Below are 144,179 nucleotides of genomic sequence, written 5' to 3'. Positions count from 1 at the left end.
TGTAAAAGGGCAAGCTGTTTAAGGCATGTTTGTATCATCTCAGCGGGGAAGGTTGTAGGAAAAACAAAAACAACCCTAAACATATTATTAAAATGACGCGAATTAATGCCCATGCATCTTCCCTGCTTCCCCTCCACTTTCTTCAGCTCGTGTAACTACAGGCCGTGTTTTCCTCCATCATCGGTCCAGCTAGATTTGATTTCACTCCAGTTAAAGTGTCTCTTGTGCTTTATCGCTCTGCTATTCACCTGAAGTTTAAGTTTTCTCCATTTATCTGTCGATAAATCCTCTGTTGAGTTCATCCTCTGTCTCCATCTCTGAATCTCTGACAACTTCAAGCACAGTCACAATCATTTATTTTTTTTAAAGCAGCATAAAAGTATTAAAATGATTTATATGTAAAAGGCCATTGGCTCTCACATGTCTTGTGACTACAACATGCTGAAGTTCAGATTCATCTTGAACGTTGTTACTGTTCATGGAGCTGGAAAATTTTCACTCACACAAAGAGCTTCATAAGACTCATTTTAGTGCTGTTTTGTCATTTTTGGGGAATACGTGTATTTTATTTGTAAGGTACTTATGTGCTTAAAATATTCCAAAAATGTAAATAAGTACGAATATTATTTTCCAGATACAGAAACCGCTGATTAAATACAAATCTTGGCAGGGAGAGCGTGTTGTGTGATGAGACGGTATAGTCATCCACGAAAATACTGTCCTGGACTCCTTGCATTAATGCAACAGTTCTTTGAGGAGAAAACAATGAAGCATGTTATTCACACCGTAGTTGACCTGAAGTTCTCTTTGTCAGTATTAACAGGAGGATATAGATTATAGATTTGTGTGATTCGTCAATCTTTATCCACAGCCAGGCACTTTTTTAATAAAGCTGGTGCTGTACTGGCCATTGACTCGTAGGCTACACATGGTTCCAGGGCAGAAAGAATTAAACACAATGCAATGATTAAATTCATATCCAGCTTAATGTGTGCCTCCGCCATCGAACACATTTTCTAATAAACCTATTATGACTTGTTAAAGCCTAGGGCAGTATCCAGTGCAATCTTTTATAGCAGACTTGAAGAAATTGCGAACATAATTTAGAGTAGATTCCAGAAATGGTGCACAGCTGGGATACTGCTCACACATGAGCTCTGTTTTTGCCAAACCGAGTCAGACAAAGGCAAATATTAAGGTTGAGCTTAAAAACTGGCATTGTAGGAAAAGATATTGGGATGTTGAAATGGCTGACAATGTATTTGGGATTCCCTATGTGTCAAAACATTTGGAGCAGTCACCTGAAAATGAGTTACACCCAAAATAACATCACACGTGTATATTGTACAGCGTTCGTAATTGATAAGTCGTCAGAGCTTTTTTATTTATTTAATTAAAACCATCTAGCCATTCAAAATACTTTTCATATTTCATACCTAATCCCCGCCATCAAAATTCCTTGAACGCATAAATACAGATTGAAAAGCATCTCGGGAGCATGTGGAAGTATTCACTGTTTTGCCTCGTGTCTACACATTAATTTCCTTATATTTCAGTCCAGTTTTCCTTTTTTTAAATCTAATATAACATGCATACAAATTTCCTTTGAAAGAGAAAAGTCAATGGCCTCAATATCTTAAGGGAGATCCCTATTCACAGTCGATTTAGCCTGCTCTTTGCTTTGGACGGCCACACAGGTACCAACCAGCCATATATGCGTTACTGTCATATGTGTTACTTACTGTTGGTAATTGTTTGACATTTATTGGTCTTGTGTGATGCTCAGATTGACCACTGACATCACACTATGTAATGGGGTGTGTCTGCACTCTTAATAATACAAGGGTATATTAATGAGTCAGAGGGACAAAACAAGGGCAAAACATAAAAAGAAAAAGAAAAGAAAGGAATAATTATAATAACTAATTCGGCTCCTCGAGTCTGACAGGTGTTCCAGTAGTGTTCATTTGATTGTAAAAGGGATCTAAGTTTTACAGTAAAAACTGTTAAAATACTATGGTACAAACCTGTTATTAGGTTCCCTTACTCTATATGGTGAAAAAATATAATAGATCGAATGGGAAATTTCAAGTAATTTCACAGTAAAATAATGTTAAATACAAAAAAAATATCTTAAAATGTACAGTGAAAACCAAAAATTACATTCCCATATTTCTCTTTATGACAGCTCTTTTTTTTAACCAACTAATGTATGTTTCCTCTTAGTTTTTCTTATCAGTTATGTACATTATCTTACATCTTAAATGAATGCTTATTGCATTACTGAATAAGCTGGTTGACCATATTCATCAGAGATGTTTGCCCGATGAACATCATGGCTATGCAGGTCCACCAACACTGACCCACAAGAAAACAAGCCTAACAAGCGTAAACCAGCCTGGACCAATCGTGCGGGTCTAAGATGGTCTTCAAGGCCAGGGCCCTGTCATACCGTCATTAATAATATCTGATAGAGATTTCAGGCCCTCTAGAGGATTCATGTCCAACTGTTTGATAATTCCTCCTCTTGAACGAGCCAAAAAATATACAATGTCAAGGACACATTCCTGGACTCAGAAACAGCATCTGTCTCGCCGCCTCACAGCATACCTGACTGACATCACGTCTTAGCTTCGACTCTCTTGAGAGCCTCAGTGACGTCTGTGAAACATAAATAAAAACAGTATGTGCAAATGAAGAACTAGAGTCTCTTGTCCCTTCATATCTATAGACTGACTCTCAGTTCTGCAGATCTGCAGTTATGCGATTAGGCAAAGGAAATAATAAAGCAGTTTTTGCATATAATTTGTCTTACCTCCTTCCTCTGAAATATCTGAAGCTGACAGCGTTTGGAAAAGACAAAAAGTACTGAGAAAGTTTGTGAACTTTATGTTGGCTTGATAAAGTTTTGTTTCAGAATTCTGGAAACCTGACCAATATTTATTCAATCCTTAGGACATAGTTCAATGGGTTTGTTAGCTTTGCTTCAAGCTGTAGGGAATGGGCCAGCAGTAGCAAATGACTGAAATACTATGGTGGTGAAAGACAAAAACCTGAGAAACGAGCAGTTGAAGCAGGACAATGGTGTACACAACAAGGACACGTCATTCGGACTACATGGGGCTATTACCCAAATTAGAAGTTGTTGTTTGACTTCTCAAACGGAGAGCCAAAATATCCTCTCTGCGTTTAAGTTCAAATTACATTTTTTGCTTGATTTTTACATGGTTTATGGATTAAATGCATATGGAACATAATTCACCTTACACAAGTTACCAATAATATTTATATGATCGTACTATTTATTCAAATCAAGCCGCATCAATGTTTCATCAAGTTATCTTTTTACATTGATTTAAAAAAAGTCACTGTGAATAGTTGATTACCCTGTTAATGTCATAATGCTTGCTCGTCATGTTGCGCAAATTCACATTAACGGTGAGTTTTACACACTGTTTCATCAAATATTCTGAAATATCACCAAACATATACTTTATATTCTCCATCCTCTCAATTCAAACAAACCGCAAGGACGAGAGGACACAAGCATCCATCAGCGCATGGCCTGTCTCTGGATATGAGGGCAAGAGTGTTTTCACATGCATCACTGTACCGTTCTCCTGCCAAGCATGAGGAAAACATTCCTCGCAATTCCAAAACTCTGAGCTCTTTCATATAAGACGGATTAATGTAGCTCAGAGTGGAGACCAGGGGGTGAAGTTACCCCAAAAACATGGGAAAATGAGGTCAAGCATAGAGAACGTTACCAAGTGTCGTCATCTCCTGTCTGTCAGAGTCATCCGCCCCAAAACACGGTACATTGAGAAATGATCCTTATAAAGCGTCCGTCCAGTCACGACTTGGTCGTCTACCAAGACATTAGGGTTGTTTTCGGCTTTGAGCGCAGGCCAGGATGACATTGCACGTGTTCTCATCGTATTCCACTCAGTCATTATCCCCTTGGCCGTGGACGTTTTTACGGCAGACCGCACATGTTTTTGGAGCATATGGATAGTATCGGCCACACAAATCTGTGTATGAAAATTTGACAAGCTTTCCAGGGCGATATATCTTTCTTAGACGCACGCATTTCAAACACCTTCTTGTTTAAGTCTTCAGTCTGACAGGCTGCTTGCCGCAGTCACGGACGCATGTGAAATATTCTCTTCTTCTTTTTTTATCAGCAAATGTCAAAAAAATTACCGTCTGCATTTATCAGGATTACAAATATACAGTCTTGATCAGGCTCCATCTATCACAGCGCCACATTCGCTCGTTCATCTCAGAAAGGGCTAAACAATATCTACCATTCAGATGTTTAAGGGAAGCAGCTGCTTGGACATCAAAAGGAGAGAAAGGCATTGTTAGGCAATGCATGTCGCGCATCAGTCACAAAGAGTTCAACGTGCCAATTCGTCTACGTGAAGCGTCTGCCATTCTGCACAGAAACTCGATCTTAAACCCTGACACATCAGCGTGTGGCCTGTGATGTTTGGCCTAGAGAACGCATCGCCTCGATGTCTAGCTGCCATGAGACGTGGTTTACTCATGAAATCACTGCGAACACCCTCAGTACTACACATGGCAAGCAGTGCAACATCTGGAAGACCCCGCTTCATTCGTACACAACTCAACCGTTTTGTTCTATCACTTGTGGCGTTGTGTTGTATATTAATCCTGAAAAGCTCTTGATGGTTATAAGAAGCGAGACAGTTTGAAAGGAATAATGGTTCATATGAATATACCTCTCGCCGACCGTGAGCTTAATATTTACATTTAAGATATTCCACATTTAAAATCGGGCTTTCAAAATATAATTGAAACATGGAAACAAAGGTTTAGCATTTTGAAAACAAGTAAACAAAGACACAATCGTATATAATGATTCACAATTCTGCATTGACAAAGTCAGTAATCAAATGAGTGAAATTGACATCTTTGTACAGTCAGATTGTATTACTTTCATTGAAGCGCAAGATACTCTTTGGTACTTTCCTAAATCTTAAATTCTCAAACAAACAAAAAAAAACATTCACATTTATATTTTCGTAAATGGGATAGAAAAATCAGTAAAATTTTACAAAAAGCTATTTTAGTTTTTCAATAAATAACGACTCAATACAAAGTATTACAGTTACATTTATGCATTTGGCAGACACTTTTATCCAAAGCGACTTACATTGCAGCGTACACATTTTACATTCATATCAGTTCTTGCTTTCCCTGGGAATTGGCGATTCGAAGCGCCAATGCTCTACTGTTTGAGCTACAGGAAAGAAGTATGAGGAACATGACTGAATATTATAGTGTACAAGTTGTATGAACTATTCCTTTAAATATCTTGAAAACGTATTTTCAGAGCGCTGCAAAACTTTATAAAACCCTTTTAAGTTTGCTGTCCACTGCAATGAAATTTCATCACAAAATGATTGTACATCTTAAATTTTAGCCTTCCATATAAAATGTATATTCCTTGGCATGACATTTGTTGACAGACACGTTGTCCTCTGGCCTGTCTATTAAAAGTCATTGGTTTTATGTCACCATTAGCCTTACCATGAGGTCTTGGACAAACAAATGAAAATTAACAGTGCCCTCAATTGAAAGCTAACTATTGTCTTTGGCTTGGTTGACTATGACAGAACATGAGCTGTACAACCACACCGTGTCATGAGCAAACCTTTTATGATTTATTGCATTCTAGACTTTTCCATTCGACACTTGCCGTATGACTAAACGGCACCTTGTTTTTCTGGGGCGCCAATGTCATACGTATCCATAGAATCCAACTGACTGATGTACGATTGGGTTCTTCAGTGTTTTCAGACAACATATTTGGTTCATTTTTAGACCACTGGCGAAGGATGAAGAGGAAGATGAATGTCTTTGACTTTGATGCGTGTGCGTGTGCCATGTTAGTCTCTGCTCTGCAGTTCTGCATCAGAATTCGCTGATGGATATTCAAAGCAAGCCAAAGCAGATAAGCTCTTTTGGCCAAAGCCTGCTGACATTGTCTGGAAACTTGGTTACTTGAGACACTGTAAAAGTCCACACTTTTCACTTTCTGAAAGTCAAATGAGCCCAAATGGCAAATACATCTTGAGCTCTTTGTTCTGAAGGGTAATTCAGATTTAAACAGGAAATTCTGGAAGTTCCTGTCACCTCTAGAAACTCTGACTCCAACCTCGGCAATTTAGTTCATTCCAAGCACGTTCCATTGTTTTAAAAAGGGCTGGAAAACAATGGCTCACACACTTACACACGAGTGCTCCTTGGGAGATTTGTCGAGCTAATGAAGGCTTAGAGAAAGAGCTGAGGTTCATTTCATGGTCAAATCCTCTGGAGATGTTAAACGCTATTGGAGAAAGGTGAAGACTGTAAACATACAAGACACAGCAAACCTTTCACACAAGACAACAGATCAAAAACAGATAAGTGCAATGGAATGTGCAAACTGTGAAATTGAAGTCGAAACTGAACTGTTTTTAATTTGATACAGTGTCTTACAAATGTGCCACTTGTGCCGTGAGATGCTGAAAAAAACAGTCAAAGACCTCTGTCTAGTGCATAGTCACATATTAAAGGTAGGGTAGGTCAGAATTGTCTAAAAAAAAAATTATTCGAATTTGTTTAAACTGTCTTTATATACCAATACATAATTAAAATGCAAGTACTCTGAAATAGAGAGTATAAAAACTGAGTGACTCTAGTGTATTTAATCTTCAATAAACACAGCTCATTAATTCCATTCACTCCCACCTAAAAACGGGTGCGCGACTGCGCGCACGTGGGCAGAGCCAATAATAGCGGCGGTAGTCATGGCGACGGAGAGTGACAGTCGCGCAAGCCAATCACTTGTTTCGTCCCGAATGGAATTAATGAGCTGTGTTTTTTGAAGATTAAATACACTAGAGTCACTCAATTTTTATACTCTCTTTTTCAAAGTACTTACATTTTAATTATGTATTGGTATATAAAGACAGTTTAAGCCAATTTGAAAAAAAGTTCTTTAGACAATTCTTACCTACACAACCTTTAACACAGGAATGTGTGTACTTTGTGACACTACATTGGTTGTAAGTGACTTTGACTTTTTGGTTGATTTATTTTGATTTATCAATAATATGTGAGTGGTGCATAGTCTCAACAATAGCTACTATGTTTCCATCCAAAGTTGCCAATTTACAATTGGAGTATCGTATAAAACATTTGAGAATAATGCACCACTTTCATCTAATAAGTCAAAGAGAACAAATTTGTCACTTCCTGATAAACTGGCACTAAATATTACTAAGTTGGAAAAGCTGTGTTTATAATCATTTTCGTATATATTAAATGACTTGCATCTCAGAGCGTACAGACGAAATGCAGCAAACACATTTTGGAGGAAGATGCTGCTGTTTGGGAGTGCAGTAAGACAGTTCTGGGAGGTATACCGAATCACATTGACGACGGACTTTGCTCAGGCATTTCAGAACAACCAAAACAGCATTTCAGATCCTGTGCAAAAAGTCCAGTTATGCCGTCCTCGCATAAACTCACATGTTTTTTTATGCACATTGAGGAATTTATTATGTAAATGCCTTTCCATCATAGTTTACTTATCAGATAAAAAATTTATCTGACTCATACAACTTTTTTATGCTCATTTTTAGAATTCATGCGCATCTTGGCGTTTCCATCCAGCAGTTTTGGATGCGATATCCCAAAATGTGCATAAAAATAGGTGGATGGAAACGTATGGCGCTTTTCCACTACACAGTACCAGCTCGCCTCGCCTGGGCTCGACTCGCCTTTGTTTGGTTTTCCAGTGTGTAAAAGTTGTACCGTTTTCGTATCACCTTCGGCGAGGTTCTGAGCGAGCTGAGGCGATACTAAAATGTGACGTGAAACACGGCAGACTGCCGATTGGTCAGAGAGAATCGTCACTATTCACTGCGTCATCATTGCACGCGCCAGACGGAGTATCCTAAATAACCCCGACATTTTTAAATAGTTTGGCCAGAGATTGCGTGATATACCCATTACTAATATTATGTAAAACAGCATACACTCGATTTCCTCCATTGTCCTGTGTGTGTGGGTACTGGGTAGCGGGTGTGTGTCGCGTCGCTATGACGACCAGGTACTATTGTGGATGTACTATCTGCAATGGAAAACGGAGCGTAAAGTGAGACGAGTCGAGTTGAGCTGGTACTGGTAATGGAAAAGCTCCAATAGCTAGTGGTGCTAGGGTGTTATGATTGGTTGCCAGGGCATTGGTAGGTTACCATGGCGTTCTAAATCAACAACTGCTAGCTGGTTGACCACTTGCTCAAGACCCTACCCCCATCTCTCGCTGTCCATAAGAGGACCGTGTGGCCATTTAACCAAGGTAACCATGACCATTTTAAGGAAAACTCCAATTTGAACGATTTCTAAATAAATTTAGCTGTTTAACGCTGTATTGGATCGAAGTAACCATAACAACAATTTCACAAACCATTCATGGGTCCATTTGTCAGGAGATACATCACTAATTAAACTGACATTATGTTATTACTTACATTGTCTCATTTTATTGCATTTGTAATGTTGAATTGTTTTGCACCTTCTCTTTGGGATTAAAAAATATTTATAATTTTTGCTTTATAAGATTTAAAATATTGTTTATGTAGACAACCTGTGCTAACGGCATATCCAGCCAATTATTCTATTTCATAAATAGTGCAATTATTGTATTGTGTGATCTAGGTCTACACAATTTAGTTGTTTAGTTGTATGATTAAGTTCCAGTGTGCTTTATTTCCTAAACAATCAAAAACCCTGCTGCAATATGTCATAGCGGCAGCTGTAAGGAATCACTTCAGAAAGAGAGAGCAAATGCCTCATCTGTCATCAATAGCGCTGTCTGCTGCCTAATTAGCATTCACATATCAGCGTGCAATGATCACAGCTATGACATCACATGCTCCTTCAGGCAAACACACAAGGCTTATTCTGCAGATGACTCAAGAATTCATCTGTCATAGTACGCCACACATTTACACATTTCCCGCATGGATCCTTGTTTCCAAATAAACAAAGGCACGAGGCAGGCCGTGGTCTGAACGGGATGACCTCAGCCTTCCCAGAGATCACTAGATTCTGTTTGACAGCCGTAACGTTCCACAGGAGTGCCGATAGAGCGGTTCCAACTCAAGAACCAGCAAATTATGTACTTATGACAAGTAAACACTTTGGCTGGATGTGTAAACACATTTGACATCATTTTTATCATTGCTCTTTTGCTGAAAAACATCTGTGATTGACTTAGCTTTTATCACATCATGCCTGTACATTTGCACTTTTGCATATTCAAACTGGCATTTCAGGTTCGCTTATGACACATTCAACGACCAATGGCATATGTCATTGTGGCGCTGTGTTGAGGAGCCATATTTTGTTAATGGCAATGCAAATGAGATTTCACAATTTCGTTCAAGGGTCAGATTTTCATTGAGGCCATGTATGACTTCAGAAGACATATTCCAAGTCTGAATTCAGTATGCTGAATTCGGAATAGCATATTAAAATGGCAGAAATTGTAATGCCTTGTGTACAGAATGCAACTTTTGCCATCTTGGTGCTTGCCTGGACTCATGTTCTGATTACTGCCACCTGTTCATCATTATCTCATTTATGTTTGCCTATTTAAACCCTGCTCACTCACTCATTCATTGCAAAGTCTTGTATGTTACACTGCATTTCTGAGCATTCTCCTGGTTTCCTAAATCTTGTTTTTTTTATCTGCTCGGTATTCTTGGATTTTTGTATTTGTATGTGCCCTTTTGACCGTGTTTTATGTTTGGATGGATTGCCTATGTTCTTAAACTATTGCCTGTTGTTTGGATGACACACAAATAAAGGCTGCATTTGGATCTTCAACCCTGTGTCTCGCAGCAGTATGTGAAAGATTGAGACTTAAGAATGTTATAAAAACAAAAGGATCGTCTAGAACGGATTTAATGCATGGACTTTGCACAGATTTCACAGATTTTTTTGTGTAATTTTCTTATACATTTTCGATACGCTGTATACCATTTAACCCTTAGGGGTCGACAAACGCGCCGGCGTGTTTTGCTGGATTTTCTTCACATAGTAGCACAATAGACTTAAATGACTCTGTCATGTATGGTCATACAGAAAATAATAAATATGAAAAAATAATCAACTTTTTTTATGTGTCCACTTACAATCAAAACATTGTGCTTTTGTAAAATAAAGAAAATAAACAGGGTGTGCTTTCTGCCTCTCCGTCTCTGTGAACTTTTTTTCTGGAGCACGTCTCACCCAGGCATGAGCAATATATCTTTATGAACATTTAAGTGTCTGCTATTAAATGATCTAATCCAAAACAAATACAAATATTCTCAGTTTATGTAATCTGTATGAAAAGAGAGAGATGTCAGTCATTCTCATGGCAACTCATTATCTGCTAATGTGAACGCCCATGGAGAGCGCAATTCAAACGCAAATGATCTGAGGCAATCCATGTCAACGCCTACATCAGCTCGATAAAACTCATCAAGTTTGATCAGATTAATGTGATATGGAATAATGTCTGCAAACCGCAAAAAGACTGATTAATTATTCGCGTTTCTATGTGTGAATGAACGGCACATATACGTGCTGTTGTTGCTTGCACTTACATTAGGAAATGCATTGATTATGAATGCATTATATTGCTATATTGAGATAAGTAAAAAATCTATTGAAATATGTTGAAATTAAATGTATTTGTACAAGCAACATATTAAACTGCAAATTAAAATGTATATGCCCTATATTAATATATCATAAAACGATATGTTATAGACAAGTTTAATGTTTAGACAAGATTTAGTTGATTAGTTTTGGATGGATTATAAAGTTTTTACAGTAAAATAGACTACTGCCACTTTAAAAAAAGCTTTTGTTCGCCAATTTCAGCTCATATGTTAAATATATAGTATGAGATGTTTTGTCACAAATAAAGTAAGTGGATTGAATTAAGATGTTATTATAGTGTTTGTTCCAATGTATATTCAAACTAATGAATGCTTAACTTTGAAATACATATGATAAGAAATATGCTTTTTACAAAGAAAGATTAAACTTGAAATATTGTTAAAATTGTAATTGTTGTCGGTTTACATGTGAAAACGTTTTAATAAAATAGCAAAAAAATGAATCTACAATGTAGATGTAAATAAAATCTTAATAGGTCAACATAAGCCTTCTCATTAAATTATTTATTATTGTGTTTTATTAGTGACAGATTTGGGGAGAGAATCAATATTCAAAAACTTTCTGGAAATACTGTATGAGAATTAACTGCACATTTACTATAAATGTTTACCTTGGATATTATACAATTTCCATGCATACAAAATGGAAAAAGACAAAATTCAAGATGTTTCCAACTCTAACTTTGACCCAATTATGTACAGTGGCCCATATAACCTATTTGAACAGGATAAAAATAAATATATATTTATATATAATATAGAAAATATATTTTTATTTTTTTCGCATTCTTTCTGTAGTTCCCTCTCAGTGACACACCTAAATCAAATGGCGCTTTTCCATTACCAGTACCAGCTCGACTCGACTCAGCTCGTCTCAGCTCGTCTCGGCTCGGCTCGCGTTTCGCTCGGTTTTCCATTGCATAGTACTTCCACAATAGTACCTGGTGGTCGTCATAGCGACGTGACACACACCCGCTACCCACACACACAGGACAATGGAGGAAATCGAGTGTATGCTGTTTTACATAATATTAGTAATGGGTATATCACGCAATCTCTGGCAAAACTATTTAAAAATGCCGGGGTTATTCAGGATACTCCGTCTGGCGCGTGCAATGATGGCGCAGTGAATAGTGACGATTCTCGCTGACCAATCAGCAGTCTCCCGTGTGTCACGTCACGTTTTAGTATCGCCTCAGCTCGCCTCGGCTCGCTTAGAACCTCGCCGGAGGTGATACGAAAAAAAGTAGCTGGAAGCAGGTACTGGTACAACTTTTACACAGTGGAAAACCAAACAGAGGCGAGTCGAGTCGAGGTGAGTCGAGCCAAGGCGAGCTGGTACTGTGCAGTGGAAAAGCGCCAAAAGAGTCATTATGCAGCTCATTATGTGGGTCATTGTCTCCTCAGGTGTGAATCACATCATTATTCATGATCATTCACGCTCACACGCATATTGCCTTTCCAAACAAAATGTGTTTTACAAAATTTTAATCAATGTATTGTTTTATGTGAATGATTAGGCAGGATGACTTTCAGATCATTTTGAAGCAAAAACTCTAGCCGATAACATCCATTAGTCAAAAGTCTTGTGAACACATATATAGTAGGCCTATGTGTTTTGTGGCCTTATTTCAGAAACTTACATTTTTAGTTTTTTCAATAACCATGCATAAACTTTATTCTCTCCAAAAATACAAACATGTACAGACATGTTGCTAACATATTATGGTAGCCCTGTTTGTGCTAAATAGAGTGTAATTACACCTTTGCCATTAATATGTTTATAAGCAACTGAAAATAGCACAAATGTCAGGGCATGTCAGAACATCTCAAGGACCCCAAAAGCACCTTAGACCCCAGAGGATTAACAACACTGCTGTTAATGTAGATTTCTTTTGATTGTAATAAACAAGTGCAGCTGCTTCTGCACCAGTTGGTGTGCAGTCGTTTTTTTTATTTGGTTGGCGGGGTTGGGTTGGGACCGGCACTGTATCCTGCTGTCAACATTTCACTAAAATGAACTAGCTTATTAATGACATGATTTTTATCACATCGTTTCTTTCATGTTGTAAGAGTTTAATTGGTGTCAGCATACTGCCATGACTTGGCGGAGGAATGCTTTTCCACAGACTGTAGATGCAAGTAGGCCAAGTATGTTTGTTCAGAAATCACAGTACTCCCATTTTTTGCTTTCCATCTGTCCACAGGCTGTCAGTGGCCACAAATTGTTTCCAGAGATACGGTATTTAAAAGCTCAAAGTGTTTTTCCCTGAATTGGGTTAATCCATTGCTTGACCATTCACATGTTTTAGTTTGAACCGTTCCCACCAGTTATAAACCATGTTAATGCAAGTCATAATCATTGTGATTATGATTACGATCTTCCAATTGTTATTAAATAAAACTAAAATGGACTTCAGATTCTTTATTTTAAGAGACTGGATCTTTGCCTGAATGTTTATTCAAAGCTAGCTTTGCAAATGCCAAGACCCTTCTAGCAAAAAGATTTATTTGAAACATACTGTAAATATGTTGTAAACAACATAGTTGACAGAAATATTTTTTCCAAATTGGAAACATTTGGACCAATTGAAAAAAAAAATATATATATTTACATTATAAAAATGTATTTTTGATAACACTTTACAATAAGGTTTAATTTGTTAACATCAGTTAATGCATTGTGAATTAACATGAACAAACAATGAACAGTTGTATTTTTATGAACTAATGTTAACAGCGATTCATAAATACTGTAACAAATGTATTGCTCATTGTTAGTCAATGTTAGTAATACATTAACTAATGTTAACAAATGAGACCTTATTGTAAAGTGTAATGTTTTAATATACGTAGGGGAGACCAGGGATGGTTGTAACATGAAAACTTGTTTTAAAATGCGTGGAATGAAATGTGGTGGAGTTGGGGGACTGCTAATCACTTTGGCAGCTATTTTCTATTCTTTGATAAAAAACATACTGAAAATACATCGATATAAATATATTGTAGCAATATTTTCCTTAAATATTTTTGCCCGTTCTTTGTATATTTTAATACACTTTTGCCAGTCTGTATGTTCACTCAGTCTGCATTTTGCAGTCTTCAGTAACTCCATAACTTCATGAAAGCAATCTTATGGCCAGACTTCTTAGTAAAACATCACTGTTTCACCATAACATCTCTCCTGGTTTTTGTAATTGAATGCGAGCATGTAATGTGTGTTTTGAAAACAAAGTCAACACATGTTTAGCTGAGTTAAATACAGGATTTAACGTGAGTAAACATTTAATATGTTGTTTATAGATCATTCATATTCATATTAACTTTTCTTCTTTTCAGCTGTACTGAAATCCACAGAAAACTTCCACAAACTCTGCAAGAAATTGTGCAAGCATGAGCATCATAGATCTCTCTTAAATGTCATGCATAATATACACATATAATTCACACACCGCTACGTTAATGACCATAACATTTTAATTCATCTTAATAAAATCACGAAGCCCCCAAAGCGTAGGCCAATTTTTAACAGCACTTGACACTGTAAGGAGTGGAAAAGTATTTCTAACACACCTTGTTCTCCATCATATAAACTGATGGCTTCTGCTGATATGTTTTGAAGCTAACTTGAGGGAGGAAATGCTAAAAGAAAAAAAAAGAAAAAAGCATACTCAGTTGACGGAGCAGTAAACTGATGTCTGCAGGCATCGTGCATTCGGTCTCGCTGCGGTCCCTATCTGATGAGACCTGCGAAGGTCTCTCCAAGCTCATGAATTTGGAGTATTTTCCCACATTACTGACACTGTTGCTTTAAGAGCTGATAACAGTCCGCATTAGCCAGTCCTAGCCAAACAAAGCAGAAGGGAAATAGAATATGCAGACTGACAGCCAAATTACTTTTGAGGGGTGTGGGATGTGTCGAAGATCCACCCAAAATGCTTGAGGAGGTAAAAGACGCCTTTTTAAAAATGACCCTCGGCTCACGCTCCTTAATGGATGGCCATCCTGCTTTTTCCTGGGCTCTTCAGAAGACTTATTAGAGCAGATGTTTGCACAGCTGCTGCTGTCAGAGGTAGAGTCTGGAACGCTGCCTCACTTCTACAGCGCATGAGGAATGAGACTCACACATCACCCTCAGGTTCTTGTGAAAGGCCCTCGCCTCATTTCTAACGGTTCATGGACTCTTTTTGATGTTGGCCAACATAACAGAATTTCTGCTGATAATCTTGTTGACAAAATTTGGGACTCCTATATGGCAAAACGGAAGATCTTAGTGGATAAAAATGACAAATGTGCTGCAATTATTTGAATCGCTACTTTTCAATTTCCCATAATTGTTTCTAGCAACTTATCAAAGAACCTGTCAAAGAAAATGTACAGTGTTTTATTAGATGTTTACAATGTTTAGATTTGAAGGTGTGTGAGAGAAGCATCATGACCAATCCTTATTCTAATTACAGGTTATACAATACCATGTATTGGACCAAACTATGTCCAACCATATTTTAACTGTACTAATCTAATCACTAGTGACAATCACTACTACTATTGCTCATACTTATGGGTGTCATGGGTAGTTGTATGAAGGACATCCATGACAGAAATAATCAAAAGAAACATTCTTGTGTTTTAACAACACCTTAACATTGACGATACAGGACGATGAACTGAACAGAACTCAGGGTTTAAATAACAGGGAGAAAATTGGAAGAACAGAACCAGGTGTGGGATTAATGAACTAATTATCAGGAACACAGGCAAATGGGAACAGCGAGAAAACTAAACCTGAACATGTTACAGTAGTCCCCCCCTCCCAGAAGGCGCGTACTCGTGCCGTAACTCATAATACAGCTTTAGAGGGAAGGGGCTTTGGAGGTGGGTGTGGAGCTGGTGATGGACAGGGAGCAGGAGAAGTTGGAGGAGACAGACACCATGGTAGAGCCAAAGGTGAGAGGAGCCAGGGTTGAGCTTTGACTGAAGGGCTGGGGAATCCAGGGACTGACTGATGGAGGTGGATTTAGAGTGCATGGAGTATCATGCGGAAGAGAGGCAGACCGTCCAGGGTGACATTCATGACCCAAGGCCAAGGTGGACCTGCTGGCTGGCGAGACCGATGTGGAGACAGGGACTCGGCTGACCGGGGTGACAATAGAGCGAGCAAGGACGAAGGAAAAACTGGAAGAAGGGTGGATCTGAAGGGGTGGAGGGTCAAGTGGAGACATGCACCTGGAGGCCTGAGGTGCAGTCAGGGACTCAGCCTCTTGCTGAGTTGATGGATGGGAAGCCCGAGGTGAAGTTGCAGAGCCGAGGAGCTGGACGACACCAGCGAAGCTGACCGATCCAGGGAACTGTCCGTAACCAGCAGAGATGGGACCTGTAAGTTAGGCAGAAACATCGGAAGAGTTTGGATCGGCATCCAAATATCCAAACGGGACCGGGGACTTGGGTGGGAACTGGATCGGTGCACCACAGATCTATCAGGTTAAAGTTTGCTCCTGGCTCTGGGGTGGACTGAGTAGCATGCGTAGAGTTCGGGACTGTGATGGTGTCCAGCTCTGGTTCAGGGACGACTTCGGTGGCTGCCTCGGCCTCGCAGGCTGTAAGAGGGAGGCCGTCGTGCTGGAGCATCTAGCCTAAATACCCCAGCAAATGATGGTGTTCGGGGAGGAGGAGAAGGCACAGCACTGGTAAGTCCATTCTGATTTTTTCTTTTTAGGTCCTGTATTCTGTCATGGGTAGTTGTATGAATAAAACGTACAACAGGAATAATCAAAGTAAAAAGTCTTTAATTCAAAAATACACAGGAACGCTCAGGGAAACTTCAACAACATCTTAACATTGACAATACAGGACAATGAACTGAACAAAACTCAGGGTTTAAATAACAGGGAGATAATTTGGAAGAACAGAAACAGGTGTTAACTCTTAATTAACTAATTATTAGGAACAAAGGCAAACGGGGAGAACGGAGAGAAACCTAAACCTAAACAGAAGATACATGTTACAATGGGTTAGTGTTGCACTACTACTAGCCTTAAATATTGAACCTGGACATAAATGTTACATAAATGATTCCACAAATAGTATAGTTTCAAAAGAAAAGGTGTGGTGCTACTTTTCTAAATGATTGGACTTATAACGCTACGCAACACAAGTCAGGTAACAGTGTTATCTGCGTTTGCGCTGCCACTGACCGAGAGTGAGAAGTTGTCATGGATAAGTATGAAACAGTTTCAAAAACAGTCTTTTCAACCACACATTATCATTATTTATGTTACAATAGTTCAAATTATTACAGAAGTACTGGGATAAAAGTTTAAGATTTGAATATGAACACTGATGTCTACCTTTAATAAAATGTATTTGTCATTCAATTATTCATTCAAGAGATTTGTTAAAAAAAATGCTGATTCATCATGAACCATTAGTCATTATGCTGTGTTCACACCGAAAGCGAATTGAGCGTCAAATTCACTTCTATCGCGTCTAGTTGCACGCTTAAACATTTTGAATCCACTCGTGTGTCTGTGGAAAAATGCTGATTCATCATGAACCATTAGTCATTATGCTGTGTTCACACCGAAAGCGAATTGAGCATCAAATTCACTTCTATCGCGTCTAGTTGCACGCTTAAACATTTTGAATCCACTCGTGTGTCCAAAGCGAATTGGACACGCGTATAAAGCGAGCGTTTGAAGCAAAATAGACGCGCATTCGAAGCGAAATTTGCTTCTTGTGGGAGGGGCAAGTGCTAGGCGGTTGTCTGTTCGCAAGATGGCTGATGTTGATCGAGCATTCATTGAGAGAGTCACCGCTCTGTATTTGCTCTGGAGAGCAGAACAGCGGCGTAGGGGGTCATCATTGCCATACTTGGGTACATCAGACCCTCCGGAGTACCCAGTTTGGCGAGTTTCACCACTTGCTCCAGTAGCTGCTGACGTAAGACGCTGCTGACGTGTTATCTCGTCCGTGTAGTATTCGGGTTCAAATAAATATGGATGGGCAAAAAAATGCAAGTCTTCCTCTGTGTCGAAATCCTTAGACATGTTTGCGAAGATTGTTTTGTTTACATCGTGCGTCTCCCTCAGACTGTAAACGAAGCTCGGGCGCACCAGATAACACGTCAGCAGCGTCTTACGTCTTACGCTTCAAAAATTTCTAACTAACCCACTGATGTCACATGGACTACTTTGATGATGTTTTTATTACCTTTCTGGACATGGACAGTATACCGTTCATACATTTTCAATGGAGGGAAAGAAAGCTCTCGGACTAAATCTAAAATATCTTAAACTGTGTTCCGAAGATGAACGGAGGTCTTAAGGGCTTGGAACGACATGAGGGTGAGTCATTAATGACATTATTTTCATTTTTGGGTGAACTAACCCTTTAAATAAGTCAACTGTATTAGACAGGGTAGTAACACCTACATGTAACATCTTGTTAGTAAAAAAGCCCTCAGAATGACCTTACAAAAACCCTCTCAGAAAACACCAATCAATCCCTATATGCAACTATAAGCTGTTCCTTGAGAGGTTGCAAGAATATTCAACACATTCTCATGAAAATGTGTAACTATTTTGTATTTTGCAGAATTGGTGCGCTAATTGGTGTGAATTCTTAAATTTTTCTTTAAAATCGTGAGTTTTTGTAGAATCACATTGTGTGAATTGATACGAAATCGCCACCTTGTAAACATTTTCTTGTAAGATTGGGTTGGAACCTTTTCATTTTCTGGTGTCTTCTCATGGGTCAAATGATGATTAAATGATATATGGAGAGAACAGATTCTAGGATTCTAGGACAAGCTAGGATCTTATTTCCTCAGGACACTTTACAGAAGGTGAAAGACGATCGCTGCATCTAAAATAGAATACTTCCTTACTACAAAGTATATGAAAAACAGACCGCCAAAAGATTAGTATGTATTCATAGTATTCAAAAAACAGTGGGTCAAAAAGTATTCGGATGACCTACATGGAACATTTATGTTCTGTTTTGGTTCAGTTTCATTTTGTTTTGGTTCTGTTTTCCCTGTTCTAGTTTGCCTGGTTGTTGATTAGTTCTACACACCTGTTTCTGTTCAGTTGATTGCTCTCCCTTGTATTTAAGCCCTCAGTTTCCTTTGTTTCATTGTCCGAAATCGTTTATGTTAAGCCTGGTTGTTTCCTGAGCTTTTTCCCTGTGATTATCCTATGTGTTCCTAGTGGAATTTACTATTAAAGATGCTGATGGATACGATGGATACTTTACTATCTCATTAGGGCATGGGAGAGGATTTGTGAATTGACGTAACTGACGCTGGTAGGTTGTGACAGTAACAACATACTGGATGTAGTATGTCCACATTGTGCTCATACTACATATACTCGTAATATAAAACATACTTTTTTTAATGGTCACGAAGTAGGCTAAGCTAAAATTCAAATGTAGTATGGTGAATGAAGTAATGTTTATATAAAGTTTATATAATGTTGTTTGTACATTATACAAACAACATTACACCCTATTAACCACCCAGTAATGCCCTGGCAACCAGCCACAACAACATCTAAACAACCACTTGGAACACCTTACCAAATCCTTAGCGATGTCCTAGTACCAACACCATCTTAGCAGTAACATGGCAACACTCTAACAACCAGCCACAACACCCTATTAACCACCCAGTAATGCCCTGGCAACCAGCCACAAAACCCTAGCCACCAGCCACAACACCCTATTAACCACCCAGTAATGCCCTGGCAACCAGCCACAACAACATCTAAACAACCACTTGGAACACCTTACCAAATCCTTAGCGATGTCCTAGTACCAACACCATCTTAGCAGTAACATGGCAACACTCTAACAACCAGCCACAAAACCCTATTAACCACCCAGTAATGCCCTGGCAACCAGCCACAACACCCTAGCAACCAGCCACAACACCCTGTTAACCACCCAGTATTGCCCTGGCAACCAGCCACAACACCCTGTTAACCACCCAGTAATGCCCTGGCAACCAGCCACAACAGCATCTAAACAACCACTCTGAACACCTTACAAAATGCTTAGTGATGTCCTAGTACAAATATCCTAGCAACTGCTAACATCAGCCACAGAAACATCCGTAAAGCCCTCAGTCCAGCATAGATCTCCATGGGGAAAACAGCATTGACATTGTAAGACTCTTGTTAAATCAGTGTCCAGACATTTCATTTCTGTGTGCTCTAAACATGAATCTTTACAGAGAAGAACATGCATCTAGAGACAGTCTTTATTCCTCTAACAGAAGAATCGTTTGAACTGTTGTTTGGGTTGCAGTGGACTTTGGTTTCACAACAAATATGTAAAAAAAAAAAAACTGGCATGGCCGTAACATGACATTATTATTTCTGTCCCCTCTATTAACAGATGAGTAATTATAAAAATAAGACTTGTGCTATCCAACGCTCCCATAACATTATTCCAACCCACGTAAACAGGTAACAGGCAGACAGACAGATGCATCATCAAAATTACAGAATCATTAAACAGGAAAAAGACAAATCATTAAAGCCTGACGGAATTATTTCCAGGTGGAAGTCAGTGTTGTGTTGCTGGAGAGAAACGCAGTATGGGTTTACAAACATCTCTATCATCCTGGTCTGACACAACATGATGACGATATGTCTGCAAGAGCAACAGAGAGCCCTTACATGGTGTTCAGGCTGTGTGTGTGTGTGTGTGTGAGCTCAGAAGCTTTGGTCTGTGGAGATCATGCTGCTGGCATAAGCATAGTCCAGACATTCGGAATTCCATATTTCACTTTTGAGGAATGGTATCAGATGGGATTAGATTCGGTCCAGCTCAACTTTCCCAAGAGAATCGGACCAAGCGAGCTCAACTCAGGCCTGAAGTATCCATGCAGTCCAGTATGAGATGCCTCTCCTCTGTGCTCCCCCCGGACTCCAGCTAATGACTGATGCAGAGAGAAGCCAATACTCCCAGGAAAAATGCGAGTATGAAAAAAAAATGGCTGCAAGAGTTTTGTGCTGCACTTTCCCTCATGATTTAGTATGCCGGTTGAGATGCCCATCCAAGTTTGAACAGATTCAATCAATCAATATGATATTCACACCTTAGAGTATGTAATTGTCCAGTGCGTTTCCTCATATGGGCAAACGTTTCAGGGTGAAACTCCCTTTCTCTCAATAGCCTAGACATACCACTGAAGCTCACAGAACCTGCTAAAACTGCTAACTGGTCATTATGATTTACAACTGTTAGATGTGGGCAGTGACATGTAGGCATTTATTGCTCAGTTAAAACACACAAAATGTAAATAATTCACATACTGTTTGATAGTTCACCTGAAACTGAATATTCTGTTTACTCACTTTCATGTCTTTCCAATCCATGCAATGGTTTTTTTAACACAAAAGAAGCAGAATACTCTTCCACGCTACTCTTCTTCATTCATTAAAAATTAATTGAAAAAAAAAATGTCCAAACAACTTAAGCGATACATAATATTTCATATTATGATCCCAAGCAATGGACTTGTGTGAGGAACCGACAGTGGTGTAAAGTACCTTTTTGGCTGTTGTTACTTGACTACAATTTTGAATAAGAAGATGTACACTTTACTCCAATACATTTGTGATGCAATCACTCATTACAGCCTGCATGACACCTAACTTATTCTGCAGCAGTTTATTACTGCTTCAAAAGAAGTGATATCGCCACCTACAGGGCACTGAAGGAACTATATTTTGTGTTTGTCAACAAAGACTACCTTATGCGAATAAGAGTGCTTTAAGTCAATTCACTTTCAAGGTTGTTTCAAAGCAGCTTTACAGTGATAATAAGAAATTACGGTAACATTGATTGTTTTGGCTTTACAGCAGCTCTAGAGTAAAGTTATTGTCCAGCTGAAGTTTGATTAGGAGGTAGCAGGCAGTTGCTGAATCACGGGTGTTTCATATATGAGATGAAGACATGACTGCAGCCGGTGATGAGGCCGAAACCAGCATGTCCAGTGCAGGTTTGATGGTTTAATTTTACTTAGCATCGTTTTATTGATCCGTTATATTGAAGAGACCTTGGTCAGGATATTGGTTTACTTATGCACTTTTGTGCACTTGAGCTTAACTAAGACTTGAGTGTTTGTATATTTTAAAGAGGCTGTTTTGTCGACCTTGATTTGTTGCAATATTTAGGTGATCAGTTTTATTTTGATTTTAGAAAATAAACATGTGATTTCTTTCCTCACAAATCAACTGTTTCTTGTTTTTCACTGGCATGTCTATTGGGTGATGAGGACTAGTGCATCTTTGAGTCTGTATGAGTAAAATACTTAAGTACTGTCAAAATCAGATAGTCAAAGACTTAACTCAAGTCGTATTTGGAATGGGTGTCTTGTTTCTTGTAATCGAGTCATTTTAGCTGTAAGGTATCTGATCTTGCTCAAGTATGGTTCAGGTACTCTTTACACCTCTGGGAACAGAATGAAATGTAAGCCATTATTCACTAAAAACCTCAAGTTTTAATTCGCACTTGACCCCTCATGGTTGGCCACTAGAATTTGGCATCATAGACAGTAAAACTGTTGCTGGGTTTAAAAGTGCAAGTTAATTCTGAGAGCGATGGTGGAGGATTCTCAGTGAATAACGACTTTTGTTTGTTCATCACACAAAGGTATCATTTGACCTCAGAAGACTTGGATGATTAATGCTTTTATGTTTATTTTCTGTTGTTTTATTCTAGCTCCACTGCCCCTGTCCCTTTTGTTATGTGGAAAAGAACAGTATTAACATTCTGCTAAACTTGAAAATATGAATTTGGAAAAACAGAATGGTAAGTAAACGATAACATAATTATTTCTGGACGATGCATTCCTTTGAGTCGGTGTCTTACGAATGCTAGTAATGTGGCTAAAGCTCTCCAGTGGGTTTTAATATTTCCATATTCTGAAGCATAAAAGAATCTTTTGGCCAAGAATCTCTCTTTGATGTGATTTATATCTCAGGATTAAAGTAAATCCCTCTAAAGGATCCTTTTGAATTCCAGGGGTGGCGAGCATTCTTGTCAAGTCAAAAATACAAGCTCTCCTGCCCATGATGAACTCATCTCTAGATCTAGTTCCTGATAGAGACCCAGTGTCATGAAAGGCACTCCGGTGACGACGTCGTAACATTAGGAATACCATCAACATCTGGGATTATGAAAAGGACACTTTCAACAGCACTGGTCAATTTTCTAACATTTGATCTGTTCACAAATCTCAGCAAAGACAGAGCAGTTAAAGCTACAATATTTAATTTTTTTTAAATAAAATAGCCAACAATCACGTGCACAGTGTGATATATTTACTGCAGTTGTGTACCTTCAATATGCCAAAAGTTCCCAAAGACTTATAATTTCATAGAAATTCCCATTTTAAATAATGGCTCGTCTCTGTTCACTCAACGTTTTATTATTATTTTAATTTAATACTGTGAAGCTGCTTTGATACAATCTGTATTGTGAAAAGCGCTATACAAATATTCTTGACTTGACGCCTGTCAATGACGTAATATTCCGCTCGTACTGCCATAGTAACCATGGCAACGGACGTGGACAACTGTTACGTCTAGCGGCGCGCTCACGCAGTTGTGGTTTCGTTCAAATATTATGGACCATGGCAAGCAGACTTTGGGACAAAAGGAGAACTAAAATGAGGATCAATATCAGCGTGGCGTTTTCGAGATGCCGAGAGCTTGACGTCCGTGACAAACTTCAACTTGACAGAGACGCCGTTCTTGTATGTACTTTATTAGAAAGGTAAGCAAGTTGGGGAGGATGGAGGGAAGGGACCATCCTGCTGGTGTTGGGGTGGATGGAGGGAAGAGACCATCCTGCTGGTGTTGGGGTGGATGGAGGGAAGAGACCATGCTGTTGGTGTTGGGGTGGATGGAGGGAAGAGACCATGCTGTTGGTGTTTGGGGTGGATGTAGGGAAGAGACATCCTGGTGGTGTTGGGGAGGATGGAGGGAAGAGACCATCCTGGTGGTGTTGGGGTGGATGGAGGGAAGAGACCATCCTGCTGGTGGTGGGGTGGATGGAGGGGTGAGACCATCCTGGTGGTGGTGGGGTGGATGGAGGGAAGAGACCATCCTGCTGGTGTTGGGGTGGATGGAGGGAAGAGACCATCCTGCTGGTGTTGGGGTGGATGGAGGGAAGAGACCATGCTGTTGGTGTTTGGGGTGGATGTAGGGAAGAGACATCCTGGTGGTGTTGGGGAGGATGGAGGGAAGAGACCATCCTGGTGGTGTTGGGGTGGATGGAGGGAAGAGACCATCCTGCTGGTGGTGGGGTGGATGGAGGGGTGAGACCATCCTGGTGGTGGTGGGGTGGATGGAGGGAAGAGACCATCCTGGTGGTGTTGGGGAGGATGGAGGGAAGAGACCATCCTGGTGATGTTAGGGTGGATGGAGGGAAGAGACCATCCTGCTGGTGTTGGGGTGGATGGAGGGATGAGACCATCCTGGTGGTGTTGGGGAGGATGGAGGGAAGAGACCATCCTGGTGGTGTTGGGGAGGATGGAGGGAAGAGACCATCCTGGTGGTGGTGGGGTGGATGGAGGGAAGAGAACATGCTGGTGGTGTTTGGGGTGGATGGACTGAAGAGACCATCCTGGTGGTGTTGGGGAGGATGGAGGGAAGAGACCATCCTGCTGGTGTTGGGGTGGATGGAGGGATGAGACCATCCTGGTGGTGGTGGGGTGGATGGAGGGAAGAGACCATCCTGCTGGTGTTGGGGTGGATGGAGGGATGAGACCATCCTGGTGGTGTTGGGGAGGATGGAGGGAAGAGACCATCCTGGTGGTGTTGGGGTGGATGGAGGGAAGAGACCATGCTGTTGGTGTTTGGGGTGGATGTAGGGAAGAGACATCCTGGTGGTGTTGGGGAGGATGGAGGGAAGAGACCATCCTGGTGGTGTTGGGGAGGATGGAGGGAAGAGACCATCCTGCTGGTGGTGGGGTGGATGGAGGGGTGAGACCATCCTGGTGGTGGTGGGGTGGATGGGGGGAAGAGACCATCCTGCTGGTGTTGGGGTGGATGGAGGGAAGAGACCATCCTGCTGGTGTTGGGGTGGATGGAGGGAAGAGACCATGCTGTTGGTGTTTGGGGTGGATGTAGGGAAGAGACATCCTGGTGGTGTTGGGGAGGATGGAGGGAAGAGACCATCCTGGTGGTGTTGGGGTGGATGGAGGGAAGAGACCATCCTGCTGGTGGTGGGGTGGATGGAGGGGTGAGACCATCCTGGTGGTGGTGGGGTGGATGGAGGGAAGAGACCATCCTGGTGGTGTTGGGGAGGATGGAGGGAAGAGACCATCCTGGTGATGTTAGGGTGGATGGAGGGAAGAGACCATCCTGCTGGTGTTGGGGTGGATGGAGGGATGAGACCATCCTGGTGGTGTTGGGGAGGATGGAGGGAAGAGACCATCCTGGTGGTGTTGGGGAGGATGGAGGGAAGAGACCATCCTGGTGGTGGTGGGGTGGATGGAGGGAAGAGAACATGCTGGTGGTGTTTGGGGTGGATGGACTGAAGAGACCATCCTGGTGGTGTTGGGGAGGATGGAGGGAAGAGACCATCCTGCTGGTGTTGGGGTGGATGGAGGGATGAGACCATCCTGGTGGTGGTGGGGTGGATGGAGGGAAGAGACCATCCTGCTGGTGTTGGGGTGGATGGAGGGATGAGACCATCCTGGTGGTGTTGGGGAGGATGGAGGGAAGAGACCATCCTGGTGGTGTTGGGGTGGATGGAGGGAAGAGACCATCCTGCTGGTGGTGGGGTGGATGGAGGGGTGAGATCATCCTGGTGGTGGTGGGGTGGATGGAGGGAAGAGACCATCCTGCTGGTGTTGGGGTGGATGGAGGGAAGAGACCATCCTGGTGGTGTTGGGGAGGATGGAGGGAAGAGACCATCCTGCTGGTGGTGGGGTGGATGGAGGGGTGAGATCATCCTGGTGGTGGTGGGGTGGATGGAGGGAAGAGACCATCCTGCTGGTGTTGGGGTGGATGGAGGGAAGAGACCATCCTGGTGGTGTTGGGGAGGATGGAGGGAAGAGACCATCCTGGTGATGTTGGGGTGGATGGAGGGAAGAGACCATCCTGCTGGTGTTGGGGTGGATGGAGGGATGAGACCATCCTGGTGGTGGTGGTGGTGGTGGTGGGGTGGATGGAGGGAAGAGAACATGCTGGTGGTGTTTGGGGTGGATGGAGTGAAGAGACCATCCTGGTGGTGTTGGGGAGGATGGAGGGAAGAGACCATCCTGCTGGTGTTGGGGTGGATGGAGGGATGAGACCATCCTGGTGGTGGTGGGGTGGATGGAGGGAAGAGACCATCCTGCTGGTGTTGGGGTGGATGGAGGGATGAGACCATCCTGGTGGTGTTGGGGAGGATGGAGGGAAGAGACCATCCTGGTGGTGTTGGGGTGGATGGAGGGAAGAGACCATCCTGGTGGTGTTGGGGTGGATGGAGGGAAGAGACCATCCTGCTGGTGTTGGGGTGGATGGAGGGATGAGACCATCCTGGTGGTATTGGGGTGGATGGAGGGAAGAGACCATCCTGCTGGTGTTGGGGTGGATGGAGGGAAGAGACCATCCTGGTGGTGTTGGGGTGGATGGAGGGAAGAGACCATCCTGGTGGTGGTGGGGTGGATGGAGGGAAGAGACCATCCTGGTGGTGTTGGGGTGGATGGAGGGAAGAGACCATCCTGGTGGTGTTGGGGTGGATGGAGGGAAGAGACCATCCTGCTGGTGTTGGGGTGGATGGAGGGATGAGACCATCCTGGTGGTGTTGGGGTGGATGGAGGGAAGAGACCATCCTGCTGGTGTTGGGGTGGATGGAGGGATGAGACCATCCTGGTGGAGGTGGGGTGGATGGAGGGATGAGGCCATCCTGGTGGTGGTGGGGTGGATGGAGGGAAGAGACCATCCTGGTGGTGTTGGGGTGGATGGAGGGATGAGACCATCCTGGTGGTGTTGGGGTGGATGGAGGGAAGAGACCATGCTGGTGGTGTTTGGGGTGGATGGAGGGAAGAGACATCCTGGTGATGTTGGGGAGGATGGAGGGAAGAGACCATCCTGGTGGTGTTGGGGTGGATGGAGGGAAGAGACCATGCTGCTGGTGTTGGGGTGGATGGAGGGAAGAGACCATCCTGGTGGTGTTGAGGCATCCTACAGAGCGTTCAAATCAGAGAAATCAGGCTGGGAAAAATGCCTTTTATTTCTAAATTCACCTTTGGTTAAGCCCCGACCCCCCCTTAGTTACTGTTGCTACGGCCGTCAACTTCATCTGGGCTCTGGTTTGGTATCAACATGGCTTATGCTGTGACGGCTCTTCCTGCTGAAATTTTATCAAACTTTTATAAAGCAGCAAATAAAGTGTCCGATAGAAGTAGGCAAAAGGGGCTGCAGTGTGCGTTCGAAGGCTATATTCAAGACATACGGTGAAACGCAAGCAACAACAAGGCATCCAAATAGAGGCAAAAGCATAACGGTCACAGTCAAAAAATGAACCACCGCACATCCTAATCGAGACGGAGGCTGGGACTAACAATATCAGGAGCAACACTGTTCATGCACAGCTGGGTCTCTATTCACTTCTGTAATCGTTATTACAAAGCAAACGGAATAAGCAAGTATAAAGTTGTATTTATTAGCAGCGTGTGCTAGCGTATCAACAATTAGGGTAGAGAACCGAAATCATAACCTAAACCAGCATAAAACTGTCTAACTAGTATAACTTCACAGTAAGGTTAAAAGTAAAGTTTATCTTAGAGCAAAAGTGTGCTTGTTGATCTTGAGGGGTTTAGCTGACTGAGGACGTCCACACAGTTTAATCTAAAACGACACTTGTCAAAACGGACACCCCCCTCCAACCTCTCTGGGAAACGCGTATCTGTGTTACAAATGCCCCAGGCACAACGGTTAACCATATTTCTGATAAAACTACGACGGTAATAGCCTGCCGAGACCAAAAATATGAGCCGCCGGTGTTAAAGTCAATGGAGCGCCGTGAAAAAGTGTCGGACCGCTGTGGGAGCTCGTTCTTGGCTGCGCTGTGATTGGTCAATCTACATTCTAGGGCGTGGCTTAGCCAAAGGCGAATTATGAAAAATGTTTATGTAAAAAACATACTAACATTATAATTGCACCCCAGGAAACATTATAAAATAATAAAATAATGGCGTTCATAACCCCTTAAAGGGTTAGTTCACCCAAAAATGAAAATTCAGTCAGTAATTACTCACCCTCATGTTGTTCCAACCATCTAAGTCTTTTGTTCATCTTCGGATCACAAATTAAGATATTTTTGATGAAATCTGAAGGTAGTCTCACTCCTCCATAGGCTTTCAGAAGGGACCCAAACTCGCCGGCCCAGAATAGTTATTAAAACATCGTTACAATAGTCCAGAGGTGTGGACTTGAGTCATGTGACTTGGGCTCGAGTCAGACTTGAGTCATGAATTTGATGACTTCAGACTCGACTCGACAAAATGTACAAAGACTTGCAACTCGACTTGGACTTTAACATCAATGACTCGTGACTTCACTTGGACTTGCGCCTTTTGACTCAAGAAGACTTGCTATTTCCCATGAAAACTGGGGAAATTTTTTTTCAAAAATGTGCACCACCTGTATGCATGCAGAGAGCACGCGCGCTGCCTGCACGACATCCAATCACTATAGTCCCACGTTGTTTTGATTCGACAGCATCTAAGCAGGCACATTGCAAGACAACCAATGAAGCGCAACAAGCAACAACACGCCAGTTGGCAAAATGATACCGAAGATAGTTTCGTTTGGCTATAAAAATTACGAGGTAGTCGACAAAAAACGAGTTGCAAGTGGCAAAACATGCGGATCGAAGATTACAGACGGAGCTGCCACAACGTCCAACTTTGAAAACTTTGAAAGTTTAGGCTAAAAGGACCCATGTCTATTTGAAAGTTAAACTGTTTTGCAATATGAGGTCAATACAATACAGGACTGAAGCTGCTGTGCATTGTTCTAGTGCAATAAGCTGTTAAAATACAAGCATTTTTTGTGAACATTTTATTTTCTGTTTTTTTACTGTATTTGATTAATGTAATTGAAAAGAGGTTTAAATAAATACAAATCTTACAGACATGCATGATTTATATAAATTTTATTTCTGTGGTAAGAGGACTTGAAATGACTCGAAACTAAAATGGTAGGACTTTGGACTCGACTTGAGACTTGTTGGCTTTGACTTTTGACTCGACTCGGGACTTGCCTCATCTTTGACTCGACTTGACTCGGGACTCGAGGGCAAAGACTAGTGTTCTAACTCGAGGCCCAGAGGGAAGGAAATGAATAGTGGAATAAAGTCGTTATTTTTGTTGTTTTTCCGCACATAAAGTATTGACGTCGCATGATAAACTTAATGCAGAGCCAGTGTAGTCACTTGGACTATTGTAACGATGTTTTAATATCTATTCTGGGCCGGCGAGTTTGGGTCCCTCTGAAAGCCTATGGAGGAGTGAGACTGCCTTCAGATTTCATCAAAAATATCTTAATTTGTGATCCGAAGATGAACGAAAGACTTACATGGTTGGAACAACATGAGGGTGAGTAATTACTGACTGAATTTTCATTTTTGGGTGAACTAACCCTTTAAATTAGTATGTTTGTGTGTCATACAAGTAGTGACAGTGTAACACACACCCTTAAGGCTGGTTTTCTGTTGAAGAACAACTATCTACTAGGCTAGGTTTTATCTGCCATAGTAATTTAGGTCTGAGGTAGGAAAATATTTTAGTAAAAGGGGAAGAAACAAAGCAATTGAGTAAGAATAGAAACATCCAAAAATTACGATGATTTCTCAATGATATCTTTATCAAAATATCCTCTGATTTAAACATCCAACCATACAAATCTCTTTCTAAATCGTTGCTCTACACTCTTAAAAATTTCGCCTCGCAGCACCCTCAGAGAAAATTTGAAAACATTATTTAGTATGTTTATTAAGCCACCCCTGCAGAAGATAAAACACAGCTTTGCTGGTCATGCTGGGACCTGCGTGGGATGCTGGTTTTGGTCTGCTGTTCACCAGCATGGGAAGCAGGAGTGCCGATGGACCAGCTACACCAGCTCAGTTTTGCTTGAGAACAGCAGGCTTTGAAATTAACACACTAAAGACACTAAAAGATGTTTTTGTGCAAAAGTCTTAGACATGCATTTATTGTATGCCTATAGTGAGAACGGGTTAAAAATATGACCTCTTTTCTCCTAGCCAGTGTTCCCAGTTTACAAATACTGCTCCCCGTTTTGTAGGCAAAACATGACAAACACACAGCACCTTTAGCATTTGTTCTACTGATATTCTGAGTGATCACGCAGAAACCGACCTGCTGAGAGGGGTAAGAAAGCACACAACAGGTTTTGGACAGGGTTGCAGTGCTCAAGACTAGCCATACGGTGGCAGCAGAGGCAATCCTCACTGAGTTCATCTCATGCCATGAGCTTTTTGGCTTATTAACTCACATGCTAATCAAAAGTGCCATGGATTGATTCCAGCAGTTCCTGTTTTGCAGAGCTCCAGAATCCCCCTGCGGTGAATCAACTCTGGAGATGCAGTAAAATTATTAGCATATGGAAAACAAATGACTCCTGACTGATTATGTGATGAATGGCACGACCTGTAAGCGATTGTAGTGAGATTAGTTAATTTAATAGTGTGATAAATTACTGTGTATTTGTCATGCCTCCACCAGGCTCTGCTCACTCTCCCTGGACGTTTAATCACAACCGAGAACGGCATATACACCCACCACTGACACACAGTCAGTCTCCCGGACACAAGTACCAGACCGCACTTCTTCCCGCAGGAGCATTCCTTACCTGTGCAGACTTCTGCTGTTGTCATGCGCTTTTCTCTTACCTGTCGACTCACCTGTATCTCAGACTTTGACTTTGATACAACATTACAGACTGTATGTTTGATCACTTAAAATCTGGCCAAAAAAAGTTCAGTACTTGCATAGAATCACACACGTTGCAATATCCAGTCTCTTTTACATACATAAGGGGCCTTTTTGATTGTTCATTTTTTGCGCTGCGTCTGAAATCGAACACTTCTCTACTATTATGAGGGATGTGAAAAACAGTGTCAGGGTGACATACAACATCCACAAGATTCTGAAGTGTGCATTCGACAGAATGAGGATTTATGAATGGCAGTGAAGCAACACAAACTGATGTTAATATTAATGTGTTCTCGCCTTACTGTGGCAATAATGTATTATTAATAGGGATGCATGATTTATCGGCCATAATATTGGTATCAGCCGATCGGCCCAATAAGAAAATTTGTCCGATATACAGTATATTAAAGCCAATAAATAATGCATAATCTCCTTCAGCTGAGACACTTCAGATGTGCACTGTTCAACATGATGGTTTTGAATTGCTTGAAATATGATTGGAATAACATGTGCAGCACAAGTCTGTTATATCGGCTACATAAAATTATAATGAGAACTTCATTATAATTGACCCTTCGCTAAGCCACGCCTGAAAACCGCCACTGGCCAATCGTGGCTTAGCAACCGTAACTAGGGGCGGGAGGTCTGGCAAGCTTTCGAGCGAGGGAAACATGCCGAAGCGTTGTGCGTATGGATTGTGCAAATCTGACACCCGGTATCCTAAAAGTTTGGACGATGGGGTGGAATTTTTTCCTTCCCGAAACCTAAAAGCCGAGGGGAGAAATGCTGGGCGTGGATCAACAGTGTGGGACGCCCCATTCACAACTACATGTCCACAGGATTAAAACACCTATTGCTTGGAAATAATGACGGTTCTTTGTTCATAATGCATATATTTGAACGTAAAATAAGAACAGTAACTAAGGAGGCCGGGGCTTAGCGAAGGGTCAATTGTGTGTTTGGGACATGGCTTTTAATGATGAGACTTTTGTTTTTGTATCAAGCACTCAAAAATTATATACAAATTTGGATTTAGATTTATCTGCCAATTATCGGCTTTCAAATGTAAAGAATTATCGGTTATCGTATCGGTCAAAATGTTCATATCGGTGCATCCCTAGTTATTATTATTATTAAGGTAGCTAGATATAAAAGATATAAACCGTTTTACTATCTTTAATCTGCTCAGCTAGTCTTCTGCCATGACAGGAGTTGACCTGAAGGTGAAACCCTTGTGGTAATGCTGAGATGTAACACATCCCTGTGTTGCGTAATGAATTGCGTCGACACATTTCTGAATGCAATAACGTGTGAAATCATGCTTGCACAGCTAGAGGTGTTTGCGTTCCCATATTTGTATGAACTATTATTGGGGCCTGAGAGTTGCATGGACCGCATGAACTTTGCAGACACTGCACATGAAACAATGTTCAACCCAAATTGTAAAAGTGGGAAATATAACCTTGCTGTTCTCGTGAGTCTCTCGGGACAGGCCAAAGGACTCGCAGGCCCATGCCAGCATGTTTTGGGAGCCTTCGGTGGACCCGTGTGGCCAGCTGTGCGCTGCTGTCGTCCCGTGCCAGGCTCTCGGTTGAAGCCTGTGGCTGTGTGTGCCAAGAATCACAACTGCTGGAATGCCTGCGCTGGAACGCCCTCTCCATTCCTCTGCGAGTGACCATAAAAGGCCGAGAGGATCGTTCAAAAGAAAGAAGGGAAAGGTTCAAAGCCATTTCTTTTAATCTAAGGTAACATGAACAAAGGTTTGACGGAGGCTCACTTCCGAACACGTCATGTGAGAGAATCAACACGGCTGGTGCTAAGGTCACAAAATGTGGGAATGCAGCTTTTATGTGGTGTTTTGGTCATGAGAAAGTAATAAAGATACAATCAAAATCCCTTTAAAGCAATTTATACATTTATGTGAGAAGTATTTTCATTTGCCTTATATCCGATGAAGTTTGTGTCATTGATCGTTAGTGTATTACTGTGAAGCTGATTTGAAACGATCTGTATTGTGAGCACTATGTAAATAAAGCTGACTTGACTGACTTGTTTTCTTTTTGTGAACCTATAAAAATGATCAATCAAATACATTCAGTGGATTCACTTGCATTGATGTAATCAGATATTAAATTTCAACTGCCTTCTCAATCTTTTGTGGCAGCAGGAGTGTTTTTAATGCGTTTAAATTAATGATGTGTTTCATAATGATCTCTTAATTGTCAGCAGAATGAATCAAACTGGCGCTCTCCGTGTTTCGTGTGATTGGCTGTTCGCTGCAGATGTCACTTTCATTTGCACAAGCTCCATAGTTAAACTCAAACTCAGATTTGTCAGAGAAAGTTCAGCTAGCGATGTGAACCTGATCCAAACCGGGTTACATTTCTTTGGTTTACTCTGAAACTCAGACTTTGTTCTACTAGCTTCATGCAACAGGCCATGGTTCTTCTTGAGGAGAATCCACTTAAAATCACCAAAACACCAGTTGATTCAAACACATTTGACCTAATTCAATCATTCAGTTATAAGACTTCGGACGAGAAAATTGACATTAGTGAAAAGAAAAGATTAATTTCAGAATGTACAGACACTTGCTTTGAAATGTTTTTAATCTAATGCGATTACAATGCATTTCAGGCATTGTTGAGTGTGACTGAAATGTGTGTGTAAATAATAATTTTCACACCTTTTTCAGATTTCTCCAGAGTTGTATTTTTATATTTTATTTTTGCAGCCTTTGCACAATTTTGATATTGATGCGGCCAATGAATGAAGCAAATCAATGTAACCCGGTTTAGACCAGGTTCAGCGGGTTCACACCGCATGAACCACGGAGAGCGTTGATTTGATTCATTCTGCTGAAGACTCAGAGACCATTATGAAAAACATCATGAATTCATGATGATCATGATGCGGCTGTGATGCAGATGTCTGTGTGATGAAACTCTTCAGTTTATTCTGAAGAGACGGACAAAAGCGCCATCTGGAGGACAACATTATACAATACAATCGACACTGTAAGTCAAACTGGAAAGTTGCAGTGAATTGATGACTATTTATCATGTGGTATTTGTCTTAAGCAACTGACACTGAATTCAAGGTTCAAACTTGGTTCGCATCTGACATATTAAGACACGAACAGCAAACACCCAACCACATGACTGTGCCTTGAGAGGCCTATGGCCTAACTTACATGATGCTTGTTGATGGGGAGAGGAGTGCTATCAATGATTACACTTACACATCTAATTGAAAGATCCACAGACACTGAAGGAGGAAAACAAGCCACACTAGGAACCAGACTATCATAGAGACTTGGTTTGACCACCTAACAACCAGCAAGAAGCACCTAATGTCCTAGAAACACAATCAAGTCTTTCTCACATTCAAAGCAACGTCTGATTTACAGAATCAGAACTAGGAAATGGCTGATATTTAATGTAATCATTTATTCATGTGTTATATTAATTAGGAAATGTCTAATACTCTGTTCTGGCACTAAACCGCTTACAATGACCGGCATGTTTTGAAATCTGAAAGAAACTACCAATAGATGTGATTCCAACTCAACTCAGCATGAACTCAGATCGTTAGAAATGTTTCCACAATCTACACATGATCTAAATTGTTGAAACGTGATGATTGATGTGAAGGCAGTTGAATGGTGTTAACGGAGTTGTTTCTCAGGTCTTTGGTGTCCGTAACAGATCCTGGATGGAACGAACAGATCTCCGTCTTCTGAAGCAAGATCTGTTACTGACACCTATGACCTGAAGAACTACAAAATACGAGAGACCAACAACACGTTATGTTTCCACACTGTTGTTATTCTTACTGTTTCGATGTCTGATTGAGTTTGCCATTTCATTTGATAGAAAGTGTTGCGGTATATAAATAAATAACATAATTTCTTTAGGGGTCGTTAGTTTAGAGGTGGACAAAGTACACAACTTTCTTACTTGAGTAAAAGTACAGATACTACTGGTCAAATATTACTCCGTTACAAGTAAAAGTTGTAAAGACCGATGTTTACTTAAGTAAAAGTACAGAAGTACTCATTTTTAAAAGTACTTAAGTATAAAAGTAAATGTCAATGCATTGTTTTATTATTGTTGCATGTAATAGCCAATTTACAGTAACTTATGCCTCTGAATCTATGCCTTCCTGCCTACCCTCATATCAATATCACATTTATTTCTAGAATAGAAAGTTCCAGTAGTGGAATTGAATAAGTCTCTCAATAACGTCCACAATGGTTTCGGACACCCAAATGGCTGTTCCCAGTTTTTTGGCTTTTAGTATGAATATATTAGCCTTGTTATCTATAAGCTAGTGTGCTCCAAAACAATGACAAAATTCGCATTTAGAAGACCAAACCCAACGTTGAAAATTAAAATCCGGTTGATGCCAGAATCCAATGTCAGATTGACGTTAATCTCCAACGTTGGACAGACATTGTATTGTGGTTGAAAATCGGGTTGACGTCAGAAACCAACATCAGTCGAGTTCTGACGTCAACCAGACTTTCATTTACAACCAAAATGCAACCAAATCATCCCTGACGTTACTACTTTCTACTCAAAGACCTTGACAGAAATGTAGTGGAGTAAAAAGTATGATATTTGTCTTTCAAATGTAGTAAAGTTAAAGTAAAAGTTTCCAGAAAAAATAATACTCAAGTAAAGTACAGATACTCAAAAATTTTACTTAAAGGGATAGTTCACTTTAAATTTAAAATTCTGTCATCATTTACTCACCCTCAAGTTGTTTCAAACCTGTATTAATTTATTTCTTCTGCTGAACACAAAGAAAGATATTTTGAAGAATGTCAGTAACCAAACAGTAGTCTGTACCCATTGACTTCCATAGTAGGAAAAAAAAATACTATGGAAGTCAATGGGTACTGACTACTGTTTGGTTACTGACATTCTTCAAAATATCTTTCTTTGTGTTCAGCAGAAGAAATAAATTAATACAGGTTTGAAACAACTTGAGGGTGAGTAAATGATGACAGAATTTAAATTTTAAAGTGAACTATCCCTTTAAGTACAGTACTCAAATGTACTTTGTTATTGTTCTTCTTCTTCTTCTTCTTCCGTTTCTGAAGTCTATGGCAGTCCATAGAACCTTTTGAGGAAAAGTTATGACATTTGGCACACAGATAGAGGACAGTCTCAACATAAACCACAGCGATTTTGGAGTCTCTATCTCTCTCAATCTCAAATTTCCTTGGCTCAAGACGATTTTGACTAAAATAATATAAAAATGTCTTTAATTACTCATTGTTGCAGTTGCTCTCAAGCTCCCAGCAATGCTCACATAACTCATTTTTGTGCTTGGTCCCTTAATTGTTGCTTGCAGCTATATTTATAGATACAATTGCAATGCTCAATCACACTCCACTACATACTTCAGTGTAGAACCCTAGTGAAAAAAAAGTATACTTTATTGTATTTGAAATATATTCCCTTTTTCAATAGTACATTGCAAATATACACAAAAAAATATACTATCTTTAAATATATTAAAAGTATATTAGCATCATGCTTTTTATCTATTTTTATAATACAACTTTTAACACACTTTAAAATAATAGTACTTTAGTATATTTTCTAAAAATATATTTAAAAGCAAGCACACTTTTAACATATTTCTAACAAGTGCACTATAAGTACATTGGTAATAAATATATGCTTAAATACACTTTTAAAAAATATGCTAAAAACAAGCATACTTTTCATGTATTTCTAACAAGTGCACTATAAGTACATTGGTAATAAATCTATGCTTAAATACACTTTTAAGAAATATGCTAAAAACAAGCATACTTTTAATATATTTCTAACAAGTGCACTATAAGTACATTGGTAATAAATCTATGCTTAAATACACTTTTAAGAAATATGCTAAAAACAAGCATACTTTTAATATATTTCTAACAAGTGCACTATAAGTACATTGGTAATAAATCTATGCTTAAATACACTTTTAAGAAATATGCTAAAAACAAGCATACTTTTAATATATTTCTAACAAGTGCACTATAAGTACATTGGTAATAAATCTATGCTTAAATACACTTTTAAAAAATATGCTAAAAACAAGCATACTTTTAATGTATTTCTAACAAGTGCACTATAAGTACATTGGTAATAAATATATGCTTAATTACACTTTTAAGAAATATGCTGAAAACAAGCATACTTTTAATGCATTTCTAACAAGTGCACTATAAGTACATTGGTAATAAATATATGCTTAATTACACTTTTAAGAAATATGCTGAAAACAAGCATACTTTTAATATATTCCTAACAAGTGTGTAACCCACCCAATTAATTGAGGCTGTGTTTTCATGTATTTTCATGTATGATTTTATATTTTTCCTTGCCTAATGCATGAAATGTTCAGACGTTTTATTATAATTTATTTATTTTATTATTTTGTTTTTGCTGAGGGCCGAAACTAATAAAGAATTGCGTCGATGGATGCTGACGTCACATTCGCGCCAGCTCGTTGAACAGAGAGATATGTGAGCCACATGTGTGGCTATCGTTTATCTTATCCATCGTCGTCAATATTCTTCTAATTTTATGTCTGAACTGTTTTATTGCATTAGGTAAGTCACAATTGTTTCATATTTTCATAAATAATGTTTAAGTTTGTGTTTGTTCATATAAGAAAATGTGGATGGTTAATGCTGTTCGTAATCGAGTATAAACTGGGCAATACAACACATGTAAAGTGTTTATGCTGTATTAGTATACTTGTTAAACCTGTTTACACATTTATGTTATGGGAATAATGTATTAAGTTTAAGAGTTATATGAATGTTTTATATGCATTTCGTGATGGGTGCTGACGTCACATTCGCGCCAGCTCATTGAACAGAGAGATATGTGAGCCACGTGTGGCTATCGTTTATCTTATCCATCGTCGTCAATATTTTTCTGATTTGATGTCTGAACTGTTTTATTGCATTAGTTGGCTTGTTTCAACGCTCCGTGGTCGTGTTGGATTCGCGCAGTGAGGCAGAAACGCGCTGGATTCCTATGTGGAAGAATCGAGTCATCTTGGCGACTCTTTCACGAGGAAAAAGATTCGATTTGTTCATCGTTCATCCCTGCAAAGTCTGTAGGCATTCACCTTCAAACGAACTGAATTGAACTGAGTCAATTACATTTCCATCTACACAAATTTAACTGAGTCAATTACACTTCTATCCAAATGAACTGAACTGAGTCATATTCGCACGAACTGAACTGAGTCCATCACACTGAACTGAGTCAATTGCATTGCACTCAGACTTCATCACACTTACAAGGTTGAATTTAATTATTTTATTTTCATTTTATTTGATTGTCATTGATTGAATGGTATAGATATCTCATGTGATGTGTACAAAGTGATGCGTGCCTATGAAGTGAACAGCGAAGTGAGATTTCAGTGTACTGTTCAGTGAACTGATTGTTTCATTCATTAATTTCATTATTATTCATTAATTCATATTTCTGATTTTATTTCATTCCTTTGGTTCAATAATTTTTATTTTTATTTATCTGTCTAGTTAGGATTTTAGACACCAGTTAGTTTAAATAAGTGCAGTCACACATTATAATTTTTTAATATTTTTTTTTATTAATGCAAGGTGTGACACCCCGAACCCAGGACTCCATATACTTTAAGTTGTGATTATAAGTATTTGGTGAGCTCAGACCCTAAGTAGATATTTTTCCTCCTTTTATTTTATGGTGTTATCCTATTAATGGGTTACAAGTGCACTATAAGTACATTTGTAATAAATATATGCTTAAATACACTTTTTAATGTGCATTTGTTATTGAAGACAAAGTGTGCTATTTGTAGTATTTGGATTAAGCCAAAGGTATTACGGAGAATATAATTTTTACTCAAACATAATAGACTTGTATATTGCTCGTAATGATTTTGTAATGTACTTGTAACACAGATAAAGTACACTTTATTATCACTAATCAAGTATGTATCTAGTCCCTACACAGGCATATACTTAAAGTATACTAAGTATACTTGAAGTTGTTCCAATTTAGTACACAAAAGTACACTAAATACACTTAAAGTTATGCTTTACTACAATTTAAATACAACTAAAATATACTTAGTACAAAATTAGTTGTTTCAAAATAGCACACTTAAAGTTAACTAATCCTTAACACACTTGAAGTATACTTATAATTAGTGTGGCTGCAAGTATACTTATTATATATTTTTAATATATTTATGGTATATTTCTTGTATGTTTCGAAGACACTTGTAATTAATTTGTAATGTACTTGTAACACAAATAAAGTACACTTTAATACACTAATCAAGTATGTAACTAGTCCTTACACAGGCATATACTTAAAGTATACTAAATATACTTAAAGTTGTTCCAATTTAGTACACAAAAGTACACTAAATACATTTAAAGTTATGCTTTACTACAACTTAATTACTACTAAAATATACTTAGTACAAAATTAGTTGTTTCAAAATAGCACACTTTAAGTTAACTAATCATTAATACACTTGAAGTATACTAATAATTAGTCTGGCTTCAAGTATACTTAACATATTTTTTTTTCACTAGGGAAGCCTCTCGAAGTTCTTGGATGAACCCTTCTGGCCAGTGGCCTGCCGTTCTGAGATGAGGAGGCAAAGTCCTCTCAGTTGTTTTTATTGTTTGTTTGTTTAATAAATCAAATGTAAATGTATGTCCCAGTTACACTTGATGTTGTCACATTTCCCTTGTTAAATAAACATTACCTTACATAAAAAAGGCAATTCTATTAGGGCTGCACAATTCATCTAAATTAAACCTCATGCGATTTGGCAAAGGCTGTGATTATTTTATGTGCAGCTTGTCAGTGCAGCACGGCTCTGTGATCAGTAGTAAATGCATCTGAACACCAGAGGGCGCTCTCACACAGACACGCCAAATATGCCCTGCCGCAGAAGTAGACAACACACATCATTCCAGGAAATCCCTATCCGGCATCATACTATCTGTAGCTGAATAAACAGAAGATTGAAACGCTTTCATAGATTGTTTAAATGTTGTCTTTTGTTGGATAAGAGCTTCATAAATGCTTCTCATGTTTGGAAAGATATTTGGTGTGTGTTTTTCAAATGCATGTTAAAAGCGACTCAAACTTGCAGTGCTTTCAGATGGAGCAACGTTTACTACTGCCATCCGTCAATGACAAGCTCAGCATAACAAAGAATCGCAGCCTTTGTGATTACATAATCGCTATAAACCAAATCGGTTTAAGCGCGATTTCATGTTAATTGGGAGGATTAATCGTGCAGCCCTAAATTCTATTTTGTATTTTATCTGGGAAGCCATTCCATTCACTACCTATCTAGATTATTCTTAGTTTCACCCTCATGGACTTTTAGTTTGTATCCTTCAGTCACATGTCTTATTTGTTCTCAGTTTCCCACCACATACAATATTTGTCTCCTAGGTTACTCATTGCGTTCTAGTTTGTTTCCATGGTTACTCATCAGTTCCCTCATTTGTATCACCTGTGTTAATCCAATCATCTTTGTTTTCACTTAGTATATATATGTGCCTGTGTTTTAGTTCTCATTTGTCAGTTCTCGTTAATGCTTATGTTCAGGTTGGTGTAGTTCTCTTTTGGTAAATAAATGCTGTTCACTTTTATCTTCATCTTTGCGTCATATACACCACACTTAGCCAAAGACCACAAAAATTATTATTGAGATCGCTGCTGCATTTTCCACCCTTGCCCAAAAGGGGCTTCTTTTTTTTTGGACAATTATTTAAAACATTTTTTTACTTGTACAGCAAAGTACTTTTGATGATGAGACTTTAAAGTCTCTTTTTTGGATTGGGGCAAACTACCACTGCCCAGAAGACCTCCCAGACATCAAAGGATACACATGGAGGGAGGCCAATCTGAGATATCTGGAGAGCGTCTTCCTCCAGAGAGCTTCACCCGTCAAGCAGCCAAGCCCAGAGCCCAGCCAACCAATTGGTGGATTTGGAAACTAAGGACTGGCTGATTGACTGAGACACGGAGGTACTGCTAACCCACCCTATCCCACCCTGAATCACTTGTCTGTTCTTCATCATCGCTGTTTCAAGATAGCACTGAGACCGTTTCGTTAATCTGTTGGGATTTCGAATTACCATTATTGATCACGTCAAGTTTACCCCTGTCACCTTCACCTCTAAGCTCAGTTAGTCCTTCAGCCTAGCCACTGCTGGATCACCAGCCTCGCCTGAGCGAGAGGATCCTGTGGCTCCGCCTCCGGCCTCTTATCCTTTCGCTCCACCTCGGCCCATCTACCAGTCGGGACTCCTCCCACCCTCGGCTCCACCTGAGACCCTCGACCTGCCGGCTCCACCTGAGACCCTCGACCTGCCGGCTCCACCTGAGACCCTCGACCTGCCGGCTCCACCTGAGACCCTCGACCTGCCGGCTCCACCTGAGACCCTCGACCTGCCGGCTCCACCTGAGACCCTCGACCTGCCGGCTCCACCTGAGACCCTCGACCTGCCGGCTCCACCTGAGACCCTCGACCTGCCGGCTCCACCTGAGACCCTCGACCTGCCGGCTCCACCTGAGACCCTCGACCTGCCGGCTCCACCTGAGACCCTCGACCTGCCGGCTCCACCTGAGACCCTCGACCTGCCGGCTCCACCTGAGACCCTCGACCTGCCGGCTCCACCTGAGACCCTCGACCTGCCGGCTCCACCTGAGACATCTCGACCTGCCGGCTCCACCTGAGACCCTCGACCTGCCGGCTCCACCTGAGACCCTCGACCTGCCGGCTCCACCTGAGACCCTCGTCTTTCCGGGTTCGCTCGTTTCACCGGCTCCCCCTTGGTCAGTCGTCACACCACTTCCGCCACGGACTTGCGAGCCGCCGCTGCACTCAGTCCCTTCACCCCTACGGCTACAGCGGGTTCCTCCTTCCTTCCGCTGTAACTTCACCTGCTGGTGTCACTGTTGCACAGTGATACTTTAGAAAAAACAGTGATTTATACACTTCTTAATGTCACATTTTGTAATGTTGCGTTGTTTTATTTTTGTAATAAATTGATTATTTTCTCATCTATTTTATTGAGAAGACACTGCCTCCTGGGAGGAAACTCCTAGCTCAGATCTCATGGTTATCTTTAGTCTCAACACTACCACCACCTGACTCATTTATCAGACTGCTCTAAATGATCAGTGTTATTGACTTTACTCACAGAAACACACAAACCATCAGGAGAATGGATGAACTGTGTCCAAAGCTTGATGACACTCTGCGGTTTCACACAGCATTCAGGACATCAGTGTGAGACAACATAAAGGTTCATGATGAATCTCTGACCAAAACCATGCCAGGGATCGTGCAAACAAACTTCACCAGTGTGTTTACACAGATGTTCGCCTCAGGTAGCCACACGCTCTTTTACACTGTAACTGTTACTGACTAATACAACTGAAAACTTCCCCTTAAAGTCTGAGGATATCTGAGGTAACGGAAGAAAAGGACACGGTAAAGCTGTGTATCTCTTGAACTTAACCTGAGACTACAACCAAACACGTCGTCGGCTGTTGAAGAGAGTAGTTATGTGCCTTTCCTGACCTGAAGATAAATCCTCAATCTGTGAATCCTAGATCCATGCAGACAGGCCTGTGGGACATCTGGAAACATATGCAGCATGATTGATTTCCAGCTCTCTTAATCGCGGGTCTATTAGTCGTGGTTATCGTTTTGTTCTTGCGCCGGTAGATTTGTTTTCCCGGTGGGCATAACCATGAATGACTGCTATGGTTGAAAAGGTTGCTGAAACACTGGTGCAGGAAGTCTGAAATATCTTAACCAGACTGATAGTGATCAAGGGACACATTTAGCTGGCAAAGCTTGTTAAACCGCAATACAACAGCTGGGTATGAAGCAAAAATTCACATTTATTCAAGTACTAAGGCAGCTGAGTCTCAAAATAGACCACAGAGAGCAGGATTGATCATGTTTTGCCAGTATTTTGAAACGTAATTCAATAAATCCTCGTAAAATCCCCTTCGGCTGACAACTGTGGCTTTCACATGACGCCCATCTGACATCAGGAGACTTGCTGAATGATTCGGCTGTATTATCTTAAAGTCACCATGAAATCAAAATGGACAACCATCCGATCAATTCCCCAGGACAAAATCAAGCTCCGCCCTTCATTTGATCTTGTTCCAGAAGCCGTTTCACGCTCGTATACGTCACAATAGAGGAGAAAAGACCAGCGCAACTGCTGTTTCATGCCGTCTTAAAGATCCTCTGTGGAAGTCTAGAAAGCATTCATGGAGATCCTAAATCTGTGGTCACAGGATTAAAGTGACAAATACCTCAAAATAACCCTAAAGCAATTTATACAATTTAACTTTTTCAGTGTGTCTTCAACATATTTGAATGTAAATAATTTTAATAAGCAATGACATTTCCCTTTCTAAACATGTTTTGTGGTTGATGATCTGTGAACTGTTGATGATCAGTGAAAAAGGGCTATTATGGTCCTTCATGTAGTAACCATGGACCCAGTTGTTCAAAAAGTTAAATCTGGATCAGAACGATCAAGATTTGGAAATCCCAGTGTTTTGCTATCCAGGATCAGGTAATCCATTTTAGAAAAGCAAAAAGGATTGGATCACTCTGATCCAGATACACAGATTACCAGATTAGCAGTGCTCTGAATGGGATCACATTTCACCAGGCTAATAGCCAGTGGCGTAACTTTGTTTTAAAAAGTGGGTGGGGTAGGGTGGGATGGGACGGGTGGGGGTTGGTAATACAATGCTAAATCAGATATATGTACAATAACATTACGATGTCCAAAAAGTGGTGGGGACATGTCCCACCCGTCCCACCCGCAAATTTCGCCTATGCTAATAGCTAAAGAACAACAGAAGAGTTGATGCAGGGTCACTTTAAGTGTTTTTATTTGAAGAGAAAGAAAACAACATATTGAGACAAACAAACAATCGCTTCCATTTTCAATCTCCTTTAAACAATCAGACCCCTATGATAGAAAAAAATATGAAATGGGAGAAAAATTATGTTTTGCATTCAAAAACTCTGTGTTCATTCGCAAAGAGCTCAAGTTTTGAGAGAGAATGCAAAGTCTCGTGGGGGAACGCAAAGCATTTGCTTGAGAGCGCAAAATAATTAATTAATTTCTCCTCCCATCTCATATCTGTCTTCCCATCAGCATGTCCCTTCAGAGCCTCCGTAGCCCTTCATGTGACCCACAGTAAACTCAAACTAATATACATGCAATAAAGGCTGCAGTTGTTTTAAACTACTTTTGCCTGGTTCATCTCTGATTGTGTCAATGTAGTTTAATATACAGTGATTTAGGAAAACTTCTAATTAAATATATTTAAGCTGTTTGCGGGATTCATTTATGGCGCCAAAATAACTTTTTGTACTTTACTGAAAGGCTAGTAGCGTAATGTACTAATGTAATTTATTACTTGAGAAGTAAATTGAATCAAGAGCTAAATATATATATATATATATTAGGGCTGCGCAATATATCGAATTTATCGAAATATCGCAAATGTATATATCGCAATATGCATATCGCAACAGCTTGCAATAAATGGGGTCATGAACAAAAGACAAAGTTTTTTAGCTTTAATAAGTATCAGGATATATTTAATTCATACAGTGAAAACTAAGCAATGTTTTATTTTTATATTTTATGATTCAGTATCTTTTATTAAATAAAGCTAATGTAGGATAACCTGAAACCCTGTGGTTTACACTGATGTTAAAATAACACTTCTTACGCTACAGTAAAACACTGATGTTCACTTTCAGAAGTTATAAGGATGTTTTCTTGTCATAAAAAGAATGTGAAACACATGTAGGTTATATCATTTTAAATATATTTTAAAGATAATTTAAGTTTATTTTACACACTTTAAGCATTATCGTATCGCATATCGAATATCGCATTATTTAAGGAGTTATCGCATATCGCATTTTTCTTCAATATCGCACAGCCCTAATATATATATATATTTAAAATGTGTGTATACTGTATCTCACATGACACAAATGTTGTATTTTTAGACCAGTTTAAAAGTTTTATGTTGTTTTTTTGTTTTTTCTGAAATCCACCTTTCTGCTGGGATCAGCAAATCCTGATTTTGTTTACCAAAGTTATCACAATTTTTACTAAAAAGATTTGAACACAATCTGATGATTTGATGTAAAAAGCAAAACAAAGATTGTATTTTGGGATTTATAACTAATGTAAATCATAGACTATCAGTACATTATGACAACTCAAAGTGCACTCTAAAAAATGCTGATTGTTTCAACCCATGTTTGGGTTAAATATAGACAAACGCTAAAAAATGTTTGTGTAAAAATGTATATAATTTAAACCAGCGGTGGTGTTTGTTCATATTTGACCCAAACATGGGTTGAAACAATCAGCATTTTTTTAGAGTGTAATGTATATTCAAAGCTTATATTGGGGTAAATGTTCAGGTCAAATATTGTAATTGTGGGAAGCGTGAGTCATAATCTGTCAGAGAACAAACAGAAGCGCAGCAGATTGTGGATTTATGAATCATTTGAATGGTGATAAATCTGCCTCTCTGTCTTTTGTTTGTTTTTTACACATTACTTTTGATATGCAAGCCTGTTCCCTCTATTAATGTCTTTAAAAACCTATTACACTCTGCACTGAAATAATTATGTTGCTATTTATTTATCTTTCATTTATTTTATTTGTTGTTTTTAACGGTGTATCTGTGTTTTTATGTGAAACTTAATAGAGCCATCCAGGACTCATGGAAGAAGAGATTTAATCTCAATGGGACCTTCCTGTGAAACGAAGGAAGGAAAATATAAAATATAATAAACTAAAGGACGTCTCTATCGCGCCCTCTCCCTGCCGCTCGTGAATCGCACGCGTCTCTATCGCGCCCCCTCGCGGCGGCGTGTGGCGCTGCAGGAGTTTAACTCTTTCCTCTCCTGCTGTTTGTGTGTGTGTGTGTGTGTGTGTGTCCGCTCAGAGGAAGATGGCGACCAGAGTCCTTCAGAGCTCCTGCTCGGGCCTGTACCGGGCGAGAACCACGGGCCGGGCGAAGGCACACGTTACCGCTGTTATCAGGTCAGTCAGTCTATCTCGATTACACGTTATAAATGTGCGTGATAAGAGCTTTAGTGCGCAGACACCGCGGTTTCACGGGAGTTTAGAAACGCAGGGCGCATTAGTAAAGGCGTGATTACTCTAGAAGGCATTCAAACATCGAAAACTTCACGTTTTGCTTGATTTAAGAGTGTGTGTTTAAGCAGCTCAACTGTTGTAGTTTGCTGTGTAAATGACCGCGGCGTCTGGACGTGCGCTGAATCCACTGCTCAAGGTCATGTAATATAGCAGAAGAAGATCACGTGTGTGTCATGATAAACACAACACGAAGATTTGGCGTTCAGTGTGCATGCACTGGTCAATGAAAGGTTGTAATAGTTTAACTGATGAATGATACATAATATTAGAAACACATCATTATGGCGTCCTGTAATACAACCACAATTACTGACTTCTTAGATTATGTTGAAATTACATGGGAAATAAAAATGTGTGTATGGTTTCATAATGCAAAGTAACATGTCTATTGTGTCAGTTTAAAGGGTTAGTTCGCCCAAAAATTAAAACTGTCCCATAATTTACTCACCCTCCTCAAGAGTACGTGAATGACTTTCTGCTTTCAGACGAACACAATCAAAGTTATGTTATGTAAAATGTCTGGGCTCTTCCAAGCTTTATAATGGGAGCGAATAGTAACTCAGAAGGCCAAAAAAGCAAATCCATCCACCATAAAAGTAATCCACACGACTCCAGAGGGGTTAATAAGGCCTTGAGGATGAGTAAATGATGGGGTAGTTTTACTGTGTGGTGAACTGACTGTTGTTTACCGAATGCTCATGTGTTGTCGTGTGCAGGGGTCTGTCGGCATCTGCTAACCGGCATCGAGAGGACAGCTGGTTCAAGTCACTGTTTGTGCGGAAGGTGGATCCGAGGAAAGACGCTCACTCGCACCTGTTAGCCAAGAAAGAGGACAACAACTTGTACAAAATACAGTGTAAGCTCTCTGATTGTTTGCCCTCCGCTGTAAAACGTCTCAATGCCAATGTGATGTGTTCACTGACTCGCATATATGTGTGTCGTTGTGTTGTAGTTCACAACGTGAAGCCCGAGTGTCTCGAGGCGTACAACAAACTGTGGTGAGTCGGGATTCCTGGCATACACGCAGCAGGTCAGATGCGGTGTTTGGTGTTGATCACGTAAATCGCTGTGTTTGACGTCTTCAGAGTCCCTTGACACCGAACTGGTGTGACTACTGAAGTTCAGACTAGCAAATGTCCTGCTTTCTATTCCTGTCCGTGACTGGCAGGAGTCGTTCCTCATTCCTCGAGTGTTTACCGCATCGGCACAATGCCACACGGAGACCTCCACAAGACTCGAGATGCACTGACCAATCACTCGCTGAAGTCGAACACACACGGGTCTCAAAGCGCTTCAATCGGAGACCGTGTTTTGGGGATTTATATGAAATCAGTGATTCTCTAGTTCACCAGGGTCTCTGCAGGTCCTTAAAGCCTTAAATTCAGTTTTAAAAATTCAAGGCCATAAAAAGTCTTGAACCAAATGTTGTAATTGGTGTAAGAAAAGCTCTTGGTTTTCATTTCATGAGGTTTTAAATCTGGGGATAATGCGATTATTAAACTTCAGAGGGTTATGATTTATTTAAATAAATGCGTGCGCACTGCATGTGTCACAGTAAAAGCGCGTTCTGGACAACAGAAGAAGAGGATGCAGGAGAAGAAAGTTTAACACTTACTTTACCAATAAAAACAAAGTTTTATAGTCTTTCTGAATCTGCATTTCTCTGATTTTATTCATTTTGAGGAATATTAACCCCTAATATTGTTTGCGCCCAAACAGAATCTCACTGAAAACTTATTTTTTGAGATATCAACCTAAAATTTGAAACACAACTTGTTCAGATTTTTGGCTTTTATTTATTTATTTATTTTTGCATTTTTAGAGCCCACCAGGTTTTGAAAAAAAAAAAAAAATATATATATATATATATATATATATATATATATATATATATATATATACATATATGTATAAACTTCTATAACTTTTTATCTGTTTAACTTTCTTAATTTATTTCACTTATACAAAAATCTGGCAAATGTCTTCTTTAAAACAAGACCAATCTTACTAATAACCAATCTTAATATTCCAAAGCATTCTTGAATTACAACCGTTTACGTTCGGGATGTGCATTTTCATGTCTATTAAAAAAAAAGGTGCCGTTTAAGGGGTTAAATCTTTTTTTTGTGCAAGTGAGATGATGCTCGCATTTAGTCTAGAACTACAATGACCATCATGTTTACACACACACACACACACACACCGCCTCTGCTTTGTCTCAACATGAGGACGGGAGAGCTGTCGGTCAATAAATGAGACTTGCGTTATTTATTTGAAAAAGTAACTCAGATATTTTGTTGTAAATGTTCAAAGTAATTAATAATAATAATAATAATATATTTTATTTATAACGCACTTTTCATTCCAGAAAAATCTCAAAGTGCTACACAGTAAAACAACAGTAACTAAAAACTAATAAAAACAATTAGCACATAAAAGCCTTTCTGAATAAAAAGGTCTTCAGATCTGCTTTAAAAGTGTCCAGGCTCTGTACTGCTCTCAGCTCACTTGGGTTACTTTATTCGTTACTTTACTAGTTACTTGAGTTACGTAATCAGATTACTTTTTCAAGTTACTTGTCATGAGTTACACACAACACTGCCGGTGAGTGTGTATATGAAATTATTAATTTATTCAATATAACTCATCCTTCTTCTTAAAAAATAATAGTTTAAAGACTGAAATGTGATATTTACTAAAAAAAATAGTCAATAACTAATATATGAAGTGTAAAGTTGTCAGCTTCTGGTGTGTATGCCACCATAGACATCGCCCTCTGTCACTGATGTAGTGTTGTATTAGTGCAGCTGTTGAATAGCCCGCTGTGATTGGAAGAGCCCAGCTGACTGCAGGACATGTGACTTGTTTCCACAGCAACGAGGTGCTGCCGTCCATCCATGAGGACAAGCATTACCCGTGTGAGCTGGTGGGCACCTGGAACACCTGGTACGGGGAGCAGGACCAAGCTGGTAAATCTCCGTCAGTTGGGTGTGTGTGGGGCGAGAGCTTCGGCTCCGTCGGGGGCGGAAGGTCACGGAAGGGTTAAATATATATATATATGTATGAGTGAAATGTTTCTCATCATGTTCACGTGAGCGCTGACGCACTGTGACATTTGCGTCTGGTTCACTGTGTAGTGCACTTGTGGCGGTACAGAGGAGGATATCCCGCTCTCACCGAAGTCATGAACAAACTGAAGAATAACAAGGTAATCTAGGGCCAGGTGTGTCACGCTTGTGTGTCGGGAATACACACCAAGAACTGCGGCTTGTTTGAATTTACTGCCGCTTCTTTGCCATTTGAGTTTTATAGTATTAATGTGCATGGCAAAGATGGCATGTTTTGTTGAATACTTGTGTTGATTGAAGAAGTAAGAGATCATGTGCGTGCGGCCGGTTGTTAAGGCAGAATAAACCCGACATGGTGATCAGGACCAGGGCCTCATTTACAAAACTGTGCGTAGGATCCGCACTAAAAGTGTACGTGCGCCCGAAAGCCAAAAATGGCGTGCGCCCAAAAAATATTCAGACTTATAAAAGCGTGCGTACGCCAGAACCTGCGCAGGATTCTCTTTATAAATCCCACTCAGCGGAAGATTGTGCCCACATGCGTCTCCTCCCCGAAATAACCATATATGAGCTTACAACGCCTAGCTTTACTATATCCTCATCTGCATATCATTTGCATATGATTATTCATCCACGTGATAACATGTTTAACGGTACAAAACATTAGGAAAATATGAAATACGGATGTGCCGTCACATTACATAAAAAAAAAAAATCTAGTAGACTATCCTTGCCTTGTTTTTGAATAAATAAATAAAATAGTGTAAAATACATTTCAGAGAAAGTTTTTCTCAATCTTTTCCACTGGCCAAATAGTATTTTTAATTGATTTATATTTTATTGGGAACAGATCGACCTTGTTGTGCATTATATTTGCACAATCTGCTATTATCATAAGCAGTTATCTCTGTAGTTAAAACATTGAAACACAGCATGCCAGAGGAAAAGTGTTCAAGGGCATTGCATCCACAACAAATATGTATAGGATATTTATTGAATATATTTTAACTTTTCAGAAAAGTTTATGTGTTTAACTCCATTAATGAGAATGGCATATTTAATCTAAATGTAGTAAAACATAGTTTAAATCATTATTTTATGTAAACTGTTATTGTGAACATGCACTGTATTTATGATTAGGACTCATAATGAAGATTTACAGTTTTACTTCATCTGCCGTTAGATATGCGTCAGTTTCACTAAACGGCCCAACGCGCTCGCTGGCGCAGACATTTAAGGTGTGGATATTTGCTTCAAGTGATAGGCTTGGTGAGTGAAATTATATTTGTATTATCTTTCTGTATATTTTATTTAGATTTTGTCTAAAAGTGACCAAAAAGACATTTAACTCCAGCTCACCATCGGTGTCGCCAAACTGCTCCATCTCCAAAGCGTTCGTACGCATGGCTCAGAGTTTGCGTGCAGGTGCGCACATTTTCCCATCAAGTTTGTTTTTATAAATCACAACTTATGCGTCGGAAGTGGCGTCCGCCTCTCTCAGGGCCGGTTCTGTGCGTACGCACCGGTTATAAATGAGGCCGCAGGTCTTCATCAGCCTGACGGGGTTCTGCCACAACAACCGGCTGGATGCACAGTATCCCGCTTAGTACACATGAAATATTGACTTGAGTTTAAAAAAATGTATTAGCTTTATTAGCTAATTAGCTTCCGAAAAGAAAACAGTTGCTAGCAAGTGGCTTTCAGGCAAGACGACTGAAGTTCAAACTAGACGAACATTTAAAGGGGCAGTGTGTAATATTTAGGAGGATATTTTGGACAGAAATGCAATATCACACACAGACGGATTCACCTGGAGCCAATAGCATCGGTCAAAACCTCGTAGCTCACAGTAAAGCGCTCGTTAAAGGTTCAAAGGTTCTAGTTAAAAATGAAATGAAAGCTCAGTCAGTGGGGTCACTGGTGTGCCGTGTGCCGCCGCAGGAGTTCCTGGAGTACCGGAAGGAGAGGGGTCAGATGCTGCTGTCCCGCAGGAATCAGCTGCTGCTGGAGTTCAGCTTCTGGAACGAGCCCGCGCCCAGAGACGGACCCAACATCTACGAGCTGCGCTCCTACCAGCTGAGAGTGAGTCTGGGCCCCAGAGCGGAGCCAGGAGCCGGCACTGAGTGTGTGTGTGTGTGTGTGTGTGTGTGTGTGTGTGTGTGTGTGTGTGTGTGTGCTCTAGTTAGCGTCTGGGTCACAGTTGAGCAGTATAGCTGAAAAGCTAGTAACGTCATCTCTGCAAACAGCAATAGATGCATATACGGGTTTGTGAGTGTTGACGGAAACATAAGCCCCTTTCACACATACAGTCTTTACTGGCAATTTACCAGTAAGGGAAGTTGTAACATTACTGGTAATGTGCTGTGTGAAAGGGGCTTTTGTGGAACCAGTGTGGGATTGATTCATTGAAACCGAACTTGCCAATCCGTCTTAATTAAGACTCTTCAGCTTGTCGGGTCCGTGATGTTGCTGTTTTATATTACAAGCCATTGTGAGCAGACTGTGGATGTTGTACATCAGTGGTTCCCAACCTTTTTTTGTCTGAGACCCCCTTTTTCCCAAGAAAATATTTGAGGGCCCCCTTCACATTGAATGATATTATCGCTCTTGTAAGCTTGCAGCAAGGATGACAAAATATGTTGTTTTCATCAAACGGTATGTTTACTATAACCAGATGTTTATTTTTATGCACAAATAATAGCCTATAATATTGAAAATACAATAACAAAACATTAGTAGCCCTTTGTAATTTAAAAACGTAAGCCTAGGAGTATCCTATGAATCGGCCCTATTTGAAATGCAATAACAAAAATATTCACACTGGTGTGTAGGTAAAAAAGAAAGAATATAGGCGAATACTGAATGACTGCTGTCTGGGGCCTCAATACTTGCATGTTATTTGTGAGGCTTTATCAATGTGAGGCTTTTGGCACTATAGCGAGCGATAATAAACTGGCGTTTATTAACAGATTAATGCGTCTTTCGGAAGAACATTGTAGCCGGATCTACTTCTCTCTGTACGGAAAATGGATTCATGATGAACTCGCTCATTATATACATTTTGAACAGAAAAAAGTTAAGGACTTTTATTTAATGCTCATTGCTCAAAACTTTTCGAAATGTGGGCCGCGACCCCCCTGTTGGGAACCGATGCTGTACATCATCACCAGTCCTAGATTAAGATCTCTCTGTGTGTGTGTGTGTGTGTGTGTGTGTGTGTGTGTGTGCGTGTGTGTGCGTGTGTGTGTGCGTGTGTGTGCGTGTGTGTGTGTGTGTGATTGGAGTGAGATGAGCTTGGCGCTCAGATTAACAGCTGTCTCTCTGTTGTTGCCTTGCAGCCCGGGACCATGATTGAATGGGGCAACTATTGGTAAGAATACAAGCAATCTGTTCCTCTAGCATGACCGCCCTGTACCGCCCGTCATCTGTCTTTTATTGCCTTTCCCATCACATGTTCCAGTCAGCATCATTAATTGGGTAACACTCATCCTGTGAAAACCGTTCTGAAATTGGACATTGAGTTAAAATGGGAAAAGTACTTTAAATCCTTTTAGCAGGCACATTTTTTTGAAAGTGCTTTCACTTCTGCAATAATCTACCGAGTGTCGTCTTCACAAAGAGACCAAGCGTAGGTCTGTACGAATTACAACAAGCGTAGGTCTGTACGAATTACAACCGCTGAAGTTCAGATCTGTGTTTGAAGAGCGGGTGTTTTATACACACACACTGGTGTAATGTACAGGTCTCGATGAATGCTGCAGAACATGTGATGTGCTGAACTCAACACGGGACCTTCTTCAATTAATTAATTAATGTGCATTATATGATGCGTTGTCATGCTGCTGCATAGGATTATGGGAAATGTAGTTTTGTCACTTGTTATATCAGCCGAAAGAGTCACATTTTCTGGTGAGCTTTTTTGTCTTTATTCTTTATCACATAATAAGTTGTAGTTGTACAATAACAACATCATGATCAACACTAATAACCCTGGAATAGTCTGTCCACAAGACGACTGTTAAGAGCCAACAATCGGCTTGATTGACAGCGCGTTTCTGTGATTCTCAAGACCTGTTCACATCAAGAAGAAAACATCACATGCAACCAAGATCCCAGCCGCTGACGGACCGCTTTCGTCAAACAATTAATATCCTTCCCTCGGTTATTTTGACCTGAAAATGTTACCAAAGAATTATTTTATAATGTCTACATGTGTCTGAACGCACACTGGATACACTGACTTTAGGACCCAGAGGAACGGCTCGTTCGCTCCATATAGAGATATACGCAGGGGTGCACATCACTGGTACGCATGCGCGACAAAAATCAGGAGTGCGTAATGCCACTTGTGTTACTACGCGCCTTTGCGTACTTTGAGGGTAACTGTCGCCAAAATGCAACCTAGGCAGTGTTAATTTCATTTTTTCACAGACGAAAACGAGACGCACTAGCTACATAAAAACCCGTTTTAAATGACGACCACTAAATGCATTGATATTTTCGTCAACGAATAAAAACTAGACGGAATGCCAGGGAGGGACGATAGGGGAAGTGATCCAGTCAGAACTGATTTGCGCTTGTTGTAGATGCGCACATTTGAATTGTAACGCGCCGATCTACCGGCGGGACACGAGTTGGCATGCGCTTGATGCACCTCTCAAATCGTTAAAAACATTTAACGTCTGGGAGAAAGAGCAGAGCAGACACATGGATAGATCTGAATAAGAGTGACGACGCGATAGAGAGCTTTATTCGGTATGTTTTTCTGTGCGAACACACACACACACACACACACGAAGCGTGCAGTCTAGCACATAGACAGCTATACAGCGCGCAAGGACTGAACTGAGCTCTCTTTCGCGTCTGAATGGACAAATACACACAACATTATGTCTAAATGTCTGCTTCGGAGAGTACTCGCGTAAACACAGTCGGTTATGTCTTTACAGAGCGTACAGTGCATCCGTGCAATTGGATCTGCACACTCTTAAAGTGACAGTGCGTAATAAACCTAATGCCTTCTGTACACAACAGATTTGTATTGATCAAACAACAAAATAAAAATTCTCTGCTCTTTAATAAGGATTAATCATATTTATACTACAGGGCCGTTGAATGCTTGAATCTGATTGGTTGACGAACGTTCTGAGGTGTGCAATTATATTCAGGGAACCGCACGGCTAAAGTAGTTCCAGGCAGGTCTTGACCTCATTACAGTTCCATATCACTTCGCGTAGTCAACCGTAATAACGGACAATACGATACAATTCATAACAAGAGAAACTGCAGCCCCTGCGCTTGATCTGCAATTTTCAATGTCCTATATAATCAATAAAAAATTAAACTGAATATTTAAATAAATTGATAGTCCTGTTGCACGGGTTTTCGTAATTATTGAAGATAATATAACAAATAAATAAAATTGATAGGCCTATACTTGTTAAAAGGGCTTTGTGTTTCATTTATTAGTCTTCTAGTCTACTGTCACTAATAGAAAAAAAGAATGAACGAATTAATTAAAACGAATTGAATTAATAAATAAATAATAATATTGACGCACATGCTTCTCTCTAAGGCCGGTTATGAATGTAATTTGATACATTATGTTGCATTATTTTTATAATAATTCAACGGCCTGTCGTCAATTATTCCTTACTTAATGTATACAAATAAATATATCTGAACAAATAACACTTCAAATAATTTTTTTCCAAAGGTGTTTTCTATCATTTTAGGTCGTTTTTTCCACGCTTATGTAAATTTAAGTGTTCTTTTTTTTTAAAATAAGTTTGGTTTTAGTTAGTTATTTTATGCTCTAAAAACGGGAATGTGACGTTATGATTGACAGCTGTGGCCACGCTACATATGGGGTGAGTACCAAACACCATCTCCTGGTGCTCACCTGAGGAACAAGTTATGTGCAGCCCTCGGCCATCTAGTGCCAGAGTCATGAAACATCATGATATATTATTATCCTCCACAAGAGGTCGGCAAAGACACCCGATGAAACATGTTTTGAGCTGAACTATGCATGCAATTGAGTCATTTTGAATCTAAGTTGAACGAATGTGAGGAATGTGCTTTAAATTAGTATTGATTTTATTTTTTATTGACCAAATCTAGTCATTTAAAGGTAAATAACATAATAAATTGCATTATGAAAAATATACAAATGAAATGAAAAGCTTTCTGGAGTAAAAAAAAAGTAGTATAATTTTAGGGCGTCGGGTCATTTTGACCCGCGAGTGTTACAAACTCTTTGATGTGTTACAAGAGCGGGGGGGCTAGTAATGTGGCGCCAGCAATAACAAGAACATGGGTTCGATTCCCAGTCTGCAAAAGGTCAATCTCGACTGCGACTCAAGTCACTCTAGACCGAAGCGTCTGCCGATTTCTGGTCATCTCTCGGTGTGAACAGGCCTTCGTGAAGAGATGTGTGTGTCTGATGATTGTCCGTGTTCCTCAGGGCGCGAGCTATCGGCTACCGGCAGCACAACCGCGAGGCCTGCGGCGGCTTCTTCTCTCAGATCGGAAACCTCTATATGGTGCATCATCTCTGGGGTAAGATGTGCCGTGTGGCGCGCAGAAGCTGGGATGCTGATGGACTGGTGGGTTGTGGTCTTCATTTCTGTGGTGTGTTTGTTCCAGCGTACAAGGACCTGCAGTCCCGAGAGGACACGAGGAACGCCGCCTGGCAGCACGAGGGCTGGGACGAGGTCGTCTACTACACCGGTACTCCCGACACGGCAGTGGTGTCGTGCCGTACATTAGTTAGACGGTTCTCTGCTCATGTACAGTGCCCCTATTGTAAAGCTTCCTGATTATGGTGTTTACATCCATCCAAGGTCAAAACACACTTTCATGTTCTCGTAATATACATCACATCACCTCTTTCCTCCTCTAAACACGGTTTGTTCAAAGATTCACGGCTGGTTCGACTTGAACCGGCGCCGCACAGACCGATCGGTTTATGACATCAAAGTACCGTCTGCTCTCTAATCGCTCTCGCGGTACTTTGATGTCATAAACCGATCGGTCTGTGCGGCGCCGGTTCAAGTCGAACAAGTCTCTCTAAACCCCTCCTTTCTGAGAGTCTACTCTGCTCTGATTGGACAGATGACCCAGTCTGTTGTGATTGGTCTACTCTGCTATGATTGGCCAGATGACCCAGTCTGTTGTGATTGGTCTACTCTGCTATGATTGGTCAGATGACCCAGTCTGTTGTGATTGGTCTGCTCTGCTCTGATTGGACAGATGACCCAGTCTGTTGTGATTGGTCTGCTCTGCTCTGATTGGTCAGATGACCCAGTCTGTTGTGATTGGTCTACTCTGCTATGATTGGCCAGATGACCCAGTCTGTTGTGATTGGTCTACTCTGCTATGATTGGTCAGATGACCCAGTCTGTTGTGATTGGTCTGCTCTGCTCTGATTGGTCAGATGACCCAGTCTGTTGTGATTGGTCTACTCTGCTCTGATTGGTCAGATGACCCAGTCTGTTGTGATTGGTCTACTCTGCTATGATTGGCCAGATGACCCAGTCTGTTGTGATTGGTCTACTCTGCTATGATTGGTCAGATGACCCAGTCTGTTGTGATTGGTCTGCTCTGCTCTGATTGGACAGATGACCCAGTCTGTTGTGATTGGTCTACTCTGCTCTGATTGGTCAGATGACCCAGTCTGTTGTGATTGGTCTACTCTGCTCTGATTGGTCAGATGACCCAGTCTGTTGTGATTGGTCTGCTCTGCTCTGATTGGTCAGATGACCCAGTCTGTTGTGATTGGTCTACTCTGCTCTGATTGGTCAGATGACCCAGTCTGTTGTGATTGGTCTACTCTGCTCTGATTGGTCAGATGACCCAGTCTGTTGTGATTGGTCTACTCTGCTCTGATTGGTCAGATGACCCAGTCTGTTGTGATTGGTCTACTCTGCTCTGATTGGTCAGATGACCCAGTCTGTTGTGATTGGTCTACTCTGCTCTGATTGGTCAGTTGACCCAGTCTGTTGTGATTGGTCTGCTCTGCTCTGATTGGTCAGATGACCCAGTCTGTTGTGATTGGTCTGCTCTGCTCTGATTGGACAGATGACCCAGTCTGTTGTGATTGGTCTACTCTGCTCTGATTGGTCAGATGACCCAGTCTGTTGTGATTGGTCTACTCTGCTCTGATTGGTCAGATGACCCAGTCTGTTGTGATTGGTCTACTCTGCTCTGATTGGTCAGATGACCCAGTCTGTTGTGATTGGTCTACTCTGCTCTGATTGGTCAGATGACCCAGTCTGTTGTGATTGGTCTACTCTGCTCTGATTGGTCAGATGACCCAGTCTGTTGTGATTGGTCTACTCTGCTCTGATTGGTCAGATGGCCCAGTCTGTTGTGATTGGTCTACTCTGCTCTGATTGGTCAGATGACCCAGTCTGTTGTGATTGGTCTACTCTGCTCTGATTGGTCAGATGACCCAGTCTGTTGTGATTGGTCTACTCTGCTCTGATTGGTCAGATGGCCCAGTCTGTTGTGATTGGTCTACTCTGCTCTGATTGGTCAGATGACCCAGTCTGTTGTGATTGGTCTACTCTGCTCTGATTGGTCAGATGACCCAGTCTGTTGTGATTGGTCTACTCTGCTCTGATTGGACAGATGACCCAGTCTGTTGTGATTGGTCTACTCTGCTCTGATTGGTCAGATGACCCAGTCTGTTGTGATTGGTCTACTCTGCTCTGATTGGACAGATGACCCAGTCTGTTGTGATTGGTCTACTCTGCTCTGATTGGACAGATGACCCAGTCTGTTGTGATTGGTCTACTCTGCTCTGATTGGACAGATGACCCAGTCTGTTGTGATTGGTCTACTCTGCTCTGATTGGTCAGATGACCCAGTCTGTTGTGATTGGTCTACTCTGCTCTGATTGGACAGATGACCCAGTCTGTTGTGATTGGTCTACTCTGCTATGATTGGCCAGATGACCCAGTCTGTTGTGATTGGTCTACTCTGCTCTGATTGGCCAGATGACCCAGTCTGTTGTGATTGGTCTACTCTGCTCTGATTGGTCAGATGACCCAGTCTGTTGTGATTGGTCTACTCTGCTAGGTCTAGAAGTCCAGCAAAGTGGATTCACAGCACAGAAAACAGTCTTCTCTACAACTACAGTGTTTGAGCGCAGCATTATGCTAATTTGTTATATTGTTTCATAGGCTTGTAACAGGAAGTGAGACTGGAATGTCTGACGATTCGTTGCAGCAGTTCAGGATCGATTCTTTTAGGAGACAATTTTACATTTCTACATTAACAGCTCTATTACACACTACATGAAAGGAAATAACCGCATAATAGGGGCACTTTAAGTAATTTTTTTTACTTGGCATGTATCTTAGTGAATAGAAAAGAGCAGCTGTTACAATTTGATATCTCCTTTTGTGTTCTGGAGGAAACTTTTGCTCTTCTAAGATGCCATGCAAGTAAAATTTCATGTCAATATTGTATTTTCATGTTGTTTTTATTTGCTTGTTGCTGAAGTCTAGCGGACTGGTCCATTGTAACGTGGCACTAGATGATAGTGTACAGCACGTCAGCAGTCGCACTAGTGTTGTGTGGTGTGGTTAACCCTCCCCTGCCCTGACCCTGTTTGCAGTGCCCCTGATCCAGCACATGGAGTCCAGGATAATGATCCCGCTGAAAGGCTCTCCGATGCAGTGATGACTCCGCCAGACCCTCCCGTTACGTCCCCGTGAGCTGAAGGCCAGACCGAGACATCGGATACAACCAACTTCACACGCAACACACTCGTTCTGATCTGAAAAACTGTCCAAAAGTTGCTCCTGCAAACCAAACTGAATGAGTGGAAATGAAGGCTGTTACTGTGCTGAGTTTTGAGAATACTTCATGTGATGTATTGCATTATCTCCAATCTGGTTGTTACATGGCTTGGAAAAAAACACAACCATAGATCTGTTAAATAAAGTTTGTTGCTGTATTATATGAAAGAAGGGCTGTAAAGTGCATTGAATCACCATAAACACTAGCAGTTTAGAGCGCTAACCCTTTCCCGTGTGGTGCCCGATAAATCTTTCTATTGGCTAGATTTCAGAACAAAAGCATGTAAGAATGCATCAGTTTAATGGTCAGACGTGGATGAATTAAACATAGTCAGAAAACACTTTAAACCCGCTCGAGTGCTGCAATCTATTAATGTATTTATTGCATATTTATTTGCTGTTAACATAAACCCCCATCAGGTTTGAATAGCGCATTATGACAAGCACAGCTGAGTCGATCCCTCACATTCAGATTAAACCCCCGGTCAACGATCCACATATCAAACGCTCCGCTGGAACAGTGCAAACCGGACTGAACCGGGACTGGGAAAGCCTCATTGGGGACAGGTTGTGTGCAAAATTAAAACATTTTTAGAAGCCATTTTATTTAGTCGCTGTATTTTATTTGTGTTCGGCTTTTTACATGGCTTTTTTTGTGTTGTGAAACGTCTCCAGTTCTGCTCTGATCAGCCGAGCGGCTTCTAGATGGATCTTGTTTTCTGTGCGACCACGGCATGCGCAATCTACTGTACGCTGGGATTTAACAGCACAAGATATTTCAAACCAACTAAATGCTGTATTCAATAAATCATAAGTGATCATTGTACTCCATGTCGTGTCATGTTCACACAGATGAAAGACGCCCACCGGCTGTTACCTCTGTTTATTAGCATTATTATAAGTGTTCTCTTGCAAGTGTGGATACAGACACGCACAGTTGTTAGTGTTAACATGATCAGCTTCCTCGGCAGACCGTACAGTACATCACAGAAAACGGATTGTGCAAACTGACCTATGCTCTCTGTGTAAACAACCATTTCGGTAAACTAAAACACATCGACATTAAAACGAGTTAAAACTAGGAAAGGCACAAAGATGGTGCTGCGCTCTAGTCCACAGCTCTAGATCTTCTCCAGCTCTTTAAGCAGCTCTCCGAAACTCGTGACGTACCACGAGCACTTCTCCTTCACCTGCTGCCGCACCACGTTCCCCCCGAACCCGATGAACGCGCTCTGAAAACACATGACCGCAGTGCAGCTTAAAGGAGGAGGTCACTTTCAAACACACATTTCCTGATCATTTAATCACCCCCATGTCATCCAAGATGTCCATGTCTTTCTTCAGTCGAAAAAAGGTTTTTGAGGAAAATATTCCAGGATTTTTCTCCATATTATGGACTTCAAGTGCAACCAACGGTTTGAAGGTCCCGATCATGGGTCTCAATGCAGCTTCAAATAAGCGTCTTATCTAGCGAAACGATCAGTCATTTACTAATTTATATATATATTTATTAAACGGTTAGTTCCAATCCTTGATTCTGATTGGTCAATAGCTGTTTTATTCACGATAAAACACGGCTATGACCGGTTCTATGTATCACTGCACAACACCCCTAGCAACCACTCTTAGCAACGTAAACATGTTTGATCTCATCGATATTGTTCACTGAAGCTATAGTAGAGTATTGTGAGAGATCGAGTAAGTCTGCATTTACAGTAGATAAAGCATTTTCCTTCAGGTCAGTCCTATATATTCATAATAAAAAATCTGTTTGAATGTCCGCTGCGATATCTTGTCCTTTTAACAGTTAAGGGGTTTTCCCTGAGCCCATAGTCATCTGTCAGTTGCGTCTTCCTTCTCCGTGATCACAAGTTTGAGTCCTTTCAGTGTAAAGTCTTCTCTACTGACCGACTCACTCATAAAGACAGTCTTTGCCGCCATCTATTGGAGAAATAATGTATGTAACTTCTGTTGCTGTTTACAGTCAGGGACTATTTTTTCCAGCGGAAGGAAGGCTTTTAGTGATTTTTACTGAATGAAAGTTGCATAGATACATATTTTTCGGCTTTAATAGTTGTATTGTGTGGTAACCGTTTTATAAAAGCAATAAGGTACTCGAGGCTGTGCTGTATGGTGAATAAGCCACGGCTGAAGGAGTTACTCCGCCTCGCGTCGTGCCTAACAACGCCCTTCAGCCGAGACTTATTCACGACACAGCACAGCCTCGAGTACCTTATTGCTTACATATATATATATATTATATACAGATGCGCTGAGATGCGCGGCATCACGTTGGAAAGGTCACGCGTGACATCGTTAAACATCCAGGATATGCACACAGACCATTTTAAACAAACTGACACAAATACATATAAATGTGTTATTCAACATACAATAACTTTGAACGGTCCTCCTACTCCAAACTTGTAAACACTGGGTCGGTTCTTCCGACTACATCACGTGTGACCTTTCCAACGTAATGCGTGGTGCATCTCAGAGGGTGCAAGATGGACTTAAAAAAAAAAAAAGTTTGTCTAGATAAGACTTATTCCTCGGCTGGGATCGTGTCGAGACTTTGAAGCTGCACATAAACTCACATCTGGACCTTCGACCCGTTGGACCCCATTGAAGTCACTATATGGAGAAAAGTCCTGGAATGTTTTCCTCAAAATCCTTAATTTCTTTTCGACTGAAGAAAGAAAGACATGGACATCTTGGATGACACAGGGCAGGGGTGAACTAATCCTTTAACCTACGACTTTCTGCATACTTTTTAAATTCAAATTTAAGGCTTTTAAAAACCTGAAGAAATAAAAATGAATACTGTATATCAGGGGTGTGCAATATTGACACACAAAAAAATGTGATATTCGATAGTGTGAATCTCGATATTTTCAAAGGATTGTGTTTGTGTGCTGGTACAGTGGCTGGTTTAGGCCTGTTGTTGACAGCTGACTCACAAAGATATTCATATTATTCATAATCTATGTGCTGTTCAGTTTACAGCAGTGACAGAAATTAACTTTTTATTAATGGGCAATATTTTTTCTCAGTCTTTTTTCTCAACTTATTAGATGTATGCATCACATATTATGTCAAATTCTAACATTCTCAAATTAAATTATATTAGAACAACAACAGTATGGGGCTGTTACCGGTTGCGGCCTGATTTAATAACTAATGATTGTTGCGACGGAAGTGAATCAATCAAAACTACCTTTATCTGGAAAGTAACATTATTCAAGAACCGCTATAAAGCCAAAACAATCTGTTACCTTAAATTATACGTTTATCTCTGTAAAGCTGCTTTGAAACAATCTACTGTACATTGTTAAAAGCGCTATATAAATAAAGATGACTTGACTTACCAATCAAATTAAGTCATTATCAACTAAATCCGTCTTTGCAGTGCAGAGGAGACACAGAAGCGGCATCAGAACTCGCTTTAATATATTTACACTGCATTTACAGTTGCATAAATAAAGCTAAGAGATCAGTTAATTAAATAATGAATAAAACAATTTTTTTTTAACATTTCAATTAAAGGGTACTTTAAATATGAAACTAAAACGCTTTTCCATTACCAGTACCAGCTCGACTCGTCTCGGCTCGCTTTTCGCTCCGTTTTCCATTGCAGATAGTACCTCCACAATAGTACCTGGTCGTCATAGTGCAGGAAACTGCCGTGACGTAATCTTCTACGGGACACACACCCGCTACCCACACACACAGGGCAATGGAGGAAATCGAGTGTATGCTGTTTTACATTATATTAGCATAGACAGTATATAAGATGGACACAGCGACCCCATACATTTCAACAGAGAAAAGTGAAGCCCATTTGAAGCACTCACTTCCTGATCGCCAGGCGTACTGTGCAGGCTCAAACTGAGCTTGACGACGCAGCTGTGCCGAGAGAAATCTGAATCATTCCCTTCCAAATCTCGCAGAGACGGAGAGCGTGAGCATTAGCTGTCCATGAGCTAGCAGCGGGAGCAACTTTATCTCTCTCTATGGGCTTCTCTCTTGACTTTATCGGACTTAATGCCTCCACGTCCCCCGATTGCCTGCGAGCTTCTCCGCCAGTCTATACGGTAATTTCTCTACAGTGCGACAGAGAGTCGCGTGGTTATGTGTCTTAACCACACATAACTGGTTATGACGCAATCGTTAGCCTATTTTTACAAAAACTGCTTCTACGGGGCCATAGCGTAAGATACAAGGTAATGGAGCCTTTTATACATTGTCGTGTTTCTTTAGAAATAAATAATGGACAAATGGAGTCTGTGGACGCCTCAGATGTAAAGTTATTCGCTGTCAAAGTGACGCCTAAATGAATGGGAGTCAATGGAGTGCTAACAGCAGGTGAAGTTTTCCAGCCTGATGATCCGACGGTAGCCGCTCGCATCTCAGCCTGCCTGACAGACATTTCTGGCTGGATGAAGGACCACCACCTTCAACTAAACCTTGCGAAGACAGAGCTACTTGTAATCCCGGCTAACCCAGCACTTAATCACAACTTCACCATCCAGCTAGGCTCGTCATCCATAACTCCTTCAAGATCAGCCAGGAACCTTGGAGTTGTAATTGATGACCAATTGAATTTCACAGACCACATCGCTAGCACTGCCCGGTCATGCAGATTTGCCTTGTACAACATCCGAAGGATCAGGCCCTTCCTATCAGAGCATGCTACACAACTCCTTGTTCAGGCGCTTGTTCTTTCCAGATTGGACTATTGTAATGCTCTCCTGGCTGGTCTCCCAGCTTGCACTGTCAAACCTCTGCAACTGATCCAGAATGCTGCAGCTAGAGTGGTCTTCAACGAGCCAAAGAGAGCACACGTCACTCCTCTCCTCACGAAATTGCACTGGTTGCCGGTTGCCGCTCGCATCAAATTCAAGACACTGACGTTTGCCTACAGAACAACCACTGGCACTGCTCCCCTGTACCTGAACTCATTAATTCAGACTTATGTGCCGTCCAGAAACTTACGCTCTGCAAGTGAGCGGCGTCTGGTGGTGCCATCTCATAGAGGCACGAAATCTCTCTCTCGGACCTTCACCATGACTGTTCCCTGCTGGTGGAATGGTCTGCCTAACTCAGCCAGAGCTGCTGAGTCTGTAGCCATCTTTAAGAAACTGCTGAAGACGTATCTTTTTCGGCAGCACTTGAGCACTTGATCCAGTACTACTAACACTAACACTTTCTTTTCTGTTCTACAAAAAAAAAAAAAAAAAAAAAAAAAAAAAAAAAAAAAAAAAACCTTTTTGTACTGTGAAGGGTTATAGCACTTACATACTGTTGTCCTACTGCTAGTTTAATTGCTTCTATTGTTTCTCATTTGTAAGTCGCTTTGGATAAAAGCGTCTGCTAAATGAATAAATGTAAATGTAAATGTAAGTTCTGCTACAATGGCGGCGCCCGGGGAGGCTTCAGTTTCCGGCGGATGGATTACCCCCTTGAATATTAGTAATGGGTATATCATGCAATCTCTGGCCAAACTATTTAAAAATGTCGGGGTTATTTAGGATACTCCGTCTGGCGCGTGCAATGATGACGCAGTGAATATTTAAGATTCTCTCAGACCAATCAGCAGTCTGCCGTGTGTCACGTCACATTTTAGTATCGCCTCGGCTCGCCTCAGTTCACTCAGAACCTCGCCGGAGGTGATACGAAAAAAAGTATCTGGAAGCAGGTACAGGTACAACTTTTACACAGTGGAAAAGCAAACAAAGGCGAGGCGAGGCAAGCTGGTACTGTGTAGTGGAAAACGCCTTTAGTGAGTCCAAACCCACTTCAGGTCGACTTTGCACCGGAGCCATCCTTTTTTTCCTTTCTTTATTGTCCGCAGGAATGCGAGATCCGCTCTGTTATCCAGACACAGAAGCCACTTGATGTGGACCGGTGTAAACGCACCGTGTCCTGGTTGGCTTATGATCCGTTCTGCTTGATCGGATCACGGAGATCACATGTTAATGCCAAGTGTAAACACAGCCAGTGTCATCTAAAATGCAAGTAAAAATAAAACTTTTTATGACTTTATCTGGCCTTAAATTTGAAACATCTATTTTAAGATGTAAGGATACGCGAAAACCGTCCTAACGGATCACGGCCAGATGGAGAGTAGTAGAAGTGTGACTAGTAAAGCACAGAAGAGTAAAGCACAGCAGAGTAAAGCACAGAAGAGGTCCCCCTCACTAATGCAGGTGAGCGACTGTAGTGTCGCTGGTCTGTTGGTCAGGCCCACACATCATGCAGGTCCAGCTCGGCTCGGGTGTACGTGGTGAAGTACTCACCGCAGGAGGACAGGCCTCAAGATCAGTGGCTCCGTCTCCGACCATCACCACGTTCTCGAAGCCGTACTGCTCCTTCAGCATGCGGATCACCGTGCCCTTCCCCCCCGACCGCGCCGTGGGCTGAGACTCGTCGAACCCGGCGTACTCGCCTGGCGGAGCACAACACACACGCCTCATCAGTTATGGGGAGCCAAGAGGGCCAAAAACATGTGAATGTTAATGCTGCGTTCACACCAAACGCGAATAGAGCGTCTGGCGCGAGTGATTTCAATGTTAAGTCAATGTAAAGACACGTTTATGCGCGTCTGGAGGTCCTGCGGCGCGAATGAGGCGCTTAGCGCGGTGCGGTAGACGAGAATTCGCCTCATTTGCGCGAGGCGAATTGAGCATCTGCCGCGATAAGCGCGAGTGGTGCTTTGTGCATTCGCGCGTTTGACCCGAATTTGTGTCTGACGCCAGAGTTGAAAAATGTTTACTTTGGCGTCAATTCGCGCCGCGTTAACCAATCAGGAGCCTGCTTGCTGCTGTCACGTGGTGAAGTGACGTGATAAACGGGGGAAGGCCCGCTTTTCAGTTTATAATGTCATTTTAAATGTTTGGCCTCAAAAACTTATTTTATATGTTTGGCCTCAATAACTTAATTTTATATGTTTGGCCTCAATAACTTATTTTGTATGTTTTAAAAAGGCGCTCTCTTTATAAATAAACCACAGATTTGAGCTTTAAACAACTACATTCTCGACTGAACAACTCTTAAAACTACATTTCGTGACACAAAAACAGTAGTATTTTTAAATTTCTCCACCTTTCTTGCAAACAGAACCGCCTAGCACTTGCCCTCCCAGAAGAAGCGGACTTCCACTTCACACACGCGGCGAGAGGGGGATTATAGGATGACGGGACACTCATTTATATCAACAGGACAACTGCTCGATCAGCGCGTCATACATCATTACGTTATTTATACGTCATTGCACATGCGCAGTCCTTTCAGTTTTTAATCCGATCAAGTGTTTACGTGTTCTCTTGATCGGATTAGAAAAGGAATAAACCACTCCTTTCAATCCGATCGAAATCTCACTGTGATCGAGCTCAACCGGATCGGTTAGCTGAAGGCTCTTCAGTGCGATTGAGCAGTCAATGCGTTTGCTAGCGGGTTATTTGGCTGCCTGTAAACGTAGCGCCAGCGGCCCCGTGAGCCAGTGCCGCGGCGGCGACTCGTACCGTTGAAGTAGAACTTGAGGCGGTTCGCGTAGACGTGGTGCAGCGGGATGTGGAGCTGCGACGCCACGTGCTCGGCGATGCAGCGGAAGCCGCCGGAGATGAGGAAGACCTTCACACTGCGCTGATGAAGACGCTCCACCAGCTCCCTGAGGACACACACACACCGCATCAGCACATTGCACACACACACACACACGTGCGCTCGGCCTGCGACCTGCAGCGCACACTGGTCACGTGCACTTCATTTAACTGTAAATAGCATATCATGTGTAGTGCATCTACTGTGTATATAGGGTGTAAAGTGTAGTGTAAATGTATAAAAAGTGTGTGTAGTGTATCTAGTGTGTGTATATAGTGTAAATATAAAACGTATAGTGTATCTAGTGTATAGGTTTTTAAGTCTGTTTAGTGTAAATGTATAAGAGTGTGTGGTGTGTATATACTGTGCATAGTGTAGTTTGTATAAATAATGCTTTTTTTGTAGGTTTGTAGTGTATATAGCAAATAAAGTGTATAACTTTATTAATAGTGTGTATAGCGTGTATAAAGTGTAGTGTGTGCAAAGTGCATAGTGTGTGTATATAAAGTGTATAGCTAGTGTATATCTTATTAGTGTCGTTGGAAACCTTAGTTACTGGTGCCATATACTATTTTTTAATAAATAAATAAACAATATTGACAATATTATTGATACTACTTTATTTTTGTATGTGTATTGCTGTGTTACTTTGACAAGTCCATGTAAAAGACCATAAGGTTAGCGCCTGAAGCCGGGGCAGATGCGCGCTCACCTGATGCCCGGCGTGAGCTGCGGCGGGTGGTCCGTGAGCAGCTTGTTGACCTGCTCCCTTGAGCACTTGATGATGGACAGGCGCTCACTCAGAGCTGTGTGGAACGAGACCGAGCCGCCCATGGCACTCCGGGTCCTGCGGGGACACACACAACCACAGGGGTGCGCGCTCAAACTCAATGCTGTGTGTGTGTGTGTGTGTGTACTGTTGCCTTGTCCAAATACCCACACTTGCGTCTTACTCCCGGTCGCGTGCACACGCTCTCAAGTGTGCAAGACTGCCCCATGTCTTAAAGATGTGTGCCCTTGATGCACACTAAACCCACACTATCTCTAGGCTTAGCGTATCCCACAATGCATTATGTTCGGGAACTCATGTGCCCCGAAAGCGTGAGATGTCGAGGAAAACATTCCACTGTCATTTAAATTAATTCGATGCATATCATTTGGTGGTAAACACACAAAGTGTTGCACATTGTATTGGTGCAAAGATGAGCATGGTGTGTGTAGGCCTATTATGTACAGCATTTGCAACCGCTTTATCACTTCATTAGAAGCGCCACCATTTTAAAGTGCTGTCTTCTGTCATAGCGACTACTGAACAGACATGTAGGAGTTTCATTGAAAATGCAAAGTATTGAAAATATAATAAACACAAACTATGTAAACACTTGCATATGTTTTGCCAGACTATAACTTAAAGGATTAGTTCACCTCAAAATGAAAGTTTCCTGATAATTTACTCACCCCAATGCCATCCAAGATGTTCATGTCTGTCTTTCTTCAGTCGAAAATAAATTAAGTTTGAGGAAAACACTTCAGGATTTGTCTCCACACACTGGACTTCAATGGCAACCAACATGTTGAAGTCCAAACCAATGCAGTTTCAAACGGCTCTGCACGATCCCAGCTGAGGAATAAGGTCGAAACGATCGGTCATTTTCTAAAAATATATATATATACGTTTTAACCACAATTCACCTTTGGTTAAGCCCCGCTCCCCTTAGTTACTGTTGCTACGTCCGTCAACTTCATCTGGCTCTGGTTTGGTATCAACATGGCTTATGCTGTGACGGCTCTTCCTGATGAAATCTTATCAAACTTTTATAAAGCAGCAAATAAAGTGTCCGATAGAAGTAGGCAAAAGGGGCTGCAGTGTGCGTTCGAAGGCTTTATTCAAGACATACGGTGAAACGCAAGCAGCAACAAGGCATCCAAATACAGGCAAAAGCATAACGGTCACAGTCAGAATATGAACCACCGCAAATCCTAATCGAGACGGAGGCTGTGACTAACAATATCAGGAGCAACACTGTTGGACACCCCCTCCAACCTCTCTGGGAAACGCGTATCTGTGTTACAAATGCCCCAGGCACAACGGTTCACCATATTTCTGATAAAACTACGACGGTAATAGCCTGCCGAGACCAAACATATGAGACGCCTGAGTTAAAGTCAATGGAGCGCCGTGAAAAAGTGTCGGACCCTCTGTGGAGCTCGATCTTGTCTGCGCTGTGATTGGTCAATCTACATTCTAGGGTGTGGCTTAGCCAAAGGTGAATTGTTCGTCTTGCTGGTATGCGACGCGCCACGTAATCACGTTGGAAAGGTCACGGGTCACGTCATCTAAGTTATTTGTCTGTGTTTTCTGGTTCAAAAGAGTAGGGAAGGGCGAAAAATTCATCAAATTTTCTCCAACTTCAAAATCGTCCGACATCTTTGTTTTACTTTATTATTATTCTTTTGTTCCGTGACTTTTCCAACGTGATGACGTAATACGTAGCGCATCTCGAAGATGGTACAAGATGGGCATTTGTGGTTAAGTATATATTTTTTTCTTTTTAAAAAATGACCGATCGTTTCGACCTTATTCCTCAGCTGGGATCGTGCAGAGCCGTTTGAAACTGCATTGGTTTGGACTTCAACATGTTGGTTGCCATTGAAGTCCAGTGTGTGGAGACAAATCCTGAAATGTTTTCCTCAAACTTAATTTATTTTCGACTGAATAAAGACAGACATGAACATCTTGGATGGCATTGGGGTGAGTAAATTATCAGGACACTTACATTTTGAGGTGAATTGATCCTCGTGTGTCCCATCGAGTAGCCTAATCAAAAGCTCTACACACACTTGCAGTCTTTACGCCTAAGTTACTTGAGCCAAATAGAGGAAATACATCATGCAAGTAGACAAGTGCACAGTGTGGGTATTTTGGACAAGGTGTGTGTGTGTGTGTGTGTGTGTGCTGACATCTCAGTGACCGCGTCCCCGACGCCGCAGAACTTCGCGAGCTCGTCGATGCCCTCCTCACGGATCACGGTGCTGTCCACGTCAAAGCACACGGCCTGCGCGCGCCGGAAGAGCTCCTGCGCGTCAGCCGCGGTTGTCATGGTGAAGCCTGGGCGACAGGAAACAAACACGCAGTCACTACCATCACTACAACCAGAGCTAGTAAACATCAGCAAGAGCCGCTGAATGTCGACACAACGCGAGCTGTGGTGCCAAGTGCGCGTTTAGTATGCAGCAGCACTCGCGCTCGTTTACACAACAGGCGCAGTGAAGCATTAAACACGCGCATTCATTCATCTGGACAAACACGGAGTGTTGCATCAGCTGGTTTGAGGGGCGAGCCGCCACCGGGAAACACCAAAACACGTGTATAAACTACACAAAAGAAGAATTTGAAGAGCTCATTCAGAATTAGGATAATATTCGTACACTTTCCACACACACACACACACACAAACAAGACACTTGACACGTTACGAGCATTGCGACTTCACTGCCTTCACACTGTTGTAGTTGCGGCTTACCTTAATGCGCGCGGGTGAGACTCCTCTAGTGACTGTCACGAGCTTGAGCTCGAGCTCGTTCAAATCTCCGGCAAACCGTTTCTGTGCGTGCGCTCAGTCATCTGCCATTCATTACCACTGAGATCACGGACGGAGTCGGCCAATCAGATCGCACTCATGTCATTCACACGCTACTCTGATTGGTCAGAAGTTTTCATAGCTATGGCGAACCAGGTCAAGCGAATCCTCACTCAGTGTAAAACCATAAATAATAATATAGTACGGTAGTAATGATGTCATAAAACAATATTTACATCAATATCATTGCTAAATGTCGTTTTAAAGCGTTTGATCTGAAACTAAATGCATATCAAATAAGAAATATAAAAAAATAAAGATTCATAAACAATTTAAAAAAAAAAAATTCTTGCCTAATTTCTAATTATGATGGAAGGCACATCACACACACTCAGACATCACACACACACTCACACACATACAGTAAGTACATGAGGGGAGATGTCCAAACCTGCTCTGCGCCTCACCCGTGCGTGGGACGCCTGCACCTCGTGACTGGAATGAGGATCATCCTGTCATGTCTGCACTGCCACAATATACCATTCACAGACCTTTGGTGAACTGCAGACCTCATCAGAGCAAAACACGTCTGACAACTCTCCTCGTCACCTATTGATTCTCTCTGTGTCTCTGTCTATTCAGAGTAATGTAATCAATGCTCAACCAGTAAAAGCAGATATAATACAGGTGAAGTTTAGATCCCCTTCTACAAAATCACACTTGTAATTGATATGATTACAGATCATAGCCTAAGATGTGCTGTGTTTGACAGAAACCAGACGATTACACCACTTTAAACGAGTAGTTTGTGGGGGGAGGTAGTAGTTTCTGAACGTGTAAGCTTGCGATTTTTCATTGCAAATGCTATAGATAACGAAATTAAAAAAAGTTAACATAGGCCTTATGGTAATGAGTCATCATCAATGATCTTACCCGTTACACAACAACCCTGCTAGCTGAACCCTTAAAGTCGCCCTGTGGTGAAAACCCAGCTTTTAATGTTTTTATATGTCTATGTGGTGTTTTTAATCTGCTTTAACACACACCATGTGTAAATTCATAAGTGGACAGCATTGCTGAGTATTTTCTGCTTAGAAAGTTTCTGAGGTCACAAACTACCTTGTAACCAATCAGATCAACGTGTGATCGTCAACCAGTGGATCTCTGAGTGAGTGAGTGTGTGTGTGTGTGTGTGTGTGAGTGAGTGAGTGGAGGCGGGGCTCATTTGCATATTCATAGAACTGCGTCTACTATATAAATGAGGCAAGGGTGCAGAGTTACATTCAATCTATTTAAAGGCATGAAGAATGTTGTTTTCAAGGAAAAAAACGTTTAATAATATAATTTTGGTGATCAGAGACGAGTGTAAAGTGATAAACTGATTGACTACAGGGAGACTTTAAGGGTTGTTTGAGTTTATGTAACACACCGTTGTCATTTAGTCAACGTTTCGGTCCAAAGCTAACAATTCAAAGTGTATTTTTTGCAAGCTAGAGTTTTCCCCAGTTTGTGTCACACTGAGGTCACAATGCTTCCATATCCAGATAATTTAATGCTTCTGTAAAGTTGCACACGTCCCTTCAGAAGTGGTCTCAGGAGAACGGACTTCATGCATCCACTAAAATCTCGTTTAGTGGCAAGACTGGTCTAATTAGCAAATAACAAGACAGACGGATTGCTCCTTGACTAGCCGCTAGGTAAGACACGGTTCTAACAGAATGGCTGTTTATGGCCCCTATCGTGTTTTCCAATCACACCACCAGCCGCTTTCAGCGATGTTCACAATGACACGGACAACTATTGAATCAAAGAACATTTTACTTAAAATACACAACATACAGACATACAAATAAAAGTGCTTGAGATGTTAAAATCTGATTGAGACGAACACAGACGTCACGGCTTGAGTGTGGCCCTCAGTTTCTCCAGCGTCTTCTGTAAGAGAGAGAGAGAGGCGCGTCACAGATCTCAACTGTACAACACAGAACTAGCGTGTCGAATCTTCAGCTCATGTCATGTGACCAAGATGCTCCTCCTCAGGCTGTGTAATGAGTGCGTCTCACCCTCTGGAAGTCTCTGGCTCTCTCCCGGTTCCTGGCGTACGCCTGCTGGCGGCTCCGGGACTCCTTCTGCTGCTTCACTTCCTCTAACTGACTGTACAATCTGAAACCCGACAGGAAGTTCAGACACAAACCACACTTCTGTTGACCGACTACACAGCAGAGCATGTTCAGGGCTCCGGATCTAAAGCACTTTGGGTTGATTTCACTGCAGCGTTTAATACTACGCAGGTTCATTGGTCATCACATGTGAATATAAAGTCCGGCTTTATATATATTGGATCAAAGACTCTTTCAGAAAGGGTTTATGAACGGCTTATTTTCAAGAGAACGGGTGTCAAACACGGGCTCCGCAGGGTTGTGTTTAGTTCCCACATATGCAGATGACGTGCTCTGGGTGCAACTTTGGAAATTTTTCTCTTTACAATTTTTTTTTCAAGATTACGAAAAAAAATATTAGTAAACGTTGAAATTAACATTAACTAAGAATGAGCAATACTTGTGTAAACAATAAAAGGCTGTGATTATTTTATGTATTTTACACAGAAGATTGAAACACTTTTATGAAACCGAATAAGGCAGTCGTGTGTTTATTAGTCATGTGTAAGAAGCCGCATCGTCTCACAAACTCGATTTAAGTGCGATCACAAGGAAATTACAATTAATCGTGTAGCACTATTGTGTACTTTTGGTGTCGGTACTAACTACTAGATTGTTGGTATCGTGACATCGCTATGTATAACTTCAGTTTAGTTTTTTTCAACTTGCACCGTTTTCATGAGATGCCCATCGGCACATTTGCGCAGTAATGATGGCCGTGTGCTTGCTAGCGCTGAGCAGACGTGTCTTCAGTGTGCCGTACCTCTCTGTGCGCCGGAGCATCTCTGCCTCCTCCACGCGTCTCTGAGCGGCGGTGCAGATCCGGACCTCAGCAACACTCTTCAGGGCGTGTTCAGGCGCCGCTTCAGCAGCGTGTGCTGCGGCGGGAAGCCCGTGTGACACGTGCTGCTCGAGGCGTGCCGTCCCCGTGCGTCTGGCCCTGATCTGTGCGACCCGGAGCGCTGACCTGTGAGCCAGACCGTCCCGCCGCTGACGCTGAGCAGGAGAGCTCTGAAACTCCAGCAGCATCACTGCAACACACACACACACACACGCTGTAAACGGGCACGCTAGGGCTAGGCACAATTCATTACATTTCTAATCGCGATTACGAATGCCACGATCATGTAATCGTTCAAAGCCGTGATTACAAAAGTCCACTGACATTATTCTGCGTGCTTAAGAGTGTTTAGAGCACGTTACGTTGTGAGAGGCAAATCACGACTACTTCAGAGAACCAAATGTATTATTATAGGCCTATATAATTCCTAAAAAAGTGGGTCGCGGGACTCGCGGCTTGATGACCATGCCGAAATGTGGGTCCTATTATGGCCGAACGAGTTGAGAACCACTGGTATAAAGCTATTCAGAACATCAATGTAAATTGTGATTATCGTAATTAATAAAATCGCAATTACAATTTCAAGGGAATAATCGACAGTTTAGATTTTTGTCCTAATCGTGCAGCCCTAAGTCACGCCTTCATGAAGAGTTCACGGCCTGAAAGTTCACCAACCAGCATGAGGGAACGATGGCTCCGGCTCCTCTGATTGGCTGTCGTCCTCCACCGGACGGCTCGGCGCTTTGCCCTACGAGAGGCAGGATTTGTTAGGTTTGAATCTTAAAGGAGTCGTTCACTTTAAAATTAAAATGACCCCATGATCTACTCACCCTCAAGTCATCCTAGGTGTAACTGACTTTCTTTCAGACAAACAGAGTTATCTCAACAAACACCCTGACGCTTCTGAGCTTTATAATGCCACTGGATGGCAACCATCAGTTTGAAGCTCAAAAAAGTGGATCTATCATCATAAGTGTGCTCCTCACAGCTCCGGGGGTTAATAAAGGCCTTCTGAAGCAAAGACATGCGCTCGTGTCAGACAAATATTCAGATTTAAAACTTACAACTTAAACCAAACGAACATACGGATTCGACTTAAAGTCCCTGTAAAGTCTAAATTAAGTTTGTCTTCTGAGTTTGTCACACCACAGGAAAATGTGTTATTAGCCACCCAGCCAAATTTGAATGATAAAAAGGCGGGCAAGTATAAAATAAGCTATCAAAATCTTGAAAAATTATCAGTTCTCATGCTGCTCAAGCGCTGGGGGCGTGTCCGCTGGCGGCGCTGAAACTTACACTCATTGGTGGGCACGCACTGCTGATGATGGCGGGAGGATGAAGGTCGAGGCGGGAGATCGTCGGTTCGGCCACATTCACCAGTAACAGCGGATTATTTATCAGTGAATTAGTTGTCTCCGATGAAAGTTTATAAATCTATCCCGTGTAAAATGAGCACTACAGAGGCGGGTGTTGGTGATCCTCAGCTCTCCATCAAGGTGGCTCTTCACAAAATTACTCCCCCTCTTCTTGATGTGATCGTTTTCCGGAAATTTAAATAAGGACGCCGATCTGTTTTGTACGTGATCCAGGTAATACGCCTTTCCGTGACGAAGGCATCGCTAGCTAGCAAACTGTAGGCTGTAGTAAGTAACAGTACTAGCAGTAACTCGCGATTGAGCGGCAAACTGATGTAGATGTGCTCGATTTATATTGTTAGGGGCGGAGCCAGCGTCAGAGCCCCCGATTTAGCCCCGCCCAAACACGGTCTAACTCCACAATTCAGTACGTCACAGTTCAGTCTTAGCAATACATTTATGCGTTTAGAATTTTTTTTTTGAATTGCTTTTACAGGGACTTTAAGTGTAAAACGCAACTTATGCGAGCAATGCGACGTCCTGCTGATATTTAGGCTACGCCACGATGCACTGCGCTACTTCAGACGCCACAGGCTGCGCTTTAGGTGCAAGTAGACTGCGTATTGGATACTGCGTTTCTAGTTGCCTAGTTACTTTGTGTGAGAAAAATGCCCATATTTAAAACATTATAAAGTAAAATTCGAGCTTCCAGCCATACACACAGTCTAGTTAGGCCTAAAGCACAACTTGTGACGTCAGTAGCGCAGTGCATCACGGCGTAGCGTAAATAACAGCAGTGTCACATTACCCGCGTTATGTCGAATCCATATGTTCATTGGCCGAAAGCTAAGTTATTTTATTTTGTGTGAGAAAAATATACATATTTAAGTTTATAAACGCATGTCTTGGCTTCTGGAGGCCTTTATTAACCCCCAGAGCACTTTGATGAGCGTCACACTGATGCTTGCCATGCACTACCATTATAAAGCCTGGACGAGCTAGGACATTTGATATAACTCTGAGTTTGTCTGAAAGAAGAAATATACAGCTAGGATGGCTCGAGGGCGAGTAGATCATGGGGTCATTTTCATTTTAAAGTGAACGACTCCTTTAGGAAGTGATGCATGATGTGCACTCCGTGTCCTCACCTCGCTGCGGTCAGATGTGCCCTCCGGTGGCTCACTCCCCGAGTCTTCAGTGAGGTCCTGTAGGGTGGACTCCGGCAGGCTGATGAACGAGATGGTGGACTCCTCCAGAATGCCCTTCACGTCACCCGCCGCCTGGCAGGAGCAAGACCAGTTTATTTCAGACACTCGTTCAGTCGGCATAGGTTGGCATATTCGCCGGTTTCACACCGCAGGCGTCAGGGGCGCGTGAGCAGCGCAAGTATTCACTGGAAGCGTTCTCTACTAAACGCCGACAGAAGAACCATTTCAAACAATGAAATATAAAATAAAAATAAACCAGTGTTAAAAAAAAGTTCATTACAACTTTGTAAATAGTACTTCTATGTCATTTTGATTGTGATTGTATTGTAAATAAATTCTTCACTTGGTCATGTTTCATGTAGGCCATAGTATAAAAATGGACTGAAGTGGACCGTAAACTTGGCGGGGGAAAAAGACGGCAAACTCTGGTTTTATTTCGGTATTGCTAGAGCTTATACCTGTCCGGTTATTACACAATAAACTAAAAGAAAGTTTATCATATTTTCTGGCTAGCGTACTTTATTTTATTATCATAACCATAGACTACTTTCACCCAAACTGAAATAAAAACAAGTTTAAATGGGTACATTTTCTAAAATATTTAGGCTATTGAGGTCTTCATTTTCTTTTCAGACACAGCCTAACGTTACTCCAGTTCTTGTTGAAACACACTAACATGCAAATTCTGTGCATTTTGGCCACTTTCGTGTGAAATGATATTTTGTCCATCAAAAATGTGCTTCACTTTAATTGAGCGCTCCTGCTAGACGCTCACGCGCTGCTCCTGCTGTTGAGCTACGCAACCTCCTCCTGTCGTTCTATTTCCGAAGCACGCGCTCCTCTTCTGGAAACTCTGGCTCATAGAGGTATGGTTCTGGATCTGGACGGTCTGAGAAGTCACCCTCTTCGTCTCACAAAATCAGCCGTTCATCAACATTCACTATGTCTACTGTAGGAAAAATATCCAGCTACTAATCTATTCACGCCGGAAGGTTGACGGAAGTTGTGGGATTTCAGTGCTGCGTGATATCTCTGCGTCCAAGTAGCTGTGCTTCGCCCTAATATAGTCCCAATCAATATCTGCCTAGGACATCGCCTAGTCTTAATCGGCATCACTGTTTGTACTCGTTGTGAATACGCAGGCCACAAGTAATTAGGTGTTTTTTTTTGTTTTTATCATTTTTACTCAGGACATGCTAGCTGGCAACAAAGGATTCCATTCATTATGCTAAGCTAGGCTAGCTGCCAAACTAAAACAATGCATGCACTGAGACAAACATGCATTTGTCCACCTATCTAAATGTAGGAAAGGCGGCGAATAAGTGTTCCTTTAAATCTGCAGTGAACCAAAGACAGTCTCAAAAACACGGTTTGAAATCGCTGGTGTTTCTGATGTCACAAACTACCTTGTAACCAATCAGATCAATGTGTGATCGTCAACCAGTGGATCTCTGAGCTGACTGAGTGAGTGGAGGCGGGCCTCATTTGCATATTCAGAAAAGCATATACTAAATGAGGCAAGGGTGTAGAGTTACATTCAACTATTTTAAGACATGAAGAACGTTTAAATATGTGATTTTGGTGATCAAAGAGGAGTTTTACAGGATTAAATTATTGACTACAGGGGACTTCAAACGTGCAGGTGTGTGTTTTTATTTCGCTGACCTCAAAGAATCTAGCACAAAGCTGAACGGTCAGGTGGTTTCATAGACTCTACCTGTGCTCTTTCCAGAAGCTCACTCAGCGTGTTTTCCTCCACAGCTGACATCACTTCCTGTGAGGGTAAGTGGACTGCGGGTGCCAGGCTTTCTTCCTGTAGACGGGTCTGGAGAGGGGAGCGTGGCATGAGGCTAACGTCCATGTCATCGGCCTCACAGAGGGACTCGTGGGTAAGCGAGAGCTGCTCCACTGACACCTGCAGGGCCGCTCGAGACTGCATCAGTGCGTCTGCGCGCAGGAGCTGCAGGGACTGGTCAGTCGAGTTCAGCCAATCAGAGGCCTCGTCCACACTTGCATCCGTGCCGCACTTCTCTGCTTCCAGCGGGACGCAGAGAGCCGTCGAACAGTCCACGCTCTCGTTGTTTGTGACGTCAGAGGGCAGAGGAAGAAACAGATCTGAGGCGTCGTCTACGGCACAGAAAGTAATGAACATCAGCAACTCCACTGAGCTCTAGAACAACAGACTGAAAACGAACCGCTCCAGCAGGGCAGCAGTGCAGACTAGTGATGCACCCAAATTAAATTAAAGATCTCATTTAGCAAAAACATTAACGTTTAAGTACTAATTAAATTAATAAAATCAACACTCAAATAAAAACTGAGTTTCATAAAAACACTTAAATTGCACAGAAGGCAGTTTTTATAATCAACTTAATTTGGAGTAGAAACATCATTATATCATTGCTGAACTATAAACATTTAAATGGTGAAATTTGTATGTTTGAATAAATCCTGAAAACAATAAATTTTGAAGAACAGGTTAAGAAACTAATGAATATGTAATATGGTGCATATATATATATGCGCCTCTCAAGAGTTATTTTCTAACTATAGAGTTTATGGTCACTGAATGGCTTTTAAATGTGTCGTTATGAGACATAATATTTGAGACAATATTTTATTACTGACTGTTCACTTGTTTTTAGTAATGTTAGAACTGTGTCAGTGAAGAGCAAGCTCTCTCCGCCAGAACCGTCTTGCATCTTCGTCTTCGCACAATCCTAATTACAGCGTCCTACAGATGACATTGCATCATATGATGCTCATAAGTTTCTTCATATTGCGTTAGTAGCAGATTACACCAAATCAGTACAAGAATAAACATTGCACTACGAAATATCTCCATAAATTGCCTGTTTTTGCACTTCCTGCTTTTCCCTGCTTGAGAATGTCTGTGCAATGAATGGATGACTTTAGCACACGTGTGGTTTTGTTTGCCCTTTTTTGCAAGTGAACCAAAATTTGTAGTGTGTGAAAGCGAACCACACCAAAAAGACATTGTATTTGGTCCGGACCAAAGCAAGTGAACTAGCGGACTTTCCTGGCGTGAATACACTAACATTAACGCTCGCTCAGCAACAGTTATCAATAGCATGACCAGCTGATAACAGCAGCTGCCAACCAATGTCACTCCTTTCACCAGAAGTTGGCAGGCATAGGCTACAGGAACCAAACGCTGCCAGCTTGTATTTCACTAAATAATCGCTGCTGGCGTAGTTTTTGACAAGTAAAAGTTACCCACAGTTACCGTGTGGGGCGTCAGTAGAAGCGCTCCTGTCCTCGTCAGGTGACCTGGGCGACCCGACCTCAGCGGGCCGGTCCGGACTGGAGCTGCTCACGCCTGCAGCTGAAGCAACACAACCGCAGTCAGAGCAATGAAACACACCGGCAGACGTCACCAAAGCCTCACATCAGTACCTGTGCGGGCGCTGCTCTGATCAAACAGCTGAGATGAACACATGTCTGACGCTCCGCCGATCAACTGGCTGACGGCAGACTGATGGAGCTCAGCGCTCGAGCCGGGCGAGCTGCGACCGGCAGAGGAGTGGCTGGAGTCTGAAGCCGTGTCAGAGGAGAGCGCACGGGGGGGCGCTTCAGACGGGGGGTCACCGGCTCTGATGGACAACTGATCAGACAGGCGCTCGAGGATCCGGGTCACGGCCTCGCTCCAGCCCTGAAACGACCACGCCAAGACATTAGCACGGCAACAGAGCCAGGAGAATGTAAATGACAAACATGCATTCGCGTGTCACCTGACGGCTCGGATCGGCTCTCACTACATTCCTAGAAGAAGAGGAAGAGGATGATGAGGTGTCAATGTCTGGACGGGGCTGAAGCGGCAGGAAAGCACCTAACAGAAAAAAACAAACCAAATAACCGTATCAGAATAAGACGTTTAAAAAAATACAGTAACAAAAAAACTAAAAATCCAAATTGAAATGTTAGAATTTCAATGCAATTCAGAATACGGATGATTATTTCCCTTCATGTTGTAAATGCCCGTATACAGCAGTTAGTGAACCACGATAATGGCTTTTCAAGGACGGGTTCAGTCTATGTCCGTCGAACAAAACCACAGCACGAGTCGGCTCGCTATGATTTACCCGAGGACTCGGTGCTCTCAAAAATATAGCTTATCAAGCAGAGATAATTACTCACTTCTCCTGACTAAAGAACTTTTAGCGTTAATAAGGATCGATCTACTGTCTTATCTGCATAAATTATAAATTAAATATGAAGTGTTGGGTAATTTTATTCAATTTCTGTATATTTCACAGGGAACGGTATATATGACATTTATTATTATGGGTTTATGTGAGGATTGTTTTAAGTTCACTTATATTCAAAGTTATATTTTGAAACCTAATAAACGTTAAAAACGTATAGGTTTCAATTACACTGTTGAATGGCTATAATTAATGTTTAAAATGAAGGGGGGGGGGGGGGCATTTTCATCGAGACATCAGTAGCTGTATTAGTATCAGTGATACTGACCTTCATTCATAAAAGGATGCCATTACAACAAATATTTAAAATATACTGTCTTCAAGTTGTTTCTACATTTATTTGGAGATTAACTTTGAAATGATTACATTAAAGTTTTTTAATTAAGTTTAGACTATTTTAATATGTTTTTAAATTAAGCTTAGACTATTTTAATATATTTTATAATGTTTTTAATCACGCTTAAATCAGATTTTTTTTAAATTATTATTCTAGTTACTTTTTTTTAATCGATTGACCGCACTAAACGACATACAACCAAATATAACGGATAGATTTTAAAAATAAATGGTGACATTACAAGGTGAACCCCAAACAAGTGTCAAGTGGGCCATTAACACACATGAATAAATGAGTAATGAACACTTCGCAGACGCAAACAGTGTGTGTTTCTTATGATTAATTTATCAATTAAGCAGCATGATAGAAATGCGACTAAGCTTTCATTGTCGACTAAATGCCTGAGCGTTTTAGTCGACTAAAACAGAACAAGGTTGACTGAATCTTACAAAATCTTTTTAGTTTTATAAGATTTCATCTAAAATAAAAAAATTGACAAAATGAACACTTGAAGTATCTTGGATGAAACCCATGTGTTGGGCTTCATCCAAGTAAACAAAACTGTAGACAAACCTTACGAAACTTCATTAACCAGCCGCTCTTGATTTGAATAACACGTGCCAACACTTTGGCAAAAAAAAGAGTTTGTATATGTCCGACGGTTCAGTCAAATTTAGTTGACTGCCAAACCAGCAGATAACAGCCAGGCTTCTCAGGGCAGCGATGGGATTGGCGTTTTGAGTCGTCTGTCATTTAAGTCGTGAAGTCAATTGCCATTATTAATGTTAATTAACAGATTTTACATTAAAAAAACACTATTTGTGCGTTGCAACTACGTCACTCTTAGAATTAAATGTAAATTGCACATCATTCAGCCAACTGTCACTCCTCAAACTTTGCGGTGTGTGTGTGTGTGTGTAGCTGTTGGTCCTCTTAACAGCATGAAAAACAACACGATTACACAGAAAGCGAGCAGAGAGCACTCTTTATATTCAGTGGAGCGGTCCAGCGCTTCACTTCAGCATGAGCTCACAGAGACACGGCACAATGAGCCTCTTGTGCACACCGGCTCACTCAGCTGGATAATGAGGATTGCTGAATGTCTGCCATTTCCAGAGGATGTGTTCTGGGCAGTGGCTGTTCATGTGATCTTTGACGGCGCGGGAGCAGATATAAACGCAGTGGCACTTTTCCCCCAGAAGGTAATTGTAATTGTGAGTAAAATGGATTGAGTGAGTCTGTAAGGCACCTGGAGCTGAGATGAGAGCGTCTCCATCGTGTGCTCGCAGCTCCTCGTGAAGCACACTGGACCAGGACTGACCCGCTGGACTAGTGTCCGCCGCTCCTGCACAGAGAACACGTGAGCGTGTGTGTGTGTGTTCTACATGTGCACACACACTCCTGCTACAGGAGCCACTGTTTACCTGCGTGTGTCAGTGAAGCGTGGAGCTCTTGGCTGTATCGGTGGATGATCCGCTGCACAGAACCGCTCGTGTCCTGCGGCGGGTCAGCGGGGGACGGGCCGCACACATCAGGCTCCACACTGAGACGAGAATCCTCTGAGGAACAGGACGGATTTCACACGCATATTCACTATATATATATATATATATATATATATATATATATATTAGGGCGGTCAAGCGATGGGAAAAATTTAATCGCGATTAATTGCGTGATTATCATGAGTTAACTTGCGATTAATCGGAAAAAATTAATTTGTTCTAAATGTACCTTAAAATAATACTTTTCAAGGGTTGTAATACTCTAATCATTATGGGCATGGATAAATATGGACGCTTTATGCAAATGTATGTTTATTATTGACACCATAGTCAACAGAGCATGAAGACGAGACATGTTTCACATGAAGAAAGAACAAATAAATACCAGGTTCCCATTACTTCTCTTTCTTTGCACTGAGCAATTTACTAAGACAAACATGTTTAGATGTTTGCATGACAGGGCAGCTCTTCTGAAAATGCTAAATGTACATTTATTATTTCATTAGTTTGTCTCTCTCTGTGCCCATTTTGATGAAGCTAAATTCTCAATAAAACTGTTTTCATTGGTACTTGGTTTTCATTTTACGGTTTCTGTTGTCAAACAACGGAATGAATATGAAATAGTGACTGAAACGCCACCCATTAAAACATAACCAGCTCTCCCTTCCAAGATGTTAATCTGCACAAAAATCAAAAAGACATTGATAAAGACAATATCTGTGCTGTGATTTCGGCTATACTTGCACATAAAATTAGAGAAGGAACATAATATCGGTTTAAAACTGAATTAAAGCGCTGCTCCTCTCTGCCACACAGACAGAGGCGAAACTAAGGTTTGGGCGCTTTTTAGAAAAATATATATATATTATTTCGCTATAGAGGTCTGCAATGTCGCAGACATCAAAAGATCAAAAGTTGGCAACATTGTGTATCTCCATTTCTCCAATTAGGGGTTGGGCCACGGGTCAAGCAGAAAATACACGCTGCGTTAATCGCGCGTTAAATAAATGAGTGCCGGTAATATGATTTTGCGTTAACTTTGACAGCACAGCACCGCTTCTTATATGCCGCAGCCTATATGAGATTAATCAAGCACTAAACTTAAAGCAGCGTTCACTCACTCTTCAGCTTAGCCTCATGCAGCGGCTCCTCAGGTAAACTAAGGCTGTCAAGCGTTTATCTTTTAGGGTGTAACTTCTCAGCCGAATTTGCCGTGCGATTTAATAAGTTGAATTAATCGCCACATGCAATTAGGTTAGAAAAATGTTAAAGTCATCATTGTGTTAAATGAGAAAAGCATCAAAAGGATATTACAAAAAGTAGCTTTAGAAAGAAATATTTAGTTTGATTCAACAGAATTTATTACACAAACTTTTATGCTACAACGGCCATGTTTGTTATTTTCAGAAGCTGCATCCAAATTGGCATTTAGATATATATTGTCAGACTGTTAATTGCAGCTCAGAGGTGGCAATTGCAATTGCATAAATAAAGCCATGAGGTTAAAAAGTATATTAAAGGGTATAGTTAATTAAAATATTTTTATTATCGGCATGACGCACATGCCCGCCCTCGAGTGCTAATTTTTCAGACATCAAGTCGAATTGAAAAACTGACAGAAACGCCCATCCCTAATGTTCACACACTGTGAATGTAATGACCAAACACACCTGGCTCATGGTCACTCGTGAAGTAGCTTCCCGTTGAGATCGTAGTGGACGAGAGATAGTCAGGATCAACAGATGATGGACAGCCAGCGCTAAACCGCTAGCAAACAAGCAGAGAACAGTTTTACACAGTGCGATTCTAAACACACACACACACACACACTGATCATCGTCACTCTGAGCTCAGTTCAAGTGTAGAGACCTTCATTAGCACACATGCGTAATTCACATGTACTTCAGGTACAAAACATTTTCATCATTGCTCAAACACACTCTCCCACACACACATACACTCTCCCTCACACACACATACACTCTCCCACACACACACATACGCACTCTCGCATACAAGCACACACATCAGCTTCTCTTAGCATAATCACTGGTGTGACGGCACGCTCAGATTTGGCTAGTTTTCATCACTGATCCATAAACTGTGGATCTCAGAATGAGTCAGCGGTCATCAGTGACGTCAGGTGTGTGTTACAGGAGCCGTGTTCTGCAGTGAGAGACCTCTTACCTCCTGCTGGAGCTTCATGAGGCACGGGCCTGAGGAGGAGAAGTCAACAGGGAGCGTTAAAGCACAACCATCTATGGCTGCATGATACTGAGAAGAAGAAAAAAAGTTTTTCTGCCATAAAAAACTATTTCACCAGATGATTTAATTAGCTCTATTTGAGAATAATGAATCATTCTAGAATAATCGGGGTGGTTTTGAAGGGGAGTGAATCTGCATAGAAAAATATAAACAAATTACAAGCATAGACAAATAAAATACGAGGATACTGGGCATTTTGCATGCACGTCTCCGTCTAAGCTCAAAAGAAAGAACTGAATTCGGTGTTCACGAGCCGTGTTTCTCGGTGTGTGTGCAGAAAACAGCACATGAGTCACCGTCCTCTTGCTTGATGCCTGACCAGACTTAAAAACACATGCAAATGATAAACTTTCACTCTATGATGAACTTTACAATTATCCGCGAATCACACAGCTGGCCCGTACGGATCACACACTTGTGGCATGTGACGATCGCGGACGCGTATATCAGCGCTAAAACGATACATCGGGCAGCCCTACAACCATCTGCAGTGCGACCCCTGTGTATATGTACCTGGCGAGGTGGAGTCCTGCAGGAGCATGTCTCTCCAGGACATGCGGCTGGTCCTGCCCGTGACCTGTGACCTTTCGCTCGGGCTGTGGCTGCCGGCGGAGGCGAGCGCGGGCAGAGACGCACTACTGCTGGACTCGCTCACATCAGCAGAAGACGACTGCAGCTCTGCAGGAGCCAATCACAGCACACACACGTGAGGTCAGACAGGATATGATGCGTGACACCTGCTGGAGCGTCAGCTGCTGGCGTACCTGTGTCCAGGCTGATGTTGAGGGGCGAGTCCACTTCCTGTATGGCGCTGAGCTCGTGCTGCTGCATCTGCCGGAGGAACACCAGACGAGCGGGAGCACGAGACACCGGGGGCTTCTCTCTCACACGGGCCACTGGGCCCGGCTCACACACACCGTCTACAAGACACACAGAACCGTGAGTGAGTGTGTGTGTTTTCCATTTTACCGTTTGTGTGTCTTCTATATTTAAAGTGATTTTCGTGCGTCTGGAGCCACCTAGTGGTGATCGACGGCATTCGTTTGTCGCGATGGCCTCACTAATATAGCTAAACCTCTGTGTGTCTGTATATTATATCGATTTCTAATCGACCTTCATCTTAAATTAACCCATATTGATTACCCATCAGGAATAAATCCTTCAGTCTGTGCAGTTTTCTGTTGATGCATGAACAAAACTTCACAACACATTTGTAGCGCGCCGCCCATCCAATAATCACAATAAGCTTTGACAGAATTTTAAAGGCATATTCAGTATATTTTTACTTAACCTTAAACTCTTAGCGATATATGCATTATTTACAGTATTTTTAATAAATCCATTATTTAAAACAGTTTAAATGACTAAATTAAAGCTTAAATTAAAGGTTTGGACCATGCTGTTAATTTTGCTTTAAAACTTTAGAAATGTACTAACAGACAGGGTTCCCCGTGTAATTTACATCATTAGTCGAGAGGTTTTCTTCCCCAAGGAAAACTGACATGTGCTTTGCCTGATATATAACCAAACCAATGATCAAATCAAGAGCTTGTGAATCTGAATCAAATGGCAACGAAGCTCTTTCTGATTCTGAAATTGATTGGTGAAATCTGTGAGGTCAGTGCCCAGTGAGGCCCGTGTTTACCGTTAGCGAGGGCCAGTGTGTCCCCGTCCCGCTGGATGGGTGCTGTCGGGGGTCTGGTGTGGCCGTTAGCCTCTTCAATGGCCTTCAGCAACGTGTTCAGAGTCATGTGATCCGCCGGAGAGCCACTAGAGCTGGACACTGACGCCTGCCAGAGGAGCAGAGGTTCACTGTAAGGGTTAATTACACCATGTGTGTCTGGATCTATCATATTACAGTGCAGAGTAGGGCTGGGCGATAAAACGATAACGATAATTATCGCGATATATTTTTTCTCGATAAAACGATATCAAGAGTTCGATAAATGTTCGATAATGTTTTTGAGCCAAAAGCGGAACGAATCTCATTTGAACCGCGCGCGCCACACGGACCGTTTATCCGCTCGGCTCAAAGTCCAAACGGCAGCGCAGCGCGAGTTCACTAGAGCAGACGCGTTTACTCTGATCGGTCTCGGTCACGAGATCCAGTGAGAGCGCTTGAATTCAGCGAGGAACACAAATGTCTCAGTGATTTAAACCAGTTTAAAGGCAGATGAGACCGCGCTGACGAACAGGAGAAGCACTGTGCGCAACGATACAGTCAGAAGCTTTCCCGTCTACACATTCCCATCATGTACCACGGATTTAACGTTACTGTAACGTTAGCCTAGTAATATTAACTGCACCATGAAATGTGGGATATATTATATATATATAGAATTGTATAATATTATTAATGTAGACGATGTATTGAAGGACTAATGGAATATAATTAACGTTACAGTTTTTAATAATGTATTTAGGCTACTGGTTTTCATAAATACCATAGAAACCATAAAGTTACATTTTATCTGTGGTTATCATGATCTAAATTAATGCATGATGCTTGATGACCAATGGTTCATTTTAATAAAACTAAAGAATATTACATTTTACCTAATAAAAATAATGTTGTTACTTTTTTTTAACAGATGTTACTGTTTTTGTTAATGAACATACATTTTATATAGTAAATCTGCATCCTAACTAAAGCTAATACTACTGTCAACACACTGTCAAATATGTGTTTCGAGACAAAACATGTAATATTAATATTGCAGAAACTAAGAAATTAATTTTCCAATAAAGATATTTATTTTGTTAAGGAAAAATGACAAATGTTTGAATGTTCTACCTCGGATTTGTGAATGTTCACCTGTTTGGCATGATATGTTCTGACAATAAAGAGTAGTTTAAAAACACAACGCTCTGGTTTCTACAGCTTTCACTTAGGAGTACAAATCTGTCTTTAAACTTGAAATAAATAAATATTTGACATTTATCGATATCGACTGATATAAAAAAGAAAATCGTGATATTTTTTTTTGGCCATTTTGCCCAGCCCTAGTGCAGAGTAACAGTTGATTGATCAGAAATTGAAATTAACTTTCACTCACCGGGAAATTTGGCTACTACATTAAGTTACCGGCCATTCAAAACTTCTACTAGCCAAAAATAAGATTTTATGATCTTTATAATTAAATGATCTTTAATCTCCGCTATTGCTTCTCTGCAAATGAACAAGCGCACCGCTCTCTGTTGTGTAGTGACGAGTGTGTTCAAGTTAGCCAGATATGAGCCGATTCTGTGCAATACACTGCATTTGTTATATCATGAGGACTCACGAGTATTTGCTAAATCCGAGCAGATTTGGTTTACACGAACTTCCCCAGCAAAGTGAGTAAACATTAGTAACACGCCACACTGGCTCGTGATTGGACAGCGTTAAGTTTTACGACATGCTGCGTAAATCACCGAACTCTCTCTTTAAAAGTAGTTCTCTTTATTATTTCAAACTTATTTAGGTGAACTCTCTTTGGCCTTGGAAAAAACAAACGAGTAAATGCACGAGAACTCATTTCCTGCTGTAATCGCTCTCAGATCTACTACACGACAGCGAGCTCCTGCTGTGGTGCGCTGGTCAGGTGACGTTCACCTGTGTGTCTGCGGTGATCAGCGCCTGCAGGACGTCTCGCTGTCGCCTCACGTGCCGCCTCCTCGTCTCCTCCGCCTCGCTCTGGACACCAGTGATGACGTCAGCGGGAGGCCGCCGGCTGCGCAGGAGCTCCAGGACCACAGCGGGAGCAGGAAGAGGAGCACGGGCGTCCGGCGAGCGCTCAGAGCCGGCGGGTTCGGCTGGGCTGAGGAGAGCCTGCGGAGGAAACAGATGCAGTGAAGCGGGCGATCGATGAGGATGGGGAGACATTAAGCCTTTTCCTGTTTCTAGTAAATCTGCCATGATCACTTAAAAAGTAGCTTATCCGGCGGTGAGAATGGTGTTGTAAACTGCAGTCGAGCACTGACCCGAGTCTGCCCAGGGCGAGCTGGAAGTGGACCAGCAGGTTCTCCTCCTGGAGGAGCCGAGCGTGTCTCGTCACTGACTGGCGGCTGCTGGAGGGACGCTCGCAGCTTCAGTGTGTGCTGATACTCCTGCAGTCGCCGCCGCGCCTCCTCGACGCTCCTCTGGTGAAGCCTGTGGGAGAGCGCAGGCACAGCGTCACATGTCTGCTGCATCACGAGCATCACTGCTGCGGTCGAGCCGGTCTGACCTGTTCTGCTGCAGGAGTCTCTGCTGGTACTGATGGAGTCTCTGCGTGTGCGGCTCATCCGCGTCAGCCTGCACACACACACACACAACTGTTTTATGGGCTGGAGAGAAATAGTACATGTATCCAGTGGTTTTTGGTGCTTGCATAATGTGGTGCCGCTAGGATTGTCACGATTCCTCGATTAAATTTGAACAAAAAAATCCTCGATTGCAATTTGAGTAACCAGCAAAATACCGGAAGTGGCTGATTCCATGGACAAGCATCCATGAACTGCATTATTACACCTTTTCTAAGGCTACGCGATATATTAAAACCATTTTAAAAACATACTACTGCATAGATAATGCATATCATCAGATTTGTAATGCAAATCATTTATAAACCTACGCCAACACAGGAGAACACATCAACATGTTTCTAAATATGCAAACTGTTCATCGGCATTTCAAAATAAAAGTCTAAACCCTCGCACTGAGTTTGCATGTTTTGATGAACAAGAACATGTGCACAAGAAATTACAATGGCTGTAGCATTTCTATCATAAAGAAGTGGGCGAATATTAAAGATTAGGTGAACATTTGAATTAAATCTCGTTAATATGAAACCAGGATTTGATCTGCTGTAGTGTAACATCAGGCTGCTGGTGCCTCTGCAGGTATCTGCTATAACACATAGCAGATGAACACCTAGCGCACATAAGCTGATAGTCTATATTATGCATTGTAACAGTGTTTTTATGTAATGAGGCAGTAATAATAATTGTTTCAAATAAAGTGTCAAAATCAAGTAATTTTACTTAATTTAACACTTTATTTGAAACCATTAGTATTATTGCCTCATTGTTATTATACATGTATTTTAAGTCATTTTGAAGGCTATTGTTTGTGGTAATAAAAACAGATCTGATTATTCAATTAATCAGCAAATAATCGACAGATTACCAAAATAATCATTAGTGACATCCTTAGTTCCCGCTCGATCCAAATGATTCAGTGCGTGTGAAAACTGTATGAATGATTCAGACTGAATCACAAATTGAAAATAAGCCCACAGGAAACGTCAATTTCGCAAAATCTTCCATATAATCACAAAAAGGTTTTCGGCAATTCGAAAAAGGAATGTTTCTCAAGACTGCAATGGAAACAGTTTTTCCGCATTCACCTGACGTACGTAACAGTCGATCGTTCTTTAAAGAAGCCTTCATTAAAAATAACGACTAGTGCGGTGGCTGCGATATTCATAAACCTTCCAACATCCGTTGCCATGATTGTTGGAATTACTGATCGCGAGGACAAAAATTAAGCTTTAGTCGCATAACTTCGGTTAATGGAGACGCCGTCATTTTGCAATAGTTATAAAAGTTTCGCACAAATCTGTAATGGAAAGGCAGCTAATTACACATTTTTATGGAAAGTTACTGCTGAATTCTCCCATTTCAAGGGAATTTCATATACTTTTTTGTGCAAGTGCCGAGTTACGGTGTCAACAGTATCCGGCCCACACTCGCTCAGTGGACAGACGCACCTCTGGAGGCGCAGGACGGCTCTGAGCTTCCTCGTCCTGCAGCGTGTGGCTCCTCTGGCTCTCTCTCAGCCGCTGCTCCAGCTCACGCCGCTTCTGCTCCAGCCCCTCCAGCACCGCCAGCTGCTCCTGCTGCCGGCCCAACAGCGCCGCCTCCTGGACACACACACAACATCTTACAGTTCTGCTGACAGACCACTGCCAACTGCGTTACAAAAGGCCTCCGAGGACCTCAGCGTCACGTTTATACTGAAGATAAAACCATTAATAGTTGGCTAGAGGCTCTGGAGTCTTCACTTAATGCTAGAAAATATATTAAAGTGCCCATATTATGCTATTTTAAAGATTCTTAATGTTGACTCATCCTTCTGAAGTTAGAGCTAGACAACTGCGCCAACAGCAAATCTTTTTATGTGTATGTGAACGTATGTTTTTCACGTGAATATGACACGACTGAAGCACAAAGCTTTGAACACAAAATAAATAGGTTAGCAATTAAATGTTACAGCGCAACCAAAGAAAAAATGCCCAAAAATGGGAAACATGAGGCCATTCATTTATTGACTTTATATTCTGATTTTCCACAACTTTAACATTATTCCACTAGTTATTTCACTGGACATGGAATATTTTCACTTTCCCAAATCTTCACTCACGTCACGTCTAAACCATTTTCAAAAGGGGATTATAAACCTTTCTTCCTTTCGTTCACTTTTACTAGCAATATTCGCCTCCATTACTGCGGTAAAATTTAACAATCCTGCTCGCATCTCACATCCCTCTCAAAGCGCAGAGCAGTTCATATGAGGACTCATTTATATTTGTGGCGAAATATAATTATAATATTTAACTTTACCATGATTTACAGATATTTATTTCAATGTTCAACAGGCTGTAGTTTGTGGGGCAGATGTCGTTCGCAGGCCATAGGCTGGCATTATGCAGATTTGTTACATTGCTTCATAGGCATGTAAAAGGAAATAAGTGACTTAATTACTGACGACTTTTCTATCTATTTTTTCTTTTACTACTATAACTATTTGTTGTGCACTTTGATCTTTGCATACCTTTTACATTCCCAAACAGCTCTATTACACACTACAAGAAAGGACTATTTGAAAAACCATAACAGTGTATGACGACTGAGCTCAGTTCAAGTGTAGAGACCCTCATGAAGCGTGTGTGTTACTAGGGCTGTAAACGATTAATCGCGATTAATAGTTTACAGCCCTGTGTGTTACACACAGGCATTCAGGCACCAGTAGTTTCACATCACAGCTCAGCCGCTCGAGCGCCGCCTGAAGGATCGTAGTGTACGGGAGACGGTGATCAGTAACTCACGTGGGCCGCTCTCCTCTGGCTCTCGGCGGACGCTGGCTCCGGCTGGTCTCGCTCCTCTGGCGGCAGCAGTGTTCCTGCCACTACAGCTTCATCGCTCACGTCAGGCCCTGAGCAGCGACACCACAGCACTAATCAGCAGCAGACACGAGCCAGTGTGACACTGAGCACCATTCATTTATTAGGGGTGTAGCGATACACATTCGTACTGAACGAGGCTTTCGGTTCGGTACGCATTACAAACCGAACGATTTGTTAGACCATTTTTCCTGCCGGTGCGATCACAATGTTGCCCAACATCATGTGACAAACGTAATGAAAGCGGAACCAAACTGCGCTACTCATTTTGTGCTTCGCGGACCGTTTATCAGTTTGGACCACCAATATCAGTGCAGCGCGAGCCGATCTTGATCAAGCGACACCGTTACTACACAGCGCTAAGCAGAAGAAAGCATTTGAAGGAATAACATCACTGTGAGAAGCAGTCAGATGTCTCCGTTATTAACCGTAGATCTCGATTAGATCGAACAGCGCTGACGTGGAAACCAGGAGAAACATTGTGCCGTAATATTATCATATTTAAATTATACTTTTAATGTGATGACCAAAACATTATTTGTTCATCCTTCAAATATTACCCACATTTATATAAAACTAAAAGTCTCAAGATGTAGGAACACTCAAAATAAAAAAGTAACTTAACACTTATTAAAAATTTATATAATTTTTAAAATTCAAGGACATTTCTCTGGGATTTCTTTCTTTTTGCTGTATCAAAAACGTATCGAACAGTGAATTTTGTGAACCGTTACACCGCTACTATTAATATACTGAAAAATAAATTAAATGTTTAAATGTACACGCATCAGTTCAAGCACAAATGAAGGAAATGTGTCAGCGGTGTGAGAGAAATCCATGTGTCCTTTACTTGGGTTACGCGTTTCACAGAAATGAGTACTAACAAGTAGAACAATATAATACGCACCGTTTCTGGCTTTTAGTCTATTATCCTATTAGTTGATGAGAAAATAATTAGTCAACCAAATTAGTCGATTAGTCGATTAATGGTTGATTAGGATATTGATTTAGCAAATGTTGTTGCCAAGAAGTGTCACTCAGAATGCTTCCCCCTGTAAACCAGTAAACGCTTAAATAGTGGCATCATTCCTCTCATAACCAGTGTTATTGTATAAGGTGAACGTGCATCCCTAAAAACATTGTGCAAGTGCTGAACAATGCTGAAGCTTTACTGTCGTCAGTGAGCGCTAGGCTGGACGCATGTTCTTCTGAACTGCCCTCTGGTGCCTTTTCCTGGCTGCTCAAAGATCCCGTTTCAACACTCAAGACTTCCACGTCAGCGTCTCCCTCGTGTGACGTCAGCGCTGCAGCAGCGGCCCGCTGGCGGTCTCTTTGGCTCCTGATGCGGTCCAGCAGTCTCCTCAGAGCCCGTCGACCAGGATCTGCCAACACAAGAGAGAACATCATCATCATCATCATCCTCGCGCTCCCGTCACTGCAGATCTGACATGCTGCTCTCTGATTGGCTGCTCACCGGGTGTTTCAGTCACAGGGGTATCAGGCTCCTCCCCTTCAGGTGCACATTCAGGGTCAAGGGTCACATCCAGCTCCTCGTCATGACTAGCAGCAGACAGAGGAGGAAGAGGTTCGGGCACCAGCTGCAGCACCACGTCACCTTTGACCTCTGGAGAAGATCAAATGATGGAAAGCAGTCAATATGCAAAGAGATCTTAATATGCATTAGGACTTTCAAATTAAAATTAATTTCGCATAATCGTCAAATTATTATTTATTTTTTTAACTGCACATTCGAATGCAAAAGAGACATGATGTAACTGACAGTGTTTGTTTGTTAGCTTATCCAGTACAGCTGCGCTGTTCATTTGCAATTGATGCTGACAAAAACACTTGTTGGTGGCAAACGTCGAACACGTAGATGTGTAGTAGCGTTGCTCTCGTCAACGAAAACCATGACGAAACATCTTCGCCAACGAACCTTTATCACCTGACGAAAACGAGACGCAAATGCTGGTCATGTGACAATGATTAAAATTAAATGTATAATGCAATATTGTTGACGAATAAAAACGAGACTAAATGTGGTTTACAAAATAAAACCCATGCTAAAATGTCTCTTCATTTTCGCTGACCAAACCGAGACGAAATGTTGTAACGTCACGGTGAATGAGAGAGTTGAGCGTGAGCCCATACACTTCAGCTTTGTCGGCTTTGAATTCTGGTTTGCGATCTGGTCACCCGATTATCAGCGAATTTAACAATATTATTCCATTAGTAATTTAATTAAAAGTTCTCCTTGCTAAATTTGACATTCATAATAATGACTTTTGCCGGTTCTTTGTGACAGCTGTTCTGCGTTATTGGCAGCGTCACCCTCCGGTTACATGAACGCGGGCGGCACCACCGCATCAGCACCGAACACATGGAGATTTTATTTTAGAGAATAATCGCACAACCTATTCTATACTCTATTGAATATTCGATTAGTTTATTTAATTAATCATCAATATTCATTGTTTCTTTTCCCAAATCTTCACTCACGTCTCACCCATTTTCTAAGGGGATTATAAACGTTTCTTCATTGGTTCGCTTTTAATTAGGCCTTTTATATTATATTCGTATTCTTTACGGTGGTAAAGTAGAAAGCGCTGTAGGACAGATCGAATTTGACGTGCAAGTACAAATGTAAGCTTTTTAAAGGGATCCCAGGGTATTAAGTCATGCATTGCTTAAAATAACGAAAATGATGCCTCTTACTGAAATATGTAGTAGAAAACCCATCAAGATGTATTTTATTTTTTAAAAATCACATCGTTTTATACATATTTTGAACTATAAGAGGCGCCATTATTCTGATGACGTAAAATGGTTGCACTCCGTGAGCTACAAGCGCTATCTGTTGCTATTTTTACAATACATCTCGAATTAGACAACTCTAAAAATAAAATACTGACATGATGACCACAGCTACTGAAGGAGCTTACAGGTACATCTCGAATTAGACAACTAAAAATAAAATACTGATATGATGACCACAGCTACTGAAGGAGCTTACAGGAGGCGATGGATATAAGTATAGGTTTAAACCAAATGCTGTACCATGACTTTTTCCCCACAAGGAGTGTAAATGCCCCAGGCAAATCCGCGCTAAGGAACTTCTCTAGCGGGCGCGAGTCATGATTAGCGTCGGCATGTTGACATCCCGATGGCATCTAACGTTTCTTGCTTCAGCCGTTTGTAAGCTATTTGAGTAGTTGTGGTCCACTAAAAGACTCAAAGGCATCAAGGCTAAAGTGGAGAGAGAAAAGAAGCGGGGTTTTTCGTCCACAGGGATCTTCCCATGCTTTTCTCCTCCTATTATTGCTAGGAAAGCACTCTTACATTGCTTCTCTTGTTGCCTTTTGACTGAAAATGACAACCAAAAGCCACACAATGTGGTATCCTATCAGTATTTTATTTTCTGAGTTGTGTTGCAGTAAAAAGCCAAAGACTATAGAAATAAGCGCCAGTAGCTCACCGAGTGCAACCGTTTGACGTCATCGACGCAGAATGTACTGTGTGTACATAACAAATGGCGCCCCCTATAGTCCAAAAACAATGTTGATTTTTTTAAATAACATACATTTTCATGGGTTTTCTACTACATATTTAAATGAGACATTGTTCACGTTATATTAAGCTATACATGTCTTCATATCAGGGGATCCCTTTAACACAGGTTGTGCTTGTTATTAACAGTTTAGTTGTAGGCTAAAGCGCGTTTCACACAGGCGGTGTGAACACACGTGATTTTTAGCTTCACTTTCTCTAGCAGCGCAATATCAAACATAGCCTAAATGTCTCGCCCCTGTGGAGGATAAAATTCGCTCTTCAGACCATTTTACATCAAGTAGAAAACATGAAGATATCAGAAAAGAGATCAATGGTCTCTTTCCTGCTCGTGTCCCACATCTTTCTCAAAGCACAGAGTGGTAGGCTATATCACGCGTCTTTGTGTGGTAATATAAACGTTTTTTATTTTAACATGACTAATGTGTAGTGAGAAGGGGATTGTTTCTGAATGGCAGTTTGCGGTTTTGTCTGTTAAAGCGTGTTTTCTCAGTTACTGATGCACGAGCACGAGCAGAACTGCAGCCTAATTTTCCTTGCATGCACATTAAAGAAATTAGATTTTATTTAAGAATATGTGTTTCAAAAGTTAATTTACTTTAAAAAGTGAATGTCATTTCATTTCAATATAAGATGCGATGTTTGATTTGGTTTATATGTACTTATTGCGCTCGCTTGCACCCTCTTGCCGGCATAGGACACAATACAGTACTTTTTCCCTCGAACATTTAGTATTGCCTTCATTAGAATATTATTCGAATTTTGCTAATATATAAAAAAAGAAATTTGAATTTAGCTTTTCAGCCATTTTGACAGCCCTAGTTTGCATCATCACATCCAGAGCAACAACACAGGGTTTGAGTGATCGTTCATGTCCACTGAAGGGGGTCAGGTTATCCTTTAACTAGAGCTCATCTGACGATGACACGTCTGTAATTCGGCAGTGAAGAGACAGCACATACTGCGCTCCTGCGTGTACACGTCCTGGAAGGCGATCTCCAGCTCCCGCTGCTGCTCGTCCCGGAGCTCTTCCTGTCTGTAGAGAGGCTGGAAGATCTGCGCCGGCACAACGTGGACCTCCTGTCTGCGGCGCAGCAGATCAGCCGTCTGCAGCCGCTCCAGCTCGGAGAGCAGCCGCGCACGGTCCTGCACACACACACACACACATTTCATACACTATGGCCATTCAAAGTGCTTAACATAGAAAGGAATTAAAATAAATCACAAAATAAAAGCAAGGGAAATTAAAACAGTTATAAAAAGTAATTAAAGCTGCAAGCAGCATTTGTCGGTGTTCAAGCTTTTAAGGCCTTTAAGCATTTAAGACAAAGTTTTATTTAGCAAGCATTTAACCACTGACATCATAGATGGAAAAGACTACGTTTTAGCATGTTTTACTATGATATACCACATTTTAGTGTGATTTTTAATAAATCATGGTAAATCATACCATGTTCCAGTATGATTTACCATGAATCTAGCATGATTTACTATAGTTTACCATGATATACCAAGTTCTAGTATGATTCAGCATGATTTACTCTGTTCTATTATGGTTTACAACAATTGAACACATTCTAGTATGATTTAATATGATTCTAGCATGATTTACCATAGTTTACCATGATTTATCTTAGTTTACCTTGATTTACCATGTTATAAGATGATTTACCATGATATACCACATTCCAGAATGATTTATCAGGAATCTAGCATGATTTACCTTATTTACTGTGATTTACCATGTTTATAGCGTTATTTATCATGATTTACCACGTTGCTAGCAATTATGTGAAGCATCAGAACAAATGAAGTGATAAACTCTGACAAAATATGATTGTGTTATAATAGTAATTGTTATATAAGGTCTAAATATATGAATGCAAAAGCACATGTGAAAAGACTAAGTAGAATGTCCAGCAGAGGGCAGTAGAAGACCACTTATTGGCTCACTTTCATTTTGAACTACTTGGTTTCACCAGTATTCTGCATTAAAGCAAAACATTTTTTTTCATGTTAACTCCATGATGCATGTTTACACACACACATTTGGGATATGTTATTTTGAAAATCTCTTTTAATGCTGTATAATAAGCATTTCAGGATTCCCATTTCTCTATGTGACACAATTGTCAATAGTAATACTCCAATAGATGAATTTTGACAAAATGTGATTGTAAATGTTAAAATAATTATTTTATATAAGTCACTTATATAACAATATTAGGGAGTAATATGATTAAATGACAGCAGGGGGCAGTATAATACCACTTATTGGCTTAATATACCATGTTATTCATATCATTTTCATCTTTTTTAACTGTTAAAGAGGCAAATTTTGTCCGATCTATCTGAAATTTGTCATGCTTCTTTATCATGTTATTTCACATGTTCTGACCTGTTTTTAAGAAGATCTGAGCATTCATTGAAGAGATATAGGCTTTCGGGGACACTTGGTCAAGGCTATATATTGAAGTGACCCTATTATAGCCATCCAAATGCAGAAGATCAACTTTTTCTGATAATCATTGATCTAGAGAGTCCAGATAATTATTCTGCACTGGTTTTGAACATTATGATATGAACATTATTTGATCATAGATGGAAAACACAATTTACAGCCAATACAGACAATTTACCATAGGAAATATATGGTTTTTAACTGTTTTTAACTGTTATAGCGCCATCTATAGTCCGATCTCCATATAATTTTGCATGCTTGTTAATGATGTTATTTCACATATGCCCACCAATTTTCGTGAAGTTCTGAGTTTTTTTTAAAGATTTATAGGCTTATGAGTGGATTTTGCCACACCCATTTTCTAAATGACCCTCTTATAGCCACCCAAATGCAAAAATTACACTTTTTTTCGATAATTATTGATCTAGACAGTCCAGAGAATTGTCCTAGACTGGTCTGGTTCTGATCGGGCGAAAAACCAGGGACTAGTTCGCAAAGGTATGTTTTTTACATATTCGTGAATATTTAATGAACGGTTTAATTGACAGCAGTGGTTCTTGAGGCAAAGTTGTTCAGCATGAGGAGATCTATCAAATGATATGCATATTGTGACGATATTTGTAACACCACGTGAGTACAGAGGGCGTAAAACTCATTAGCGCCAACTAGTGGCAGATTTCTTTCAAAATTCTTACAGACCTCTAGGGCCATGAGTTGAACATGCCCACTGAGTTTCGTTCCGATTGGCCATCGATAACCTTGTGCTAAATTTAATTGGCCGATGGCGGCCATGTTTTTTGAGATACGACAATATCCTTTTACACATACATGGGGCCTTGGGCCAAAACACTGCATACCAATTTTCAAGTCAATCGGACAAATGGCCAGCTGTTTATCTGTTTTTTCGGTTTTATAGCGCCACCATGTGGCCAATCGACGCGTTTTTTTTACCGTGACCTCAGATTGACGTCCGACACATGTGTACCAAGTTTGGTGAAGAAATCTCCTTTACTTCTCGAGTTATAGCCATTTTAGTTAAATAGGCTCCTCCCACAACGTTCATTTGGCGCCCCCTAGCGACTCCGATTTAAAAATTCATTTTTTTTTCGATCATTATTCATCTTCAGAATCCAGAGAACATTTCTGCACTGGTTTGGTTCCGATCGGGTGAAAAACCAGGGACTAGTTCGCAAAAGTAGGTTTTTGACAAAATTCAAAATGGCGGAAAATTTTCCCTACCGGAAATAAAATCGGATATATACGTTTTGTTCTTCAGGAGTCCAGCTTTCCAATGATATAAGACACTTGAGGCTGGGACATACGGTCTAGGAGATATGACCAGTTTCGCGTATTTGCTGCTATAGCGCCACCTATGGGCCAATCGGGCTCATATTTTGATAACCTCTCCTCGATTTTTGTACTACCTATTGGCAAAGTTTCAAGTCTCTAGGACTTACGGTTTGGGCTGCACGATGCGTTTTACAGGAGAATAATAATAATAAAAATCGGTACAATTACAATAGGTTTTCAGCACTTCGTGCTTGAACACCTAATTAAAAGAGATATATGATAGTTATAAAATGAATTAAGAGTAAAAAGTTGACACAAAGTTAGATTTTCCCATGGTGATTACACTGTGTCTGTGGTGTTCTTTCACACACACTCGCACGGCTCTACCTGTGTGTGCTGCTCTCTCCGCAGCGCGTGTGTTCCCCTGAGACGAGCCTTCTCCTGCTGCTCCTGCCGCTCGCGGGCTGCCTCTCGCCGCAGATCCTCCACCCGCTGGAGCTCCAGCGCCGCGGCCTGGCGAGCGCTCGGCTGAGCAGAAAACACCACAGCACACACCAGTCAAGCACCTTTCAGCACGCAAGAGCCAGACGAGAAGAGCAGCTCTACTAGAGAGGCACCGATTGATCAGCTGGTGTGATTTTCATGTGATCGGCCATGACCGGCCGGTCAGTCTGACATATGCCGGTCAAATGCACTCGGGCGCCGCATGATTAACCTTTTGAGCGGTACGGTGACTACGGTCCCATATACGGGATTTTTATGAACAGTGACGTCGCATCACTGCCAGATTCAAACTGTGCTTTCGTGCGTTGTCCGGCGCTGAGCCAGAGTCGGACGCTTTCAGCGCTGTCATATTATATCACAACTATGCAGTGTTTTCAACCGCATAATGTTAATTTTAGGTTTCAGATATTTAAATACACATAAGCACGAGTAAAACAATACATTTAGAGTTTGTAAAATACACACTGATGTCGGTGGAGGCAGCAATAACAATCTATTCAAATATTATTTGCCGACGTTATTCATCAGACAAACCGTGGAAGAAGTAACTATAAAGTTTACTCTATTCTTCTCTCAGTTCACCGGACACTTTCTTACATGTATTTCGGGAGAAACTGATGAGTTCACGCGCTGTAAATCTGACGGACAGGACAACATGGCGGCGCCCATCTCACGTTATAGATCAAGATCAAGATTATTTATAAAGGTTTTTAAACGACCAAACACACTCACTGACACGTATTTATGAATCGGAATATCAGATAGTTGATGACATGGTAAGCAAGATTGTGAATATTTTGAATCAAAAAGGAAAAAGGAAATAAAGCGACAGTGTTATTGTGGCTGCGGATCCCATATATGGGACCGTAGTCACCGTAGCGCTCAAAAGGTTAATCATGAGAGATAAATATATTTTAAGTCTCTTCTTCCAAAATATTCATATGTATTCACATATTTTGTGAGCGCACATATCGACTTGCAGTGCTTCATGGGAATGGGCAGGGAAATAAAAATATTTAAATATTGCTCCTTTCGACTCTGATTGGTGAAGTTTTCTGCACAGCATCATGGGTAATGTGGTTTTTCACCACAAATTATGCTATTAAACAGATTTTAAAGCCAAGTTGAAATAAAACAGGCTGACGGCTTCAACAGAAGGAAATACCATCGATTAACAGCCGTGTAGCTCACGTGTAAGGCTGCTTTTAAAGGTTTTTAAAAATGCATGTGAACATTGCCGGCGTTTATGATAATCTATTGCTACTTTGGGGCACATAAATGAATACATCATCTTCCTTGTGATCATTTGGCACCAAACACTGTGGAAAACATGGCTACATTACATTTAACTAGATTCTACTGTACTTTTATTCTTGCATTACATTTTTTTTAAATCTATTTGGCTGGAAAACTGTAGTAGTTTGATTGAAAAGACGATGATAGAGAGAGGAAACAGTTTCATTTCAGAGCAAATACATAACCACATTAAATTCTAATCAAAGATGAAATATTTGTGCTTGCATGCACGTACCTGCTGCTCGGTGTGTGTCTCCACAGCGGCGTGAGGCATGTGACAGTGTGTGCCCGAGAAGAGCTCTGCTGCTGCTGACCGGAGAGGCCGCGGCGTGGCCTTCCCGATGCTCTGAGACAGGAAACACATCACATGAATGACATCATGTGTGCTAACAGCGCTAACACAGAGAGTGACTGGCTGGCTCTGTACCTCCACGGGGTTCGGCGGAGGCGGCGGCAGACTGGCCACTCTCACGGCTCGCTTCTTCTCCTCCACCAGAGCTTTCCTCCGAGCCTCAATGAGCCTGTCGTCACAACCACATCACATGACCGTGACACAAGGACACAACAGTTTGCATGTGAAGCCACTAGTGGCACAGATCAGTTTCTAGCGTGTTTCTTTGCGCACGGACCTGCAGCGCTGCTGCTCCTCCTGGTGTCTGCGGGCGCTGAGCTCTCGGAGCGCTTCCCGATGCCTCTCGTCCGCTCGCTCCTGCCTCTCCACGCTCTTCTCAGCCAACGCCTCCAGATCCGGCTCCTGCACACAACACATTGAGAGATCCTTCAGCCGCAACTGAAGACTCGCGCTCATGCTGCAGACTTACGGGGGAAACCGCAAACGCAGCGGATGGATATTTACCACCATAGGGTGGTTGTGTTCACACACTGAGGACACAATTATGTTCAAAAACAATCTAAAAGTGAATTTTGCACTAAAGGTCCCCTTTAAATACAAGCGCAGGCCGCCTGAAGACGCCTGTCCAGTCCTCGCTCACTCACATTCTCCTGCGCGCTGCGGTGCGCGTGCCCGACGGTCTTCAGGCTGTGCTGGTAGAGTGTGGACAAGGCCTGCAGTTTGAGCGAGTGCTGCTGCTGCCACTCGAGCTGCAGTGAGTCCGAGAGCATCTGGAGCTGCTGCTGTGTGCGCTCCTGCACCTGCCGGCGCACCTGCCGCGCGATGTAGCGCTCCTGCTCGCGCACCTGCCCGACACAAACACCGCGTCAGTTAGAGGCCAACACACACACACACACATCACCATACTTACTATAACCTGCAACTCTACACGACGATTCAAAGCAGCTTTACAGGAACCATGGTGTTTGTGTCTAGATAGAATATCTTCATGCCCTATAGTCGCGTTTAGAGCTAGGTCATAATATAGTTTACATTACGCAACGACAGGGCTGGGTGATAAAACGATAACTATCGTGATTAATTTTAATCAAAAGCGTAATGAAGCAGCGCTGCTCATTTGAACCGCGCTACACGAAGCATGTATCCACTCGGCGGCGTGAGCAAACGCGTTTACTCTCTGATCGATGTCGCGCGAGCACTACACCGCGCTGAGAGATCCAGTGAGAAGCGCCTGAAGTCAGTGAAGAGCATGTATGTCTCAGTGATGATTTAATGGTTTAAAAGAGGAAACCGCGCTGGCAAACAGGAGAGACGCTGAGCGCAACGATAGTCTGAAGGCTTTGCAATCTACAAATCATCTAGCACAGATTTACTGTAGTAACACTAAACACGCCATGGCATCGCGGCAGAAATGCCGGATATGCATTTAGAATTGTATTATATTATTAATGTAGACATGTATTAAAGGAGTAATGGAATATATAATTAGAGGTTTTTTTTGTGATTAAAGGGATAGTTCGGCCAACATTATTTTGGCCAGTTATTTTCATTTATAAAATTTTAAATATGTATATTTTTAAGACAAAACCGCACGTATTACCCTCAGAAGGCCTTGGTTTATCCCGCTGGAGCCGGATGGATTACTTGTGTGAAGGATGCATGCACATTTTTGGGACTTGAAGGAGGTGGACCCCATAATTTGACATAACCACAGAAAGGCATTTTCTAAAATAACTGAAAATGTGTTCGTCTGAAAAATGATTGAGATATGCATCTCGACCGGCTTGAGGGTGAGTAAATCATGGGTTTAATATCATTTTTGGCCGAACTATCCCTTTAAGTTATAGAGTTTGTGCATTTATACTAAGTGTATCTAGGCTACTGTTTTTCATTATATCATAGTTACATTTTACCCTGGTATTGAGGTGCTGTGTGTGGTTTACGCTCTGGTTATCATGATCTAAATGTATGCTACTACGTATAATTGTACGGAACGATCCTAATATTGCTATTAGGTGATGTTTATCACCAACTTGGTGTGTCTAACGTCAAGTTTCGATAGTATCGCGCACCCATTAACAGATTGCCTCATTGAAAGCAGGATGGCTTAATGTGCATAGGACATAATTCTTTACTAGGATTTGCAAATTGGGGTCTGGGGAAGCAATTCACCTTTGGATAAGCCACGCCCTAGAGTGTGGATTGACCAATCACAGCGCAGCCAAGAACGAGCTCCCACGGAGGTCCGACACTTTTTCACAGCACTCCATTGACAGGCTATTACCGTCGTAGTTTTATCAAAAATATGGTTAACCGTTGTGCCTGGGGCGTTTGTAACACAGATACGCATTTCCCAGAGAGGTTGGAGGGGGGTGTCCGTTTTTTCCCCTTCCCAAAACCGAAGTAAAATACTGACAAGTGTCGTTTTTGGATTAAACTGTGTGGACGTCCTCAGTCAGCGAAACCCCTCAAGGATCAACAAGCACACTATGCTTTTGCCTCTATTCGGATGCCTTGTTGTTGCTTGCGTTTCTCCGGTATGTCTTGAATAAAGCCTTCGCACGCACACTGCAGACACTTTTGCCTACTTCTATCGGACACTTTATTTGCTGCTTTATAAAAGTTTGATAATTTCAGCAGGAAGAGCCGTCACAGCATAAGCCATGTTGATACCAAACCAGAGCCCAGATGAAGCAACAGTAACTAAGGGGGGCGGGGCTTAGCCAAAGGTGAATTAGAGAGAAAAAAACGTAAAAAAAAAAGGAACTATACGGTTATCCGGACCACACGTGTCTTTTAGTGCCGTACAGTCATCCCTGATTGGTCTTAACCCCAGTGACGGGTAGGTTTAGGGGCGGGGTTAGGGGTAGGCCATCGTGTGATTGGTCTTAACCCCAGTGACGGTTAGGTTTAGGGGCGGGGTTAGGGGTAGGCCATCGTGTGATTGGTCTTAACCCCAGTGACGGTTAGGTTTAGGGGCGGGGTTAGGGTTGGCCATCGTGTGATTGGTCTTAACCCCAGTGACGGGTAGGTTTAGGGGCGGGGTTAGGGGTAGGCCATCGTGTGATTGGTCTTAACCCCAGTGACGGGTAGGTTTAGGGGCGGGGTTAGGGGTAGGCCATCGTGTGATTGGTCTTAACCCCAGTAACAGGTAGGTTTAGGGGCGGGGTTAGGGGTAGGCCATCCTGTGGTCCGGATAACCGTATAGTACCAAAAAAATAAACACAAAGAAAGGCTAATTTCATACGTTCATGGGATAGTTCACTTCAAAATGAAAGTTCTGTCGTTATTTACTCACCCTCAAGTTGTTTCAAACATGTAGGCTATGAATTTCTCTCTCCTGCTGAACACAAAAGATGATGTCGGAACAACACAGTTGAGAAAACCATCAACTGTCTGGTTACTACTGACATTTTTCAAAATATCTTCCTTTGTGTTCAGCAGAAGAAAGACATTTATTCAGGCTTGAAACAACTTGAGAGTGCACAATGGTGAGTGGACTAAATTACATTTCCAAATTATATTTTACGCATATTTATAGCATGTCTTTCACAGTACAAGTTACTTTGGGTCTTTGTATATATAAATATAGAACTGTCTTATTAACTTTAGGAAGGGTTTCCTCGCAGGCCAATGATCATAATGGGGATCTGAGGCATCTAAAGTTAAACGATTGAACAGCCCTGCTCTAGTGTTCAAGCCAGAGCCAACTCTCGATATAAAGCGATAACTAACGCGCTAGGACTGGTTGTGTGTGCCAGGGTTGTGTGTATATTGAATGCCTCTGACCTGCTGCAGGCGCAGTTTCCTCCGGCTCTCCAGCTCCTCGCGCACCAGCTGCGCCTCCTCGTTCGGGCTGAGCCTCAAAACACTCGCTTTCCTCCTCATTTCACTCAGATCATCAGCTCCTCTCTCACACACACACACCGACTCTCGGACACATGTGATCACAGTTCACTGAAGGAAGGCTTTCACACGCCGCGGACAACAGAAGCACAGGCTGGCGAGAGACTTATGTTTGATCGCCTCCATGTCAACACAACCAACGGCTGCGTCTAACTTGCTGCGTCACTTCCGCTATTTAAACCTCCCGCGGGACGGCTTGGCTTTTTATAAATAAAAATAACAGAACGATTTGATTTTTTGTGCTAAAGCTCTGATACATATTCAAACAGATAAAAAAAAAAAATGGCAACATAACCTTGACCATAAACCATTAAACCAAAAACTCAACGCAGCAGTTACAACAAGCTTAAAGCTACACAAGAGACAATGGAAACATTAGGGCTACAGAGAGAGGAACCATGACGGTGAGAAATTACAAAATAAAAGACATGAAACTAAAAAAGTGAGCCAAAAATAATAATATAACAGCTCATTGGCTATGCAAACGTCCAACAGTCTCATTGGCTGAAATCAATCACGTGCTGTCACTCAAATAAATTGGTTGGTTAGAAATAAATAGGTAAAAATTATTGGTTAGAAATAAAAAAATTATGTGATTACTCACGATAAAAACCTTATGTTTTTAATATATTTTATAATGTAATAATTTCACATTTAATCTCCAAATTAATGTAGAAACAACAAAGACAGTATATTTTAAATATTTGTCTAAAAGGTAGGAAATATACAGAAAAGTTATCAAACAGTTTGCACTGCATAAATGTTAAATTATACATAGAAAAATCCTTACAAATGTTCTTTTGTCAAGAGCAGTGAGTGTTTTTCTCTGTTCCCTTTGTTCTTTGATTAACTTTACTGACAGAAAGCTTTATTTGGCTACTGTCCCTTTAAGAGCAGCCGCCGCTGACAGAGACGCGGATCTCACACGCGCCTCATTCTCTCACAACTCTTCTTTATGTTCATTTAACTGTATTCATTTAGCGGTTCATGACTTTATTTAACTCATTTAAGAGTGCTCAGTCTGCTCTTATGAGGATACTCGACAAAACAGACATTTTTGCAGAATTGCGTGTGTTAGTTCGGTCAACGAGAACTCGATTCTGGCGCTCAATTTGACTTTGCGTGAATGGTTTAAAAGCATTTGCAAGAATAAAAGCGCATCATATAGTAATGTAACGCCAGCCAAAGGATGACAGAAAAAACGGATGCTGTGTTTATTACGTGAAATATTTACCACGGAGTCTTCTCCTCCCGTTTCTACCAGTGATCGCTTTATTCAATTTCCAACGTCGATCTGCGCACGTCAACAGCGCACTGCTACTGATTTGTAGGTTGAGCTCACAAATGGGTTGAAATGTGAATGATGTGTTGATTGCGCGAGTAGAATGGGTTTCATACAAGATCTGGTAACTGGGCAACCTTGGAATAATATATTGATGTGATTATTCATATAACGACGTTTGGGAATACAAATTACGGGAGTTTCACGGGAGAAAGGACAAAACGGGAGGGGGGCGGGAGATGGGAGTGAAATACGGGAGACTCCCGGTGAAAACGGGAGTGTTGACAGGTATGCTTCCGACGCATAAGTTGTGATTTATAAAAACAAACTTGACGGGAAAATGTGCGCACCTGCACGCAAACTCTGAGCCATGCGTACGAAAGTTTTGGAGACGGAGCAGTTTGGCGACGCCGATGGTGAGCTGGAGTCAGGCACGTGCACACATAGACATCAAAGGGGGCTTGAGCACCTGCCCTTTTTATTCCTGGAGAGAAAGTGCCCTTTTTTCTAGGGTGCTTTTTATTTTATTTTTGAAAAATAATATATATTCCTGTTTGCGCACAGCTTCCCTGTCAAACAAATATATTAATTGAAGAATAGTATATCTAAATATCAGGTCAGGAGTTGTGAAGCGCTCTCTCTCTCTCTATCCCCTCTGCGTCTCTGCTCAGCGGCGCACATCGGCACACATCATACACACATACCTGCAGGCAGCAGCTGTTTTTCTTGGCTTGTGCTGAGGTGAGTGGCGCTGGCGATGAACAAAAGATTAAACTACCAGTGCCTCGAAATTCGAGGCACTGTGTCACGATCCCCACACAGGAAACAGGGGTGACGGCTTAGCTGGCGGCCAGGGGAAAACAGACAGTCCATCGGGCGGCCGGGGCGGAGACGGCCCCTCGGGCGGCCGGGGCGGAAACGGCCCCTCGGGCGGCCGGGGCGGAGACGGCCCCTCGGGCGGCCGGGGCGGAGACGGCCCCTCGGGCGGCCGGGGCGGAGACGGCCCCTCGGGCGGCCGGGGCGGACACCGGCTCAGGAACAGGAGCGGACACCGGCTCAGGAACAGGAGCGGACACCGGCTCAGGAACAGGAGCGGACACCGGCTCAGGAACAGGAGCGGACACCGGCTCAGGAACAGGAGCGGACACCGGCTCAGGAACAGGAGCGGACACCGGCTCAGGAACAGGAGCGGACACCGGCTCAGGAACAGGAGCGGACACCGGCTCAGGAACAGGAGCGGACACCGGCTCGACGGCGGCCATCTTGTCCGGAGACACAGGCTCGGCCGACCTGACCTGAACACTCTCTGGATCGGCAGACGTGAACAGTCTCTGGATCGGCCGACCTGACCTGAACACTCTCTGGATCGGCCGACCTGACCTGAACACTCTCTGGATGGGCAGACGTGACGTGAGGCTGGGGCGGGGGCGGGGGCCGGCAGGGCGAGCAGCTTGGGCACGACCCTCAGGAAGACAGCGAGCTGCACGGGGACGGCCTCCGGGACGACAGCGAGCTGCACGGGGACGGCCTCCGGGATGTTCGGGAGACTGGAAGTCCTCCTCCTTCTACGTTCCTGAAGGTGAGGCGGCAACATCAAACCAACCGCCTCTGGGGATGCTGTGACATCCTTGACCGCCTCTGGGGGTGTTACAGTCTCCTGGCAGCCATGTTGGGAGGCACCGGCGGGACTGGTGTATCCCACTGGCTACGAGGATGAAGGTAACTGGTGAATCCCCAAAAGTCTAGGATCTCCATCCCCTTCATCTCCCACCCCGGCAATGGGTCATCAAGACACTTATCAAAAAGGTCCTTGAGTGTGGCATCATTATAATTCATGCCTGACGAAAGGGAAAAAATATCTGAGCCAGACAACCCACCGTCTGGCCCTGCTGGTGTAGGGCCATCAAATTTTGGAAACCTCCTCTCCTCTCCCTTTCTGTTTCGAAGGATACGAAACCCCGTCATGCTAGACCTTTTCATTGACGGAGTCCTTCTGTCACAATCCACACACGGGAAGCAGGGGTTGATCCAAAAGATGTTTTAATAGGGTAATCCGTAATCATAAACAGTCCAGGCAGGGGTCAAAACCAAAGAAGAAATCCAAAACATAAAATAATACAAACAGGCAACAAGGCAGTACTCATAAGTGGTGTGATAATAGACAAGGACTCCGTGACAAACACTGAAACAACCAGGGTATATATCAGAGGTGGGAGTAAGTCACTAAATGCAAGTCTCAAGTCAAGTCCAAGTCTTAACATTGCAAGTCAAAGTCAAGTCAAGTCATTCTGTTGTTAGAGTCAAGTCAAGTCAAGTCATACTCTTTGTCAAGTCAAGTCAAGTCAAGTCAAGTCGCAACTTAGTCATCAAGTCATACCAAGTTGCAGACAGGCTCGTTTGACACATTTTTTTAACTCAGGGACTTTTATTACTTTAGACACAGAGGGCTGATGATGGGTTACAAAAATAAATAAAATATCGTTAAGAAGCACTTTAAATGCTCTAAAATAAAAATAAATTACATGAACACAAGTAAACAAAAATTAATACAACTTTTCCCATCTTGTGCTAGCCCTACATAGTTATTTTGCTGTGATGTCCCCTATTAAAGTGTAAACAAAACAAAAGCATTCAACATTTCAATTTAATGTCAATCCAATTAGGCCAACGTGAACACGCTTAAAAAGAACTAAGAACATCTATCTGGGAATTTCATATTATTGTAAGTTTTTCAGACAGTAGAATGTGCTGATGTTCCCTTCTCAGGAGGAGTCAGAACTACAGCTGTTAAACTGGATCATTTATATGATGTATCTGTGTAAACATGGAGTGAACATTGTCACATGCCCCCATCTCAACATTGTAATAATACCTATAAGTGTAACGTATACTGTCATCTCATCAGACACCAAACAATGGGTTGCATACTCAAAGTAGAATATCAATATCAGAAAGAAAGTGTCACGGTTCATGAATTCACTGGTTTCTTCGTGTCTCGTGTATTTGTTGTTTTGTGTGTGTGGGTGTGTGTGAGTGGGCGTGGCTGCTCGTTTAGTTGATCAGCACTCCACCTGATCTCATTCCCCTCATCAGCTACCATTAATCATCTCTGCTATATAAACTCATCGCACTCTCCTTTCCCTGTCAGATCGTTGGTTTTGGTGTCCTCAGTGTTTTGTCGTCATCAGCTCTTCCTGTTCCAGTTCCTGATCGTGTCCTGTTCGGTGTTTTCGTGGTGTTTGTCGTGTTGGACGTTCACTTCACTGGATTCACCGTCACCTGTCTTCACCTCCACGCTGACCATCTAGTCCCTGCGCCACCAGCCCACCCGTGTGTTTTTGCTGTGTCTTCTGACCTACAATAAAGGAGTTTACTTGCATATTGCTTCCGCCCCTGAATTATGACAGAACGATCTGACCATACGATGGGAGCAGCAAGTGGATCCTCTTCGCTTGATGACTTCATCAGAGTAACCATTTCTCGGATAGAGGCTCAAGAGAGGACATCTACGGAGTCGGGTCGGGCCATTCAAGCTCTCGTGGCGCAGGTGTCCAAGCTCACCCAGCAGCTTCAACATCTACAAGCTCCCACTGCGCCACCACCCACACCGGCCGCTCCCCCAGTTCCACCATCAAGCGCCTCCCAGTCAGAACCCCGTCTACCGGTCCCTGAACCCTACAGTGGTGAGCCGAATTTTTGCAGAGCTTTTCTAACACGCTGTACTATCAATTTCTCTCTGCAACCCAGAACCTTTGCCACAGAACAAAGCAAAGTGGCATTCGTACTCACACTGCTGACTGGGAGGGCAGCTCTGTGGGGGACGGCGGTGTGGGAGAATCAAGATCCGTGTTGTGCCTCGTTCCAGACACTCGCCACCGAGATGAGGATGGTGTTTGACCGCGCGGTCGCGGGAAGAGAAGCAGCACGAACCCTGGCGGATCTCAAGCAAGGAAGCAGATCCGTATCAGATTATGCCATTGAGTTCCGGACCTTGGCGGCTGAGTGTCAATGGAACAAGGAAGCGCAGTGGGACATGTTCCTGCATGGGCTGGCTGACCGCGTCCTGAGAGAAATCTACGCGTTGGATTTACCCGCTACACTCAACGGACTCATCGACCTGGCGCTTCGCGTGGATTCTCGTCTCTCTCGTGTTGAACGGATGAAGTTACCGGTTCGGGCTTCAACCACCGTGGAGACCACGCAAGCCAGCGGCGGGGACGCGGTCAGCCCCGTCTACGATCACGAGCCCATGCAGGTCGGGCGAGCTCGGCTTTCCCGGGAGGAGAAGGAAAGGCGGAGATCCCAGGGCCTTTGCCTGTACTGTGGGACTGCTGGTCACTTCGCTTACAACTGCCCGGTAAAAGGGCAAGCCCGGCAGTAAATCTGAGGCTACTGTCGGGTGGGATCTCCGCTGAGAAGACCTCATCAACATCAACTCTCCTTCCGGTAAGACTTAGATGGTCAGCCAACACTCACGACTGTCTTGCACTTTTGGATTCCGGGGCAGAAGGTAACTTCATGGACTACACATTCGCTCACAAGATTCACGTTCCCCTGTTACCACTCACCCATTCCATTGCTGTGCACGCCCTCAATGGTCAAGCCCTTCCCACCATCGCATTCACCACTGGACCCATTACACTCACTGTATCCGGCAATCACACAGAGACTACCTCATTTTACATCCTGGACTCCCCCCTGGCACCTGTCGTTCTCGGTCACCCCTGGCTAATCAAGCATAACCCCAAAATTGACTGGCAGCAGAGATCAGTGTTGGAGTGGAGCAGTTTTTGTCATGAGTCCTGTCTTGCGTCTGCCTGTCCGTCTGTTATTGTTTCTGCTTTTCAGGAGGAGGCAGTGGATTTATCAAACGTGCCCACGGAGTATCTGGACCTGAAGGAAGTGTTCAGTAAGTCTCGGGCTGCTTCTCTCCCTCCGCATCGTCCCTATGACTGTGCAATAGATCTACTGCCAGGTACGTCTCCGCCTAAAGGCAAGCTTTACTCTCTATCTATTCCCGAGAGGGAGGCCATGGAGAAATATATTTCTGATTCTCTGGCATCCAAATTCATCCGACCTTCCTCTTCTCCTGCGGGGGCGGGGTTCTTTTTTGTGGGGAAGAAGGACGGTTCTCTGCGACCTTGCATTGATTACCGAGGGCTGAATAACATCACGGTAAAGAATACTTATCCTTTGCCGTTGATGTCTTCAGCCTTCGAGAGGTTGCAGGGAGCGTCGGTCTTCACAAAACTGGACTTACGTAACGCTTATCATTTGGTCCGCATCAGGAAGGGGGATGAATGGAAGACTGCGTTTAACACCCCCAGGGGGCACTTTGAATATTTGGTTATGCCTTTCGGGCTGTCCAATAGTCCAGCAGTCTTCCAGGCACTCGTCAATGACGTGCTGAGAGACATGGTCGATCAGTTCATTTATGTCTACCTGGATGACATATTGATTTTTTTCTTCGTCTCTCCAGGAACATGTTCAGCACGTCAGACGAGTGCTTCAGAGGTTGTTAGAGAATGGTCTTTTTGTCAAGGCGGAGAAATGCGCTTTTCATGCACAGTCTGTTCCTTTCTTAGGGTACATTGTGTCGTCTGAGGGGATGCGCATGGATCCTGAGAAGGTTAAGGCTGTGGTGGATTGGCCAAGTCCAGATTCCCGTAAGGCCCTACAGAGGTTTCTGGGGTTCGCCAATTTTTACCGGCGGTTCATTCGCAATTTCAGCCAACTAGCCTCACCTCTGACCGCCTTGACCTCCCCCAGAACTACGTTCAGGTGGTCAGACGCAGCCGAGGCTGCGTTTGCCAAACTGAAAGGCCGCTTTGTTTCAGCCCCCATCCTAGTTACCCCTGATCCATCACGTCAGTTCATGGTGGAGGTCGACGCGTCAGAGGTGGGGGTAGGTGCAGTGTTATCCCAACGTTCTCCTACAGACGACAGAATGCATCCGTGCGCGTTTTTGTCTCATCGTTTGTCCCCTGCCGAACGTAATTATGATATTGGTAACAGAGAGTTGTTGGCAGTCAAGTTAGCATTGGAAGAGTGGCGTCACTGGTTAGAAGGGTCGGGGGTACCTTTTATCGTATGGACCGATCATAAGAATCTGGAATACATTAGAACCGCTAAAAGATTGAACTCTAGGCAGGCTCGGTGGGCACTTTTTTTCGGACGTTTTGACTTTACTCTCTCGTACCGCCCGTGCTCCAAAAACATCAAGCCCGATTCTTTGTCACGTATTTTTGACCATTCCGATCGCCCGTCTACTCCCGAGTGCATTTTTCCGGAGTCCCTAATTGTCTCCACACTCTCATGGGAGGTCGAAACGAAGGTCAGAACGGCCTTAGAAGGGGTAACGCCTCTGCCCGGTTGTCCACCGAACCGGTTATTTGTGCCAGAGCAATTACGGTCCAACGTCATTCAGTGGGGTCATTGTTCCAATGTGGCTTGTCATCCAGGAGTCAGTCGTACCAGGTCTTTAGTTAAGCAACGATTTTGGTGGCCACGTATGGCTCGTGACGTTCACAGTTTTGTTTTGGCTTGCTCAGTTTGTGCCACTGGTAAGACTTCCAATCGACCCCCAGATGGGCTCCTTCAACCGCTGCCGATCCCTTCGAGACCCTGGTCCCACATCGCTCTAGATTTTATCACCGCCCTCCCACCCTCTCAGGGTAACACGGTAGTTTTGACCGTGGTGGACCGATTCTCGAAGGCGGTCCATTTCATTCCCTTGCCCAAATTACCCTCAGCCAAGGAGACAGCGGTAACAGTAGTTGACCACGTCTTTCGGCTACATGGCCTCCCGACAGACGTGGTCTCCGACAGAGGACCCCAATTTGTGTCCAAATTTTGGCAAGAATTTTGTAGATTACTGGGTGCGACTGTTAGTCTGTCCTCAGGGTTTCATCCCCAGAGCAATGGCCAAACTGAGAGAGCCAACCAGGATTTGGAGAGAACGTTGCGATGTTTGGTCTCCAAGAATCCTTCCTCATGGAGCCAACGACTGTCAATGGTGGAGTACGCCCACAATTCGTTACCAGTATCATCTACGGGCCTATCGCCGTTTAAGTGTAGTCTAGGTTACCAGCCACCAATTTTTCCTAGTCTGGAATCCGAAGTCGCGGTCCCCTCCGCTCACGCCTTTGTCCAGAGGTGTCGCCACACTTGGACTAGAGCCCGCGAGACTCTACTCCAAGCGGGAGCGCGCACCAAGGCTAAAGCCGATCGCCACCGGTCTAAGCCTCCCGTATACGTCGTTGGTCAAAAAGTGTGGCTTTCTACTAAGAAAATTCCTCTCCGCTCCGTCTCTAATAAGCTAGCTCCCAAATTTATTGGCCCATTCACTGTCACTAAAATTATTAGCCCGGTGGCAGTCCGCCTCAAACTCCCTCCAGTGTACAGGAGGATTCATTCCGTCTTCCATGTTTCCAAAATCAAGCCCGTGTTTCGTTCTCAGTTTAATCCGCCCGTCCCGGTTCCCCCCCCCCGCCGCGTCTTGTAGAAGGGGAACCTACGTATTCGGTTAATCGCATTCTGGACTCAAGGCGGAGGGGACGCGGATTCCAGGAGGAGAGGAGTTGGGTTCCTGCCAGAGACATCCTGGATCACTCTCTTATCGATGATTACAATCGACAGGTAAGGGAGTCTGGGGACGCCAGGAGGCGTTCCTAGGAGAGGGGTACTGTCACGGTTCATGAATTCACTGGTTTCTTCGTGTCTCGTGTATTTGTTGTTTTGTGTGTGTGGGTGTGTGTGAGTGGGCGTGGCTGCTCGTTTAGTTGATCAGCACTCCACCTGATCTCATTCCCCTCATCAGCTACCATTAATCATCTCTGCTATATAAACTCATCGCACTCTCCTTTCCCTGTCAGATCGTTGGTTTTGGTGTCCTCAGTGTTTTGTCGTCGTCAGCTCTTCCTGTTCCTGTTCCAGTTCCTGATCGTGTCCTGTTCGGTGTTTTCGTGGTGTTTGTCGTGTTGGACGTTCACTTCACTGGATTCACCGTCACCTGTCTTCACCTCCACACTGACCATCTAGTCCCTGCGCCACCAGCCCACCCGTGTGTTTTTGCTGTGTCTTTTGACCTACAAGAAAGGAGTTTACTTGCATATTGCTTCCGCCCCTGAATTATGACAGAAAGATATGGAAGTAAAATAATGCCATATGTTTTTGAAATAAAAAGCCTGTTGAATTGCACTACTTGAAAAAAATATGCATTGCATTAACCATGCTTGTATTTTAATGAATTGTATTTTTAAGGCTTGCATTTTTATGGGATGAAATTCAACATGGTTGTATATTTAAGCTGTGAATATTTCAAATCAAAACATTTAAAACACATTTTCATTAAAGGGTAACTAAACACTAAACCAACTTTTTTTTAGTTAATGATCTGTAAGAATGGAGCTTCATAAATGCTGTTCATTGATTCGAGTACTTTTTTTAACATTTGAGTATAAAGTGTTTTAATTTTCAAATATATGGTGTAAAAACGTCTGAGTGCTGCCCTCTTCAGGTTAAACGGAATCTCCTGAAGTAGGGGTACTCTCTGACGTAGGGTACTCTGTGACGCTCCTCTGCCACGCCCCTGGCAGCCGCTGGTATAAAAGCATCTGGTTCTGTCAACACCACTGTAGCGAGTCAGGAGTTGGAAATTGGAATTACGAGTAAACGATCAGGATAGCGTATTTTAGCATCTAGTTAGCATAGCATTTATATAGTTATTTAGATTATTTCGTGTAGCCTAGGTAGTTATTTAGCATAGTTGTTAGTGTTGTTAGACGCATAGTTAGTTAGTAGCATAGTATTGCATCAGTTAGGATAGTGTAGATTTTTAGCATTAGCTTTATCTGTGTTTAGTACAGTGGTTAGGCTGGTGTAGGTGTAGTTTTGCCGGTTGCAACAGCACTGCTGGACTGTATAACTTTCCACCAGACTTGGAAATTAGGCGCCAGTGTTTACATGCACCTGTGTGCCAAACGCTGCTCTTCCTGCATGGACTCCACAACCGCCGGCGCGTTTTGCTGGATATTTTTTTTCACATAGCGGCAAAATATGCTTAACGTAGGTCAATAGTAATAATAATCCACTCAGATACTGGACCCATTCTCTCTTGCGCGGCTGCTTCGCTAGCATCGTCGGATGCCGATCGCGATGCGGGAGTTAATGCGATGCGACACCGCAGTTTGAGCTAGCGGCTCGAATTGATATGGTTTTAGCTCTGTGTCCACAGACAATTCCTCCACTTCAGGGGAAGGTGGGGGAGAAAAGTCCTCGACTTTAAATGACCGCTCTGTTGCAAAGCTACTTGCGTCACTCCAGTCACTCTCCATCTTAGCGAGTTTGACAGCAGCTGTCAATCACTGCGTCACTGCGGGTCTGTCAATCACCCGCTCAGCCCCGCCCTCGGTTCGTCCGTTGGGCACTGCCCACTTTTCCAGCATTTTTCAAATATTGCCAGTGGGTGGAGTCAGGCTCTGACCAGGGGTTTAGTTACCCTTTAATAGAAATTCAACAATCCATTTTCACCTTTCATATTTCACTTCCAAAATATTCAAACGGTTTAAAAATGCAACCTATAATATTCAACGGGGAATTTTCGGTCCATTTTATTTCACTTTACAAATTCGCTTTCACAAATTCAGTGGTTCAAATTCGACAGTAAATTCAACATTGACATCCAGGAACTGCAGGAAAAGCAGTATATTACTGAGCATAATCTCCATCTGCTGTTAATCGATCTCACCAGCAGGAGGTGCAAGCGCGTGTTGTTGACGAAGACCAGAGCAAGTTAGAGCAAGCCATTCATTCATTCATAAAAACTGATTTATAGAAATGTAAATTTGTATTTGTGATTATTATGAGGGCTGTTTTTATGTTTAATTCAGTGCCTTCACTGTGTAGCCTACATGCATCTTTCTCTACCGTGAGCGAGATTATAATGTTATTCCCCCGATGCTGATGTACAGAACAAATGTTACATTTGAGGTAGACATATAGCCTATTTCTCTTGGTTGTTTAGTTGCCTTAACTTTATATCGCAGCGATGTGCTGCAGTACTGGGGTTTCCCTCAATAATTCAGGATTGCTGGGCATATAAAACGCTTATCTTAATGGACTAATACAGTGATATAAAAGACCAAACTCACACCTTATTGAGAAGGCTGTACTATATGGCTACAGGCAAGCAGATGGACTCAGAATATGAACTTAACACGCAAAGTTTCACGCTGAGCGTTTCCCAGTGATATACTGGTTATAAAGTTGGCTTGACATTGGACGTTCGCACATTTAGGGACCGTCTGCTTTGATTCAAAAGGGTGTGTTAACAGCAGTTCAGAGTCCTGGGGAGAAAGACGCAGGTGACGAAGAACAGGCGGGTCCGAGCAGTAAGCCGGTGCTTCATTCACTTAGTGGGGTAGATACGGAAGATTTAAAATTCGCTATCCATTTGAAACAGCTTGATTTGGAAATTAAACGTCAAGAACATACTACCCAACTTTTGCGTTTTAGACAATGTGAATTGGAGACGCAGGCTAGTCGACCAATACTACCTTGCTGCTGTTCGAACGAGTCGGAGTTTATATAATTCTGATTCATCTATGCCTACTGCAACCTCTCCAGATTTTGACATTAGTAGACAAATCAACCTCGTGCCACCGTTTCGGGAGGCCGAGGTTGATTCATATTGTGGTGCGTTTGAACGCGTTGCCGCTGCTTTGAGTTGGCCGATAGAAGTCTGGCCTCTTTTGTTACAGTGTCGTTTAACTGGAAAGGCTCAGGAAGTCTGTTCCGCTTTGTCCCTTAACGACAGTTTAGATTACGAAAAGGTAAAAACCGCTGTGTTGAGAGCATATGAGCTTGTCCCCGAGGCTTATCGCCAAAAATTCCGTTTACATGTGAAAACTGCCAACCAAACGTTCGTTGAGTATGCGCGTGAGAAAAGCGCACTCTTTGATAAATGGTGTCAGGCCAGCAAAACGACAAATTTTGAACAGCTTCTTGAACTTGTTTTGATTGAAGAGTTTAAGAATTCGTTGCCTGATAAAATTGTGGTGTACTTGAATGAGCAAAAAGTGTTGACTCTTGCGGAGGCCGCTGTGTGTGCTGATGAATTTGTATTAACGCATAAAAACGTATTCGTGACACCTGCTCGTCGAGAAACATCAAATATTGTGAGTTCTGAAAGAAATTCAAAGTCGTTTAAACTCTTGAAACCATCAGTGCAACCTGATGATCGTGAGTGTTTTTATTGTCACGAGGCGGGTCATTTGATTGCTGTATGTCCTGTTTTGAAAAAGAAAAATAGGACTAGACAGCATAAAGGAGTTGGTTTTGTACGAACTATAACTAAACCGTCGAAGCCAGAAATTGATGCAATTTTTGAACCATTTATTGGTCAGGGAATGATTTCTTTAAGTGATTTGGAAAATTACCAAGTGCCTGCTACTATGTTGCGTGACACCGGGGCAGCGCAGTCTTTTATTTTGGAAAGTGCGTTGCCATTTTCAGAGCAAATGTATTGTGGTTCTGATGTGTTAGTGCAGGGAATTGTAATGCGAGTAGAAAAGGTTCCCTTGCATAAAATATATATTCGATCTGAGTGGATAACTGGTTTTGTGAAAGTGTCCGTTTGTTCTCAGTTACCTATAAATGGTGTAATTCTGATAATTGGAAATGACCTGGCAGGTGGAAAAGTTTTCCCTCTCCCTGAAGTCATTGAGAACCCGCTAGATGAAACATTCGTTGGGGGTAAGCAAGATGCGGTTGATTTGTCCGTGTTTCCTGCCTGCGTGATTACTCGAGCTCAATAAAAAAAAATTCCGACTGTAATTGATCTTTCTGACAGTTTTCTTGTTGATGAAAACGTGACTGATTCTGGCACGTTACAAACTGATGTGTCCGCTAAATATGACCTATCTGAAATGTCTGCGTCTAAGCCGCTGTCCACTAGCAGCGGTGCTGAATTTGGTTCCGCTGATCTGTTGCTTTCTGTAGACCGTACGCTTTTGGCTGCCGAGCAAAAACAAGATCAGTCGCTCGAATTTTGCCGAGATTCTGCTATAGATGCAAAAGAAATGGTAGTTAAGCCAATTGGATATTACTTCGAGGATGGAGTATTAATGCGGAAATGGACACCTTCAGTGTCGGATAATTCAGGTTGGGACGCATTGTACCAAATAGTTGTTCCCAAATGTTTTCGAGAACAGGTGTTAAGTGTGGCGCATGATAATGTGGCTGGCCATTTATGTGTGGCTAAAACGCTTTATCGAATTTTGCGTCATTTATTTTGGCCTATGATTAAGTCGGATGTTACAAAATACTGCAGATCATGCCATGCTTGTCAAATGGTTGGGAAGCCTAACCAGGTTATCTCCCCAGCACCTCTCAAGCCGATTCCTGCTATCGGAGAACCATTTGAGCGCGTAATATTAGATTGTGTCGGGCCTCTACCTAAAACAAAAGCAGGTCATACTTACTTGCTTACATTAATGTGTACAGCAACTCGTTACCCTGAGGCGATACCACTTCGTTCTTTGAGAGCTAAAGCAATTGTGAAAGCTCTAACTGTGTTCTTTTCCACTTTTGGACTTCCGAGAATCGTTCAGACGGATCAGGGAACGAATTTTATGTCCCGGTTGTTTAATCAGATTCTGTCTCAATTGCATGTTAAACATATCGTTTCCAGCGCTTATCACCCTGAGTCTCAGGGAGCGCTGGAGCGATTCCACCAAACTTTGAAAACCATGTTACGCACTTATTGCGTTGATTCCGAAACCGAATGGGACGAAGGATTACCACTGTTGTTGTTCTCAGTACGCGAGACTGTACAGGAATCTTTGGGGTTTAGTCCCGCAGAGTTAGTTTTTGGACATACAGTGCGCGGTCCCCTTAAACTGCTCAAAGAAAACTGGTTGTCTGAAACGAAGCCGTCTTGCAACATCTTAGATTATGTGAGCTCGTTTCGAGAACGTCTGCATAGAGCTCGAGATCTGTCTCAGTCAGCTTTGTTAAATACTCAAATAAAGATGAAGGAGAATTTTGATAAAAAAGCAGTCGTTCGTTCCTTTGTGAAGGGAGACAAAGTTCTTGTTTTGTTACCACTTCCTGGCTCTTCGTTGCAAGCAAAGTTTTCGGGACCTTACGTTGTGGAACGAAAGCTCAGTGATACTGACTATATTATCTGTACCCACGATCGACAGAGAAAAACCCGCGTGTGCCACATCAACATGTTGAAGCGTTATGTTGCTCGAGGTGAACAAGTGGAGTTAAAGAGCTCTACTGTTCCAGTCGCTTCTCTTTCTGTGGTACCATCTTCCTGTGGGGATGAAGATGGGTTAAATCTACGAGGCATGCCAATGTCTGAAGTCAGATTGAATAATTCTGAAATTTTGTCAGATCTTAATTCTCATTTATGCCATTTAACTGTGAATCAGCGAGCTGACATTGTGAATTTGATCCAGTCTTTTTCTGGACTGTTTTCGGATGTGCCCACTCAGAAAAATGTCATTCAGCATGATATTGAAGTGAACGATCATCCACCCATTAAGCAACATGCGTATCGAGTTAACCCAGCGAAACGCAAAATCATCGAGTCTGAAGTGAAATATTTACTGGAAAATGATTTCGCTGTCCCGAGCACAAGTGCTTGGAGTTCGCCCTGTCTATTAGTTCCGAAGCCTGATGGTACTCATCGATTCTGTACGGATTACCGCAAGGTAAATGCGGTCACAAAACCTGATTCATTTCCACTACCATTAATGGAAGATTGTGTGGATAATGTGGGATCGGCTCAGTTTGTTACAAAGCTCGACCTTTTAAAGGGATATTGGCAAGAACCCTTAACTGAACGTGCAGCCGAAATGTCCGCTTTTGTTACTCCAGACAACTTCCTGAATTATACGGTGATGGCTTTCGGACTTCGAAACGCACTGGCGACTTTCCAGCGTTTAATGAACACCATATTGGCTGACGTTAAGAATTGCAAAGCTTATCTAGATGATATTGTGGTGTATTCGTCTACCTGGAAAGAACATCTCAACACCTTATTTGCTGTTTTCACGCGATTGCTTAATGCTTCCCTCACGTTGAATTTGGCTAAGTGTGACTTTGCCAAGGCAACTGTTGTGTATTTGGGAAAACGGGTAGGACAAGGACAAGTACGTCAATTGTTGATTTTCCTGTGCCTCAAACCAAGCGTGACCTTCGCCGTTTTTTGGGAATGGCAGGCTATTATAGAGCATTTTGCCAAAATTTCTCAGATGTGGCTCTACCATTAACTAATCTGCTCCGTGCCTCGAAAAAATTCCTATGGTCTGAGGCGTGTCAACATGCGTTTGAAGCTGTGAAGAGTCTCTTGTGTAGTGCCCCAGTGTTATCTGCACCGGATTATTCACGTTCTTTTAAACTTGATGTTGATGCTAGTGCTACTGGAGCTGGAGCAGTTCTCTTGCAGGATGATATTCACGGAGTTGAGCATCCCGTAGCCTACTTCTCGAAAAAGTTCTTGCCATATCAGTTACACTATAGTACTATTGAAAAAGAAGCACTTGCTTTATTATTGGCGTTACAACATTTCGAAGTGTACGTGGGATCTAGTTCTATACCCCAGCTCGTCTTTACTGATCACAATCCACTTGTGTTTTTGTCCCGAATGCGCAATGCAAATCAACGAATTATGCGCTGGTCCTTGTTTATTCAGGATTTTAATCTTGAGATTCGCTATAAAAAGGGCAAGGACAATGTATTAGCAGATGCCTTATCTCGTTCTTTTAGTTTTGTCAAAAAAAAAAAAAAAAAACTTATTATTGATTTGTTTCTTTTTGTGTGGGGGTGTTACGATCCTCGGTATATGTTTTTGTGTAGGTTGTGTTTTTTGTGTATGTGTGTGCATTGATTGGCTGCTGTTGGAGGAGTCTGATTGGTGGATCCATTGATGACGCTATAAAAGGGCTGTGCTAAACGAAGACTGGGAGCTCATTCTGGCGTTGGCCTGATGGCGTGAAGAGCTCCGGATTCCTCCTTCCGTCGGCAGATCCCAAAACTCTTCAGTTGATTATGTTTGCTTGTTTGTAATGATTTAATTCGTTTCTTCTGGCTTATGGTTTAGGAGCGTAGGGGTGTCCTGCCATTTATGTTGACATTGTTTGCGATTTGTTTATTTTTAGGGAGTTAGGGAAGTTCTTTGTAATTTTATTTATTCCTTGATCAGGTAATTTATATATGTTTATTTGTAAGTCTATTTTGTTTGTTATTTTGGCCTTGGGGCACCCTGAAGCCATTGCTCCTTAATTTAATAATCTTTTCACTATAAATAAATTATACTTTTGTATAATTTGAAACTTTGTCTTTGGTGATCTGTCGGCTGGCGCTGGTTTCCTAACTTTTATTACCAACTAAAGTTCACGTCAGGCCCGTCCTCAAAACGGGCCGTAACAAGATGAAACCACTGATGTATCTCATTGCGAGCAGGTCTCTCTTGTTGTGCGTTATGTGTATCAAATGGAAGTCAAGGAGTGCTTCGTCCAGGTTTGCAATGTGTCAAAAACAACAGGGGCCTCATGTATAAAACTTTGCGTAGATTTCATCCTTAAAGTGTACGTACGCACAAAAGTTTTCAGATTTATAAAACCGTATGTACGCCAGAACCTGCGCAAGGTTCACTTTATAAATCACAATTATCTGAATATTGTGTGCAGGTGCACGTGCTTATAGCTTACCCCAGTCTCCTCCCGAAATAACCATATTTGGAGGTTAAGACCGCCTATTTTGAATATGTATGATCTCCCTGCATATTAATACGCCCGATAATTAGGGCCCAAGCCTTGAAAAGGCGAAGGCCCTATTGGTTTCCTCCGGATTATTAGGGCCCAAGCCTTGAAAAGGCGAAGGCCCTATTGTTTTTCTTCGGATTATTATTAGGGCCCAAGCCTTGAAAAGGCGAAGGCCCTATTGTTTTCCTTCGGATTATTAGGGCCCAAGCCTTGAAAAGGCGAAGGCCCTATTGTTTTCCTTCGGATTATTATTATTATTAGGGCCCAAGCCTTGAAAAGGCGAAGGCCCTATTGTTTTCCTTCGGATTATTATTATTATTAGGGCCCAAGCCTTGAAAAGGCGAAGGCCCTATTGTTTTCCTTCGGATTATTATTATTATTATTAGGGCCCAAGCCTTGAAAAGGCGAAGGCCCTATTGTTTTCCAAAGGATTATTCTTCTTAACTATTATTATTAGGGCCCAAGCCCTGAAAGGGCGAAGGCCCTATTGTTTTCCTTCGGATTATTATTATTATTAGGGCCCAAGCCTTGAAAAGGCGAAGGCCCTATTGTTTTCCTTCGGATTATTATTATTATTATTAGGGCCCAAGCCTTGAAAAGGCGAAGGCCCTATTGTTTTCCTTCGGATTATTATTATTATTAGGGCCCAAGCCTTGAAAAGGCGAAGGCCCTATTGTTTTCCTTCGGATTATTATTATTATTATTTTTTTTTTTACGACTATTCGGGCACTTTTGGGTCTCTTAACGGTCCGAAAACTTGGTCCATAAATCAAACCCGCTTGCGTGTAATAATATGTAACTCGGTACACTTATAGATCTCATCGGTTCATATATCCTTCATGCTCTGACTTTTTACCCCAGCCCAACAGGAAGTCGGCTATTTGGCGTAGTTTAAAAAACAAATGCAATGGAATTTAAAATACTCCTCCTAGACGATTCAAACAATCACCACGAAACTCGGTGTGCATGAAGTCAAGACATTGAGGATGAAAAGTTGCGAGGGGATTTTTGATATCTCGAACGGTTTGGCCATGGTGAGGAAACAAATTTATGGCGAATATTGGAAACAGGAAGTGTGTTATAACATCCTCATACATTAATTGATCTTGATGAAACTTCAGCAGTGTGTTTGTTGTAAGAGGCCGATCACATGGATGTGACTATTGTGAGTCAAAGTTATAGCGCCACCAACTGGCAGCAGGAAGTGTGTCACTTTCGAAATGCTTTGAAATCACCCTCTTATTTTTACCCGATTTGCTTCAAACTTCATCTGTATAATGTAAACACACGACAGATGTAGACCTGTGAAAGGATTATTGATATCTTTAATACTGTCGCCATGGCAACGCTTTAAACTTTTATATTCTTTTTGGATGCATTTGAGGCTCTTAACATGCTTCAAATTACATGAAACTCAACATGCATTTGACATTTATTGTGTAATAGACATGTGCGAAGTTTCAGAAACGGGCGTGGTAAGGGGCTCAGTAGCGCCACCTTTAGTCAAAAATGGGGTATTAGTTTTACCTACAGTAACCAAACTCGGTACGTATATTCTTCTCTTCGATCCGGACAACTTTCTAATTTACAGTCATTAGCTCCGACCAACAGGAAGTCAGATATTTTGGTTTGAATGTGTACTGTTTGGAGCATTTTCCCTCTGCCCCTCTGTGTGTGTGAGTGTGTGTGTGTGAGGAGGGGGGCTAGTTTAGTTTAACCATTTCTCTGCTATGTGCAAAATCTCTGGCACTTTTGAGGGCCTTAACATGCTCGAAAACTCTTAAAATTTTGCACACAGGTCAGAACCCGCGGCCATTAGAGCCAGACTGAAGCTGGTACCCGGGCGTGGCAGGGGGGCTCGACAGCGCCCCCTGGAACGGGGTCCGAAAACTTGGTCCATAAATCAAACACGCTTGCATGAAATAATATGAAACTCGGTACACTTATAGATCTCACCGGTTCATATATCCTTCATGCTCTGACTTTTTACCCCAGCCCAACAGGAAGTCGGCTATTTGGGGTAGTTAGAAAAATGCATTCAATGGAATTTAAAATACTCCTCCTAGACGATTCAACCACTCGCCACGAAACTCGGTCAGCATGAAGTCAAGACATGGAGGATGATAAATTGCCAGGGGATTTTTGATATCTCGAACGGTTTGGCCGTGGCGAGGAAACAAATTTATGATTAAAAAAGGATGCATAAAGTGTGTTATAACTTAGTTATAGTTTTACCTACAGTAACCAAACTCTGTACGTATATTCTTCTCTTCGATCCGGACAACTTTCTAATTTACAGTCATTAGCTCCGACCAACAGGAAGTCAGATATTGTGGTTTGAATGTGTATTTTCTCTCTCTCTGTCTCTCTGCCATTCTGTGTGTGTGTGTGTCTGTCTGTGTGGGGAGGGGAGGGGAGGGGAGGGGGGATGTGTGTGTGTGTGTGTGTGTGTGTGTGTGTGTGTGTGTGTGTGTGTGTGTGTGTGTGTGTGTGTGTGTGTGTGTGTGTGTGTGTGTGTGTGTGTGTGTGTGTGTGATTTTGGTTGGGTGACAGTTGTAGGTTACAGTTTGACAAGAGTTTATAGTTTAATAAAAGCACATTGTTGTGTTTCATTGCGAGTGTACACAAATATAAGGAAACACTTTGCATTTTGAATGATGGTCTGTATGAACAAAATGACGGAGTATGTTTTTATGTCTCCATTGTTCGATCGAGCCTCACACACACACACACACACACACACACACACACACACACACACACACACACACACACACACACACACACACACAGCATTCCAGCATTGCAGAATGTTCATTTTAGCCTTAATAAAATATAATAATAAAATAGTCAACCTTACATATAAAAATTACACTGCTCTGTTTAAATAGTCATTTGTACAGTTTGTGCCGTTCATAGTAAGCACCGCTCCACTGTGATGTTTCCAAGCACATTTTTGCGCATTTGAAGAGGATCATTTTTCTATATTGGAACGTGAGTGTACAAAGTACAAAGCCTATAAAAAGAATAGTTTAGCATCCAAAAATGTTAATAATATATATATTATCATTATATATATAATAATATATATATGTTAAAAATAGAATTTACATAATATATATATATATATATATATATATAATTAAAGCTGCAAGCAGCGATGGAGGGCCCAAGCCGGTGGCACCGGCTTGGGCCCGCAATCGCTGCTTGCAGCTTTAATTTTAACCCTTTCTCTGCTGTGTGGGACTTCTCAGGCACTTTTGGGGCCCTTAACGTGCTCGAAAACTCTTGAAACTTTGCACACAGGTCAGAACCTGCGGCCATCAGGGCCGGCCTGAAGCTGGTATCCGGGCGTGGCAGGGGGGCTCAACAGCGCCCCCTTGAACGTGGTCCGAAAACTTGGTCCATATATCAAACACGTTTGCATGTAATAATATGAAACTCGGTACACATATAGATTTAATCGGGCCGAACAACTTTCGTGCTCTAAGTTTTACGCCAGTCCAACAGGAAGTCGGCTATTATGGGTTGTTTAAAAACGAATCCCCCTGGAATTTTATATACTCCTCCAAGAAAAATTATCCTATCGCCACCAAACTCGGTCAACATGAAGTAAAGACATTGAGGACGCTAAATTGCGGACGGATTTTTGATATCTCGAACGGTTTGGCCGTGGCGAGGAAACAAAGTTATGGCGAGAAAAGAAAAACACAATGTGTTATAACGTCTTCATACATTTATTGATCTTGATGAAACTTCAGCAGTGTGTTTGTTGTAAGAGGGCGATCACATGGATGTGACTATTGTGAGTCAAAGTTATAGTGCCACCAACTGGCAGCAGGAAGTGTGTCACTTTCAAAATGCTTTGAATTCACCCTCTTATTTTTACCCGATTTGCTTCAAACTTCATCTGTATAATGTAAACACACGACAGATGTAGACCTGGGAAAGGATTATTGATATCTTTAATACTGTCGCCATGGGAACGCTTTAAACTTTTATATTCTTTTTGGATGCATTTGAGGCTCTTAACATGCTTCAAATTGCATGAAACTCAACATGCATATCACATTTATTGCCTAGTACACTTGTGCGAAGTTTCAGAAACGGGCGTGGTAAGGGGCTCAGTAGCGCCACCTTTAGTCAAAAATGGGGTATTAGTTTTACCTACAGTAACCAAACTCGGTACGTATATTCTTCTCCTCGATCCGGACAACTTTCTAATTTACAGTCATTAGCTCCGACCAACAGGAAGTCAGATATTTTGGTTTGAATGTGTACTTTTCGGAGCATTTTCCCTCTGCCCCTCTGTGTCTCTGTGTGTGTGAGTGTGTGTGTGTGAGGAGGGGGGCTAGTTTAGTTTAACCCTTTCTCTGCTGTGTGCAAAATCTCTGGCACTTTTGAGGGCCTTAACCTGCTCGAAAACTCTTGAAATTTTGCACACAGGTCAGAACCCGCGGCCATCAGGGCCAGGCTGAAGCTGGTACCCGGGCGTGGCAGGGGGGCTCGACAGCGCCCCCTGGAATGGGATTCGAATACTTGTCCGTATATCAAAAACGCTTGCATGTAATAATATGAAACTCGGTACATATTTAGATATCATCGGGCCGAACAACTTTCGTGCTCTAAGTTTTACGCCAGTCCAACAGGAAGTCGGCTATTATGGGTTGTATGAAAACGCATGTCCCTGGAATTTTATATACTCCTCCTAGAAAAATTATCCTATCGCCACCAAACTCGGTCAGCATGAAGTCAAGACATTGAGGATACTAAATTGTGGACGGATTTTTGATATCTCGAACGGTTTGGCCGTGGCAAGGACACGAAATTATGGCGAGAAAAGAGAAACACGATGTGTTATAACGTCTTCATACATTAATTGATCTTGATGAAACTTCAGTAGTGTGTTTGTTGTAAGAGGCCGATCACATGGATATAACTAATGTGAGTCAAAGTTATAGCGCCACCAACTGGCAGCAGGAAGTGTGTTACTTTTGACAAAAGTGGGGGGGTTAGTTTTACCTACAGTAACAAAACTTGGTATGTATATTGTGCACATCGAGCCGGACAACTTTCTAATTTACAGTCATTAGCTCCGACCAACAGGAAGTCAGATATGTTGGTTTGAATGTGGTTTTGTCTCTCTCTGCCAGAGTTCCTCCTGCCATTCTTTTTGTGTGTGTGTGTGTGTGTGTGTGTGTGTGTGTGTGTGTGTGTGTGTGTGTGTGTGTGTGTGTGTGTGTCTCTCTGTGTGGGGAGGGGAGGCAGGGCACACACACAGACAGCTCCCCCTGTCTGTGTGTGTGGGGAGGGGGGCATAAAGACTCTATTAAAAATAGGTATATTGTGCCATCTAGTGTTTTATACTATGTATACATGTGTTTTTTTTTCTTTTAAACAAGTGTTTTAAAGTACAGTAATTTCAATGAATATATATACCACACTTCATAGGAATTTACGGTGTTGTGTACTTACAATGGCTGCTGATTTCATGTGTCCGATAAGTCCATGAGACTGTAGGGTGTCTAATTTTTCATTTTAGGTTTCAGAAGGGTGCTCACGCATACTTTGTGGTTGATATGTGCCCTCGATGCACACTTTTGCAGAACCCACACTGATGCAAGCTCTAAAGCAGACTTCTTCTCGACAGTCAAAGCGGAGTTACGTTATTGCCCGTCATGCACAGGAACCCTAAAGGCACCGGGGTGGCGGTTTATATATATATATATATATATATATATATATATATATATATATATATATATATATATATATAAATATAGCTGCAAGCAGCGATGGAGGGCCCAAGCCGGTGGCACCGCCACCTCTGTGCCTTTAGTGCAACTAAAGGCACAGGGGTGGCAGTGCCACCGGCTTGGGCCCGTAATCGCTGCTTGCAGCTATATTTATATATATATATATATATTTAGGGCCCAAGCCTTGAAAAGGCGAAGGCCCTATTGTTTTTCTTAGGATTATTATTTATTATTCTTCTTCTTCTTCTTTATTATTATTATTATTTTACTACCTTTTGGGCACTTTTGGGGGCCTTAACGTGCTCAAAAACTCTTGAAACTTTGCACAAATGTCAGAACCCGCGGCCATTAGAGCCGGACTGAAGCTGGGACCCGGGCGTGGCAGGGGGGCTCGGCAGCGCCCCCTGGAATGGGATTCAAAAACATGTCCATATATCAAACACGCTTGCATGTAATAATATGAAACTCGGTACACATATAGATCTCATCGGGCCGAACAACTTTCGTGCTCTAAGTTTTACGCCAGTCCAACAGGAAGTCGGCTATTATGGGCTGTATGGAAACGCATGTTCTGGCATTTGAAACACTTCTCCCAGAGAATTCATCCGATGACCACGAAACTCGGTGTGCATGAAGTCAAGACATGGAGGATGCTAAATTGCGGACGGATTTTTGATATCTCGAACGGTTTGGCCGTGGCGAGGAAACGAATTTATGATTAAAAAAGGATGCATAAAGTGTGTTATAACTTAGTTATAGTTTTACCTACAGTTACAAAACTCAGCGTGTGTTTTGATCTTATCAAGCCGAACAACTTTCTAATTTACAGTCATTAGCTCCGACCAACAGAAAGTCAGATATTGTGGTTTGAATGTGAATTGTGTCTCTCTCTGTCTCTCTGGCATTCTGTGTGTGTGTGTCTGTCTGTGTGGGGTGGGGAGGGGAGGGGGGGATCTGTGTATGTGTGTGTGTGTGAGGAGGGGGGCTAGTTTAGTTTAACCCTTTCTCTGCTGTGTGCTCGAAAACTCTTGAAATTTTGCACACAGGTCAGAACCCGCGGCTGAAGCTGGTACCCGGGCGTGGCAGGGGGGCTCGACAGCGCCCCCTGGAATGGGATTCAAACACTTGTCCGTATATCAAACACGCTTGCATGTAATAATATGAAACTCGGTACACATTTAGATCTCATCGGGCCGAACAACTTTCGTGCTCTAAGTTTTACGCCAGCCCAACAGGAAGTCGGCTATTGTGGGTGGTATGAAAACGCATGCCCCTGGAATTTGAAACACTCTTTCTAGAAAATTCATCCAATCGCAACCAAACTCGGTCAGCATGACGTCAAGACATTGAGGATACTAAATTGCTGACGGATTTTTGATATCTCGAACAGTTTGGCCGTGGCGAGGAAACAAAATTATGGCGAGAAAAGAGAAACACGATGTGTTATAACGTCTTCATACATTAATTGATCTTGATGAAACTTCAGTAGCGTGTTTGTTGTAAGAGAGCGATCACATGGATGTAACTAATGTGAGTCAAAGTTATAGCGCCACCAACTGGCAGCAGGAAGTGTGTTACTTTTGACAAAAGTGGGGGGGTTAGTTTTACCTACAGTCACAAAACTTGGTATGTATATTGTGCACATCGAGCCGGACAACTTTCTGATTTACAGTCATTAGCTCCGACCAACAGGGAGTCAGATATTTTGGTTTGAATGTGGTTTTGTCTCTCTCTGCCTCTCTCTGACAGAGTTCCCCCAGCCATTCTGTGTGTGTGTGTGTGTGTGTGTGTGTGTGTGTGTGTGTGTGTGTGTGTGTGTGTGTGTGTGTGTGTGTGTGTGTGTGTGTGTGTGTGAGTGTGTGTGTGTGTGTGTGTGTCTGTGTGTGTGTGTGTGTGTGTCTGTGTGGGGAGGGGAGGGAGGGCACACACACAGACAGCCCCCCTGTCTGTGTGTGTGGGGAGGGGAGCAGAAAGACTATGAACAATTGTGCCATCTAGTGTTTTATACTATGTATAAATGTGTTTTTTATTTTAAACAAGTGTTTTAAAGTACACTAATTTCAATTAATGATATGCTGCATTTTTATGTATATTTAAACATTATCAAAGTTAGGATGTCATTTTTTTAGTTTCAAAACTTATCTGTCTCTGTCTCCCTTTGGCTGTCATTACCCTCCCCTCACTCCCACAGTCTCATTACTCTATTATTTCTTTCTGTATCAAATAATATTACCATAAACAAAAAGTTTGAGTTTCTTTTTCAATCAATGTATTATGTGTAACTTAAAAATAAGCAGATTAAACAGATATGTTTGAGGGCAAGACATGAAAACGATGAAATATAATATAGTATTAGTAAAAGAGTGCAGTATAGGGTTGGATGAATCAGATAAATAACATATTTTGTTAAAAAAACATTTGGTTAAATAAAATCGAGTGATACATAGGGCTATATTGCCCTCTCGACAGTCAAAGCGGGTTACGTTATTGCCCGTCGTGCACAGGAACCCGAAAGGCAACGGGGTGGCGGCTTATATATATATATATATATATATATATATATAAATATATATATATATATATTTATTAGGTGTTCAAGCACGAAGTGCTGAAAACCTATTGTAATTGTACTGATTTTTATTATTATTATTATTATTATTATTATTCTTCCGCCGTAAAACGCATCGTGCAGCCCAAACCGTAAGTGCTGGATCTCTGAAACTTTGCCATATGGTAGTACAAAAATCGAGGAGAGGTTATCAAATAATGACCCCGATTGGCCCATAGGTGGCGCTATAGCGATCAATTGCGCAAAACTGGTCATAACTCCTAGACCGTATGTCGTAGACTCAAGTGTCTTATATCATTGGAAAGCTGACCACCTGACGTAAAAAACGTATATCTCCGATTTAATTTCCGCCATGATAGATTTTCCGCCATTTTGAATTTTGTCAAAAATCTACTTTTGCGAACTAGTCCCTGGTTTTTCGCCCGATCGGAACCAAATCAATGCAGAAATGTTCTCTGGCGTCTGAAGATCAATAATTATTGAAAAAAACTTCGATTATCGATTGACGGTTGCTAGGGGGTGCAAAATTAACATTGTAGGAGGAGCCTATTTTACTAAAATGGCTATAACTCGAGAAGTAAATGAGATAACTTCACTAAACTTGGTACACATATGTATGAGTTCAATCTGTGGTCGCAGTAAAAAAATCGGGACGATTGAGCACTAGGTGGCGCTATAACACGATAAAAACATAAAAAGGGGTCTGGACACCTGACCGTTCGTCCGATTGACTTGAAAATTGGTATGCAGTGTCTTGGCCCAAGGCCCCATGTATGTATATAAGGACATTGGTGTATCTCAAAAAACATGGCCGCCATCGTCCAATGAATTTTGAGCACCTATCGAACAAGGTTAACGGAGGCCGATCGGAATGAAACTCGATGGCCATGTTCAACTCATGGCCCTAAAGGTCTGTAAGAGTTTTGAAATAAATCGGCCACTAGTTGGCGCTAACGAGTTTTACGGCTCTGTAATCACGTGGTGTTACAAATATCGTCAGAATATGCATACCATTTGATAGATCTCCTCATGCTGAACAACTTTGCCTCTAGAACTAATGCTGTCAATCGAATTGTTCATTAATTATACGCAATTACGTAAAAAACCTACTTTTTCAAACTAGTCCCTGGTTTTTTGCCCGATCGGAACCAGACCAGTCTAGGACAATTCTCTGGACTCTCTAGATCAGTAATTATCGAAAAAAAGTGTAATTTTTGCATTTGTATTGCTATAATTGGCTCATTTAGAAAAGGGGTGTGTCAAAATACACTCAAAAGCCTATAAATCCTAAGTAAAAACTCGGAACTTCACAAAAATTGGTGAGCATATGTGATATAACATCATTAACAAGCATGCAACATTTTATGGAGATCGGACCATAGTTGGCGCTAGAACTGTTAAAAAGCTTTAAAACCATATATTTCCTATATGGTAAATTGCATGTATTGACTGTAAATTGTGTTTTCCATCTATGATCAAATAATATTCATATTATAATGTTCAAAACCATGGCAGAACAATTCTCTGGACTCTCTAGATCAATGATTATCAGAAAAAGTTGAACTTCTGCATTTGTATGGCTATAATAGGGTCACTTCAATATGTAGCCTTGACCAAGTGTCACCAAAAGCCTATATCTCTTCAATGAATGCTCAGATCTTCTTAAAAACAGGTCAGAACATGTGAAATAATATGATAAAGAAGCATGAAAAATTTCAGACAGATCGGACAAAATATGTTTTTAACAGTTAAAAAAGATTAAAATGATATGAATAACATGCCATATTAAGCCAATAAGTGGTATTATACTGCCCCCTGCCGTCATTTCATCATATTACTCCCTAATATTGTTATATAATTCATATTTAGACTTTATAAAATAATTATTTTAACATTTACAATCACATTTTGTCAAAATCTATTGAAGTATTACTATTGACAATTGTCATATTGAGAAATGGGAATCCTGCAAATGCTTATTATACAGCATTAAAACAGATTTTCACAATAACATATCCCAAAAGTGTGTGTGTGTGTGTGTGTGTGTGTGTGTGTGTGTGTGTGTGTGTGTGTGTGTGTGTGTGTGTGTGTGTGTGTGTGTGTGTGTGAACATGCATCATGGAGTTAACATGAAAAAACTGTTTTGCTTTAATGTAGAATACTGGAGAAACCAAGTAGTTCAAAATGAAAGTGAGTCAATAAGTGGTCTTCTACTGCCCTCTGCTGGACATTCTAATTATTAGTAGTCTTTTCACATGTGCTTTTGCATTCATATATTTAGACACTAAAAGATCGCTTATAAAACAATTACTATTATAAGACAATCACATTTTGTCAGAGTTTATCACTTCATTTGTACTGACACTTCACATCAATGCTAGCAATGTGGTAAATCATGGTAAATCTTGCTAGAACATGGTAAATCAAATAATAATAGAACGTGATGTATCATGGTAAATCATGCTAGCACTGTGGTAAACAGTGGTAAATCATGCTAGCAATTTCATAAACCATGATAAATCATGCTAGAATTGTGGTAAATCATGTTAGCAATGTTGTAAACCTTGTTAAGTCATACTAGCAATGTGGTAGGCTAAACCATTGTAAATCATGCTAGAACAATGTAAATCATGCTAGATTGTGGTAAATCGTGGTAAAACATACAAGAAACATGGTGAATCATGATATAACATACTAGAATGTGGTATATCATATTAAAACATACTAAAACAGTAAATCATACTAGAACATAGTAAATCATGTTAAACTGGAAAATCATGGTTAACTATGGTAAATCATGCTATAATCGTGGTAAACTCTAGTAAATCATAATAGAATGTGGTACTGTTGCATTTAGATGGCTCCATTCATTCCTTCATTCTCCTCTAAAACCATGTTCTCAATTGTGCTACAGAATAATTACTGTGAACCCTGAAAATGGTGTTACAAAAAGGATTTTAATACCTATTATTTATTTATAGATCTGGTATTGCCCATAATTAGTAACATCTCTATATATTGTTTTGCACGAAGTAGAAACTTTACAAAGCTTTGTACATGTTGAGAACAAGTCAAGTTGAAGAAACATGCCAAATTTCTTGGACGTCAGATGCTCAGAGGGCTTACGGTACATTCTAAACTATCAATAATTTCAACTGTAAGATGGAGGCTGTAATAGCACTGTTGTCCACTAGAGGGAGCAGTAGGATTAGACATATTGTTTATGTTTTTATCAGCTTTCAGCATGGGCTAATTTGTATTGTCATGGTGCACTGTAATATACGTTTATATTATTGGATCACAAAGAAAAATATGAAATGCTTAATGACCATTAAACATTATTTGCACAATAACATATTTCAAAAACTTTGCGTGTGTGTGTGTACGCATGTGTAAAACTGTGTGTATCAAATATTATTGTTTAAGCTTCTCTTTTCTTTGGGTTTTAGCATATCCTTTTTCATGCACATTTAAATGCGCCAGCCATACATTTATGTACATTACAAGAAGCATAAATGGCAAATGTTTACAACTCCTCAAGGAATCGTCAAATTTCCTTAAAATAACTAAGTACAATAGACATATGACTCTAAACAAGCATGCACAATTTCATGGACATTGGGCAATAGCTGCCTCTATAAAAGTAAAAAAAAAACTAAAGAATAATAATGTTCCTATTATTTTATGGAAAATTCTCTGAAATTCCCACTAGATGGCAGTAGAGGATCACTTATTTTTTAATTGCGCTCATTAATATTGTAACAATTTTTTTTTTTCATTTCAAATCATATTTAAACTTTATAAAATCATTAAATAACATTACAAATACTTTATTTTTCAAGGTTTACCACTTTATTGTTCATTTGAGGCATGTTTTTTTTCAATAATATTACATGATTACAATGAAAAGTGAAGATTATGTTTTAAACGGGAAACCTGTAATAAGCATTTTTTTACGTATCATTTATTTTAAATATCTACATCTACAACAAAATGTGTGTTAGCACGTTTATTAGAGTTAATATGGAACATGTGCCATAAAAACAAGTACATGGAATCAAACCAAAAGTCAAAGAAAACAAAAATGTATTTAAAATTTTGAAGACAGAATAATAAAATGCATATGAAAATAAGAAATATGAAATTGTAAGACAGAATTAATTAATTAATTCAATTTCAATTTAAAATGTCAAATAGTACATATCAACATTTTTTAAATGTCAAATAGTAACCAAAAAAAGCACAAATGAAAGAATAATATATTTTAACTTAAGAGAAAAAGATTCAATAGTTGTAAATAAATATTCATTCATTCATTCATTTTCAATTGTTTGCACATATGAAAATGGCAAAGTCTATATTTGTTCAAAACTATATTGCATATTAAAAAGAATTTTGAAGTATGAAATAAAATGTGCAATTACAAAATATAAAAATTAATAAAAAACACTCAAAATATCAACAATAAAAAATAAACCATTCATTCATTCATTCCATTTGAATGCATTGAAGAAAAATTACATTTTAAAAGCAAAAATAACATGTTCAATTAAAAAGCATATTTGTTAAATAGCACATTAAAGAGCCAATAAAGAGTAAAAGACATTTCCACATGAAATGTGAAATTACAAAATATACAAAAAAAAAATTATAACTCAAAATAACAATAAAAAAATAAACCATTCATTCATTCATTCCTTTTAAATGCATTGAAAAAACATTACATTTTAAAAGCAAAAATAACATATTCAATAAAGTACAGTTATGTAGTACATTAAAGAAGAGATAAAGAGTAAAAGAGAAGTCCACATTCCTCAAGAGAATCTTGAACACTCATGTCTGAACAGTTAATCAAGGTGTTCAGGCAAACAGGCATGATACAGCAGAGTTGGGAAGTAAGGTAGGGTAGCCAAAGTGTAGGCCTACATAAAAAAATAAATAAAATACAAATAAAAAAATAATAAAAACCTTAACAAGAACTTGGGCAAGTGGTGACAGGGAAAGTGAAACTGAATATGATAATGAAAGTAAACAGAATGCTATTGTGACATAACCTCAAATCACACACCACCAAAAATGTTGTGCTCATGCTGCAAAATTTTCAACAGAGGTAACAGAGGTTGGCATTGAGGAGACAAATACCAATGAGACCCAGGATTTGGCAAAATGAAACATCACAGTGGAGATGATGGAGGAAGAAGCCAGGCAGGATGCAATAGAGGGAGGAGGCAAAGGATGATTTAGAGGAGATGGTGGAGCACGACAGAACTGATGGAGGTGAGAGGCAGAGTGGGACCAGCAGCCAGACTAACACAGGTGTAGTTGTAAACAGGGTAGATCCAGGCTGAGATGATGATGAAGGAGACTTGGAGATGACTGTAATCAGCTGCAGAAAAACACACTTGGAGCTGGGCAGGACCAGCGGTGATGAAGATTACTTTTGGCTGTACTGAAGCAGTGGCAACGAAGAGATGTAATGACTGGACATCCAGCAGAGATGAAAATATGCTGTAACTTGGAGATTGGAAGTTGGAACCAGAGGAAACTGAAGATCTTTTAACGTGGCATAATCCAGCTCATCGCAGGACAATAATTCAGTGGGCGGTCAGCTTATAGACTATCCTCAGTGATGACAGTGTGGTTGGGGATTCAGTCCATTGAGGACAACACCACTAAAATACCCTCAATGACAGACAACATTGGCCTCTGTCAAACACAAAAACTCATTTCAGAATGTTCAATACATGTTAATGTAAAATTACTAGATTATGTTGATTTCTTGTTGACAGACAAGAACAGAAAGATAAAGCTGCAATGAGCTCAAAATCACAAAAATGAACAGGGGATAATTTACCTTGTACTGTGATGAATCTGAATTGCTGCTGCCTTACAGATGTGGTCAGTATATGATACAGAGAGCAGGAATCCATGACTTTCCTTGAGTCAACAGTCTACAATGGTGGTGTGATGATCTGGACATTGTTGTCTGTAGTCAAACTGTTTCCCTGATTTGCATAAAATACAATCTTGAATATTGTCATAATAATGAAGATGTCTTCATCAAAGCAGCATAAGACATTTGATGTACCTATAGACAATGAGGATGTGATTAGGATATATATTTATATATCTATCTATCTATATATATATATTTTCACTTTACAACTTATACAAGTGACTTATGTACTTATAAAAATTGTTGTGGTTAAAGCAACCATTTATTTAATAGAATATCCTTATAACACAAGCATATAAACAGAGGCATATTATGTCCATGTAATAAAAGTTATAACCAATTTAAAAGATAAACATAGTCTTACCTGTTTATCAATATTTGAAGTATTTGAATATGAGGAGAATGAAGCAGTAAAGATAGTCTCATCATCATCATCATCATCATCAATCGCCTCTACACTCATTTGGGACATAGGTTGTCAACAAGAGCTCTCCAACAGTTCCGGTCCTGGGCCAGTTTCTCCAGTTGTTTCCATGACAGTCCCATTTTATTGGATTCTGGCTCCAAGTCTCGTCGCCAGGTGTTTCAGGGGCGGCCTCTTTTTCTCTTGCCTTCAGGGTTCCAGGTCAGCACCTGTCTGGTGATACTGTTAGCAGGTTTCTGGACGGTATGGCCAATCCAGCGTCATCTTCTTTGGAGGATTTCTTTCTCTATTGGCTGCTGTCTGGTTCTCTCCCACAGTTCCCTGTTACTAATGTTTACTGGCCATCTGATTCGTAGTATTCCCCTGAGGCAGGGGTTGATGAATGTCTGGATTTTCTTCATGGTTGAGTCTGATAGTCAAAGATAGTCTTATATTTCTTAAAGATCATATTTGATCATATTGATCAATTCAAAGAATTGGTTTAATTTTTTACACCAGATTTTAAAGTAGTCTATTATAAATTGGATTAGCGCCAAATGATGCAAGTCTCCATACAAATTCATTGTAAAAGGACATTATATAAAAATTTTGAACAATAAAACACATAAAACAAGAAATAAAGAGAATGAATGAATTAATTAATGAAAATGAAAACTAATAGAACATTTCGTTGGGTGTTAAGGCCAATGAATATATATATATATATATATATATATATATAATTGTTTTAATACATATATCTGTATTAAGATGCATGTTTAAATTATAAAATATTAACAGTTAATTATGAAAATTCAACAGGAATATGGAAATGTACTGTACGTGGCCTTAACACCCACTAACAATCCCATTGACTAATGCTGCCTTCACGTGCTATCGGAAATGTCCTATTTCTGACTCCTTAAGTCATGATTATGAGTTTGACATGTTCATGTTTTTTGTTGTCCAGAAAAACAGGATTTTTGATAGAAGGCAGGGTGATTCTTGCCTATTTATTTTGTAAATCTTATTGATCAACATCTTTTTAAAGATTTTTTGTAAATATTATGTTCATGTTAAATTTCCAAGTAAGAAAAATTATTTAAAATAATTTCGATAGCACGTGAAGGCAACATGAATTCCCACAGAGGCCGTCCAGTGTTAAACATCCACCTCTGTATCCCCCTCCCCCCATTTGTTGGACGTTCCATTATAACAGCCACTTCAGCACAACACAGTCATGATAGCTGAAGTACGTGGGCATTATGTCAATCTTTATTTGATCCAAGTCAATATCTTTAATATATACATGGTCAATTAATGTGCCATTTTCAGTTGTTGCATTTTCAACTATTTGTGTGAAGCCAAAATGCTGCATGACATCATGAATTGTTGATTTATTGAAAATGTTTTCATTGAAATCGCCTAGAATTATTTTGCCACCTGATAAGCAGTTTATTTGATTAATTAAGGTAATCAAGTTCTCTCTAAATAATGGCATGTTATATGATGATGGTCTGTACACGACTGCCACAGTTGTGTTTAAGTCTTGTATGTTGCACATTAGACATTCAATGTTAGTACAAGGTAAATCAACTAAAGCAGCTTTTACATTCTGTCTGTGATATATGCCAACACCACCATGATTTTCCTCTTTAAGTGTAGCAAAAACCTCTTCACTAGTGTCATATGCAACACTTCGTGGTTTGTTATGGAAATGATATCCAGAAAGACTGATATCGTTCTCCAAATAGTTTGGTTTTAGCCACGTCTCTGTTACACAAATCATATCTGCCTGACAATATCTGTTATCTTGCCGAATATCTAAAATATGTGGAATGAGCCCTTGGACATTGTGTAACATCATTTGAAATTTGAAATTTTCTATGGTTTCACATGGATCAATGAACAGAGGCATTCTCTGTAGAGCTTCCTCAATGTTGTCTTTAGCATAAATAGCTTTTTCTTTGAAATCTTCTATTATGAGTCCATCAAGAGAGGTCACTCGACTTAATGCTACATATGCTTGTCCTGGAGCAAATATCTTTTTCAATGAAACAACCGCTTTGCTCACTGTCAGACCTTGCACTTTGTGAACTGTGGAAGCCCATGCTAGCTTCAAAGGAAACTGTCTTCTGACACCACCACTGCTTGTCACTTTCTCTTCTTCAGGCTTGATTGCTGTGCTTTTCTCCAGTCCAGGTTTTAAACATGGATTTTTACCTCTAGCTTCTTTACCAGCTCGTTCATCATCAAATTCAACATATATTTTTGATGGAAATATTTCATCATTTTCATAACAGAAACACTTAAGTGTTCCAAAAATTCCGTTCACTAAACCATCTGATATATTTATATTTTTCAGTAGCATTACTCGAGCATCGATCGCTAATTCAAGGGATTTTTCCAAAGAACTGTTGTGAACTCTGAGATGAAACCCATCCTTTTTTTCCATTCGGCCAGTTTTAGCATTTCTCTCAAAATCTTGGGCGTTAACAGTAACCGTGTCAGAGCATATTTTGTGCACCATTTTTAGGTTATGTCCATCAACCTCACTATTAGTTGCATAAATATGGATATCTGTACTCTCATCACCATCACCTGTTTCACAAGTTTTAAGCATAGCAATATCTTCTTCAAGCATTACTTCATCTTTCTTACGTTGCCTTAAACGATTTAATAATTCGGCAAACTGTTTGTCCTTCTGGCGCATAATCTCTGTAAGTTCAACAAAACTGAAGTTAGTTTCCCAAAGATTCACACTGTTCACTGGTTCGGTGTAAAGTGGTTTTCCTTTCACAGGAGGCAGCTGATAAAAATCTCCAACTGCTATCACACAGACTTTTCCAAATGCAGAGTAATCACCGGTTTGTTTGATTTGTCTCAATCTTCCATGAATATATGCTAGAAGTTTATGATCAACCATTGAAATTTCATCGATTATTAATATTTGCAGTTTTCCAAATTTGGCTCTCAAGGAATTAATTTTTTCATCTCCAAGTGGCTGATATGGCAGTGAAGCATTTATTCCGATGCAGAGACTGGAATGTACAGTAGACCCGTTAATCTGGTATGCAGAGACTCCGGTAGGAGCCGTTAATAGCACATGTGTCTCATCTGGGTTGTCTGTTAACTTTGAAAGTATGCGAGAGGCTTCATAATAGATGGCTTTAATCAGTACTGACTTTCCAACACCTCCTGGACCAGATATGAACACATGAAATGGATCTGGGTTTTCACCTTGCACTTTTGCTAAGCACCATTGTCGCACTTTGTAAAAGATTTGTGACTGCTTTTCGTTCAAAGAGCGCAGTAAATCCATGGCATCTTGCTTTTTCATAGCAGATGGATTGTTTTCTATCTTGGAAGTACCCACATTTGGTAATAGATCAGGTATGATATCAACACCCTCTTCTGTTTCTATTTGGTCTTTCCTACTCTCCAGACATTCGAGACGTTCAAGTTCTGCTTCTGGACAGATTTGGGCCCAAGCATCTTCCATTGGTCCATGTTGTTCTAAATCATCTTGAGCTCTTTGTATTGTGTCTGCTTCTTTTTCAAATTTTGCCATGTTACTGTCCACTATCATTTTCACTGACTCAAGTTCATCATTTAAAATAGTTACAAATCCAGTCTCATAAAAATCCTTATGTGTAGTGAAATTTGTTGGTTTCAATTGTTCTCGCACAAAATGAGGCAAAAATAATTCTAAAATACTTTGATGATAATTCTCTGGATTTTTAGTGGGTGAAAAACGAGCATATCGCACAATAGCAGAGTCTGTACGAGTTCTTTTTCTCACAAATCCCATGTCATTTTCCAGTCTTACTTTGTCTGAACATTTTTCAGAAGCAGTCAAAACTCTGTAGTCTGATGCAAAGGTTGCTAAACACATTCTACTGAATTCATCTGTATGTGGACGGGCTCTGTATCTGTCTGAGATGCTTTTCATCCATATGCCATCACCGACATCTTCTCCACATTCAGCTTTTCTTTGTATGGTGTTTAAGGGTAAACTCATTCTTATTTGATTATTACCAGTTGGAATAAACACCACTTTCCTTGATCCTTGTTTTAGTTTCATGTTAGTCAGTCGATACACACTCTCTTGAGCTGAGACCTCACGATTATGTAAAAACACACTTCCTAGTTTTCTTAAAGCCTGTTTAGCATCCATATTACCTTGATTGTGTGCTTCTTTTTGAGCGTTAGCCAGCAGCAATCCCATTTCTCTCTCAGCTTTCGAAATATACGAAATGATATATACTATACATGAGTAAGCGTCAACAACAAACTGTATGTCCATGTTTGCATTCCAGCATCGTAACAGATCTGGGTTATATTGATTAACCCATACATCATTTGGCTTTCTCTTCAACACAACACTTGTTTTCTTCGTCATTTTATTGTAAGCCATTTCAAAAGTCTCTTGATTTATACCAATAGATGCAAACATAGAGTCAACTGAGTCAAAGACATCATCACTATTCAACAAACATTCTCTCACTCTTTTCATTATAGCTTCAGCGAGCTCTTTTGATATTTCTTGACAGTTGTTTGTCTTTTTGCATTTACTTTCATTTTTTTCCTCATCTGTTTCTTTTTCATCCTTATCACTCTTGCTGCTTCTTGTAATGAAAGTATTTTTGCTTGGTGGACGTGGAAAGTTAAATCTACACACAGTTCCTTTCTTTTTACATGTTTTTGAATGTCTTTTGCTGTGTTGTTGGACAGTGCTCACAATTTCATGCATTTCTTCCTCCTGTTCAGGTGGCATTTCACAAGTGACATATTGATCAACAAATGCTGCAACTTCATCATCGTCATCTCTGTCCACTTGAGGTGCATTTTCAACCCAAAAGAGACAATGTGTGTGAGGGGATCCACGTTGCTGAAATTCTATTCGATAGAAATAATCAATTATTTTTCCGATTGGCTGGGCTGGCGACATGATCACATCTTTTAGAAAGCAATGAAATCGATGGTCAAACATTCTGGCAGCAGTTACAGGATTGCGTTTAAGCATCCCACATCTATCAGACCAGTTCAGTTCATCAATAGGAGTTTCACAGCGTTCTTGTTTCACGATAGATTGCATTAGCTCTGGCCATCGCAAGTCTGCTGATGAAAATGAGCAAAACCATGTTGGGATACCTAATTGTCTCACCATTGCAAACAAATCTTTTTGAGCACTTTGCCAAAAAACAGGACTCCCTCTCACTGGCTTCAAAAATTTATAACCCTGATCAAAATGTAAAATCTTTTGCAAGGACTCTTTGTTAGTCAGCATTTCTGCAGTAATTTTTGTTTTGTTGCTGGTGTCATGGCCTTTCCTCAAAGCAATAGATACATTTGAGATAACTTGATTAAGCTCAGACAAATATTGTCCATAAAAGATGTAATCTAGGTTTTGAGCAAAACGTCCATCTGCATTTAGGATTCTATTATTTAAATATCTAGAGAGAGTTAATTTTTCAGGTCGTGGATCATGAAATGTACCTGTTCCTTTTGGGAAGAGAACTGGAAAACATTTGGCTTCATTGGTTTCATCCATTAACATTCTCACTGGATTATTGCCCTCTGCTGGTGCAAGTGACATAATTCCATCAAAATGTTGATCTAAAAGCTCTTGTGCAATATCCACTGGCTGTAAGCATGAATCCATAAACAAACCATGTTGCTGTCGATCATGAAGTGTTTCATCAGTGATTTCTTCATCCTCATTCTCAATATTGTGCTCTTTATCAACACTCATGTCCTGACATTCATCCATATCATGTTCAGTGTTTTCACTTGTATCATTGACCTGTTCTTCTGTTTTACTCAGAGGATTAATCCAAGTTTCATTAAACTCTACATCTTCATACCATTTGTTATTTTCTTTTAAGTATTCCAGAGCACTTTTGACATGATCAGTGTGTACAAATTTGTATTCATAATGTCCTTTGTACGTTAATTTCCTCTTAAGTTTTACTCGTATCATTAAATCATCATTTTCTGATCTTGGTAAAACATTGACTACATCTGTGACATTAGACGGAACACAAGTCACTGGTCCATGGACACCATTCTGTCCTCCTCGTGGTAATGCCAGCATCTTCATGAATGGAATATTCTTTGCTATTAGATGTTGTTCAAGAGAGTTTAAACAGCTCAATTCAACAGGAATAGGATCCAGAGCAAGATTGTTTGCTACACTTTCAGCAGGCATTTTACCTTCACTAATCTTTCTATCACATGTGTGACAAATCCACAGAGATTCAGCTGGAGAATTGTTATAAACACAATCTTTACTGCAATTTTCATTACACTCATGCAGATAATCTAGTGTTATACATTTTTCTGCAATACAGCCAGCATGGACTGATTTTTGTAAATATTTACTTATTTTACAGTGTTTGACCTGCATCTTAAAGCAGCAACGATGACAAACTGAACAGACATAATCAGGACCAGTAGATATTTTTTCTTTAAATTCTTCAATTACACAGTCAATCTCTTTCCTTTTGATTTGCGCGTCTTGTCGAGTTTCAGCATTTCTAAGTTTAATACTTCTGGCAAAACTATTATCATTTTTATATTTTTCTGTGTTGTAATCAATCACCTTAGACTTGTGCATTATATTTTCATTATATTTTTGAATACTGTACTTTTTCACAGATTCTCTGTGTGATATGTCTTCTTTGTATTTGTCAATACTGGACTTTTTAAGTGATTCTCTGTGTGCTATGTCTTCTTTGTATTTGTCAATACTGGACTTTTTAAGTGATTCTCTGTGTGCTATGTCTTCTTTGTATTTGTCAATACTGGACTTTTTAAGTGATTCTCTGTGTGCTATGTCTTCTTTGTATTTGTCAACACTGCACTTTTTGACTGACTGTTTATGTATTTCATTTTCCTTGTATTTATGAATACTATAGTTTTTCACAGACTTTTTGTGTGTTTCATCTGTACTATACTTAAATATGCTATATTGTTTTACAGCATTACAATGCAAATCATTTGAATCGTATTTATCTGTGCTATATTTTTTAACTTTTTCTTGAAACTGTTCATTTTGCTTGTATTTTTCAATGCTGGATTTAATTTTTTTCTCTTTGTATATTTCATGTTCATGATATCTTTTCTTTGTCTCCATTTTTTTCACCTCTTTTAAGTTATCATTACTGCTGTATTGGACTTTCTCTCTATAAAGCTTACGTGGGTCTGACTTAGCTTTTAACGATGCATGAAACACCGAAGCTTCAAATTGTGACTTACAAATGGAAGCACAGCTATGATCTTTTCTCTTTACACATACAACAACTTCATAGTGACAGCTATTTACATGTTTCAAATAAATCCCCTTGTGTTGACAGCTATGACCATTAGATGACACATTTGAGGCTGAATATTTAAGCCATTTCTCTTCAGTAAATGTAAATATGTCCACACCAATTAAATCACTGGCTGCTTGTATTTCCATCTCTGTTGCCCAAGTTCCGACATATTTCATTCTTGAACTGTCAATGTAGTTCGCAACAGAAGAGTGTCCTTGTCTGAGATACTGAATGTACCTTCCTTCATTCTGCAGTATATGTGTTACAACAGCACGTCTCAGTTTTCTGTGTTCTCGTTCACTTCCACTTACAGCATAAGCTACCGATCTGAAAAAGCAGTTACCATCACCTACAATATCTTTGGTTTCACAAGGTTCAGCCATGTCAACAAGCTCATTTGGATTATTATGTTCTATTACAACGTGTACAATGTTCAGCTTCAAGCAAATACTTTTTTGTTGCTGTACAGTTAATGGACTAAACTGAAAAGAAACACTGTCAGTTTGTGAAATAAATTCAACCTCAGCTGCATTTTCATTGGGGCAGGTAGAAAACAGTCCTGTTTTCTTTATTTGATGTGTGCTTGTGAAATCAGTCAAAGAAACACTGCCAGTTTCTGAAATAAATTCAACATCAGCTGCATTTGTTTTGCTTGG

General features: G+C 41.4%; 3 protein-coding genes across 9 annotated transcripts; 1 reads left to right on the top strand and 2 right to left on the bottom strand.

The window, feature by feature from the left end:
- Positions 1-45,566: 45,566 nt before the first annotated feature.
- On the top strand, positions 45,567-59,688 carry nipsnap2 (nipsnap homolog 2). 2 transcript variants are annotated; one of them, XR_013797102.1, is made up of 11 exons: positions 45,708-45,868; positions 46,702-46,841; positions 46,938-46,983; positions 48,860-48,954; positions 49,123-49,193; positions 50,995-51,135; positions 52,392-52,423; positions 55,520-55,614; positions 55,702-56,223; positions 57,559-57,912; positions 58,138-59,688. XR_013797102.1 is itself a non-coding variant. In XM_079609028.1 (10 exons), the coding sequence occupies exons 1-10, from the start codon at positions 45,777-45,779 to the stop codon at positions 58,741-58,743; spliced, it is 861 nt and encodes a 286-aa protein (XP_079465154.1). In that variant the 5' UTR covers positions 45,567-45,776; the 3' UTR covers positions 58,744-59,688. The 2 variants fall into 2 exon arrangements, 1 of the variants encoding a protein (XP_079465154.1); XM_079609028.1 differs by lacking the exon at positions 57,559-57,912 and having other exon boundaries at positions 45,567-45,868; positions 55,702-55,785; positions 58,679-59,688.
- Positions 59,530-70,503, bottom strand: psph (phosphoserine phosphatase). 4 transcript variants are annotated; one of them, XM_079609030.1, is made up of 8 exons: positions 69,989-70,130; positions 69,242-69,573; positions 69,081-69,141; positions 67,923-68,071; positions 67,177-67,311; positions 66,386-66,531; positions 65,162-65,310; positions 59,530-60,094 (listed from the first exon to the last, which is right to left on the bottom strand). In XM_079609030.1, the coding sequence occupies exons 4-8, from the start codon at positions 67,931-67,933 to the stop codon at positions 59,984-59,986; spliced, it is 552 nt and encodes a 183-aa protein (XP_079465156.1). In that variant the 5' UTR covers positions 67,934-68,071; positions 69,081-69,141; positions 69,242-69,573; positions 69,989-70,130; the 3' UTR covers positions 59,530-59,983. The 4 variants fall into 4 exon arrangements, with proteins under 4 accessions (XP_079465156.1, XP_079465157.1, XP_079465158.1 ...); XM_079609031.1 differs by having other exon boundaries at positions 67,923-68,085; positions 69,096-69,141; positions 69,989-70,020; XM_079609032.1 differs by lacking the exon at positions 69,081-69,141 and having other exon boundaries at positions 67,923-67,956; positions 69,989-70,078.
- A 1,342-nt stretch (positions 70,504-71,845) lies between these two features.
- Positions 71,846-104,898, bottom strand: cep295 (centrosomal protein 295). 3 transcript variants are annotated; one of them, XM_079609817.1, is made up of 30 exons: positions 104,346-104,898; positions 101,201-101,401; positions 100,834-100,958; positions 100,632-100,725; positions 100,440-100,550; positions 98,792-98,932; positions 95,616-95,799; positions 92,561-92,710; positions 92,259-92,468; positions 91,012-91,118; positions 89,674-89,826; positions 88,150-88,217; positions 87,905-88,073; positions 87,537-87,752; positions 85,587-85,731; positions 84,706-84,861; positions 84,455-84,619; positions 83,864-83,892; positions 83,347-83,443; positions 81,596-81,730; positions 81,421-81,516; positions 79,361-79,458; positions 79,026-79,281; positions 78,850-78,954; positions 77,326-77,735; positions 75,549-75,680; positions 73,721-73,793; positions 72,968-73,235; positions 72,109-72,208; positions 71,846-71,980 (listed from the first exon to the last, which is right to left on the bottom strand). In XM_079609817.1, exons 1-30 carry the CDS (start codon positions 104,442-104,444, stop codon positions 71,942-71,944), a joined length of 4,332 nt encoding a protein of 1,443 aa, XP_079465943.1. In that variant the 5' UTR covers positions 104,445-104,898; the 3' UTR covers positions 71,846-71,941. The 3 variants fall into 3 exon arrangements, with proteins under 3 accessions (XP_079465943.1, XP_079465944.1, XP_079465945.1); XM_079609818.1 differs by having other exon boundaries at positions 71,846-71,977; XM_079609819.1 differs by having other exon boundaries at positions 78,856-78,954.
- Between the last annotated feature and the right edge of the window lie 39,281 nt (positions 104,899-144,179).

Source organism: Phoxinus phoxinus (assembly GCF_949152265.1).
Source record: "Phoxinus phoxinus genome assembly, chromosome: 4".
In the NCBI taxonomy this organism is placed as follows: Eukaryota; Metazoa; Chordata; class Actinopteri; order Cypriniformes; family Leuciscidae; genus Phoxinus; species Phoxinus phoxinus.
The sequence above is the reverse complement of the archived record's forward strand: the minus strand, read 5'-3'. Positions and strand labels throughout refer to the sequence as shown.

Bases quoted from the DNA above. Each gene is read 5' to 3' on its own strand.
- nipsnap2 (XM_079609028.1), top strand. From the start codon at position 45,777: ATGGCGACCAGAGTCCTTCAGAGCTCCTGCTCGGGCCTGTACCGGGCG. The intron at 45,869-46,701 runs GTCAGTCAGTCT...TGTCGTGTGCAG, and splicing joins CACGTTACCGCTGTTATCAG to GGGTCTGTCGGCATCTGCTA. The intron at 51,136-52,391 runs GTGAGTCTGGGC...GTTGCCTTGCAG, and splicing joins TGCGCTCCTACCAGCTGAGA to CCCGGGACCATGATTGAATG.
- psph (XM_079609029.1), bottom strand. From the start codon at position 69,565: ATGACAACCGCGGCTGACGCGCAGGAGCTCTTCCGGCGCGCGCAGGCC. The intron at 67,312-69,425 runs GTCAGCACACAC...GTGTCCCCGCAG, and splicing joins GGGGACGCGGTCACTGAGAT to GACCCGGAGTGCCATGGGCG. The intron at 65,311-66,385 runs GTACGAGTCGCC...GTGCTCCGCCAG, and splicing joins CCTCAAGTTCTACTTCAACG to GCGAGTACGCCGGGTTCGAC.
- cep295 (XM_079609817.1), bottom strand. From the start codon at position 104,444: ATGAGGAGGAAAGCGAGTGTTTTGAGGCTCAGCCCGAACGAGGAGGCG. The intron at 81,731-83,346 runs GTGTGTTTGGTC...CCTGTTCCTCAG, and splicing joins CACGAGTGACCATGAGCCAG to AGGATTCTCGTCTCAGTGTG. The intron at 77,736-78,849 runs GTGGGTAACTTT...TCTGTGCCGTAG, and splicing joins TGACGCCCCACACGGTAACT to ACGACGCCTCAGATCTGTTT.